Raw genomic sequence first — 144179 nt, 5'->3', positions numbered from 1 at the left:
TTTAATCCCAGCACTCGGAGGCAGAGCCAAGCGGATCGCTGTGAGTTCAAGGCCAGCCGGGGCTACCAAGTGAGCTCCAGGAAAGGTGCAAAGCTACACAGAGAAACCCTGTCTCGAAAAACCAAAAAAAAAAAAAAAAAAAAAAAAAAAGTTTAAAAATAAATAAAATAATGGGTGATTGAGACCTGATTTTGAAGATCATAGTGCTGTGGCCACACTCATTGTGGGACCCAATCAGCTGCACAGAATGGCAGCTCTGGCTACCACCCTCCAGTGTCTCCTTCTTTGTGGGGCAGTGTGGAGCAGGGATCATCCTTGACTCTTGGGTGTGAACTCTTCCCAAGAATGGATCCTGAAGCCAGCAGTCATGGTGGATGGCATGTGCCTGGTCCTGGACAGTCAGTTCCTTCCTTGAATTCTGTTTCAGAATTCCAATATGGAGTGAGGACACAGAAGAGGTCACATGCTGTGGCCAGAGAAGTATTGCTGTGAGGATGCAAGGCCCTGGCAAAACCTGGGCCGTGGCTGAACCTTGCTCAGCATTCGCCATGTATCACATACTGGCTGGGCCGGCACAAAGAGTGAGTGTCCAGACTCCTTCTGCCTCCTGGAAACAAAGATGCCATAGGCTCAGCCTCCCTAGGGCTGACTTCCAATTTACGGAATTATCACTGGCCTTTGGCAACCATGTGCTCACTGACTCTGATGCCTCTGGGCTGTGGGGAGTCAGTGTCATGGTGGGGATACTCGATGGGGCAGAGGTGCTTACCTCACGGTGGCTAATAAACAGAGAGCCTAGAAAGAGGCTGGAGACAAGATTCATCTTTCCAGGGCATGTCCATGGTGGTTTATGTCTTCAACAAGGTCTTATCAGAGCCTCACGATGACATCATCAAACTATGACCCCACCTGGAGATTAAGTCACCCAAGAGGGTGAGATGGAGACTAAATCCCGACTCCTTCCCAAAGCCCCAGATCTGGACACTACTGCACGGGCATCCAGACCTTCAACTCAAGTGTTTTGTGGGGAGGGGACCTGTCATATCTGAACCATGACAGGGGTCCAGGGAGCAAACACTGTGACGGGTGACGCTTCTGCTTCTGTTGTCCTCAGAAGAGCAGGCTACAGAGTGAGCAGTGCCCTTGAGTCAGAGGAAGCCTGCTGCAAACAGGCTGGCTGAGGGTGGTGTGGAGATCCTGGAGGGTTGAGGCAGAGTCTAAAAGGCCACAGTGTTCCCCAGCCCTGAATCCTGTCCTCCCTCTTCTTATCTTAGCTGATTTCTGTCCTCCCCCTGCCTTCCTCTCTCTCTCCCTCCCTTCTCTCTCTCTCTCTCTCCCTCCCTTCTCTCTCTCTCTCTGTCCCTCTCCCTCTCCCTCTCCTTCCCTCCTGTCTCTCCTTCCTCCCTCTCTCTAGAGACCCATTTTTCATCAAGTCTCACCTCTGACAAATTAAACTGCCCCCATGTTACCCTCAGCATTCCCACACTGCCCCCCAGGCCTATGGGCCCTTTTGTCTGCCATGGCTGCCCCCTTTCCAGCCATACTTCCTAGAGACTTGTCCCAGGCTCTGCTTTCCCCTGACCCAGTCACTCTGGGGGTGGTGAGGGTCCTGGGGCTGTGGGCCACATTTGTACTGACAGTTGGCCACAGAGCTGGCGTGCCTGGAGGATCTCTGACAGCCTGGCTGCCCTTCAACCTCCCTTCCTCTTGAGAACTGAAAGGCAAAGTCACTAGGAACTGCTTGTTTACTCTGAGCCTTCCCTCTGAGCATGGAGTACTCAGAAGTTTCAGAAATGGCTGTGGGACTGATTGGAGACGTGATGAGGGATGGGAGTTGAGGTGGGAGCTCTGGATAGGAGGAGCGTGGCAGAGAAATGAACCGAACTGTGGTCTTAGTGGCCAGGCTTCGGAGAGAGGGTGTGCTGTGGCTGGGTGTGGGGGCTGCCAATCACACAGAACACCCCAGGCTTCAGGATAAAAAAGCTGTCCTCCTCATTCTCCTGGAGACACTGTGGGCCCTAAGGGACTTTCTTAGTTAGGGTTTCTGTGGCTGTGATAAACACCATGATCACAAGTAACTTTGGGGGAGGGTTTACTTCACTTACACTTGTAGGTCACCATCCATCATTGAGGGAAGTCAGGGCCAAAATTCAAGGCAGCAGCCTGGAGGCTGGAACTGAAGCAGAAGCCATAAACAATGTTGCTTACTGGCTTGCTCCTCCTTGCTCAGCCTAGTTCTTATCCAACCTGGGACCACCTGCAGAGGGGTAGCACTGCCCACAATAGGCTGGGCCCTCCCACAAATAATCATTAGTTAAGAAAATGTCTCAAAGTCTTTAGCAGCCTGATGGAGGCACTTTCTCAGCTGAGGCTCCTTCTTCCCAGATGACCTTGGTTGGTAACAAGTTGACCAAACAAACAAACAAACAAACAACAACAACAACAAAAGAAAACCTCCCAAACCCCTAACCTTCACAAGGAGATAAGTCATCCATTCTCACCTAGGGCCTCCCTGGCAAGACCTGGGAAAGGATGATACTTTCCTCTGACTTTCTACCCCATCACCTACTCACGTGGCTCCCAGGAACCTGAGGTGCAGGGACTTGAGGGGAAACCTGGAGATCAGGCTGGGGCCGCCCACTGTTCCAGAAGACTGCATGCATGGCCTTCCCCGTGTCCCCTGTTCCTTTGTGAGAGGGCCTCCCAAGGGCAGGCAGTTCTGCTTTGCCAGAATCAGCCCATATTGTTTACTGTGTAGATGAAAGAAGAGGTCCACCGGGAGAATCTCAGAGGTCTTGTGCTCAACGTTGACTGCTGCAGCCTGTGCACCGTCTCTGGATTGGCAGAGATTCCTGTGACAGGAGAACAGGCAGCTGGATGAGGATGCTCAGAGTGTGCCTGGCAGGCGTCAGATGGGGGTGCAGAAGGTGGCTCAGTGGAGGTAGGGCACCCTCAGCCGTCAGTCGGGGTGTGTATGCAGCAGCTTCCTGGATGGTCTTGACATAGGAAGGAACTGTCAGCAATGAATCAAGACCAAGATCGTGTGTAGGCTGCTGTTGCAGAATGTCTTGTCTGCCTTCGGGATTATTAGTGGAGATAACGGCCTGGCTTTCTAGGGGTCTAAATTGCAGCAGGCTGCCTCACAGGCCGGTGACAGGGACAGGGTGTCCTCTGGGTTGGTGACAGTGGGCAGGAGTGTTGTGTATGTTGGTGACAAGTGGGTGGGGTGTCATCTGGGCTGATTACAGTGGATGAGGTATGGCCTCCTAGGCTGCTTGCTGTGGGTGGTGAGTGAGGTTCCACTTTGGCCATTGTCTGTGTACCAGCACTTCTGGTCCTCTAGTCCCATGTCCCCTGCTTACCACTAACAGTGAGAGCAGAGGGACCTGCTGCCGCACAGCCCCATCTCTTCCCACTGAGCTCTCAGGTCTTCATAGCTGAACAGTTCAGACTCAGTTGCTCAAATGCACACTGCACACAGTTCTCTGTCCTCACACCTTTTGGAGTCACACTCAGGTACAGTGAGAATGGGAGGGCTGCCCTTTTACCAACACCCCAGCCTCAAAACCAGAGGCTGTAGACCTCCAGGAAGCTGAACATAGAGGCTATTTCCAGGAGCTGTGTGGACCAGGGTTCCACAGGTATGATGAGGTTTTAGTGCTATCTTTATCCTGATAGACCCTGGTGGACATGTTTGGGATGAAATGTAAGCAAAGCAAATATATTCTCACTGGCAATGTCACAAGGAGATGTCACTCTGATGCTGAATCTGTGTGCATGAGGGACAGATGTCCTTCTCTTCTCCTTTTCCTCCCTCTGCATCTCCGTTCTATGGTTCTCTTGACCCCTCCCTGTCTTCCCTTCATCCCCCCAGTGCTGTGTTAGAACTGGCTTGAGACTGGTGTGGATTCAAGCTTCTGTAGTCTCAAGGCTCAGATGTGTGTGTGTGTGTGTGTGTGTGTGTGTGTGTGTGTGTGTGTGTGTGTGAGCACGCGCGTGCGTGCATGGGTGTGTTGAGGGGCTGGCTGCCAGGTGCCCTGGACCTTGTAGCTGTTCCATAGAATTTTGAAACTCACCTCTTGGCTGCCTATACCACCCTTTTGCAGCCTCTTCAGAAGCCAAATCAATGACTGAATGACGGGATGATCAGTGGCTGAAGGAAGAAATGCAGAGTAATGGGGTGATGACTCCCAGGGTACTCTTCCTCCTGGTCTTCCCCTAGGGCGCCAGCCACCCACGTCCTTCCCAGGAGGCACCTTTGAATCCATACTTGGCTTGTTCTTTAAAAAGTGGCCCTGGCCAGACTTATGGTTACCCATCCTCCATCCTGCTATGGGGCAATCCTGTAGACCCCCGTTTGTAAAAAAAAAGGGGGAGACCCTTTCCAATTGCTGCCTCTATAACTTTGTGAGGCTTTATGCTCAGCCCAAAGGTGACTGGTGCCCTCAGGGAGGAATCCTAGCAATCCAATGGTGCCCATTATTCCTCGTTTTTGGAAAGGGATTGGGAACTAAGTGGCTCTGAATGGAACGGAGACAAAGGAGAGTGACAGGCAAGGTCATCTTAGAGAGAGCACAGGAGGGCGGAGCCCATGGCATCCTGTGAGCAGGTGCCTCGGCTGCACTGTGGATGCTCAGGAGCCACCATCCCTCTGGCTGCATGCCACAGTCATGCTACAACGGCCCCGAACCTGCCCGAGGTTGCAGTCATGACAATTACTGTCCTTTCACCTGCTGCATGGTGACTTGGGCCTGACGTGTTCCAGGTCCTCAGCCTTTCCCAGACCCACATCCACACAGCCAGTCTCCATGCTGAAGACCAATGTCCACAGACCCCAAGAAATCCTCTGGGATGCTGTTTGTGGGAGATAAGGTTTGGAGGTAGGAAGGAGAGGCCTGTGCAGGCAGACCCACCACCATCTCAGGAGAGTGTGTTGTTGGAAAACAGGAAAGAGTAGAGGTCCCCCCACCTCGCGGGGACAGACAAGATGGGGGAAAGCGGCAGTGTGTCCCCTTTTTCATTATAGCAGCTTTATTGAGATAGAATTCACCTCTCATACCATCCACACATTTAAAATGCACACTTCATTGACTTGTGGAACGTTCACAGAGTTGTGAACTGTCACTGCCATCCATTTTAGAACATTCTTATCACACCCCCCAAAAGAAACCAGGCCCATTAGTAGTCACCCTCCATTGCTCCCCAGCTGGTACCCTGCCTCCAGCTTCATTCATCTGACTTGTCTCTGTGGGCTTGCCGTTCTGGACATCCCTGTAGTCCATCCTGGTAGCTATAATGAATTACATAGCCAGGCTCATTAGCAAACAGAAGCACCATGCTGCTCTGGTTCTGACGTGTGGAAATCCAAGACCAAGCCACAGTCTGTCTGCATCTGGGGAGGGCCATCCACACTCAGGCTCATAGTGCCAAAAGGGAACGGCAAAAGGCTCTCTTTTTAACAACTTAAAGGTTATTTTTACTTATGTTTGTGTGTGTGTGTGTGTGTGTGTGTGTGTGCACGCGTACGTGCGTGCACGCGCACTTGCATACAGGTACCTTCTAAAGCCAGAAGAGGGTGTTAGGTCATCTGGAGCTGGCATTGTGAGCCACCTGACACTGGTGCTGGGGACCAGACTCAAGTTCTCTGGGAGATGCACTCCTCACTGCTGAGCTGTCTTCGAAGCTGCAGCAGGCCTCTTTTATAAACACGCCAATCCCATTCAGGTGGACAGAGCCCCTGTGATTGAACAGACCCCAAAGACCCCCCTCCTCAGTACCACATCAGGGGTATGGCCTTTGAGCAGACAGAGTGTTCTGATCATAGCATTCCACATAGGTGGAGTGACTTTTTGTATATAACTGACAGCAATTTCTTAGACAAGAAACAAAAAGTTCAAATCAGAAAAGAATTGACATTAGAAAATAAAACAGTCTGAGGTGTTCCAAACAAACAAGAAGATGGATCTGGGGCTGGAGCAAGAGACTAATGGGGCCTGGATGTGCCCGTTTTGGCAGGAGATCCAAAAGACCCTTCAGACAGGTTTATGGGGCAATAGTGACCCAGAAAGAGAGAAAGAAAGAGGCGGGGGAGAGAGAGGCACAGAGAGAGAGAGAGAGAGAGAGAGAGAGAGAGAGAGAGAGAGAGAGAGAGAGAGAGAGACAGAGAGAGACAGAGAGAGATAGAGAGAGACAGAGAGACAGAGATAAGCAGAGAGAGAGGCAGACAGAGAGAGAGAGACACAGATAGGCAGAGAGAGAGGGAGAGAGACAGACAGACAGAGACAGAGACAGGGACAAATAGACAGAGACACAGATGTAGACAGAAAGACACACACAGAGGGAGGCAGAGAGAGACACACAGAAACACAGAGACAGACAGAGACAGAGTCAGAGGCAGAAAGACAAAGAGACAGAGAGAGAGAGAAAGAGACAGAGAGAGACAGAGAAATATGCAGAGGGACAGACAGAGACAGAGAGGCAGACAGAGACAGAGACACAGAGGCAGACAGACAGAGATAGGGACAGAGAGATAGAGACAGACAGAGACAGAGACAGGGACACACAGAGAGGACTAGTGTAGACTATTATTTTAAGGTGTGTTACTTTTGTTTATGTTGCATTTGTTTAACTCTGTGAAGCAGTGTTACTGTGCCTATCTAAAACACCTGATGACCTATAAAGAGTTGAATGTTCAATAGTGAGGCAGAAGAAAGGATAGGTGGGGCTGGCAGGCAGAGAGAATAAACAGAAGGAGAAATCTGGGAGGAAAAATGTTCAAGAAAGTAGCCAGAGAAGGAGGAGGACATCAGGGGCCAACCACCCAGCTACATAACCAGCAACAGAGTAATAAAGAAAGGTGTACAAACATAGAGAAAGGAAAAGCCCAGAGGCAAAAGACAGATAGGTTAATTTGAGGTTAAGAAAAGCTGGCTAGAAACAAGCCAAGCTAAGGCCAGGCATTCATAATTAAGAGTAAGCCTCTGTGAGTGATTTATTTGGGAGCTGGGTGGTGGGTCCCCCAAAAAAGAAAAAACAAACAACCACAAAGGAGAGAGAGAGAGAGAGAGAGAGAGAGAGAGAGAGAGAGAGAGAGAGAGAGAGAGAGAGAAGGGTCCCAAGAAACAACTAAAAAACCTGCCAAAGAAGGCCAGCTATATAAGAGAAATGAAAACCAAGAGAAACAGAGGTGATTCTGGCCACATGGCAGGGAAGAAAGAGAAAGCAGATGTTGCTGAAGATTTCGAGAACAGTTGATTCTGTGCGTGGGTCCATGTGCGTGGGTCCCCATCTGACACTTAAGAGCACCCCAGAAGTCAGTGGGAGAAGACAGTTAGCTTCAGGCCACACTCCTCTAGCTTCACACTCCTTGTAGCTGGGTCTTCTGCTTCCTTCATGTCTCAGACATCCCAACCCTCCTGCAGCGTGCTGCGCCCCACCCCCAAAAGACGAGTCTCTCAGAACCTGTGATGGGAGAAAAAGTCATGTTGGAATTAAGGTTCTGAGGGTCCTGTAGGACATAAGTCCATAACATGGGTTCTAGTGAGACCCAGGAGGTGTGATGGTTAATATTGTCAACTTCACAGCATCTAGAATCGCCTCGGAGACAAATTTCTGGGCTTGTCTGTAAGGGAATTTCAAGAATGGGTTATTTGAGGTGGGAAGATCAGGAGGTGGGGACACTGTGGGCTGGAGTCTTGTCCGTAATAAAAGGAGAAGGCAAGCTACTTCCTATCTGTGGACACAGTGTGACCAACTACCCATGTTCCCACCACAGCGTCCCCACTGTCACGTTCTGTTCCTCAAACTGAGAGCCGAGAGAGACAAATCCTTCCTTATAAGGCTCTTGCCAGGTGTTCTCCCTCAGTAAACAGGAAGTAGCTGATCCAGAGAGCCAGTCTTGTATGACCTGAGGGTGGGAGGGGGCGGGGGAGCTCAAGAGGAGCAAGAAGAGTTTGGGGGCCACAGCTGCAACCACCCATCCTGGCTGCACACTTGGGTCCAAAGGAGCCATGTGCAAGCGGCAGGGATACTTCACAGCTGAGTCCTCCCTCAGCTCCTGGACCCCTGACTGCCCCTGCTGAGCTGGAGCTTCCTCTGTGCAGGGCCCAGCTCCCCTGTCTCGGTACTTCTGACCAGGCCCACAAGACCTCAGGCTATATCTCCTTTATGGGTTTCATCTCAGGACAATGGGACCCAGAGCTTCAAGGAAAGCTTAAGATTCTCATGGCAGAAGGCCACCATCTTGGTGAGAAGGGCTTCCTGCTTCCTGCTGACTAGGGAAGTCTAGCGGGGATTCAAAATCTTGCTCTGGGTGTGTGCTCCAGGCCTGGGGCCCCACCCCACCCCCGGACCTAGAGTCCCATTCCCCTAGCCTCTGGGATTCTGGCTCTCACTCAACATACAGTCTGTACACATAGCTGGGCTGCTCCTGGCATGGCAAACAAGCCATCTGCTGGCCCATTCCTACCACCGGCAGGCCTGCCTGGGCACACTCACAGCCAGTGTGGTGGAAAGAGAAGTAGTCTCCACATGTCCTTAGCTGAACCTCCAGGACCGTCAACATGAGATTTACATGGCTGAGGTGACTGGATGGGCGTCTTGAGATGGGGATCATTTTGGGGATGGCAGGGCCTTAGAAGGAAGCGCAGGAGGTGGAGTCTGGAGGGAAGAGGGACTACGGAGAAGAGGGTATGGTGAGTCACTTTGAAGATGGATATGGGGCTGCACATTGGCGTGGGTGTCCTAGAGGAGGACTGGGTCACAGTCCCACACTTGTGCTCTGTTCCCGAGTGTTTCCCGAATTTGGGCTCCAGCTCTGACTTCTGGGTCAGGTGGACGACTGAGACACTTCCATGGTAGTGTAGGGTTTGGGTTCCCTGTGAGGGTAACTGGGGTACTGTTACTGGGTGATTATGGAGACTTTTTAAAAAAAAAACAGGGTCTCATTATGTAGCCCTGGCTGGCCTGAAACTTGGTATATAGACCTGGTTGGCCTTCAAAACCTCCCTTTGTCTCCTGAGTGCCAGGACGGAAGGTGTACACCACCTTGAGGACTTTTGCTTAGAGTCCTTGGGGGAGGAAGCAAGTTCTAGAAGCATTTGTCATACCCAGGTGCTGCCAGGTCCTCTCTCAGAGGGCAGTGGCCCCCCTGGCACCCTATTAGTCATGTGAAATGCATTCCACTTCCTTCTTGACTGCCAGGAAGGGTGGACTGTGGTGACCCTGTTGCACACATGGTCCTTCATTCTATTTTTAACTGCTGCAATACTTCAAGCAGAAGGGTGCATGGGCTATCCCTCTTAGAAATATCCCTCCCCTCCCCTGATACCTTCTCCTACTCCCCTTCCCCCCTCCATGGGCACCATGTCCTTGGTCCCAAGGATAGGCAGTCCCACATTCCTGTGGTGAGATTGGTGTAGAGAGAACCCAGTAAGAGCGGCACATGCTGGTGAGGGCGATGGGAAAGATACCCTCCCCCCTTGCCCTGCCACTGTGGTGGGTGAGAGAGCTGACCCTCCCCCTTACCAGCGGCAACACTGGGGGAAATGGACCCTCCTCCTGGGCAGCACAGTAGAGTGGATTCTATTGACAGGCGTGAGAATGTGAGCATGGGAGATCTGGCTCCATCCCTCATCTGCTATCTGGTGATGTGGGTGGGGAAGATCTACTCCCCCTCAGCCTCTCACTGCCTGTGGCAGGTGGGAGAGCTGTCTCTGAGGTCAGAAGATTGGGAGAGCTGTCTTTGCCCCTCACCAGCTGCAACAATCAGGAGAGTGTCTCCTGCACCAAACCTCAGCAACACCATAGAGCTGGCCCTGAAGGTGTAGGTGTGGGAGAGCTGACCCTGAGGGTGTGAAAGCAGGAGTTCTGGACCTGCCCCTTGCTCACTGCTGCAAGAGGTGAACTAGCTAGGGGCCATGTTGAGGAGCTCACCCTGGTGGTGAAGATGGGGGTGGAGGGTGGTGTGTGTGTGTGTGTGTGTGTGTGTGTGTGTGTGTGTTTTCTAATGGGAGTGTGGGCTGATCAACTCTGCAACCCTGCAACTACCCAGGCCCAGAATCAGGCTTATGAGTTGGCCCATCCCAACATCCATCACATCTACAATCTGCTGGAGCATGTGAAGGAGCTTGCCCTGCAGACCCAAAGCTGCAGGATTTCCACAACATAGGGCAACAACAGGCTGTCCAAGAGGAGTCCCAGTGAAGGCCCAGAATCAATGGTGCAGCAGAGACTAGAGGCCTTGAACCAGACCAATGACTCTTCACAACGAACACTTGCAAGCAAAGATACATGGATAAATGGGTTTATTTCGTGACTCACTGCGTCACACTACAGCTTCCATGTTGAGCTTTCCCCCAGTTTCCTTTTTTTCTTTTGTTTTCTTCTTAAATTTTATTTTATTTTATTTTTTGGGGGGCAGGTTGCAAGGGCAGAGGGTGGATATGAAGGGACGGAAAATGAATGGGATCGAGATGCATGATGTGTAAACATGTGCATGTCTGTGAGTAAGTGTATGCAATACAATTGCACATTTATATTTGTTAGAATGGCACATGCATGTGTGCATACACACATATAATAATATCCTCATGTATGTATATATGCACGTGTGTGTAGATATCTGGTGCTGCTAGGGGGAAGGCTGGGACCACCCCTCTTCCTGGATCCTGGCTTTTAAGGCTGCCACACAGACAGTGCTGGGGTCCAGTTCTGCCTGCTGGGTTTAGACCTCGCGGGTCTATCACCTTCCTTGCTGCCGCTGGCTGTGGCACTGGGTGTGAACTGTCACTGCTTCTGCCCTCCATGGTGTCCTCATCCCAGCTGAAGGACCTTTAGGGTCATAGCCCTAGTGTGATTACTCAGAACTTTAGAGAGGATGACATACCTTATGGGAACCTCTGCTGCCCACAGGTTACCGTGAGAACAAGCCTTATCCATCTTCCACTCTCCACTGGATCCAAGATACATGGATGCTGTTTTCACAGTTCATGGTTCAGGGAAATTTACATTCAATTCCTTTTAGTGAATAGAACAGTGGCTGTTTCGTAACAGGCTGTAGTGTGCCAAGAAATGTTTGTATAATTTAAATACTTAAAACTGTAATTTAAAGACTTAAACTAAATATTCCAGGCCTCCAACACCTGACCACTGACTCACAGGTCAGTGGAGGGTTAACCAGAATCATCAGGAATGGTATGATAAAATGGGTCAACAGAAATCCCATTACTTAATGCCCCATGGATGAATGGCTGTACAAACAGGCTTCTCCCTAGAGTCTGTGAGTTCATGTGATGAGGCGCCACCCACCCTGGGCCTGGTGCCAACAACCCATCAAAATCACCTTCCACATTGTCATTCCCTTCTCAAAACAAACCCCTTGCCTCTGAGCACGGACCTGGACACTCACAGCTGTGGGCCTCGTGCTTCTGAGTAACTTGCTGAGCTGGTGGAAAGGTGTGTGGCTGGGCTGTGTTTGTAGCTAGAGTTTTCCTGCCTGGCCCACAGTCAGGACAAATCTCTGTCACCCGCCAGTCCCACAGCCGCTCAGACCCGACCAAGTAAACACAGAGACTTATATTGCTTACAAACTGTATGGTCATGGCAAGCTTCTTGCTAACTGTTCTTATAGCTTAAATTAATCCATTCCCATAAATCTATACCTTGCCACGTGGCTCGTGGCTTACCGGAGTCTTCACATGCTTCTTGTCATGGCGGTGGCTGGCAGTGTCTCCTTCTGCCTTCCTGTTCTTTCTTTTCTCCTCTCTGTTAGTCCCGCCTATACTTCCTGCCTAGCCACTGGCCAATCAGTGTTTTATTTATTGACCAATCAGAGCAATGTGACATACAGACCGTCCCACAGCACTTCCCCACGAGGTCACCTAGCTAAGCCTCCTGTCGTTCTCTCATTTGGTGTGGGGAGGATCCTGCTTAGCACACAGGATCTGCCTAGGCAGCAGAAGGAAGGGCCACGGCCCCAGGCATCGCGAGGAGAGGGTATGCACAGCTCATCTCTGGAGCAACTGCCTGTGGATGAACTGTCCTTTTGTCACTTGCCAGCGTGTGACCTTGGACCAGTGTTGATTAACAGAAGCTTCGGGTTCCTCATTAACGGTGAGTGATTGGCTGGGATAAGTGGATGCACTTTTAAACAGTGTGGATATCAAGTGAAGTGCCCTGTTATCACATGAGCAGCACTGTCATACCCATGACTATTACAACCAGTATCACCACCATAATCACCATCACTGCTATCATTGTTACCATAGCCATCTTCATATCATCATTATTGTCATCATCACTACCCTCCTTGTCATCATCATTCCACCATCATCCTCCTCATTGTCAGCATCACCACTGTATCACCACCATCAACATTTTCACCACCAGCATCACCACCACCAGCATCACCACCAACAACATCACCACCACCAGCATCACCACTGCCAGCATCACCACCAGCAACATCACTACCATCAGCATCAACTACCACCAGCATCACCACCATCAACTTCACCACCACCAGCATCACTACCATTAACATCATCACCACCATCAACATCACCATCATCATCACCACCATCAACATTGTCACCACCATCAACATCACCACCACCAGCATTATCACCACCAGCATCACCACCATCAGTATCACCACCATCAATATCACCACTACCAGCATCACCACCATCAATATCACCACCACCAGCATCACCACCATCAACATCATCACCACCAGCATCACCACTATCAACATCACCAACATCAATATCACCACCACCAGCATCACCACCACCAACATCACCACCATCAGCATCACCATCAGCATCCTGGATACTACAATGCACTGCCTGGCTCAGCAGCTGCTGTGAAGAGATTTAATCAACTATAAGTATCAGAGCTGAAAGGCACACTGGTTGCCCTGGGAAATAATAAGGAAAATGTTATTTTTTGTTATTATCTGCCAGTACCCACCTCTATTCCACAGACAGAGCTGGAAGCTCAGAGAGGCTGTGTGCTCTGCTCACTGGCACACAGAGGAGTCAGGATGCCAAGCTGGGAAACCCTGATGAAACTTGCAGCCGAGCTGTTTAATCTCGAGGAAGGCTAACTTTGTAGGGCAGCTGTAGCAGGCCAAATCATCAGTGAAATGGAACTTTATGGACACCGGGTTTCCAGGGACAAGCTCTAAAACAGAGAGTGATCTGGGTGAGATACCTTAAAACATGTTCCAAGATTAATAAACAAAGACTAGGGGGAGAGATATGGCCAGGGCAAGACACCAATGGAGCTGAACCTTCAGCAGTGGGTACTAGTGTTTCCCAGGCACAGGGAGGGCTGGCTGTGGGCAATTGCCTTGCCGATGCTCATCTAAGCAATCCTCCTCTCACTGGAGCTGAGAGGTGTGAGGAGCCAGCAAACTCCGGGAGAAAGGCAAGCAGGCCGCCCTTCCCCTCACTGTACATTTCCATTATCTCCCTTTGTCTCCTAGCTAGTCTCAGGATTTCAGTGTGGTGGTGCAAAGGAAGCACACCCCGGTACCACAGAAGGACCAAGATGCTCATTTAGTGTCAGGATGACAGATGCTCCAATTAGCAGACAGGGCCATTCCTCCCCAAAATAGATAAAGATGAAATTTTTATAAGATCATGCTGTTTGTGTGGATGGTTGCTGTACTGTTCGAAGCTGTCGTTACGATAGACATTAAAATAAAAAAACTCCCATTTCGGTGGTGGCTAACCATCCTGCTAATCATTTTGCAACTCAGAACCACAGATCATCAAAGCCCTGCTTCCCTTGCCTAGGAGACTTTTCTTGGTTGGGGATGTCATCCATGTAAACAGATCTCTCTGAAACCCTGTCTTTTTCAGAGAGAGACAGGGAGGCAGGTGCCGAAGTTGTCATTTTGGCTGAAGCTGCAGGGGATGTTTTTTGATATATTAATATTTTCTGCCTGCTCCAAAATACTCACTTTGTGTTTTACAAGCTGGGCGTGGTCTAGGGAAGACTGACCTTTCCTTGGCCGATGTGGGAAGCAGTTCTAGGGTTCCACACTGGTACCTGAGTGCAGGAGGACCCCACTCCTCAGCCACAGTGGAGACTCATCCTGTGACAAAGGCTAGCTCTCTAAAGCCTCATTGCTAATCCCCACTCTGTTATCCATGTTAAGGGTCTGCAGCCTCCAAACGAGATGTGAACACATTGTCTTATAACCAGAATTCACAACAGGTCTGTAAAAATATTCGGAACGACATAACTAACATCAGTTCCAGAATGACCATGAACACAGATGATGGGGAGCTTCTAAAAATGCAGAGAAATAGAAGCCTTTCAGGAGGAGAGGGACAGTCAGGAAGATTGAAGAGAGAAAGAGGGGGGAAGGAGGGAGGAAGGAAAGAAAAAAGGAGGAAGGGGAGATGGAGAGAGGGAAAGAAAGTGAAAAAGAAATAGAGAAAAGAGAGAGGGGAGGAGAGAGAAGAGGAAACAAGGGAGAGGAAGGTAGAGAGAGGTAGTGGAGAGAAAGAGAGAGAAAAAGAAGACGAGAGGGAGATAGAAAAAGAGGGAGAGGAGAGAGAGAAGAGGAAGGGAGGGAAGAAGAGAGAGGAAGGGGAAGGAGGAGATAGAGACAGAGAGAGTGGAGTGAGGGAGAGGAAGACAGAAAGAGAAGAGAGGAGAGAGAGAAAGAGGAGAGATGGGGAGCGGAAGAAAGAGAAAGGGAGAGAGGGAAGAGGGAGGGAGAGTGTAAGACAGAGAAGAGAGGGGACTGATTGGAGAGAGAAGGAGGGAGGGAGGGAGAGACAGAGGCAGACAGACAGACAGACAGACAGACAGAGACTCTGAGGGGGCACCTAGGAGACAGCTAGGGCCCCCCACTGCATTCTGGTTGGGGTGGGGATTGAGGCTATGATTGCTGCTCATTCAAGCTGGGGTGAGGCCATGGGTCTGTGGAGTATGTGGCTGGGGTTGAGACCCCTGTGAAGGCCAGGCCTATCAGAGGGTCCATCCCCTCAGGAAGCCACAGCGCTCCAGTAGGCCTAGGTCTGCAGGGGTGGGCTGGTGGTGTCTGTGGAGAGTGGGAACTCCTCCATGCATTTGGACCCCAAACTTTCATCACCCACATGATTATTTGTGTGGAAACCACATACATGCACCCATAGAAGGAAATGCATATATCAGGAGAATCTCATGAGCCTTAAATCCTGGAAGTTTCCCTGGAGAGGGATTTTTGTCTTTGATTTGGGTTGCTTCAGAGTCCCTGTTTCTACTGTCACCAGAGGGACATCACCCCCTTGGGAGCATCATTTTGAGGCATTTGGCTCTTTTGAGGACCATCTCCCTGCCTACACACAACCAGTCTTCCAGGAGGGCGGGGCTGTTTCTCTTCTTCACCTGGCACCCCAGGCACTTGCTGGGCTCTTGTGTGCATCCTCAATCTTATTTGCAGAGCCCTTGCCCTAGCTTTAAAAGGGACTTGTCATGTGTTTTTGTTAAGCCTCCTACAGTGGAGCATCACCTTGAACTGCTCCTCCTGCTCAACCTCAGGAGCGAGCGCTAGGATTACAGGTGTGCACCGCCCCTCCATGCCTGGTTTCAGGAGCTCGTGTTAATTCATGTCATGAATTAACAGGAAATAAAGCTGGAGAGAACACCTTTTATCTGGTCAAGTTTTGAAATTAATAGCTGTTCTGAACTGTTTTCCTTCCCTCCGTGCCAAGATTCCGCCTCTTTCTCCTCGTGCATCTGTGGAGTCCTGACATGGAAGGTGACGCTCTTAAACAAAAGGCTTTTAATAAAGGAGATTCATCACCCCATGCTTCTGTTCCAACTGCCAGGCCCCTGTGTGCAGCAGAGGGGCGGTGCAGGGCTTGCAAAGTGCTTTCACGGGAGATTCGCGAAAAGATAATTAGGGCTGCAAGGAGACAATAGATGGAGACACGAACAGGAAGGAGGCAAGAGGGTGAAGGCTGGGAGTCGAGAGGGCTGGCCCCAATGTCACCAGGCCTGAATGGGAGACAAAAGCTGAGGGCCTCACCTGTCTGCCTGCTGCACCTGCTGCTGTGAGAGGATCGGGTGGGAGGGGCTGATGGAGTCTCCCCTGCACCCACATTCCTAGAGAGCAGTTGGCTCAGTCTCTGTGTGGCCTCCTTCTGTCTGCAAGACAGGAAAGACTAGCTGCTAGAAGAAGCAGAAGAAGGAAAAGGAGAAAGCTCAGGTCCCCAGAGAAGCCTAGCAAATAGCCCCAGTACTCACGGCTGCCCCAGGGCAGGATGAAGGGGTGATAAGGACGGTCATTGCCTGCAGGGCCTTTCAATCTGCCCTGAAGGTTTCTTCTTTTTCTTTGTTTTCTATGTGGATAGCCAGCCACAAATTAGATTGAAGGATGGGATGTTCTGGAAAGATATGTTAAAACAAGTAGTGCTAAGCAGTGGACCAGGGTGCCTTCCTCGCTTTTCAGCCCCGGCAATCCTGTATCCAGGGGGACAGCTGAGTCTGTATGAAGGCCAAGCTGTGCATGCTGGTGATGAGGGCACAGGGCAGGCTACAGAACTCTGCCCGACTCTCATGGGACCAGGGGAAGGTTCTGGAATATCCCAATGGAAGACAGAAGACCAGGGGCCAGACTGAGGGCAGCAGGATTTATGGATGTTTGAGCTCACAAAACCCAGGTCATGAGTCACCTTTAAGCTTACCTGTGCTCAAATGTCACAGCACTGCAAGTCACTCCTCACTCTTGTCCTCCATATGCATGGAAGACATTCAGGACACTTTCTTTGTCCTTTGGCATTTCTTCCACTCCCCAACCCTCCCAAGGCAGCACATCCTGGCTCAATAAAACTCCCAGTATCATCGTTAACTTGAATTTGGAAAGGCCGAGACAAGCCCTACAGGGAGAGCTGCACTCTGGAGTCAGAGGCACTGCGGAAGTTCTGGGAGAGGACGAGGGGGGGTGTCTTGAAGTCTTGGAACTCCTGGACAGCAGGGTCACCACCTCCTTAGGTGACGGCACAGATGGACAACAGGCAAATGACTAATGATCGGTGATGATCAGGTGGGGCTGGGATCTTACTCCTGGGAGCACACTGGCCTCTGTTTATCTCTAGAGAAATGTTTGTAGGGGGGCAAGACTTCCCCCAGTGGAGGAGAACCAGCACCAGCTCACACCTGTGCTCCAAACCTGTCCCCGTCCCCAATACAGCCAGAGATGACTTCTATGGGCAGGTGCTGATTGAACCCCCAGAAACTAGGCAGCTCCCCATGTGGCCACTGTGCCCATTGACCCACAAGACCTGGAAGGACCCTGGTCTCCGTAAATCCCATTAGGCTTCTAATTGGCACTTCATCTTGGACCATGGAGTTGAGAGGACAGAGCTACCTTATTACAGGTGACTACTCTGAGCCCCTTCCTTGCCTGGGGGAGAACTAGAGGAGCTGACTGGCTTGTCTGGTGAAGGCCCAGCAGGTGCCTCTTTGCTAACGAGGAAGGGTTGGTTCAAAGCCTTGCAGGTGAGCAGCCATGAACCAAGAGAACTCGTGAGTCTGGGGTCTGGCCACTGGCAGCGATGGTCAGTGACTTTTGAGGTCGTATCTCCCAGACAGTCAGCAGCTGGGGCAAGCCTGCAGTCTGCTGGAAGAGGCATTACTCAGATCTCTTTCAGACTCACGTTCTTAGTGTCCCTCCAGGCATCAGCAGTGGGTGGGATGGCTGAGAGAGTCCCGAGGACCGGGACCTCTAGCCCTCAGCACCGCCCTTGTTTGCCGAGGCTGGGATGGCTTTGCGGTAGCCAGTTCCTTACAGGGCTGTTTGCCTCGCTAGGCAGGAGTTTGGAACCACTTCCAAACACTCGCCATTTAGCTCTGTTTGCCTACGAATCAAACCTAACGATATTCTATTTAATTTCCCTCTCTCAAATATCACGATGCTTAATGTAAACCAATTACTACAATTTTGCTTTCTAAGAAATCAGGAAATGTAATCAAGGAGATATGACTTGTTAGCTTTTCATGAAATATTATGGTATGGTAGTGACGGCAGAGGCAGGGGGTGGCCTGGGGAGGGTTGAGAACATGTGTGTGAGCATGCTCACGGGTGTGGTGAGGCATAGCTCCGTGTGTGTGTGTGTGTGTGTGTGTGTGTGTGTGTGTGTGTGTGTGTGTGTGATTTGTCTAGGCGGCTTCACATAGCTCATACCCTGAGAAAGCCTGGCATAAGGTGGTAAGCCAGATGCACAGGCCATCACGACAAATGTTTCGCAGAAGCTGTTCTCACACTTGAACTCAGAGACTGTGGGGCAGAGGTGGGAGCAGATTTTCTTCTGCACACTGGACAGAATGGCCGGCTTTTGATACGAGCCACGACCGTTCTAGTTACAGATGGAAATTTTTCTCCTGGAGAGAAGGGTGAGGCCTCTAACTCGGAAGGGTGACTTCAGGATGTGGAAGTTGAGTTAGTCTGCAGATTTGGGTGTCACTAGTTGGGGGAAGCTCTGGACTCTCCTGCTGCCTTCCCTACGAGATGCTGGCCACATCCTGACGTGCTAAGAGAGAGAATCTTTCTAGAAGATGGCTCCTCTCCACCCCAGACTCCCTCTCTGGGCTGTCACTGACCTCAACAGACAGAGCGGAGTTCATCTTCACCTTACCTCCTGCCCCCTGTTACCTCCTCCACATCAGCCTCTGTCTTGCAGATTCAGGAATGGGAGCTTCCAGACAGCCTAGGAGAGGTGGGAAGAAGTTGCCTGCCTCCTTCTCCATGCCCATAGGTGTGTTTTCCAACCTGGACATCTGATCTGGACACAAGGTCCTATCTTTGGAAGTCACACACACACACGATAATCCCCAGGGATTTGAGCAGGTCTCTAACTCTTTTTGTTTGTTGTTTTTGTAGTCTTGGCTGGCCTGGAATTCACTATGTAGACCAGGATGGCCTTGAACTCACAGAGATGGGCCTGTCTCAACCTCCTGAGTGCTGGGATTAAAGGTGTGTGCCATCTCGATGGGCTCCAGTCTTTAAATCTTTTCTCTTTTGTTTCACTTTGAAAGGAAGCAGAAATCACATGACTTAATCATTTCAATAGATTAGAAGTGTCAAAATTGTTTATTTTTAGTTGACAAAAACTGCATTCATATACTTACAGTACAGAGCGACGGAGCCTTGTGCAGTGGGCGGAGCAGGCTAATTAGTATGTGTGTCACTGGCTCTAATGGACATTTCTGTGATGGTCCTATCTCTTTAGTTTTGAGGCCTTTGTCATCTTCAAGGAGGCTGAGATCTGCCCACCCCCTAATTCATTACAATCTCGAGTTCTTGCCTTTGAAAACTGAGACTGGCTAGTTTTCACCTGACCCTCCTTTCATAGACAGCATCCCCAAAGCATCTTGTGTCTATCTGTCTGCTTCTCCAGTTTTAATAGGAAGAGCTGGCTCAGAGGCTTTCCATGTTGGGCCACACCATGGAGTCTCTAACTAAGGTTGAGGATGCCTCACCCTTCAAGTGCATCTGGGAATCTTGGAGACCTGTGAATGAGATGGATCCTCAGGTGCTGTGACAAAAAAAAAAAAAAAAGATCGTACAGGCATCGTATCATCCTGGGTTGTCCACTCACACTCTGGAGGTGTGCCTAGTTGATGATGAATGTCATGATGACTCCAGTCAAGATATGTCCCTTTTCTGCCTGTCTTTACTATTTTATGGTGGTTGTCTTCCACGGTCTCTCTGTCTGTCCCTGACTTAAGTTCCTACCCCTCACATGGGGTCTCACTTTCTCTCCAGGGCTTTCTCTTCTCTGTCCCAGCCAGGTGGGTCCCCTCTGAGGTCTCAACTTCCCTGGCCTCTTCCCTTGGTGCCCAGTGGGGGGCCATGCACCTGTCCTATCCCCTGCTTGCCTGTAGGACTCACTGCCTCCTACATGCAAATCACTGCCTCCAGTCTACTGCCTCCAATCAGCCAGCCCGTGAATAATGGCACCACACAGCCTGAGTGTTGAACCTGGCGTGAACGAAGGAGTGCTGGTGTCAGGGCTACACCCTCAGGCTCTGCGGGCATGATTCAGTGAGGAGGAGCAAGAGCCAGGATGTGGGCCAGAGAGGAAAGCCTGGAGCTCCAGCACCAGGAGGAGCCACGGCTTTCCTGCACTCACCATGTTCTCCTCAGCATACCAACACCTCTGCCCTCTCTTAGGACCCGTCTCTCTCTCTCCCCATTCCCACTATGCCATCATTTTCCTGTCCCCAGAGATGCCCTGGGATCGTGGGGGTGTTGGCTACCTGTTTTTCTCTGTTGGTTAAGAAAGTGGAGGGCCACAGGCATGGGTTCCTGCCTTGCAGCTTGCTGACTGACCATGAATGTGGGCAGATGCACTTCCCAGAACCTTTTGTCTCGTCGACCTCAAAGGATGGACAGTGAAGCTCTGCCTGCTCAGGCTTTGCAAGAGGTGCTAAGGCAGCAAGCACTCCTGTTGTAATGAGTTTTATTTCACAATTACTAAAAGCTGTGATCTGAGTGCTTGTTTCTGAGGATGAGTCATTAGAGCCAGGGTGGCAGACACACTGATAGACACCCTGACTCCACAGATGCCACCACAGATTGTCTAGCATACCTGTAAGCCACTGGGTGGCCACAGCAGGCACATTTGGACAGAACCACAAACTAGACTTTGTTTGTTTGTTTAGAGATTTCTTTACTTTAACTATGTGTGTATCAGAGTTTTGCCTGAGTGCATGTGTGTGCGCTGTGTGTGTACAGTGCACACGGAAGTCAGAAGAGAGCATCAGATCCTCCAAACTGGAGCAACAGGTGAGTATAAGCCACTGTGTTGGTGCTGGGCATCAAATCCTGGTCCTCTGGAAGAGCGGCAAGTGCTCTTAACTGCTGAGCCATCTCTCCAGTTCCCACACTGGACTTTCAAAATCAGAACTTCCCCAGAACATCCACTTCAGGATGGTTTTGACTTGTACAGAATGCAGAGCTTGTGACTTGAGGTAGACCTCGGTTCTCTCTGTGACATGACCCTTCTAATCCCATCCGTGTGATTTCTCTTCTGACACTGGGGGCGGGGGGGCAGCTCCTCTGCTCTCTGAAAGCTGAAACCACACCACACCAGCCCTCAGCTAGTGTTTGGAGACTGTCATAAGAAATAAGACCAAATAACTGCAGATGACAAGAATTTGTTCTCTCCAAACTTTGGAGGCTGGAACCTGACATCCTTCTAGGGCAGAGCCATGTATGCACCCTTCCAGAGTCCTCAGGGGAGTCTCACCCCGCCTCTCTTAGAGTCTTATAGCTCCAGGTTTTCCTTGGCTTGTGGCCACATCAACCCAATCCCTGTTATATTCTCAACTGCCTTTTCCCTGATGTTTCTGCCTCCTCCCCTACTGAGGATCCATCTTAGCATATTGAGAGTTCCAGGGAACCCATCCTCATGAGGACATAGCTGCTAGGACCCATCTCCATAGGTCACATGAGAAGGTACTAACAGGGAGGGCTCTGACATGATTTAGAAGGGTTATAGGTCAACCTCTGAGGGATGCTGCACATGAGAGGGGCAGAGGGCTGGCAGCTCTCATGTACAGCTGGCACTTCCAGCCTCTCTGTGAGTGTCTGCATCACTGCTGTGTCATTGCTACAGAGTAGCTGCACACATGGGTGGCTTCAAGGACACACAGACCCAGGCTAACAGTGCCAAAGTCACCTCGGGGAGTGAGGAAGTGGTCCTGTTGCCTCGCTGTCAGTGTGAGCAGAGGGAGGCCGAGTGCAGTTTTTGATATGTTTGGTTCGTAGTCTCCATCTCTCTGGGCCCATCCCTTGGTCTGCAGCTCCTCTTCATACCTCCAGTGAGTAGAAAAGGTCTGGGGACCCCTCTTTGGCTCCTTTCAGGGTGAATGGTGTCTCCCCATGGCTGGCAGGCTTCCCTGGCCCTGCCATTAAGTCTCATGCCTCTCATCTGCTCATTTCACAGCCGTTCATTTTAATCATGAAAAGGTCAACTTGTCAGCACACAAATGTTACACTTAATTTGTTTTCTCCAGGCACATCCTATCCATGATAATTCGGCCCAATTTTTAGTCATTTGCCAACGGGAGCCGCAGTGGGGAGGGGTCACAAGCAGCAGCACCTGGGACCTCGGCAGTTTACCTGGAGGCTCACTGAGTGACTCTGGGGCATGATGTGGGGCAGGGGTGCCAGTGACTTTGAGACGAACTGAATCTCTGGGCCCTGAACATCGATGGCAGTGCCTGGCTGCCACTTGGACTGGGGGTTGGGAGTCCTGGGTGATCCTGACTTGGATGAGATCCCAGCATGTGTCTCCTTGCACCTCAATGTCTCCCACCTTGGTCCCTTTTCCTTCTTCTCAACTTTGTTCATTTTTCTGTATGCTCCCAAGCTGACAGTTGAAGTAGAGGCTGGGAGACTTCACTGAGTTCCCCTCTCTTCCAGAGTCTTCCTCCGTGGTGGAAGGTTGCTCCTGATCATTGTATGAACTTGTCCTGGGGAGATGAACAAATGTGTATTCATGATTCCACTCAGGTCAATCTTGGCAAACCTGTGAGTTTAATTATTTACAGGAGTCTGGGTGAAGGGTCCCCTACAGGAGCATGAGCAACCAATGAGCAGGCGGCTGAACCACGACAGGAAATGCCCCCCACTCGCCCCAGCAACTCTTATGTATCTACAGGGAAGGTCTGGGCTTCATGAGCCCTTCCGTGCCCCATGATGGAAAATTCATGGGCCAGTCTCATACGGGTCTTCTGCAGAAGGCTCCGCCTCTGAGAGTAAAAGAGGACAATGGCCGTGCCGTGCCCGCAGGAGAGTGGATCTGGGCGGCTTTGAGGGTCATGGAAAACCCGGGTTCCTTGGAGTCCTATCTTTGGCTTTTAGTTCCTCAGGTACCATGGAGACGTAGACGTTGGACAGCCTTCAGGGTCAGCATTCAGCAGAGCCACTGAACACCCATATTCCTGGCACACAGGGCTGCAGTGGAGGTGGATGGCATACCCTCCCATTTGTCAAATGCTACCATCTTTTCTGGGGACCATCGTGTCCAGGACCTGAAGTACAGTTCTCTCCCTTTTCACTTCCAATGCTGCTGGCTGTCACTTCATCCCCGTGGCCTGTCATCAGACAGCCACTGGTTGTCTTCACTGTTTTTCCTCCTCTGTTGGTCTCCAGACCCCTTCCCCTGTCCCCTCCCATCTCTCTGTGACAAATTCAACATCTTTCCTGGTTCTGGTCCTGAACAGGAGGCTCACCCCAGGGGATGCTGTGATGAGTCCCTCGGTCCCTCACTGCTGTGTCACAGAGACCCAGACAGGAGGTTTGTTAACAGACTGGTGAATTTCACAGGGTTCTGCAGGTGGGAATTCAAGGTCCAGGTGTGACCTGGAGCTTCTGCTGCCAATCACAGTTGGAGTGCTGAGCCTCCCATTGGCAACAGCAGAAGGATGAGGAGACAGTGTTGATCCCACCCATGAAGACAGAGCCATGTTACCCCACCCCTTAATACCTCCAAAGGTGGACACTGCTAGCATGAATCTTAGGAATGTTAGGGGAACCAACATCCAGACCGTGGTGTTCAGTACCCTCTTCCCTCCTCATGGGAGACATGGGTGTTTCTGCTTCTACTCTTCTGTTGCACTGGCCTTAGTGCCTAGCACATGGCCAGTCCCATAAATGATCAGCCACTGTGAACAAAGGACAGAAAGTAACTTGTCCCTGCAGCTGGCATTGCTCTTCATCTCCATCCATGGTTATAGGAACAGTAAATAAGGTTGTGATTGCTTCTTTCTGGGCCGCGTATCACCCTGTATCAGCTGCCTGCTTCCTTAAGCCCCTCAGGGGACTCTGCATGTTCTGCTCATTTTACAGAGGTAGCCCTAGGACCCTTGGGAAACAAAGTGAGTTACCTATGTCACATGGCTCACAGTATTGATGACACAGCATCACCCTGAGTGGTGTATCAGAGAGACTCTCTCCATAGCAGTTCCTGTATCTCCTAGGCTGGGTCACTAGAAGGTTTTGCAGTGTTGGCTGGAAATATCATTGCTCTCAGATACAGCCATCTATTCTTCTTCCTATCCCACACCCAAAAAGGGTTACCCCTTCCCTGTGTCCCATAGAGCCGAAGACTCTCTTCAGGTGCAGGCTCACAGGCTCCTGGTGGCCCCTGTGTCCGAGCACTGTCTTCACGATCAGTGAACAGAGCCTCCTCCCTCACTCCAGCCACAATTGACAGGCCTCTCCTTCACAGGACTCTGCTGCATGCCCGGCAGCGACCACTGCCCACCCACACCCTCAAAATTCCCAGTTCTCCTTCCCACAAGGCTCTTAGAAGCTGAGTGAGCCTGACGCACGAGTCTCTGGGTGCTAGAACCCTGGTTATTAGAGTAGAGCTGCCTGTTTGGCTTCTCTGGCACCTCTGCTCTCCATTGTCATACAATTTGTACCTGGTATGTGGAAGATGCCCTGCTGTGGACCAATCCTTTTCTACACTATGAATATGTATTACTCTCAATGGTTAATAAAAAAGCTGACAGGCCAGTAGCTGGGCAGGAAGTTAGGTGGAAAAGTCAATCTGAGGATAATGGCAAGAAGGAGGGCAGAATCAGAGGAGACACCAGCCAGCCACCGATCAAGCAGAATGTATAAAAATGAGGTAACAAGCCATGAGTCACGTGGCAAAGCATACATAGAAATTTGGGTTAATTTAAGTGTAAGAGTCAGCTAGTAACAAGCCTAAGCTATTGACTGAGCATTGATAAGTAATATTCAGCCTCTAAATCAGTTAATTTGGGTTATACTGGGTGGTCAGGACACAGAAATGTCCATTTACAATGCTCCATAATGGATCTGGCATAGGAAGACTGTGAGTGAGTTTGCTCACTCTTAGGTTAACTGATGACAGGCCAAGAGGTACTGAGCAGAGTGTGTTCTGTGGTCATAGAATGGTGTTGGACAAGGGGGTCACTCAGTCACTGGGGAATAGAGCCAAGGGAGCTGAAGGGTAAAGGAGCCCCCTCATCTCTTTCTGATCTCACCCTGTCAAACTCATCAAACAGCAATAGTAGTATCCATCCCAGAGCTAGGGAGTGCTCAGTGTGGGTGTTGCTACCACAACGCCAGCCAAAAGAAGGTTAAAACAGCTTGGCTCCCCATCTCAGGCAGACTTGCCAGCTCTGTGATCTGAGGAGATTTCCTGACCTCTTTGTGCCCCCTCATCTAGATTTTAGTGCACCAGAGCATTAAAACACACTCAGAAGAGCCTGATTGGATTGGGGCAGTGGCTCACTCAGTAGAATGCTTGCCCAGTGTGCACAAAGCCCTGAGTTTGATTCTCAGCAATGCACAGAAAAACCAAGCATGGCACTTAATGCCTGTCATACCAGCATCTGAGAGACAGGGGCAGGAGGATCAGAAGATCAAGGTCACCTTCAACTGCCTGGTCTGTAGGAGGCCAGTTTGAGCTGCATGAGATTCTGTCTCCTAAGAGCATGTGGGATTTGAGTAAGCTTTAAGTATTTTGTCATCCTTTGGTTGGAACAAAGAAGTGTCCATCCTTTTCCTTGGGGGATGACTAGTGTCAGGCACTTACCTAGCTGCCTAGCTGTGGCCCTCGGACCTTGGGTGTGATGAGGCGCTCTCTTCCAGAACCATCTCTTCTTCACTGTGGTCATTAACACATAGACACTCCCTGCCAAGAGGGGTTCCAATCAGAGCTGAGTGAGCAGGGCCAGGGCAGGCTGTGTACAACAGCGATGACAGGGAAGAGGACAGTCACACCCCTCTCCTGTCACCTGCTTGGGCCTCAGGAACCTCTGATGACACCAGATGCCCATTCTCCACCCTGTCTGCTCCTGCATCTCACCTCTCAGTGAGCCTGAAGCCTTCATGAGTCCATGATCCGGAGCAGGAGGCACTGAAGCCGGAGGTGGTGCAGATGCAGCTGGATCAATAAGATATGTCGCTAAGAACACTTGCAGCCCCCGCTGGGGGCAGTAAGAATCCCAATCAAAGAATGTATCTTGCTGACAAACTGAATGTGAGATCAATTCTGAGCCCCTCAGAAACGAGTTGTCCGAGTGGCATAATTCTCCTGCAGGTGACACCTGCTGAATACAAATTAACCCAAATAGGCAGACATGACCAGCAACAAGTCCCTTTTCTGGGTGCTGGGTGATGTGAAAATGGCTGTGAGGTTCTTGCCTGAGGTGATCAAAGCCCTGTAGGAAGCATCTGTCAGGACTCTGAGGTCAGGCACGCTCTGCCTCAGTCTCCCTGCCCTCTTCTGCAACCCTCATATTTCACAGCTCTCTAAGAGGCAGAAAATCAATAGAAATATCTTTGGTGGGAAGGTCCTTGGTTGCAGGGTAATAGGTGTGCTGATGGGTCCCCTGTGGAAATTGTCACATGATGGCTTGTCTCCCAGGACTGGCTTGAGGAACTGATGTTGCCTGGGCCTGCACTTTGCTGGTTCCAGAGCCAGCAAGAGGGAGGGAGGCCACTGTGAGCCTAGTCGGTGGACTTGTGTGGCTCTGAGGCTTCCAAGGCACATGGTGGTGCTGCCTGCCCAGCATCCCGGCACTGAGCTTTCGTTTGTCATGAGAGATGGAATCTTTCAAAAATAACCCGTGCGTGCGTGGCTCCAACTTGCAAAATGTCTTGACACTGCCAGCCTTTAATTAGCTGTGCTTTGCCGTCAGGGATGCTGCAACTGCCACTTCGCAGGCTGCAAATGATATCGTTGAGTCACCAAAAGCAAAGGGAAGTGAGAGCTGGGAGGGGGCCTGGGTCACCTCAACCAGTGATAATCTGCAGAGCCCAGGGAGAGCAGCCCTGGCTGAGGGCACAAGCTGCAAAAAGCTGACTAGATTTGGCTCCCGGGCCTGATGGAGCTTTGTCCACTGCCTCAGGCTTTGCATTCTGCAAAGCCAGCTGCCATTCTCAGGGACAGAGGAACACACACACACACACACACACACACACACACACACACACACACACACATGCGCGCACACACACACATGCACGCACGCTCATACACCACCACCACCATCACCACCACCACCACCACCACTACCACCACGACAGCCAGCTGGCTAACTAGAATTTGGAGATTGATGCCCCAAGCCCAGACACACTCCCAGAGGTTCCTGTGAGGGTCTGAGTGGCACTTCATTTCCGTTTGCATTTTCCTAATGACCTGTGATGTTGAACATCTTGTCACAAGTGTCTGAGCCTCTCCTTTTCTCCTTTCCTTTGGAGAGATGTATATAGAATCCTTTGCCCACATTTTTTTAAACTAAGAAAAATTTTTCATAACAGTTTAGTTTCACAGGAAAAAAGATTTCCCATAACCCCTTTTCACACATGACACAGTCCCCTTCATCGTCAGCATCCTTCCCAGAGCCATCCGTCGGCCACAGTGCTAAGCCTGTACTGTGCTGCCCAAGTGCTCAGGTCACATCAGTAGGGTTTATTTTTTTCCCTCACACTTGTCTTTATTCTTTTTTATTGGCACAAAGCATTTTGGTAAATACATGTAATTACAGTGGCGTTGATCTTCCTTCCCCACTTAACTTGTTTGGAATCACCTAGGAGACACACTTCTTAGTGTGTCTAAGAGGGCATTTCTAGAGTGGTTTACCTGAGAAGGGAAGACTGAGGAGCAGCATCCGTGGGCTGGGATCTTGGGCTGAATAAAAAGGAAAAAGTGCACTGAACACCAGCACCCAGCTGCCTCTGCCTCCTGACTGTGGACCAACTCCCTCTGCCTCCTGACTGACTGTGGACCAGCTCCCTCTGCCTCCTGACTGACTGTGGACCAGCTCCCCCTGCCTCCTGACTGACTGTGGACCAGCTCCCCCTGCCTCCCACTGACTGTGGACCAGCTCCCTCTGCCTCCTGACGACTATGCCAGCTCCTCTGCTCCTGACTGACTGTGGACCAGCTCCCCCTGCCTCCCGACTGACTGTGGACCAGCTGCCTCTTGCCCTGCTGTCATGACTTTCCTGTCATGAGGGACTGTGCTCTCAAACTTTGAGCCAGAAAACAACCCTCCTTCCACAATGGCTTCTTTCCAGGAATTTTGTCACAGCAGTGTGAAAAGTAACTAACAGAGAAAATTGGGATCAGGAGTGGGGTCCTTCTTCGATAACCCTCAACATGGCTTACAGACTCTTCACTGGTGTGTTGGAGGAATGTGGGTAGGTTTGCACCAATGGTCTAGTGAATCCAAGAAGTCTTTAACCAGAGCTGCATGGGCCAACTTGGTGGTCATCTGTTTCTTTATGTCCCAATGGTGCAAAGCCTCAAGCTGGGTGCAGAGCTTAGCTGGCAGACACTGCCAGGTTCAGATGCTGTGACACTTACCACGGCTTTTACTGAGAGTTTGCTCTGTGACCTCGTCACTCTCTGTCCTCCGAGCCTTACTCTCTTCCCTCCTACAGCCTGGACCCCTCTGGATGTGGGATTTCAGTGCATCCCTTGTTACAGTTGGGTTTTCTGGGACACTCCTTGTGGACTTCCTGTGTCCTTGGCTATCTTACAGAGTGGTAGCAGGAGCTTCCACATCTAGGTGTGTCAAGGGGCAGCTCTTGCCTGACTGTGTGCTTCCACACCTTGGCTTAACTCCAATATGTGCCTTTCTAGGAGTAGGTGACTTTTCATGAGCCTTCCAGCAGCTGGCAACAGTCTTAGAGCCTTAAATGCAGTTAAGTTGCTGTTAGGGCTGGCCGTGGACAACGCATCCACACCACAAATCTTCTATCGATTGTTCTCGCACACCACGACAATACAGGGCTTTTCCTTCTTACCACCCCACCCCTGATGTGATTAAAAGGGTGAGTTTCTGGAAACTAAAGGGAGCTTTATTGTTCTTGACTTTAATCAATGTTGCCGCCTTATACAAAGCCAAGGTGGGGGCGAGGATAACAGGCCTACAGACATTTTTCTTTGCCAAGTTAAGCTGACCTCTAGGGATGCATGCATCTCAGCTCTCAGAAGTCAGCTCTCTCTAAAACTTGCTTGCAAGAAGTTTCTGTGGGGAAAACTTTTTAATAAAGGCCTTGCAGAATGAGACACATTCAATTTCCTCCAATTATACATGGAAAGTAACTTTTGTTCACTGCATAGCTTTCTGCTTTGCCTCAGGTCTTTTTGGGGATGGGTTTAACTCAAAGCCTGTATATGTGAGAAGAAATGCTTTATGTTTTCTTGGCTGAGAATAGCTTGCAACAAATTAGAAAGAAATGAAATATTCCCACAATACTTGGGCCTCCCACATTAGCAATTATGTTTCTCAACTTCCTATATTGCAGGGCTGTTTTTATTTCCCACATCCCAGCTCTGCATCACAGGCTCTGGTTTTGTTTGTTCCTGACTGAGGTTCCAGTCTGGGCCCATGAAGTCCTTGGGAAGAATTGAGCTGCCCCCTAGTTCTGTGACTGTTCATGCCAGGTGACCCAGACCAGGCGGCGGGTGAGGCTTCTGGGTTGCCACATTTAAGGAAGTTCTCACTGTCTGGTCTCAGTGAGTGGTGACCCTGTACTTATAGGGCCTTGAAATAAAGAACCCCCTTAAGAGTGCCCTGCCTTCTCACTCTTGCTCTGCTGCAGTCCACTGATGTGGCCATGTGGTGCTTTGGAACGGATTTGACCAACTGACTAATTCAGTCCCACCCTCATCTCTTCTGTTTGCACAGGCTGACCCATAGAATGTGCAAGTTACTAGGGGTGACTGGGAGATGGCACAGTCTCCTACCTGGGGCTTTGTGCAGGAGAGGTTGCAAGTGCAAAAAAGGCTGTCACTCACATTGTGACTCTCTTGCCCAAGTCTTATGTTGAAGTATGACTCCTTCAAACCTCAGACATGATCTCCTTTGGGACAGTGGTTAATAAAATCACTGAGTGTAGGGTGAGCCCCAATCCAAACTAATCATCTATCTATCTATCTATCTATCTATCTATCTATCTATCTATCTATCTATCTATCTATCTATCCATCCATCCATCCATCGTGTGTGTGTGTGTGTGTGTGTGTGTGTGTGTGTGTGTGTGTGTTTGTGTAGGTCAGAGGACAGTTTGCAGGTTGTGAGACAGAGTGTTTGCTCTCTTGTGAGCACAGGCTTAGCTTGCTGACATGCCTAGCCTACCCCCGGAGCACCTGTGTGCTCACAGGGAGCACCACTGCAGGAGTCCTGCTATAGGCACTTGTGGCTCAGTTTGTCTTTTCTTTGTGGACACTGTCTTATTTAGCACCTAAGGAGGGTGTGAAATCCCAGCCCATGCTGGAACCATCTCCAGAGCTAAGGTCTGCTCACTGGGACAGGTCACAGCTCTCGGAACCTGTCCTGGGTTGCCCACACACCACTCGTGGCCAGTGTTCTCCAGGGTGAGGGTTTTACCCTTTTCTATCTGCTTCTGGCTTTTGCTCTTGATGATGTGGAAATGTCAAATGAAAAGCAAGTTGTGGCACAGGGTGTGTCCCTTGTGCTAATGATGGCCACGTGAGGAAGAATGTTCTGAACTTAGTGCTCAAAAGCATGAGAACACTGGGCAGTGAGTGAACCATGGCCTTTTGCATGTCTCTGGAGAAAGACTGGTGTGATTCTGGAGGCCCAGTGGCTGGTGAATGCTGTTTAAAGGTCCTGTTTTTGTCTCTCTGTCAGTCACATTGGGAATGGGAAAGGATGAGCCTGGGGCTGACTGATGGGGCTCAGCTTCAACGGACTGCCCTTTGTGCTGGGACAACGACCATTTGTGGAGCTCAGGAACTCAGTGGAGACTACCGTTCTGCATGAGGCCTCTGTGCTGTTGCTAAGGACTCAGCACCTCAGGCTCCTGCCTCCTCATGCCAGATTCCCATAGCAGAAGCAGGTAACATGCTTCCCTGGATGTAGGTGAATCACACTGGCATTCCCATGTGGTGAAGCCAGAGCCTCCGGGGGCAATACTGCCCCTTCCATGCCTCATCATGCTTGTGACCTTGCTCTAGTCCTTGAGGAAAGTCACAGTGATGGGACAGAGGGAGAAATGTGACCTGACTCCACTGTGCCCTGATCCAGACCTGAGGATCTCAGGCAAGCACAGCTAATTCCACAGATTCTCAGGTGTGAGCTTGGCCTGTTCACTCAATGTGCAGCTGAAAAACAGCTTTTGTCTTATTTCCTTTTTAAACAGGGAGAGGGAATCCCAGAGCACAGGAGAGCAACATTTATCCCAAAGAATCAAGAACAATAGCTTCCGTGTATTTGATCTGCCAGGCAGTCCGCTCGGCTCAGATGAATGTCCATCACGTGGGGACATCGCTCTCGATTTGATGGTGGTGCTTTCCTCCTTGTGCATGGAGGGGAGGAACTCAGAGTGCTGTGGGGTCTAGCCCAGGGTCATCAGCTAGAAAGTGTGTGGACGTGAGTTACCTCAGGGTCTATGTGGGCCTAGAGCCTTCCCAGTGCCTGTGGTGGCCTCAGGGACTATTGCTGGTTCCCAGACACCTTGGGATGATGCAGGCCTGAGTTTAGGCTCCAAGGGGCAGGCTGCTTCTCTGGTTCATCTACAATGTGTGTATATGTAGATGTATGTAGATGTGGGAGGCAGGACAGGGTAGGCACCAGCTGCTTTCAGGATAGGACAGCCTTGCTGGCATCTTTTCCTCCTGAGGCTGCCGGGTGAAATGTCCACTCTTTGGCTGTTAAGAGAATAGAAACTCACTCCTCACAGTCTGGGGTCAAGGCCTGCTCCCCTAGAATACACAGGGGAGGTCAGGCTTCACCCTGCCTCTTCCAGCTTCTCGGGCTTTACTGGGAAACTGGCTACCTTGGCTCACAGCCGGGCAGTTCCAATCTGTCCCCAGTGCCACTTGGCAAGCTGGCTATGTGTCTTCTTGTAAGGATGCTAGTTTCCTTGGATTAGGGCCATGCCTCCCCAGGGTGCCCTCAGTCTGCCTCATTGTCCTGTGCTCCAGTTCCAAGGAAGCCTCTGCTGCTGGCACTGTTGGAGAGGGTTGATCACCAGAGGTGGGGGTGGGTGGGGGTAGGGTAGTCTGATGAGATGGGAATCCTTCTCCCCTTCTGTGAGAAGCACCCACCCCAGTGGCCCTTCCTGGGGACTGGAAGCCTCCCTGTAAGGCTGTCATATTCACAGCCCTTGCCCTTGCAGACCTGAGTCTGGGGCTCTCAGGAACTGTGCACTGCTGGGAAGAAGAGAACAGCAAACTGTGGTTCGGCCATAGCTAGGAGCCACCACCCTCGGTGTTCCGACCGCAGGAAGTCAGTGCATTTCCCTTTTCACTTGGCTGTGTCTGAGAAGACGTGTGTGCCCCAGTGAAGCCTGATGTAGCCTGTTTTGGGCCTGTACCAGCTGTGGATCAGCTCACCAATGGGTAAGGTAAGACCAACCCCAACAGGATTCAGAAATAAACCAGTGCCAGTGTGCATTGCACGTGGTGGCATCTTCAGTTTGCTGAGACATGGAGCTACATGGGCCACAGGATATGGTTGAAATGACTCCTCAAGTCCAGGGTCCCTTGCAGGCTGGCTGATGTGTGTGCTCATACACAGGCATTTGAGCAGAATGACATTCCAGGCTGAGTCCACACAATACCCCTCACTGATGTCACTGTCTCTCTGTGTTGGGACACCAGTGTACTTACACAGTTTTACTCAGATGGTGAGCCCATCGTTAATGGCGTAGGACTGTACCTGAACTCACCACCTTTGCTTTGGCTGAAGGGAGCTACGTTTAATTCTTATTTAGAAAATCATCCAAACTTGCATGACTCTTGGGCCCAGGGTCAAATTCAAACTTGGAATGAGAGTGATTGGAAGTCTTCCCTCTCAGAAGGAATGATGCAAGAAGCCTCCAGCAGCGTAGAATTTGGTTTTAATCATGACTGCCCAAGCTTCCTGTAGGAAAACCCACCAGAGAGTCTGGTTAACGTCCTTCTGCCATGCGTCCTCTGAGCGTCCCATCCGGGCTTCTGTGGCTGTGACATTTTTGTGTCTCTGTGTCCCACAGAGAGAGATGAGAAGAACGACCATTGAGAACAAGGGCAGGCACGGCCTTGAGGTTGGACGTTAATGAATGAAGATGAGCAGGGAGCTCTGGAGGACTCTGAGCTGATGCCAGGGAACCACGGGTCTCCCCATCAGAGCTTTCTAAAGCTGTATCCACTGCCAATGTCCCGCAGGTGATGGGGATGGCCTCGAGCTCTGCCTCAGATGTTGGCACGCCTTCAGTCCCTTCTCTGGCTCTGGGTGGCAAGCATATGTCATGAGGACATGCCAAGTTGGAAATGTGGGGCACTTTCATGACACACACCCTGAGATTACTGTGTTTATTAGTTCCAACTTGCAAGGTCAGCATCTTTTAGTTAAAGTCAGGAACCCTTCCTCTACCCCCAACTCCCAGTATGTGGGAGCATACAGTGCTGTTGGTAGGGATAATGGTGGCAGGTGCAGTCCCCTGGGGCAGAGTGACATCACCAAGGCTGACAGTAGTGAGGGGCTTGTCTGGTGATAGCCTTTTTTGTTTAAGATGGAATGTGGATTGTGACTTTAAGGGGTGCGTCAGGGATGTCCTGCTCTCCTCACTGTGTGTGGGGAAGTCTGTTTGAGATTCTAGTGGCCGGAGCTGTCAGTCAGCTCTGTAGGATCTGTGTCCACCTTGAAGGCCCCATCCTGTGGATAGTTGTATTAAGTGCACAGTGCATGCCAGTGGACGAAGCTTGAAACAGAGGCACTGTGGGTGACAACCTGAAGAGTCATCAGCATGGAGCCTCTGCTCATGCAGAAGTTAGGTCTCCAGCCAGGGCCCTCATGCTGCAGTATGAGCTGCAGTAGCAGCCATGCATGTTACATCTCCATGTTACACAGACAACTGCAGCTGCTAAGGTTTGTTGAGCATCTGTTTCCAGCAGGATACCTCCTTGTTTCATGTGCATGTGTGAGCACATGTGTGCACAGGACATGTGGAAGCCAGAGGCCAACATGGGTGTCATTCCTTTGTTGAAACCAACTTCATTTCTAGAGACTGTCCTGAAGTTGATAATTAAGATAAACTGTCTGGTCAGTGAGTCCCAGGGATCAGTTTACCTGTCTCTTCCTCCCTACCAATAGGGTAGCAGGTGCACACCACCACCCCAGACTTTTTAGATGGATTCTGTGGACCTGCACTCAGGGCCTCATGCTTGCATAGCAAGTACTTCACTGACTGAATTTTCTCCCCGGCACTAACAGGAAGTGCTCTTCTCACTTTCTTTAATTCTCTGCAAAGTTTCTGCAGAGGCCAGGCTTGCCCAGATCTCCACAGGGAGCCCTGCTTCAACAACATTGGCTCCCTTTGGACCATCATGGAAACCTGTTATTTTCAGGTACCAAACTCCCATTGGTTATACCCCATTGTTACAGTATTTCTAGACAAACTTGAACCCTCAGAGAAATGCGAGAGTGGAGTTGAGATCTGCTGAAGATCCTTGAGCACTGTCTGGTCTCAGGCAATTAGCAAAGGCCAGCAGAGGACTTCAATTTATGTCAGACACGGCTGTTGATTTTCAGTTCTGTTAGATGTCAGGAAAGCTTCCTCCCAGGAAGAGAATCTAGAAGCAAGGGATGTGACTATTTGGGCTGCTCACCTCATTTGGACAACTGTAGAAGTCAGGATTGAAAGTTGCTTTTGAAATCTCTCATTTACCTTGTCTGTGGTGACTTCCAATAGTGATAATTTAAAAAGTTATTTAAATTGTGACAAAATGTACATAGCACAGAAATGACTATGTTCATCTGCTGTGGATAATCCTTTTCTACACTATGAATACGTATTACTCTCATTGGTTAATAAAAACTTTACAGTCCAGTAGCTGGGCCAGAAGTTAGGTGGGAAAGCCAAACTGAGAATGCTGAGAAGGAGAAGGGTGGAGTTAGGAGTCGCCAGCCCGATGCAGAGGAAGCAAGATGAGAATGTCACACTGAGAAAAGGCACCAAGTCACATGGCTAAACACAGATAAGAATTATGGGTTAATTTAAGTGTAAGAGCTAGCTAGTAATAAGCCTGAGCTACCAGCCAAGCATTTCTAAGTAATATTAAGCCTCTAAGTCAATTATTTGGGAAGCAACTGCTGGGTATTTAGGAGTTGCTGGTGGGACAGAAACTTCAGCTTACATTAACCATTTTATTCTATTTTATTTTTGTGTGTGGAAGCCAATGTTGGGTGTTGTCTTCATTGCCCTCTGGTTTATTTATTTATTTATTTGAGCCAGATTGCTCACGTGATTGGCTAGACCAGAAGACTGGCCAATGAGCTCCAGGGATTTGCCTATCTCTGCATCCTGCTGGGATCTGAGCTCAATCCTCTCCTTTGCATGGCAAACTCTTGGCTCACTGCATCCTCTCCCTGGGGCCCGCTTTCAGCATTTTCAGTGCACCATTCTGTTAAGTACACTTCAGGGCTGTGTGTCCAGCACCAGCACTGTCTTCCTGAACTGGTCCTCATCTAGAACACTTTAAACACAGCCACGAGTGCAGAGAACAGGTCTCAGGCTCCTGTCTCTGACTGTTGCGCCTACATCTGATTTATCTACTGGCTGTCAGGACTTCTAAATTTGCATCTTTGAAATCCATATGCTTTGGGATGCTTCATGTTTGATAAATGGTATTCTGTACGACTTGAAAAATTATTTATCTGACATTAGGGGAAATTTTGAAGGACTGCAGCTACAGAGATGTTTATGTTCATTTATTTCCTCTATAACACACCATTTAATAAAGCAGTAGTGGCAAAATAACATAGGAGTAATCAACCACTTTCTGAATAGATTTAAGGCCCACTCCACAAGTTGAAATCCATACCTGGTACTATTACTGGGCCAAGAACCATGCCTAGACACGTTATGAGACCTGATGGAGAAGACTACTATTTTTCTGCTAAGTGTACATAGCATTAAACCAACTTCTAATGACTATCATTATAATTGTAGCTCATTGGACAAATTTCTTTCTTCAGTAGATGGTGATTAACACAGAATCCTGCAACTCACCAAGGTGCAGAGAATAAGTGACTGTGGAATGTTCAACCCTAAATGGCATTTCTATATCAGATCTCCACTTCCAAGGTCAAGGGTTGTTGAGGAAGAGAATGTGGATATGTATGAGCCAGAGACCGTGGATGACACAAGGAGGCATTGTGTTCTGGACACAGCAGAGAAGCTGCAGACATGAACTCAAAGTGATTGTGACCGTGTATACAAGACCAGTGCAGACCCAAGCCAAACCAAATCTCAGCATGGAGGGGGAAGGTGGACAGGAAGTCTCACTTCCAGCTGAGGAGATATTGGCAATTGACAGCTGCTGGGAGAGGGAGAGTCAGTTTTCTTTATGAATGCGATCCCTGGTAGGTCAACCACACTCCAACGGAAGGGCACACATCCAGGTATACAAATTGGACTTACTATGTTAAAAAAGATAAGAAGAAGACACTAAGTTGAGTGGGTAGTTAGGATGGGATAGATCTGAAAAGAGTGGGAATATGATCAAAATATATTTTACAAAATTCTGAAAGAACTAATAAAAACTGCAAAATGGGTTTAAAATGATTTGTTTATGTTTTTTTCTAATTGGATGGGTTGAGTTTATTTCTGTTCTATCATACATTTACCTGGTTGTTGTGAGGTTAAATATTCGTGTGTCCTGAGACACTTGGATGCTGTCCTTTCTTTAGATGGATTTAAGGGGTTTTGGCTGTTGAAACACTCGCACACCTCAGGGATCGTTTTTCTGTGTCATGAAATACAATTCCCTTTCAAAACCACACGAGTACTTAATTAGCCAGTACATGGCAATGGCTTTTACGTCTCTGTTCATACTCACAGTGATCTAAGGTTTTCACCCACCCCTGCCCATTTTGTCAGTCTCCTTCCTGAATCTTCCCTCTTCTTGTGCAGAGAGCTGGGCAATTCTCTTTTTCTTTTATAGTCTCTTAAGCAGTTTTATTATTACTTTTTAAAAGCTTGGCTTGGTTTGTTTAAAATTGCCTGTAAACCATTCTCCTTGGTGCCTTCGGGGTGGGGGGGGCGACTCCTGAAGATTGATTTAGTTCTCCAACGTGCCTCAGCTCTCCCAGGTTTTCCTGTCACTTCTGTTAATGTTTTCATTGAAAATTATTTATTTTTTCCAAATGTATCAGAAAACCAATGAAACCTTTAGAAGGCAGCAAAAGAAAAACATCCTTGTGCCCTCAGAGAAGGGAGAACGGCTTAGACAATATGTAAGAAGTAGTGGCGGCTGTAAAAGAAACTATTGATAAATTTAGCTACATTAAAATTATAGATCCCTGTTTTGCTGGTTAGCTTTTTGTCAACTTGACACAAGCCATGTCTTCTGGGAACTTGTAAGAAGAGAATGCCTCCATCAGATTGGCCTATAGGCAAGCCTGTGGGGCCTTTTCTCAGTTAATAATGGATGTGGGGAGGCCCAGCCCACTGTGGGGAGAACAACTCCTGGGCGGGTGGTCCTGGGTGTATAAGAAAGCAGGCTGAGCAAGCCATGGGCAGCCAGTCAGTGAGTGGTGTCCTTCGTGACCTCTGCTTCAGCTCCTGCCTCTAGGTTCCCACCCTGAGTTCCTGTCCTGATGTCCCTCAGTGATGGATAGGAAGCTGAAATAAATCTTTTCTTTCCCATACTGTTCGGGGTTTTGTTTTTTTTTTTAAATCACAGCAATAGAAATCAAACCCAGAGATTCTATAGACTGAAAAAAATCAAAACAGAGCAGGGGAAAGCTGTGTCTAGGAAAAGAGGGTTATAATTGTAAAAGGGGAAAAAAGGAGAAAAAGAGAAGAAAATGACTCCTCTAAGTCCAGCAGAGCAGTGGTACTGGAAGAGGCCCCCCCTCTCAGAGCTCAGGAAGCTCCGTAGCCTGGACAAGGGCAGTGTGGATTCTGACCTGGTGATATGCTCTTCCTCCAGGCAAAGCTTTCCACATCCAGCAACAGAATGCACGGGGGAGCTAGCTAGTTGGCCAGCCATGGTGAGGGCTGTCCTGAGCAACTGAGAACCTTCCTCACGCAGCTTTAAATCTGACACATACATTGTGATAATGGGGTGAAATGCCATTATTATCCAGCTGGTTAGTTTTAAGGTCAATTTGACCCAACCTAGAATCACTCGAGAAAAGAGTGTCAATTCATGGAATTGTCTTGATCAGGTTGGCCGATAGACAAGTCTGTAGGGGGTCATTCTGATCGCCAGGTGAGATGCGCAGACCCGTTCTGAATGCAGGTAGCACCATTCCCTAGATGGGGCCTTGGGCTGTGTGGTGAAGAAAGCTGGCTGGAAGGAGCCTGCAGGCAGACAGGTGGGAGCATTTGTGTCTCTCTGCTCTCGACTGTGGATTTGATGTGACTGGACCGTTTGAGTTTCTGTCTTGACTTGCCCAAATGATGGCCTATAACCTGGAATTGTGAGTCAAATAAATCATGTCCTGTAGCCTTAACTGTTACCTTGACACAAGAGTCATGTGAGTGGAAAGTCTCCATTGAGGAACTGACTAGATCAGATTGGGCTGTGAGCATGTCTGGGGTGGGCCAAGCTCACCATGGGCAGCACTATTCTTAGACAGGTCGCCTTGGGCTGCATAAGAATGCTAGCTAAGGATGAGCTAGTAAGGCATCAGTATTTCTTAACCTGTGGGTCTTGATCCCTGGGGGGAGGGAGGGGGTCGAACAACCCGTTCTTTGGGGTTACCTAAGACCATCAGAAAGCACAGATATTTGCATTAGGATTCATAACAGTAGCAAAATTATAGTTACAAAGTAGCAACAAATGTAATTTTATGGTTGGGGGTCACCACATCGTGAGGAACTGTATTCCAGGGCTGCAGCGTTAGGAAGGTTGGGAACCTGGATGGAGTAAGGGAATCAGCCATGGCGTTCCTCCTCCATCTTGAGCTCCTGCTGTGACTTCCCTTAAGGATGGATTGTGACTCGGAAGTGCATTCCAAATAGAGCCTCTTCTCCCTTAAGCTGCTTGTTGTCAGGTGTTCTGTCCCAGCAACAGGAATGCAACTAGAATAATGTGCATTGCAGTGTGGTCAGGCCATGTTGGAAGCACATGGTGAAGCTCCTGCTGGCCGTTATCTGGGGCCAAAAGACCACCAAAGTGGGTAAGAACAGCAGTGTGGAAGTACAGCTGCCCAGGAGGATGAAAAGTCCTAATGAGAGGGGGGTGGGTGAGCACGGGGATGGGACAGTACAGAGGGATGCACTCAACCTCTAGTACGTACTCATACGAAAACTTCAAGATATATGTATTTTTAAAGGGAGGGTAAGTAGCTTGCCCGCCACTGTGCAGAAAACAGCTAATGGAGCTCACATCACTGCCACCCAGAAACCTGAGCTGTCAATCCAGCACTGGCCTACAGACCAGAGAGGATGTAGCCCCCTTTTTCTGTGTGACTAGAGGGTAGTCATCAGCTTCTAAATGGCGGCTTCCTCTGGGTCAGAGAGGCTCTAGGGAGCTTGGGTCTATAGGGTCCCTTGCAGTCCTGTTACTGAGAGAGCAGGGAATCACTTTTTATGGGGGCTTTGACTTTGTCCCCCTCCTGGTAGAGACATGCTATCAGTGGAAAGGAGAGAGAAGGATCGGATCTGTGTGTAACATGGGCACGTAGGTGCTTTGACCAACCTCTGCTCCCCAGAGGGCCTTTGAAAAGAAAGTGCAGCGGCTGAACAGATGGCTTGGGGGTTAAGAGCACTGGCTGCTCTTGCAGAGGACCTGGGTTTGAGTCCCAGCACCCACGTTATAGCTCATCCCATCTGTAATTTCAGTTTCAGAGGGATCTGGCATCCTCTTCTGGCCTCCAAAGTCACTGTCTGCACATGGTGGATTGACATACATATAGGTAAACACTCATACACATAAAATAAAATAGGTAAAATCTTCAAAAAAAGGAAAAGAAAGAACAGCAATGTCTTATGGGGGCATAGGGATGTCTCTTCCTCACACAGGCTGAGAGGCTGGCTCTTCTCTGAAATACTTGGGACCAGAAGTGTTACAGATTTTGAGATAGAATATTCACATACACATAAAGCAGTATCTCAGGCATGAGACCAAAGTCTAAACATGAAGCTGCATTTCATATGCACCCTTCATATGTATGCTCATGATAATTTTAGACAGTATTTTTAGTGTTTGTGTATTTTGACTATCATCTGTCACTGAAGGTCAGGTGTGGAAATTTCCACTTGTGATTTTTGTGTTGGTTACAAATTTGGCAAATTTTCAATATTTCAGGTTTTTGAATTTGGGGTTAGTGAATTTCATCTACAATAAAATCTTAACTAATAACTATGTGCAGATTTGGGAGAAAATCCATGTTTTGTAACAGTCATGGGAAAATTGGTTGGAGAGTCACCAGTGGTACTAATTTGGGGTAGTGTGGAGGGAGAGACATGAAGTATGTCTTTCCACACCGAAGTCACTCGGGTGGTTTGTCAGGTGATCTGAGCTGGACTCACAAGGAGAGAAGTAGGTGGGAAAATGGAATCCCCCCTGGAGGCTCTGAGTGTGGCGCTGCACCAAGACATCAACTTTAGGACACCCTGGAAAGTCATTGTCCCACCTTCCCCTAGGAAACGGAGACCCAGGAGGTGTTACGTCAATGGAGACAAAGGAGACATGCAGCCTCCAACCGGATGGGGTCCCCAGGGGAAGCTGCCACCAAGGCTGTCACCAGGGAAACTGAGTGAACTGGGGAGTGTCACGTGGCTACCGGATCATCTCCAGGAGTAAGCACTGCTGTGTGGAGCTGCATGTTGTCTTGCCTTGGAAGAGCAAGGCAGAGTGACATATGGAGAAGGCGAAGGGGCCAAGGAGGGCGGCTTGCACTGAAACAATCAGAAAACAACAAAACAGATGTGTGTGGGTGGAAATAGTAAACCTTGGTGAGTGCAGAAAAAAGCTAGCTGGAGTTGTGTCAATCTCGCAACAGCCCTGTACATTTATAACCATTTCAAAGTTAGACTTAAAAAACCCAGGATGTTCAGCAGCAAGGTATAGCAAAGTGAACACCGATTTCAAAACGTGTGCAAGGGGTTGGGGAGACAGCACGTGGTTAAGGTGATTGCTCTGCCAGTCTGAGGGCCTGAGTTTGAAACTCCATGACCTACACACAAATCTGGGTGTGGTGATGCACACCATGACCCCAGCCCTGAGGGGTGGACCTCGGAGGACCCTAGGGTCTTACAGGACAGTCACACTAGCCAAAATGATGAATTTCAGATTCAGTGTCTCAAAAGAGAAGATGGAGGGGGATGGGTCAGGACACTCAATGCCAGCCTTAGGCTCTTGCACAGATGTCGGAACAGCACAAACACACACATGCAACTTTCATGAGCACATATACGTTACCTGTACTCTTGTGAATGAGTCATGCTTGAAAATACGTTTTATTGATTCATTGATATTTAATGAGTCAAGGTTTCACTTCTCTCAGGCTAGCCTTTAACTGCTATGTAGCTGAGGATGGCCTTGAATTCTGATTCCTCTGCCTCCACATCTGGTATATTGGATTACAGGCATGAACTTCTGTGCCCGGTGTATGTGGTGCTGGGAATGGAAGCGAGGCTTTGAACATTTAAGGCAAACACTCTACCAACTGAGCTGTACAGCCTGAAAATATAAAGCCCAAAATGAATGCAGACATCTCCCTCCCACAACAATGTTTTTTTTTTCATTCTATTTTTTTAATAGATGAAGAGACATAAGTTCAGGGATTTGGCAAGGTCAGGATTTGGACCCAAATCCTGGGCCGCACAGCCTATGTTCCTCCTCTGCCTTTGTAAGGAGCCTGTGTTAAGACAGTAAAAAGGAAGGACGCAACCCCAGTGGCAGCCAGCTGTTTGTACAGCTTTATTCCCATGGCCTCCCACCCTCTCCCTGGAGGTGTTGGTACAGCCATGGTCCACCAGGGGCTGGGGCTCTCCTCCTGATGGGCCAGAGGCGGAGAGAAGTGAGGCTCAGCACTGGCCCTCTAGCACCTTTCCAGTTGATTGGAGGACAGTTTCCCCCCAATTAATTCCAATTAGAAATGAACACCTGATGAGGGTGGATAGTCCGGATGGAATGAACCATGCCAGGAGAGCCGGTCCCTCCAACAGACAACTCACGCAACTCACGGATCTGCCAATGCCAAAAATAGCTGAAAAGGAGCTCCGTGCTCACCTGGAGAGTGGGGATAATTGTGGCTGCTCTGTTGAACCAAATGGCCAGATGGGTCCACATCTGCCCCATGTCCTCTCGTCCTTGCTCCAGTGTGGGTCAGCAGAAAGACAGTCTTTGACTTTCTGTGTGCACACCTCTTAAGTCTTGTGGCTTTGCTCTGTTCACTGTTAGTTTTCAGTCTAATAAATAATTGGTTTCTAATTGGTGTTTGTGTCGGTGTCTGGAGTGGTGGGCAACTGTCAGGAGCGGATTCGCATTCCCTCCAAGTTCCCTCCGTCTGATGTGTTTTCGTTCGCTCCCTCATTCCCTAGTGAAAACATATATGCGTTAAGAAATAAACACAGGTGTTGAAGGGGGTGTTTTGAAATGTTCTCTTGTCCCTGACAGCTGCATTCTCTGTAGAAATCATGAGATTGTCTCCACCGTAATTGCATGAATTTCCTCCAAGCTTCCGGGATTTTAACATGCAAATATATCATTATGGAGACGTCATGCCCGAGAAGAATGCATTACAGTCCTTCCCAGGATAGCCCTCAGAGCTCATGGAATTTTAATGTCATTCCAGAAGGCGGCTGGGAATCAAGACAGAGCACCTTTCTCATCAAAAGCTAATCCTTGCTGGATTGAGCAACTTGGCAGAATTACCCTCTCCTCCTTCAAACCAGCGCCTGTCTGTGGCTGAGGAAAGTTTACCATTCTGGGGACTTGTGGTATCAAGTGTGGTGTCATGGTACCAGACTGCGTCTCCGGCTGTTCAAATTCAGTGCTGATTTCAAGTGTTTCGTAGACTTTGTTTGCTTGTTTGAAAATAGCTGCAGGGGGGGAAGATGATGCTTCTCTGTTCAGCTGTGATTGCTGGCAGCAAGAGAGGAAAAATAACCCCCAAATGGGGAGGTCAGGAAAACACAGGGCAGAGCTCAGCCTTGCCTGCCCCCAGTCACGACGCCCCTTGGGTCTGTCGCCTGGATACTACCACTAAAGGCATCTCTTCAGCTGTTAGATTCAGCCCTGGGGTGATTGGAGCAATGCCTTTGGCTCTGTGGAGGAAAGATAAGACAGAAATCTAGTAAATGGATGCGCAGGCTACCATGTGCCTCCTGAGAGGGATCTAGACAAGGTCTAGTGTTGCCAATGGGTTCAGTGACTTTCAGGCCAATGGGTGCTATGGTATGAACGTTTGCGTCTCCCCCAACCCGAATGAGGTTGAAATCTGTATGCTCTGATTGGTGGTGTTAGGAGGAAGTCTTTTGAGAAGTATCTAGGTTTGGAGGGTGTACTCTAAAAATGAGATTACTGACAAACAGGAACCCCAAAGAGACCCTTGGCTCTCTCACCATGTGAAGACACAGCTTGAAAGCAACATCTGTGATCCTGAAAATGAGCCCCACCAGACACTGAACTTACCTGTACCTTGCTTGACCTTGATACACCAGACTCCAGAAATGTGAGACATGAACAACCACTGAACACAACCCAAGATGATGGCACACTGTTACAGCAGCCCCAACACCGATAGGGTGCGTTTTCTTTCTTTTTAAAAAAAATAATGTAGTTTTATTTATTTCCTCTTAAAGTCAAATTTGAATGGAATTGTGTGCACATGACCTGGATTTGGACCCTACAAAGATGCCATTTGTGGAGTCAGACGCATTACCATTGGGCCACGAGGTCACCAAAGATGCCATTTGTACAGATGAGGGTTCTGCCTCCTTGGTGGCCCCATGGTCTTCTGGGTACTCTGCATCTCTCTTCCTAGGTCCTTAGGCATCAACCTCTCTGGTGGTTGGGTTGACTACACACACCTTCACCTGAGCTGGACTCGATGCCCCTTCTTTTCTCTCTCAGGTGGGCTCCTCAGCTTCTCATTGCCTTAAGCAGGTTCTGGGGCTCTTTCTGGTGCAGAAGCTGACACAGGAGTCCCTTGGGGGACCCACCATGAGAGGTGGAGGCTTCAGTGTGGTCTACATGTTAGTTCAGGGCTCAGAACAGCCTGAGTATCTGTGCTGAAACCCTTACCTCTGTGAGGAAAACACCCAGAAGTCAGTTTCTAGTTTAGTTAGTGCACATGCTCCATGGCCAGTGACTTGCTTTGAGGATGGCTGGGTCCAAGCTGCACCTGGGGTCCCTGAGGGCATAAGTTTTTAACTGTGCCCTGTGGTGGTATTGTGTTCCCCAAAATATTGTGCACCCTAATAAACTTGTCTGGGGTCAGAGACAGAACAGGCACTAGATATAGAGGCCAGAAAATGGTGGCACACACACACCTTTAATCCTATCACTTGGGAGGCAGAGATCCATCCGGATCTCTATGAGTTCAAGGCCACACTGGAAACAGCCAGGCATGGTGACACACGCCTTTAATCCCAAGAAGTGATGGCAGAAAGCAGAAAGGTATATAAGGTGTGAGGAACAGAAACTAGAAGCTTTTGGCTGGTTAAGCTTTTGGCCTGGTTAAGCTTTTGGCCTGGTTAAGCTTTTAGGCTCTGAGCAACAGTTCAGCTGAGACCCATTCTGGATGAGGACTGAGAGGCTTTCAGTCTGAGGAAACGGATCAGCTGAGGAACTGGCGAGGTGAGGTGGCTGTAGCCTGTTCTGTCTCTCTGATCTTCCAGCATTCACCCCAATAACTGGCTTCAGGTTTGATTTTATTAATAAGACTCTGTAAGATTCCTGCTACAGTGCCCCATCTGAAAAAGGGAAGTGCTTCTGGCTGGAGATCCAGTCTGACCTTTCTCCAGTTGGGAGTAAAGCTGAGAGTATTCAGACATTGAAGATATTTGCCTGTGCCCACTGCTGCTTCTGTGGCCACTGCTGCTCCTGTGAACCACTGCTGCTCCTGTGAACCACTGCTGCTCCTGTGAACCACTGCTGCTCCTGTGCCACTGCTGCTCCTGTGCAGCTCCTGTGAACCACTGCTGCTCCTGTGAACCACTGCTGCTCCTGTGAACCACTGCTGCTCCTGTGAACCACTGCTGCTCCTGTGGCCACTGCGCTCCCCACTGCTGCTCCTGTGAACCACTGCTGCTCCTGTGGCCACTGCTGCTCCTGTGAACCACTGCTGCTCCTGTGAACCACTGCTGCTCCTGTGAACCACTGCTGCTCCTGTGAACCACTGCTCCCCCCCCCCCCCCTCCCCCCCCCTGCCCCCCACTGCCCCTGCCCCCCCCCCCCCCCCCCCCCCCCCCCCCCCCCCCCCCCCTCCCTGCCCCCGCTCCTGTGAACCACTGCCCCCCCCCCTGCCCTCCTCCTGTGCCACTGCTGCTCCTGTGAACCACTGCTGCCCTGTGCCACTGCTGCTCCTGTGCCACTGCTGCTCCTGTGAACCACTGCTGCTCCTGTCCACTGCTGCTCCTGCCACTGCTGCTCCTGTGAACCACTGCTGCTCCTGTGAACCACTGCTGCTCCTGTGAACCACTGCTGCTCCTGTGAACCACTGCTGCTTTCACTGCTGTTGTGCCACTGCTGCTCCTGTGGCCTGTGAACCACTGCTGCTCCTGTGGCCACTGCTCTCTGTGAACCACTGCTGCTCCTGTGAACCACTGCTGCTCCTGTGAACCACTGCTGCTCCTGTGGCCACTGCTGCTCCTGTGAACCACTGCTGCTCCTGTGCCACTGCTGCTCCTGTCCACTGCTGCCCCCTGTGAACCACTGCTGCTCCTGTGGCCACTGCTGCTCCTGTGAACCACTGCTGCTCCTGTGAACCACTGCTGCTCCTGTGAACCACTGCTGCTCCTGTGAACCACTGCTGCTCCTGTGAACCACTATTTCCTAGTTTTGCTTGTTTCTCTGAGAAGCTAATGGATAACTTAGTTGTTCAGTCCATGAAAGACAAGAACTCTTATCTGTAACTTCAGCCCCACCCTCCCTCTCCCCTCCTTTCCCCCCTTCCACTCCACTCTCCTCACTCTCCCCTCCCTTTCCTGTTCCTCCCCCTCCCTCCTTCCCTTCCATTCACCTCCCATCTCCTCTTATCCTCTTTCTTCCTTCTCCCTCCTCCTTCCCACTTCCTCAATCCCCTATCTCTTCCCGTTCCCACTTCCTCTCCCCTTCCTCTCCATCTCTTCCTCTAATCTCCCCTCCCTCTCTCTTCCACTCTTCTTGCTTCCTCTGTGTCTTTAAAAAGATTTATCTGCTCCTTGACATTTGCTTTTTGTGTCCAGCAGCAATTTGCTAGTTTTACATAAGCAAATTTCCACTCTTACTTTTACATCCTCCAAGCATTATAACAAGCTTCTAAAGTCTTTTGTGCTGTAGGGTCATGAGGACAATGAGCTCTTTTGTTCTAAGTTTTGAAGACATTCACATCTTTGTTTCATCTGAGTCCACTTGAGTGGAAATGTGACTTTTCTTCTTGATAGCTCTTAAATTCATAACGCAGATTTTTTTTTCCAAATGTAGGTTTCATATACAGAGACTCTTCAATTTGCTTTTTCAGTGGTTGGCTTAGACAGTTACATCACCTGGTATGGCAATTTCAGTTTTCTTTCTACTTACTTTATCTTTTTGTGCTGGGGCACATCCTTTGGGATGGGAACGAAACATCCATTTCCTCTCTGCTGTTACACCACAATAGACTCCGAGACTCTAAAAAATATGGGGACTTCTCACCAGCAAACAAGCCATCTGTATCAGTGACACCAGGTGGGGCCTCTAATCCAATTCAGTTCCTATGCTATGGCCTGGAGACAGCATCAGATCCCACAGTGAAAGCCTGTATTTTTCCAACATGGCTCCAACTTGGGTGCTATTTTCACCTGTTTCTGACTGATTTCCCATTCCCCAGAAAACAGGAACTGCCCACAGCTCCTCAGGGTAGGTGGAGCCTCATGTGCCTCTCCCCCAGGCTTTACATTGTGTCTAAAACCTTTGCAAGTTTATATAACTTTAGATTTTGAGTTAAGGTTCCTTTGCTTGCTTTCTATTTCTGTGATAAACAATGGACCAGAAGCAGCTGGGAGAGAAAAAATGTCAGGTTACAGTTCCTCACTGAAGAAAGTCAGGGCAGGAACCTCGAGGCAGCACCTGAAGCAGAGGCCATGGAGGAGTGCTGCTTACTGACTTGCTCCCCATGGCTTGCCCAGCCTACTTTCTTAGACAACCAATGGCTACCTGCCCAAGGGTGGCACCATACACAGTGGGCTGGGCCCTCCCACATTGACCATCAATCAGGAAAATATTCCACTCACAGACTTGCATGCAGGCCATCTATTGGAGGCATTTTCTCTTTTGATATCCCTTCTTCCCAGATGACCGGGGCTTGTGTCAAGCTGACAAAAAACCAAAAGGACATAAAAGTGTGTCACCATTTGGGGTTGGTTTTGTGAAAGGCAGAAGGTCTGAGAATCCTGATTTATACATGTGACGTGTGTGGCTGTTGCAGCATTGTGTGTTGAAGATGCTCTGTTCTCTCAGGTTACCCTGGGTTCTTCGCCAAAGATCAGCTTATTGCACTTGGGTGGGTGGGACTATTTCTGAACCTTTCTTATTGTGTATTTGATTTCTGCTTCATGCAATTTTTTTAATCAGCTGACTTCTGTATCTCTGTTTGTTAGGAATTAAGCTTCTTCAGCCTTTGGTGGACACAGGCCTCTTCCTTTTATAGGGCCTCATGTTCCAAGCCCCCTTCTGGCTTCTGTTAACAGTAACCATTCATACTGAGGAATACACCCTTCAAATACATCTTGACAACTAGAAACAGGCAGGTCAGGGATATTCTTAGAGTCCAGGGCTCCCATGTGATGAAGTCACAGATGGAAATGAGTTACCAGCTCCTGCCACACTGCGTGGAGGAGCAAGGACATCTGTCTTTCTGCCTATTCTGTGTTTTCCAGCAGAACAAAGGACATCTACCATTCCCCCATGTCCAAACTCCTGACAAAGACATTTATATTGTGGCTGCTCCTGTTTCTACCTTCTTCACTGTCCAGCAAATCATAGAGCTTCAAAAAGACAACAAAGATAATCGAGTTAAAGGCGGATGAATACTCACCCCCAACGTTTGCATCTGTTCTCTGTGGGCTGAGATTTAGGCGACAAATCTAAATCTGCCCCTGGACTCTTCAGCACTACTGTAGACTTTCAGTTGTGTTTGCTGGGAAAGGAGGATCTTAGTGTCACACAAAGGGGCACACAAGGTGAAAGTAACTCAGCAAGGCAATTTCTTTTTGCAAAAAGGGTGCATTAGAATCTAAATTGGGCTGGTGAGCATGCTCAGCCAAGATGACCTCTGTCTGTTGTCTATGGAGCAAGTTAGGACTGTGTCTCATCCCACTGGTGGGAGTTCCAACATCACGATCAGATACAGTTGACTAATTGGTACAAAAGGGGGTGCGTGGTTCATGGAATATGGACCCTTGGCTTCCTAAGTACTTTTGATAGAAAAAAACTTTTCTTACCTAGTAAGCTTTTTTAAAAAGCAAAAACAAGAGTTATACACAGTCAATAAACATCTGAAGCCCAGACTTCCTGCTTTCTTAACCACAGCAATTGCCAGGATGATGAACGGCCAGTTGCAGGTTCCTTTTACCTTGTTACATTGAATTTTGTCTCCATATACTCTTGAAAATAAGTGCCATTTGTGTTTAATAGAGTGTTTTATGTCAATACTTTATACGATGGCTTTAATTTAATCCTGGGAGAATCATGTTTTTCATTTATTTATTATAATATTATATGGTTCATTTTCTTTTAGTTTTTAATGCATTTTGTGTGTGTGTGTGTGTGTGTGTGTGTGTGTGTGTGTGTGTGTGCACATGCATGAAAATGTGGAAGTCAGAGGATAGCTTTTAGTGTCATCCTTAGTTTCTTCTGAAGGCAAAGTCCCTCACTGGCTGGCTGGTGAGTCCCAGAGATCCTCCTGTTTCTGCCTCCTCAGCGCTGGGATAATGAGTCTATGTTGCTATGCCTGGTAATTTTATTTGAATTCTGGGGGCTTGAAGCTCTCATGCTTTCAAAGCTACTGCCCTTCTGCTCCTTCACATTTTAAATCCAAGAGCAAAAATGTGTAAAATAAGATTTAAATTTCATTTAAACACTGTTGTATTGTGTGTGGGTATGCATGTGGGTGGTGTGTGTGTATGTGTGTGTGTGTACATGTGGTAATATATTGTGTATCCTAATAAAATTTATCTGAAAATCAGAGAGACAAAGGAACAAGCCACAGCTACCACCTCTTACCTCACCAAATCCTCAGCCTGGAAAGACTTTCTGGCCAAAAAGCCTCTAGCTGAAAGGGGTTCCTCAGCTAAAAAGCCTTTAGTTCTTGTCTCCTCACACCTTATATACCTTTCTCTGCCCAGCCATCACTTCCTGGGATTAAAGGTGTGTGTGCTTCCTGGTACTGGGATTAAAGGTATGTGCCACCACTGCCTGGCTCTGTTTTCTCTCCTAGACTGAGTCAATCTCATGTAGTCTAGGGTAGCTTTGAACTCACAGAGATCCAGATGGATCTCTGCCTCCCAAGTGCTAGGATTAAAGGTGTGTGCCACTGCTGTCTGGCCTCCATGTCTAATCTAGTGGTTTGTTCTGTTCTTTGATCTTCAGGCAAATTATATTAGGGCACACAATACATTACCACATGTATAGACAGCAGTGTGTGCACGTCAGAGGGCAACTTTCTGGAGTCAGTTCTGGGACCTGGGGATCGAACTCAGCTCACCAGGTTTGCATGGTGAGAGCTTTTGCACACTGAGCCACCTTCCTGGCCCAAATAGGAATGTCTAATTATGTGGCTTGGGGTGTTGTTCAGTGGCAGAGCCTGTGCTTAGCATGCCCTGAGCTCAGTCTACAATATAAACAAAAAATGAGCCAATTGTTTACCCTCATTTCTAGGTGATCACTCTTTTCTGGTTGGTGGAAGGCTGATGGTCACAGTGTCCTTTGTCCTCCTGAAGGTGTTTTGTCTAAAAGCTTTGCAATTACCCCATACAATCATGGATTTTACTGTCAACTCGCTTATAGTATGCTTTGCTCATCTGCCCCTCGATTTCCTTTGTATCTGGAAGAAGGAACCTCAACTGACCAATCGCCTCAGTCAGATTGGCCCCTGGGTTGTTTTCTTGATTGCTGATTGAGGTGTGGGGTGGTCCAGCCCACTGTGCATGGTGTTACCACTAGGTAAGTGTCCTGGATTCTATAAGAAAGCAGTCTGAGCAAACCATAGGGAGCAAACCTGTAAGCAGCGCCCCTCTAAGATTCTTCATCAGTTCCTGCCTCCAGGTTCCTGCCTCCAGGTTCCTGCCCTGACTTCCTCTTATGATGGATTGGAACAGTAAACCAAATAAACCCTTTCCTCCATAAGGCGCTTTTGATCAGTGTTTTACACACACACACACACACACACACACACACACACACACACACACACACACACGCTCATACATAACTTTTAAAACCCTGGTTTCTGCATTATATGAGAGATATGCGAGATAGCATTATAGCAGCATCTTTCGAAGTCTGGTTTACTTTCCTTAACATCACGACCTCCAGCTCTGCTCCTGCAAGTGACATAATTTCATTCTTTTCAGTGTGATACAACTGTGTTGTGGGTTTGTATTCACACCACATTTCCTTCTCTCTTGACTATCTAGTGAGCATCTAGGCTGTTTCTGTCACTTTGCTGTTGTGAACAGCACTGTAATGAACGTGGGTAGGCATCTCTGTGGTGCTCTGACAGACTTCTTTGGGTGTATTCTTGGGAGTGGGCATCTGTATCAGCCAGTGGTTCTATTTTTAGAGTTTTGAGTACCAGACACAGGGACTCCCAGATCGGTTTCACTCATTTGCACTACAACCAGCAGTGTTTAAAGTTTCTCTTTGAGTTACTTTTCCATTGCAATGATAAAACACTCCAACCAATCTTACAGAAGAAAAATTTTGTTTGGATTTATGATTTCAGAGACTAGAGTCCATCATGGCAGGGAAGCATGGAGTCGGCGGCCAGAAGCTGAGTGCTTGTCTTACTCACAAGCACAAGGCAGAAAGAGGGAACTAGAGGTGGGTGGGGCTTTGAATCTCAAAACCCTGGTGGCATGCTTCTTCCAGGAAGGCCACACTTGTAGCTGGAGTTATCTCCAGTCCCGCCCTGGCTGGCAGCCACTCAGCCTCAAACACAGATGCTTATATTATTTAAACTGTTTGGCTTAATGGCTCAGGCTTCTTCTTGCTATCTAGTTCTTATATCTTAAATTAACCCATTTCTATAAATCTATAAGTTGCCACGTGGCTCGTGGCTTACTGGTACTTTACATCTTGCTTCTCATGGTGGTGGCTGGCAGCATCTCCTTCTGCCTCAGCCTTCCACTTCCCAGAATTCTCCTCTCTTCTTGTCCTGCCTATACTTCCTGCCTGGCTACTGGCCAATCAGCACTTTATCAATCAATCAATCATCCATAGCACACAACTTCCTATATCTTTCCAAACAGTGGCACCAGCTAGGGGGTCCCCGGGTGTTCAAATGTCTGGGCCTGTGAGGACAGCTCATTCAAACCACAGCACATTCCCCTTGTCCTCATCAACATTTCCTATCACTTCCTTAATGACAGCTGTTCTGACTGGGTGAGATGGAATCTCCGTGTGATTTTGATTTGCATTTTGTTGATGGCTGAGGATGCTGAGCATGGTGAACTCTCTGTTTGAGTCATTTACTGGTTTATTGATCATATTATTTGGTTTTGCAGTGTTTGGGTACTTTTTTTTTTGAGTGTTTTATAGATTCTAGATATTACTCCTGTGTCGGGTGTGTAACAGGCAATTATTTCCTCCCATTTCGTGCTCTGCCTCTTTGCTCTGTTAGTCATTTTCTTTGCTTGCAGAACCTTTTTAATTTCACAGTCTCCTCTGTCAATTATTGATATTGTTTATTGAGCTATTGGAGTCCCTTGCCAATGCCTGTAAGTTGCTTTTCTCCAGCAATCGGAAAATTTCAGGTCTTACATCAACATCTTTGATCCATTTTGTGTTGATTTTCATACAAGATGAGTGTCATAATTAGATTCAGCTGGCAACATGGTGCAAACTAGTCACTTGGGTAGAGGGACCATCACGTGAGAAACTGCCTTCATCAGCTTGCTTACTGTCAGGTCTGTGGGGCATTTTCTTGATTGCTAATTGACACAGGAGGTGACCTGGTCACCTTTAGCTATAGCACCCCTAGACAGGTGGGCCTGGGCTGTATATGAAAAGTGGATGAGCAAGCCATGAAGAGCAAGCCAGTGAGCAGTGTTCCTTCATGGCCTCTGCTGGAGTTCCTGCGTTGAATTCCTGGCTTCCCTCAGTGGTGAACTGTGACCTGGGAGTTGTAAGATGAACGAACCCTTTGCCCTGACAAGTTGGCTTTTAGTCAGTCTTTTATTGCAGCAACAGAAGGCAAGCTGGGGCAATAGGGATTGAGGTTTTCATTCTTCCACATGTGGATATCCAGTCTCCCTCCCGGAGCATCTGTCTTTGGCACCTTTGTCAAAACTCAGGTGGCCACAGCAGCGTGGATTTATTTCTGGGCTCTGTTCTATTCCATCCGTCTGCGTGTCTGTTTTGGTACAGGTGCCACACGGCTCTCCTTTTGTTACTGTGGCCGTGTGGTGTAATTTGATGTCAGACCCCGCGACACCCCAGCATTGCTCTTTCTGCTCTGTCTTGCTTTGTTATTGCGGAGTCCTTTGTGCTTCCGTGTGAAATTTAGGCTTTTCTTTTTCTATTTCTGTGAAGAACGTCTTTGGAATTTTGATGGGGATTGTATTGAATCTGCAGACTGCTTTTATATTATGAAAACGTAGCCATTTTCATAATACTAATTTTTCCACAACATGCACACAGGAAGTCTTTTCATCTTCTCTCATCTCCTTCAGTGTTTAAAGTTCTCGCTGCAGGAGACTTTCATCTCCTTTGTTAGGTTTATTCCTAGTTTGGAAGCCCATTGTGGCTGGAATTGTTTGCTGATTTCTTTCTTGGTGCACTGGTTGGTTGCTGGTGTGTAGAAGGAAGCTGAGGTCTGTGTCTTGGTTTTGTATCTTGCTGCATCCCCCAAAGCATTTCTCCTACCTAGCAGTTTGGGGGTAGAGTCTTTAGTGTCTGTTGAGTGTAGAATTGAATTGTCTCCCAACAAAGATACTGCGACCTCTTTCTTCCTATCTCTACCATATTTCTTTCTCTTACTTTGTCACTCTAAGAGTCCAAGTACTACACAGGCCAAGAGTAGAGAGTGGCCCTTTCTCTTGCTCCTGGTTTTAGAGGAGATTCTTTCAGTTTTGTTCCATGTAGGATAATCTTGGGTATAGGTCTGTCATAGGTAGTCTTTGATATGTTGAGATACATGCCTTATATTCTTAGTTTCTTTGAAATTAAATTTTGTCACTATTGAGGTAATCATGTGGTTTCTGTAATTAAGAATATATATATATATATATATATATATATATATATATATATACATACGCTTTTAATTTAATTTAAGTATTACCATTCTTATCAGTGAGTGTGTGTGGATTGTTTCCATTCTTGATTCAGGATACTTTTGTTGCTTCTGCCTCAAGAAATGTCCTTGCACAATGACCAAAAGAAGCTCAAGGAAAAAGGTTTATTTAATATTACACTACCAGGTGATGGTCCATCACAGGAAAGTCATGGCAGGAACTCAAGCAGGGCAAGAACCTGGAGGCAGGAACTGAAGCAGAGGCCATGGAGGGGGCTGCTTACTGCTTTCTACTCATGGCTTTCTCAGCCTGCTTTCTTATAGCACCTAGGGCCACCTGTCCAGGGACTGCACCATACACCCGTGGGTTGCCTCCCCCATCAATCATCCACAAGGAGGCATGGCTTGCCTGTAGGCCAGTACTATGGAGGCATTTTCTCATTTAAGAGTCTTTCTTCCCAGATGAGCCTGGCTTGACAAAAAAAAACCACCTAGAACACTGGTCTACACAGAAAGTTCTGGGATGGTCTAGGGTATGTAATGAGACTCTCACTTAAAAATAAACAATAGTTTCCTGGTGTTTGTTTTTGAGATAGGGTCTCACTGTGTAGCCTCGTCAATTTGGAACTCACAGTGTAGACCAGGTTGGCCTCAAGTGCTCAGAGAGCCAAGAGGCATGGCTGTACCTACTGACTGCTGGCACTGGAGCCCTAGCCCTCATCCTTGGGGTCCCTAGTATTTTTCTTTGGGATTGTAGTCAGTTTACAGTCAAGCTGGAAAGAATAAAACCTTTGCACCATCAAATCTTCTTACCCACGACCAAGGTATAGCTACACTTGCAATCATACCCTGTGCTAGGAATCTTGGGTAATATTGTAAGACAACAACAGATGTGCATACTGTGAAGGAGAGTAAGAAACAATTTTATCTGTACATGACAGGAATTTCCAGAAATCTCAGATAGCCAATTTGAGTTCACTCCAACCTTGTTGGGTTAGTAGTTACCACTTTCTGTGTTTAGTTTACATTCAAGTGTACTGTCAGCCTCAGAAAATGACTGAAAAAGTATTCACTTGCATCTGTTTTCTGCAGGGGCGGGGACTTTAGAGAACTGACATCGTATCTCCCTTAAAAATTTCAAGTTAAAAAAAATTAAAAAACATTTTAAATTATATGTTTGTATCTGTGTGTGATCTGGAGGCCAGAAGTGTTGCCTTCCTCCCCTGGAGCTGGAGTTACAGAGTCGTGAGCTGATGACCTGGATATTGGAAGTTGAACTCTGGCCCTGTGCAAGAGCTGTGAGGACTCCTAACCACTGTGGTGTCTCCCCAGACCATGTGTTCCTCAGTGTCTTCTCCCCATTTACCTTGGTTAGCCTGGCTAGAGAGCACTGTGTTGAACCCTAGAGGGGCATGTGATCAGCCAGCAGAGGCAGCTTGACATCTTTCTCTCCAGTCTGGATGCCCCTCCTTTCTTTTTCTCGCAGAAGCACTAAGGTCAGAGCATCCAGTGACAATGCTGGACAGAAGTGACAAGAGCTGACACCCTTGACTTTTTTTTTTTTTTTCCGAGACAGGGTTTCTCTGTGTAGTTTTGGTGCCTGTCCTGGATCTCGCTCTGTAGACCAGGCTGGCCTTGAACTCACAGAGATCCTCCTGCCTCTGTTTCCTAAGTGCTGGGATTAAAGGCGTGTGCCACCACTGCCTGGCTGTGTTTGTTTTGCCCCCACACATACAGGTGCATTGTATGACTGCAGTGCTTGTCGAGGCCAGAAGAGGGCACCACATCTCTTGGAACTGGAGTTACGAGCCACCATGTTGATGCTGGGAACTGAACCTGAGCCTTGGATCCTCTGCAAGAGAAGCAAGTGCTCTTACACTTGGGTCCATTTCTCCAGCATATTTCTTGTCTGTGTATATTCATGTGTGTAAATACATGCATGAGTGTGCATGTGTAATGTGTTTACCTTAGTGTTCTAATATGAATTAAAAAAAAAAAAAACTCAGGAGTCAGAAATTGAGATAAAAACCTGATAAATCCAAAGAACATTGGCTGACCCTACTCTCCATGTTTCTCTGCTCAAAAATCCAGAGAAATCTCCCCAAGCTCCCCCTTATCTCTTTCTGTCCTCTCTATCTGACTTCCTCGGTCCTCTGACATCTCTATGGTTAATTCCAGTCAGCATGGACTCCAACCTTTGAGTCAAGGTTTAACTTTATTGGCACAGTGGAGTGGCAGCTTGAACAATTCTCTCCACAACATTTGTGTGTGTGTGTGTGTGTGTGTGTGTGTGTGTGTGTGTGTGTGTGTGCCAACAGTCAATGCTGCTTGTCTTCCTCAGTTGATTTCTGTTTCCATATTTATGTATTTGCTTTGTTGAGGGGTGCACAAGGTCTGAAAGCCAGAGGACACCTTACGGGAACCTCCTTCCACCCTGTATGTTCCAGGGATCACAATCATCTACCTTATTTTTTCTTGAGACAGTCTCCAAACCTGGGGCCTCCTGGTTCATCTAGGCTGGCTGCTCTTTGAGCTGCAGGGATCCCCCTGCCTCTGCCTGCTCAGTGCCGGGGAATCCACACTCAGGTCCCTGGGCTTATGCTACCGTGTGTCACTGACAGGGCGTTCTCCCGAGCCCTACGGATTTGTTTGTGAAGCTGATTCCCTTTGTCTGATAAGGCAGTCTCCTTATTTCTGTTTTCATGTCTTGAAAGGGTGGTCTATGCTACATGTCATGTTTATGCTACACGTATCGAGATGAGAGGCTTTGAGCATGCTCAGTCATGGGTTATATCCGTGGCTTATCTTATGTTTTAGGCACATAACATAACTTGAGTGTTAAATTTGTATTTCTGAGAGAATTACAACTTGTTGGGGTAGGTATACAGCCCTCTGATTACAAAAAAAAAATCATGATTATGTCTCATGATACTTTTCGCTTGCTTTGAGCGGTAACCTTGGGGAGGTTGTCAGCCTTTGTGAGTTTTGTACGGCTCAGAACTGGGGTTTCTTTCATCTTGTTGGTTTATTTAAGATGGCGAAGGCCTGGCCCAGAAGGTAAACTATCCCTCCAATACTTACCTTCAATGTTTGTGGGGGTGTTGGGTGAGCCTTTCCCCTTGGGCTGGCTCACCTTGCTCTGGGTTCTGTCCCAGCTGGATCTTCTGAACAGCAGGTGGGCAGCAAGGGGCAGCTTTGAACAGTTGGAATCCAAACACTTCTAGCCTCAGGTGGGCTCCCTGTTGCCCAGTGTTTCCTTGTGGTGTTTCACCATGCGCAGATGAGTGTCTACCAAAGCCCCATGGGATTCCTGTGCAGATTTGGGGATGCTTCTGTAAAAGAACAAGTTTTGGTACCTCCCAGCTGCCTCAGGCCCCCGCCCTGATCCCTCTGTGCTCCAGTCCACAGGACCCCACACTCCGCCTTCAGTCCTCTCCTTACACAGGACCCCACACTCCGCCTTCAGTCCTCTCCTTACACAGGACCCCACACTCCGCCTTCAGTCCTCTCCTTACACAGGACCCCACACTCCGCCTTCAGCCCCTCCTTACACAGGACCCCACACTCCACCTTCAGCCCCCTCCTTACATAGGACCCCACACTCCGCCTTCAGTCCTCTCCTTACACAGGACCCCACACTCCGCCTTCAGTCCCTCCTTACACAGGACCCCACACTCCGCCTTCAGCCCCTCCTTACACAGGACCCCACACTCCGCCTTACACAGGACCCCACACTCCGCCTTACACAGGACCCCACACTCCGCCTTACACAGGACCCCACACTCCGCCTTACACAGGACCCCACACTCCGCCTTCAGTCCCTCCTTACACAGGACCCCACACTCCGCCTTCAGCCCCTCCTTACACAGGACCCCACACTCCGCCTTCAGTCCTCTCCTTACACAGGACCCCACACTCCGCCTTCAGTCCTCTCCTTACACAGGACCCCACACTCCGCCTTCAGCCCCCTCCTTACACAGGACCCCACACTCCGCCTTCAGTCCCTCCTTACACAGGACCCCACACTCCGCCTTCAGTCCCTCCTTACACAGGACCCCACACTCTGCCTTCAGCCCCCTCCTTACACAGGACCCCACACTCTGCCTTCAGCCCCTCCTTACACAGGACCCCACACTCCGCCTTACACAGGACCCCACACTCCGCCTTCAGCCCCTCCTTACACAGGACCCCACACTCCGCCTTCAGTCCTCTCCTTACAGGAAGCCTGTGAAGTTTGTCAGTCAGAACCAGGGCAGTGCTGGTGTTCCCTGGCCTGCTCCTCGTCTGTTCACCACTCAGTATCTTCACACATGCATTTTGCTGAGTGCTCAGCTTTTTTGAGGGAAAGACAAGGCTGACCCTGGGTCCTCGGCTACTCATTACTTCCCTTTCATCCTCTCTACAATGTCTCTAAAACAAGATCCAAGCATGCATTTCCCCTTCTGTGAACACTTCAAAACCTCAGCATTTACTACCAAACACAGAGACTGGACCCCCTCCCAGGCATGCTTTGCCCCACCATCTGGTCTCCCCTGGAGACCCAAACATCCCCTTGCTTCAGTCACCCCAAATGGTAGCCTTACTTGCCTGTACTCTCCTGCTTGCCATCACAGGCTGAACCGCCTGGAGCTCAGAGTGCGGCTGGCCACCTCGACCCTGGCTTATTCTTCACTGTTAGAGCGTGCCCAATGGTTACCTTGCCAGTGAATTGGTCCGTTAATTAAAACAATGCATTTATGGCTGTGCCTGTTACTGTCTGCTGGGCATGTCTGCATGCTAGGAGCTGTTCAGTTATTTCCAACTATTATCTCACTTAGCCATCTAGGCCTCCTAATGAGACAGACATTGTGACTTTACTAAGATCACATGACTTGAAAGATCACATGACTCTCACATGCAGTCCAGGATTCTTTTAAGGGCAGCTCGACTCAAAAGTCTCTGCTCATGATGCTGTCACTGTGGTTTATTTCCTCGTCATTCTGGTTATCCCCCAGGCTCCTAACCAGGTGTAAAACCCCACTCCTGTATATTCTGTTTAGTTCCTGGGTAATATAATCTACTCCTCCAAGGTTCACACAGGACCCAGAAGAAGCATTAGGATCCTGGTGAGCCCAGGCACGCAGTTTGTGCATTAAGATCCTAGTCCATTTAGCTTTTCCAGGACGAGAGCCATCCTGGTGATTCATCTCTGCTCTCATTAGAGCAATTATCCAGTTAATGGCTTTGATTTTGACTTGGCTGAGGTAGTTACAGCAGCTGGCCAGTGTCAGAGCATAAGGAAATGGACAGCAAGGAGTTCTCCAAGGGTAGGCCAGGCTTTGATCTCATGGCCATGGGCAAGGAAGCTAAGGAATCTGGTCTCTGGGCCCCAGAGACGCTCTTCATCACCAGCCACCTGCAGTTACGGAGGAGACTCTGTCCTGCTCTCTGCTGATGTCAGCAGGCAACGACTGGCCAGAGGTCCTGGCAAGGTGACCTGCCTGTGGAAACAGTCTCCTATCTACGATTCCTGGGGGGCTGTGGCAGAGACACTCAGATCTTCAACTGCCTGAGTGACAGGACAGCTCTAGGCTAGCAGGCTAGACTGTCACCCAAGCTGATAAAGTGACACATTTTAGGGCTGTTTCTGTCAGGAGGGGATGGGTTGGGCTGCAGCACACAGCTGGATTGCATCTGCTCAGCCTGGCACAGAGCTGTTCTGAGAACCCTCCCCGTCACAGCCCTGCACTTGGCGGCATGACATTGCTCCTACATCTCTGATCCCCACCTTACACCCAGAGAGGCCTTACCTGGGCTAGCCAACCCCACCTCGCACGGCCCCAGGGGTGGGATAACTCGGTTGAGAAAAGCCCCCCTTGGTTGTGGTAACCAATCAGAGGCAGAGTCACATATGGGGGGGTGAGCAGGGAGGTTCGAGGAGGGGGTTGGAAGCCATGCCTAAGAGCCAAAGAGACATGGAGACAGTCTCCTCAAACTCCATCGAACCTCTCAAGCTTGTACAGAAAACGGATCCTGGACACTGTGGCTGAACAACTTTCACCTTGACCAAGGAGTGGGCTCATTGCTGCTACATGGGGCTGGTGTCTGTCAGGGGAGGTGAGACCAGAAAACAGTGAAGGAGAACATTCCAGTGGTTAACATACAAAAGCTATCCACTGGAGAAGATTGGAAGCCCTAGGCACACCTGAGCTTCATGCAGCCGAGGGAGCATGCTCAGAAATGCCCTCTCCAGGCCTGAGAAATCAGGAGAGGCAGGTGCTATGTAGCAACCCATAAAAGGCCACTGGGGACTGAACTACTCTTGCCCTCTTGCAGCCAGGCCACCGAGGAGGCACAGCAGACCTCCAGGTCCCTCCGCTATCTCTCCCTTAATAAACTCTGCTTTCCTGCAACAATTTGCATGCCTCTGACCAATTCATTGTAAAGAGACACAAGATCCTGGAAACTTCAGGGTCTTCCTTCCAGACTCACTGCATCTGTGACAGCCCCACCCTGCTGTGGATATCACTCTATGTAAATAAAACACTGATGGCCAGTGACCAGGCAGGAAGTATAGGCGGGACAGAGAGAGGAGAATTGGGGAAACAGGAAGAAGGAGGAGAGACACTGCAGCCACCACCAGGAGAAGAGCATGTAGAGACGCCGGTAAGCCACCAGCCACGTGGCAAGCTATAGATTTATAAAAATGGGTTAATTTAAGATAAAAGAGCAGTTAGCAAGAAGCCTGCCACGGCCATACAGTTTATAAGTGATATAAGCGTCTGAGTGATTATTTTATAAGTGGATTGTGGGACTGCGGGGCTTGGGGAACCTGGAGAGAAGCCCTCCAGCAACAAATGGCGCCCAACGGCTCGAGTTTCCACCTTAAACCTGAGAATATTTAATAACCAATTCTAAACAGAGCCAAAACCAGGTTCCTGCTTCTTGTCTCATACGGGCAGCTAGATGCGGCAAAACGCAAGTTTGGACACTGGCGGGTTCCTGGCGGGTGCGTTTGACCGGCAGTATGGCGGAAATGAGGCATCTGCCAGCGGCAAATTAAGCTGTGTGGTAGATTTAGTCTTTACTAGTATTTAAAAAAAAAAAGAGGTTTCTGGGCTACACGCTGCTTTGATAAAAGCTTAGACCCACTATTTCTGAGACTTGATGACTCCCAGAGCTGGCAGAAAACGTACCACTGCCATGTTGGGAAGCTGAAGTGGGCGGAGCCAGCAGCCACAGCGCCCTTTCAGGCTTACAATGGTACAGTTTAAAGCAATAGGCTCAAGGCTCAAGGTAATATAAAACATAAGCCACATAAAGATGGCTACCACACAGAGAATCTGGATTATGTTCTCTTTGATATTCATAACTAAAGAAAAACATTTGATTACAAAAGCTGTTGAGTTATGCCAAAATGTATATTTTAAAGGTACCTTGACTTCAAAATTTGGATATAAGGATATGTTACTTTGAAAAGAGGTTCTGCTTTTGTTTCCACAGAAAGCCAGAGGCTATGGACTTGTTCCAGATTAAGATACATCAGGTTTCACCAGCCAAGACCCCTGAAAGGACTCCGATGACACCATGGCCCAGATGATCCAACATCCAGATCAGTTTCAAGGCAACTGGTTCACACAATACAGCCTCACGGACTACCCCATAGGTCTAAAATTTTCTTTGCGTCCCCATAAGATACAGTGCCCCCTCCAGCAGGAAGTAGTAAGAGATGCTACGCCCAAATTCCCAAATATACCAAGCTGGCTTTAGAGGTGGAATTGGCTCACTCCCCCTCTAAACCCAGACATATTGCTTTAAAAAAAAAATGGTTAAGTGATTCTTGTGTCCCAAATCAGAAGAGCCCTCTGATGTGGGACAGAGAAAAACCAATATTTTTATTTAAAACAGGTTGATTATAAATGTGATCTCTTTCTAAAAAACAAAAGGGGATATGATATATAGGAGGATATGGAGATGATAAGATAAAAGGGTAGATTAATGAACCTACTTTTAAAGAACAACTTGTTTAAAATGTTTTACATTGGTATAGATTTTAGTTTATGTTTAAAATGTTTTACATTGGTATAAATTTTAGTTCATTGATACAAACTTGAAGTTAATTTTGTTATACTGTATATATATATATATATATATATATATATATATATATATTTCTATTCTTGTTTGAGGTATTATGTTTACATAACTCATTTAAAATTGTAATGGATAATTAAAAAATAGATTAATAATTAGTCATCTATGATAATCATATCTGTAGCCATGTTAGTTAAGTCTTCTAGGTATACATAGATATATTTTCAGATAGATAGGTAATCTTCAAACACTTCATAGACCTGGAGAATATGGCATTTAAATAACTTAAAATTCTGTTGACGTGAGACACAATTGCTCCTGGCTGCACCAATTTGATCCCGAGAGAATGTTGGGCTTCTAAGACATTTCCATTTGGAAGTTTGTCTTTTTGGCACAAAATGGCCTACTGGGCAAAGAACTGCCCTTGCCTTGATGGCTGACAGTACAAATGCAATGCTGTCCTTTCTGGACAAGCGGGACACAAGGAAAGCGACCACTGTACTCTGCCAAGATAGGGTAAGATGGTCTCTTAAAATTCCTGCTTCTAAAAATGGTCTGTCAGATACTCTAGGCTGTAGCCAATTTGAATGCACCAACAATGCTGAGAAACATTAGGTGACTGTTCAGGCTGCCAGCTGTCTTGGTCTACTCTTGCAAGATTCCCGAAAGTTGCTTGCATCCATCTACCATTTCTCAGGTACCATTATGTTCCTTCTCAGGTCTTTGATGTGGTTGAAGACTAGATAGTCGTAATTTCCTCAGTTATGATAAAAGATAAGTTAGCTATAAAACCTTAAACTCACAAATATAAGATAGATAGGACATCTTCTTTAATATTGTAACTATAATTCTTGCTCGGTAATTGTTTTGTTATATGTAATTTTACCATGTTAAAGTTAAAACCTTCCTTTTTAAAAAAAGAAGAAAGGGGAAGTGCTGTGGATATCACTCTATGTAAATAAAACACTGATGGCCAATGACCAGGCAGGAAGTATAGGCGGGACAGAGAGAGGAGAATTGGGGAAACAGGAAGAAGGAGGAGAGACACTGCAGCCACCGCCAGGAGAAGAGCATGTAGAGACGCCGGTAAGCCACCAGCCACGTGGCAAGCTATAGATTTATAAAAATGGGTTAATTTAAGATAAAAGAGCAGTTAGCAAGAAGCCTGCCACGGCCATACAGTTTATAAGTGATATAAGCGTCTGAGTGATTATTTTATAAGTGGATTGTGGGACTGCGGGGCTTGGGGAACCTGGAGAGAAGCCCTCCAGCAACAAATGGTGCCCAACGGCCTGAGTCAGGCCAAGACAGTCTCTCCAAAGCACAGGACAGCTATACATGTCTCGTGTCCACTGCTGCATTTACTGTAAATGCTCAATAAGAAGGAACTTAAGAGAGAAAGGCCTTAGTCTGGCTCATGGTGTGAGAGCACAGCCCTTCCTGATGGGTAAGGCATGTGCTGGAGTGTCTGTCAGCAGCTGGGACTCAGGGAAATGAGGGTGCATGCTTACACCAGGGTGACCAGGAAGCAGAGATGAAACAGGACCAGACGCCAGGCCTAGTGACCTGTGTCTTTCAGTTCCACCTCCTTATAACTCCCTCAGACAATGACACCAAATGGGGGCCAAGAGTCCTAACCCATGATCCTGTGGGGGAGGCTTGGCATTGAAACCATACTCCAGCAAAGAAGTGTAAAATACTCTGTGAGTGTGTTGGTTTCAGGAGGGCAATACGCTCCCCACTGGAGAGTACATTTTACCTTTCCTTCAGCAAAAGGCACAGAGGCGGCCATGAGCCAGGTGATCTATGGGTTCTATGATGGGGGAGGTGTGAGGTATATAGTGTGGGGATCCGCCAGGAGAGTTTCTGTCAATAAACTCAGTCACAGAACCTTGTGTACTCTTCCCAGGTAGATGCAGGGCACAGTATGAGTCCTTGTCAAAACAGGACATATCTGCTTGACCATTTCAGGGTTTCCATTACTGGAAGGAGCAGAGGATTCCCTAGTCAGTGTGCAGGCCAACCCCAAGGCCCCTTCCTCATTGAAGCCAGGAAAAAAGCCAGATGTAAAGTCTTTATTACTGCTGTTTCCCAGGCCTGCCTGTTTCCGTGTCTGGTACACTGTGTGTGCTGAGCCAACACCCAATGCGTGTTTAAGGCAGCAATGGGCATGACAGTGAAATCAGCCCCTCCTGCAGGCTCACTAGGCGCTGCCCAGACAACTCCCACTGAATCTCCAAGAGGTGGAGGAGCTCCAGGAGGCCACATCTCCTATGATGGGAGAATCAGCACTGACACTTCTTGGCCCACTGTCCTGTGGCCAACAGTTTGGAAAGCCTACTCTGGAGGGCAGGAGGCACATGCTCAGGGCAGGGTCCCTGGTGCCACCTGCTGTTTGAATTGTCTTCAGCTATTCTTCCAAAGCTGATCCCCCCTCAAGGCGCACTTCATTTCCTCAGCACCCCAAGACGCCTTCCCTGGCCATCTCTCCTCTCGGTGACCTTGGTATTCTTAGCCATCACCACGTAAGGACTGGATGCTGAGAATGAGGTGATCCCAGCAAACCTGGGGTTCACATGGCAGTGGCCCTTGTTTTACATACACATACTGCTTTTGTGACGCTCCGTGCTGGTGACTGCCTGGTGCCATTTCCTTGCAGGACTGAACAGATGGTTGTTGCATTGGAATGAATATGTGCGTGATACCTCATGTATGTGCAGAAACACACATATACACATGCACACAACAGACACACAAACGGGGACGCAGGCAGATGTGCACAGTGACATCTACACACACAGAAACACAAACACACACAGTCTGCAGATAGGGATATGGACGTAGACTGGGAGAACCACTTGCTGGGCTGTCTGCTAGCAGCTTGGTTGCAGTGTCTCTCCTTCAGCTCTCTCCCGAGCCCTGTGTGGTAGTTTATCCAGGTATGCACATTTTACCCGCACTGCCAGGGTGTCACTGAGAAGGACCTCAGGGGACTCAGTCTCTCAAGTTCCCAAGGTGAAAGCTTGGGTGACTCAGTGCTCTTCACACTCTGCAAGACAGCTCAGGAAATTTTCTGGGAGAGGCTAAGAGGAGCTACTTCCCCCCCCCCACACACACACATGCTTGCTCCTTTCCTCACTGACCACTTTGAGTGGGGGGCCGCTTCCAGTTTCCCGGCACTAAGATGATGTGTAGTCACAGTGTATGTTCACTCTCACACTCCTGGCCTCTCAGTGGCAGGATACAGAGGTGGAGTTGTGAGTTACAGGTGCATCTACATTGGACTTTGAAAGGTATTGTCAACATTTACTTCAAACAGCAGTGCCGGTTCACAGTCTCATGCCTGATTTTTAAAGGAACTTGCTGTACTTGGAAAGCTTAGATTTTTAGTGTATGGAGATAATGGCAGAGAAATAGAGGTGGGTAAGGGGATGGAGGAAGGCTTGTATTCTGGAAACGATTGTTGGGGACATCTGAGAGGAGAGAGGAGGGGCTCATGCAGGTGTCCAAAGAGAGGCATCGCAGGAGACAAGTGCAAAGACTGTGTGTGTGTGTGTGTGTGTGTGTGTGTGTGTGTGTGTGTGTGTGTGCAGATGAGCAGGCCTTGGAGGGCTCCCACAGAGATGCTGGTGAGCCTGACTGAGGGGGGAAGCTGTTAGGACACAGAAGAAGAGGGAGAACACTGACTTCAGAATGAGAGAGCCATTCTGGCCTTGGAGATGTGGGTGCAGGTGAGGAAACTCATGAGGTGGGGTGAGGTGTGTGGACACCACAGGAAATGATGGTGCTATGAATCCGCCACTAAGATTGCAGGATTTGCCAAGAGATTGCGGTTGTGGTGGTGGTGGTGGTGGTGGTGGTGGTGTGTGGTTGGAGGATGACGTGTCCCTTGTCCCTTGAGAGCTTGTATGTTAAGGCTTCATTCCCAGTGTACAGTCAGACAGACTTTGAGGAAGCTGTTATATCACAGAGGCTTCAATGGATTGGTCCACAGTTATATTTACAGCTGCGTGGAGCTTTGGGAGGTGGTAGACAGTGAGAGGTGGGACCTGGCTGCAGAGAGTGGGTCTCTGGGGTGTTGCTGTATTTTTAGGGATGTTTTAAAATCTCTATATATCTATTGTTGTGTGTGTGTGTGTGTGTGTGTGTGTGTGTGTGTGTGTGTGTGCATGTGCGCCTGCCATAGCACCTGTGTGTTGAGGTCAGAGGACAGGCAATTCTTGCCTTTTATACATCATTCAACCTCAGGTATTCTGTCATAATGGCACAAGAGACCAAGATATCAGCCTCAGTGCAGAATGTCTCCACAGACCCTGACACTGGAGACCTCCGTCTCTTTCTGATGTCTCCTTTCATGGTAAAATTACATGCTCAGCACCGCCTATCATACTGGTCATCATCTGTTGGAAAAATCAAACAGGGCAATCATAGTTTAATAGAAATTAAAACAGTTTACTCCCAGCATTGAATACTGTGCCATCCAGGCAAAATCGACAAGTCCTGGCAAGAGCCCAGCCATGTTTAGAATCAGTATGAAATCAATGGCAGCTGTATTTCAATATGAATTATTTGGACGCTGCTTGAGGAGTTCACCCAGCCCAAACCGTCAGGCTGTGAAGGCTTGAAAACAGACTCCTTTGCATAATTAAGCAGTCAAGGGGGTGTGCTTTGAAATAAGACATCGGAAACACTCATCGTAGACAGCTGAGGGCAGAGGGGGTTGCCAGGCAATTAGCAATGAAGCTGGCCAGCTGATGCCTGAGCCTGGGGACAATGACTCTGCCCCTTTCCTTACTGTCAGCATCCAGCCCAGCTGCAGAGGGCTTGGGCCCCTTGAGACTTGAGCTGACCTCACAGCACCTTCCAGGGTGCCTGGACAAAGCAGGGAGCTTGTGGTTACTTCTGTTCCCCATCAGCCTTTTGCTTAGGGGACTTGAGTCCAGGGACTCACACTGCTGGCCAGGACAGGATGCTGGAACAGAGAGGCAGCTGTTTCCCAGGACTTTGATTTCTGCCCACCTTTTCTAGGTGTATTGTTCTCAGAGTGAATGCTTATCTCCTTTGTTGTTATTGTTTTTTGTGGTTTTCAGACAATGCCCAAAGCCGAGCCTTAGAAGGGCTCCTCATGACCTGGTAACCAGGCAAGGGCTGCCAAATCACATAGATGTCTCAGAGAGGTGAGGAAGGAGCTGGCTGGGATTGCTGGGTGAGCTTCCAGGTTGGCCCCTCTTAACGATCTCCTCCTCTGTGTAGAGCAGTCACAGCTCTGAGCAGCTGCTATAATACAGAGTGACTGGAAGTAGAGCAATTTGTACAGGCTGGGCTGACGGAATGAGCAGGGATGTTTTTCTGTCGTACTGGACAAGGGCCCCTTGGAGGGAGACAAATGAAAGGGCACACCCAGGCAAGGAGGAAGGGACCGAAAGGACATTCATCTCCCCCTGCTCCCTCCTGTGACCTTCTAGCCTCTCTTACTGGCCAACCCCAGGTGTCCTGCAACAGCCTGTGGGACCCAGATAAAGAAGGAGACAAATCTGTAGGCTCTGGTGAGTGACCAACCTCCTCCAGGGCAGGATGACCAAGGTGACCACATAGATGTGATGCCAGAGTGTACTAGCTGCCAGCCATGGCTGTGACAAAACACTACGACCAAAGCAACCCAAGGGAAAAGGGATTTGTTTTGGCTTACGGTTCCAGAGGGATAAGGTCCATCACGTGGGGAAGGCGGGCAGCGGGCAGCAAAGGCATGGCAAGTAGAGCAGGATGCTGATTGGTCACATTTCATCTGCAGAAAGGAAGGAGAGGGAAGGGATATGGAGGTGAGAAGGGAGAGGGAGGGAGGAGGGAGAGAGAGAAAGAGAGCATAGGAACTGGAACAAGGCTACAAACTCTTTAAAAAACCCACCCTCAGTGATACCCCAGTAACACACTCCCTCTAGCAAGGCTGCACTGGAGACCAAGTGTTCAGTCACATAAACCCAAGAGGGTCATTTCACACTCAAACCATCACAGTGAGCCAACCATCGTCTGCAGTGTGTACACAAAATTTAGTGTGTCTCCCATCTCCATTGGTTGTGAGAGTTGTCAGATGCCTCCTGGCTTTTTTTTTTATTGACTTAGCAGGCAGGGGAAGTGGGGATCAAATGATAGTACATGACAAAGACTCAGAGAGCTAGAGCCTGATGGTCAGGGCAGGAGAGATCATGGGGCAGAGCTTCGGGAGCAAGGCTTCTGGGGGAGCAGGGCTTCTGGGGAGCAGGGCTCTCAAAGCAGTTTGTGCTCACACTTAGAAAGCTTTGCCACCAAGCTGTCTTCCCTCCACTGCACCCGAAAAGGTCCAGCCACTCTCTTTAAATGAAGAGTTCAGACAACGTCTGTAGATATCACTGGATACCATCTTAGGCAGGGTTTGTCCCATTGCTGTCCCCATGTGGTGTGTGGTTTGGCACTGGCGCCTCTGCGTGGTTACTACTTTGTATGGTTATGTCTTGTGAGTGTGACTTTCTGGGTTAGAGACTGGCAGTGTCAGGGACAGTTTCTGTGAAGGGAGAGTACCAGTCGGCTTCTGGGAGCCAAAGCTCAGGCTTGTTAAACAAGTAGGAGACTAGATGTGTCTTTGAGGATGTCAGGTCACCACTAGGATTAAACATCCCAGTGCACAGAGCTGTATCTGGTACCTTGCAGCACTAAGCGGGTGTGTGAGGGGGCTTCAATCTTTCCTGCAGTCGAGAGGGCCCCATCTTCTTAAGAGACAAAGCATTCAAATCCAACCATACCGAGCCAGCAACCTAGAGCCCTGGCTGTCAGGGCTAGTGCAGGAACAGTTACCTAGGAGGTGAGGAGGTGTCTTAGGGCTGACAGAGTGCAAAGCAGCCTGGACTTTTCTCTAGGGTGGCGGGAACATTCTAGTAGCTCATCCACAGAGTGTTCTATGTGGCAGCCCTGTGGACTTCCCTGTAGGGGCACATATCTAACCACGTGATCCACTTTCTGCTGCATCACACCCTCTGGGGTAGCACCTCCTCCTCTGAGCTCTAAGCAGTGGGCAGCTTTCTCATCTCAGGCCTACGTTGATCTTAGGTGCTCTTCTCTCAAGAACAAATCTAAACACAGAATTAATGTAGTGAAACTCCATCCCAGGAGCTTTGAAGCAATAATACTCCTAGATTCCACACTGAGGAGGGTGCAAAAACCCAGCGGGCCCAACTACAGATTCTCTATCTGTTGTTCTTTGCTAAATGAGTCTGGGCTTCATGTGTCTTTGGGAATGGAGCAGTCTGTCACATCTTACTTTGAAGCTTAATTTACAAAGTGCCACTTGATGTCAGGAGTCTCCGCTCTCCTTTTTCAGTTCCCTTCCTCTGACTCTCCAAGGGAAATAGATTAAAAGGAAGACACTGGCTGCACCAAAAGCAGATGAGCCCCAGACAGCCATCACTGCAGCCCAGTCTGGCTTTCTTGCTGGGGTCTGAGTGGACCAGCCTCAGCCTCTCCTGCCACCTGGATCCTGGAACGGCCTTGTCTGCTCTGTCTTGGCTGGACCAGGACCGACCAGACATTTCCTTTGATTAAAAATGTTCATCCTGGGGATGGGAGAGCTGTAGCACTGTTGTCCTCTATGGCTCCACATTGGCTGTGTGGAAATTGGCTGTGGGTCCAGCCATTTGGAGGCTGATTCATTATTTTCAATCAAGCAGCCTGTGTGTCAGGCTGTTGCGGTTGTGGAGTCTCTGGGGTGTGAGCATGATCCAGTTATTTCCATTATTGAGACACAACCCAAATTAAGTGAATCGTAAATGTTTCCTTTAGTGGGCAGCTGGGAGCGAGTGCTCAGAAATCCATCAAGAGTTTTATTTTCCATGAAAACACAACATGGTAAATGAGAAATGTGGTCCTCAGAGAGAAGTCTAAGCAATGAGGGCTGGGGTCTTTCAGGGACCGTGGCTCAGCTTCCTGGAGGCTGAGGGAGAGGTGGTTTAAAGAGGCTGTGTAACAGACAGGTGAATGTGGCTGTCTGTGACACCGCCAAGCATTTCTAGTGTCACCTGGTGTCTTTGCTCTTTGGTATATTTCCTACCTGGACACTTTGCAGGGACAGTTGCAGACACAGCAACTCCCATCATTGCTGGCTTAAGGGTCAGAGTAGGTTCTTTGCCTCACTGAACAGAGTCCAGCCTCAGGTATGGCTGGATCAGGTCACTGCTGCGGCACTGCCTTGCTGTTCATCTGTTTCTTGCCTGAGGCATCACTCTCAGCCAGTGACTATGGCCTGCATTTTCTTCCTCCCCCCCTTAAGGATGAAAGAGAACAGTTTCTTCCAGCAGCTTCCACAGATGTAGACACCAGTTCCTGTCTGAAATATTCCTTCATCAATATATTACACGATGGATTTTGAGCCAATCACTGTAGCTACGGGAATGGGATGTTGACCAGCATTTATTGTCTTAGTTACTTTTCTATTGCTGTGATAACATGTCATGATCAAGGGAACTTAGAAAAGAATTTAATTTGGCTTAAGATTCAAGGGGTTAGAGTCCATGATGGCAGAGCAAAGACATGGCAGCAGGAACAGCTGAGAGCTCATATTGTGATCTGAACAGGAAATCAGAAAAGAGCACACTGGGAATGGCATGGATCCTTTGAAATCCCAAGGCCTGCCTCCAGTGACACACCTCCTCCAACAAAGCCACGCCTCCTAATCCTTCCCAAACAGTTCTACCAACTGGGGACCAAGTGTTCAAACATATGAACGTATGGGAGCATTCTCACTGAAACAATGGCACTGGTTATAGTGGGGTCTTAGAACTTGGGTTAGGACAATACTCTTAACTACACCAGGAAGCCAGAACCCTAGACAGAAGGTGGGTGTGTGGGTACTGAAATCCACCCAGCTGTTGTTTCTGCTCAGCAAGAGGTTATAAACTACCAGCACTCCAGCCTGCTGGGCTCCTTTTCCAGGTGGGGCCACACCTTACCCTGTGGTTGGATGGCATCTCCCCTGGAAGACATGACTGCTACTCAGCTCTGTGCTGGAAACATACAGGAGCTGAGAGTGGGTAAAGAGCAGGTGTGTGTCACCTTGTGGAACCCTAGAACTGTGGTGACCTAGGGACTGCATGGTTGATGCCGGCCAAAAACCCACCATGAAATCCATTGATCAAGTCCTTCCAGAAGCCATGGTGGAGGGGCATGCAGCTGGAGATAAGCCTTCCTGTGAGGAATGGGGGAGCTGGTGCTGTTACTTGGTACTTCAAAATTTACTTCTCACAGAGGCTGGAAGGTATGGGAGATAAGAGCCTGACACATCCTTACGTGAACAGCTGAGATGGCTTCTCTTGCCTGTACTTTATAGCCACAGCTCTTGGTAAACCACACCCAGCCTCCCAAGGGGTGGGGTGGGGTCTTTCTGTGGCTCCTGTACCTATCAACTCACTGATTTCTGATGCTGCTGTTTTGTAGCCAGAAGTTTCTCAGGCCCCGCCTGGCCCACTGCAGTCCAAACAAATCTCTCTCACCCTGCAGTCCTGCAGCCACTTAGACCCAAGAAAACACACAGAGGCTTATATTATTTACAAACTGTATGGCCTATGGCTTTAGCTGCTGGCCAGCTAGCTCTTTCATCTTAAATCAACCCATTTCTATAAATCTATATTTTGGGTTACCGGTCTGCTGGTATCTTGTTGCTCTTTCAGTGGCCGGCTGTCTCTCTGCCTCTGCCTTTCTTCTTCCTGTCTCTCTCCTTGGGTCTCCCACCTGCCTCTAAGCTGCCTAGCCATAGGCCAAAGCAGCTTATGTGTTAACCAATGGAAACAACATATATTCACAGCATACAGAAAGACATTCCCAGTGTTGTGCCTTTCCCATCATGATGGCCCCACACTCAAACTGTTAGCTAAAAGAAGAAATTTCTCTCTTACCTTAAGCTGCTTTTGTATGGCATTTTATCATTGCAATCAGAAGAGGACCTAACGCACCCAATCCCAGATCTTTCTTCAAGGCAATGTAAGACTTTGAAATGACAAATTTCTTCCCAAGCACTGCTCAGTCAGGTAATTCAAATTTTATGTAATATTTTTAATACTATTAAAATGTAGATTTCTATTACCTGTAATGTTTCCCGTGGCTTCTTAATTTGACCCATGATTACTTAGAAATTATCTTGCTTCACTTTCAAATGTTTGAGCTTAACCCATATTTCTCAATGAATTTATATCCAATTCAAACACGTTGTACTCAGAGTTTCTGATTTGGGTCTTTTTAAAAATTCATGTAGACTTGTTGCTAGCCTAACATGAGATCTAAGTAGATAAACTTTTTAAAAAAGATGATACAGTCTGCAGTTTCTGGGCATGATGTAACTGTGGAAATGGCCAATGCTGTGGGTCTAATGCTTTTTGTGTTTACAGGTGTGGTGGTCCATTTTCAGTGTCAGCTCACTTGGATTTGGAAACCAGGAGAGATATATCTGGTGTGTCTGTGAAGGCCTTTCTAGAAGATTGCATTGAAGAGGGAACAAACACTCTCAGTGTGGGTGGCACATTCCATGGGTCAGGGTCCTGGAGTGGATTGAACAAAAGAGAGCAGCTGAGCAATAACACTCACCTGGGCGCTCTCTGACTGTGGGGGCAACATGACCAGCCTCCTCCTGCTCCTCCCACATCCCTTCCCTGCCATGAGGTGCTGCACCCTCAAACTCTGAGCCACATTGAATGCTTCCTTCTTAAAGCTTCTCCTTGGCAAGCAACTTGTCACAGTAGCAAGAAAAGTCACTTATATACCTTTTCATACATTATAGTTTAAAAAAAATAATGTGTGTGAAAAATGAGTGTTTTGCCTGCATTGTAGGTACTTGTACTACTTGCATGCTATGTATCAGGTTCTCCAGAACTGGAGTTATAGATAACAGTTGTGAGCCACCACGTGGGTGGTGCTGGGAATCAAACCAGGATCTTCTGAAAGAATGATAAGTATTCCTAACAGCTCAACCCTTTCTCCAACCCCAAGCTGAGTTGTTTTATCAGTTAATAGGGAAAAGATTTTATCATGTTCTGTGGTCACTGAAGAATCGTCTATCTCCTTACCTTATGCATTGTGGATTTTCAAGCTCTGATAATTAGATGAATTACATTATCATTAGTATAGCTTTCCAGTGAACTGACTCTTGTTAGCACACTGTTGGAGTTCACACAGCAGTCTTTAGGCACAAAAATTGCTCTTTTCTATTGATTATTTTGAATTGCTTCTATATAAAGTACTTATCTTCAGATAGAATATTGAATTTTGCTTGAATTTTCTTAAAGACTTATTTTTAATTATGTGTGTGTGTGTCTCTCTGTGTGTATGAACCTGTGTGAATGTGGGTGCCTATACAGCTCAGCAGAGGGTGTTGGATCCATTAGAGTTGGAGTTATAGGCAGGTGTGAGACACCTGATGTGGGTGCTGGGAACCAAACCCAGGTTCTTGTAAGAGCAGCATGTCCTCTTAACCACTAAACCATCTCTCCAGCCCTTGAATCTTGCTTTTAAATATACATTCTTAAATTCTCTGGCTTAAACATAGCAATGAGCTAACATTTATTGCAACTACTGATATAGTTGAACTAAGTTTTCCAATCCATTAATTATTTTGTGTTGATCTTAAGCTTTGCATCCTCTCTTCTAGCCCCACCCCCTGCATGGTTCTTGAATTCTCTCAAGGATTTCAGAGAGGTTGTATTCGTCATAATTGTCCTAATTTCTCAAAACTATCAATGTGTATCTGTTATCAAACGTGTAACGATATTGGCTGCAAATTCTTCAGATACTTTTCTACACATTACCTCTCTGGTCTCCAGTTACTTATATTTTAGAACCAGGTTCCCAGGGCTCAATTAATTTCATTTTCAACATTTTATTCTTTAGAGTGGGTAATTTCTATTAATCTTGTCTCAACTTCACTGACTTTTTAAATGGTAAAAATCACTTTATTGTAATGAACTCAACAAATAAAAACATCACATGGGTAGATTAACACAGCCACTAAGACAAACACTGGCTCAATCCCAAACTCGATACATTTCAGTGATTTTTTGCAGCCCGAGTCAATGTTTCTATGAAACCTGTCAGGTACGTGTTCATTTCAGGTAGTCTGAAGTTTGCCTCCAGAGGCTTCACTTGGCCTCTTTTTACAACCCTCAGCTCTGCTTTGAGAGCTTTTCACCAACAGCATCCAAGCTTTTTTTTTCCCTCACAAACATGGTCATGGTGAACGCCAGGTTTAAGACCTGTTAACCCTGAAGTCTGGATAGTAATGAAGTTGGTCTCGGTTGCTACTCATTTTCTGTGAGAATTCTTCTCTTTTCTGGTGTGCGTTGCAAAGTTGGATAACACTTTGACACTGTGACTAGTAGGCTTGGAGACTCTGGCCTCTGTTACATTCCTCCAGAGAGCATTGGTTGGTTTGTTTCAGTAGCCAATATATTTTATTAAATTGAACCTCAAACTCACCTACAGATTGTGGCAGCTCAGATCTCAATCTGTCCCCTGACTCCCCATATTAATTTGTTTGTTTTAACCACTGTGATCAAATCTCTGACAGAAGCAAAGTAAGGGAGGTGGGGTTATTTGGTTTGTGGTTTCAAGGAGAGTTCAGTCATTCACTGCAGGGAAGGTGGGATGAAGGGTGCAGAGAAGGCCGTGAGGCTCAGTCTGTGGTGGTGGACGCATGAGACGATTGGTCACATTGTAGCAGGCAGGAAGTGGAGACTTTGATGGAAGGAGCCAAGAAACAATGTACCGACAGAGGCCTGCCCCCAGTGACCTATTTTCTCTTATTGGGGCCCACTTTCTAAAGGTTACATAGCCTTCTAAAAGTTATACCCGCCGAGGGCCAGCTGCTACAGCCTGCAACTGTGAGCATTGACCTAACTGTGGTGATGGGATGCAGAACTAACAGACATACATACAGAAAACTGGGGTCAGGTGGGATGTGTGCCCTGATGGAATCTCACCAGGAAATGTGTTTATCATTTCTAGAAGAAGGAGGGGGCAGGTTGGCAGATCTTAATAGGAGGTCTCTTAGGGGGTGCCTCAGCTTGTAGTCACACAGGAAGCTGCAATTGATAGTTTTGGCACACACTGTTTTTAGCTAAAGGACAACCATTTGCTAACAATTAGGACCTGGACCAGGAAAAGGCTTTGTTATTCCTCTGAGCCTGACCAGGGGAAGGCGTTTCCATTCCCATGGGTCTGAGGCACTGGGGCCATTGACATGGCAATGCTCAATGTGGATGCACATCCACTCAGGACTTCATCTGCTCCCCATATGTGAGTCTGTGGGGGACATTTCACACCCCCCTCTCACATGCTCTCTTAACTGGGTGGTTGCTTCCTGCAGTGTGTAGGACAGTTTGCAATCCACTCTGGCTTCAGATTAAATGAAGAATTCGGGGCTTCCTAGAACTCATCAGTATCTGTGGCCAGACAGATGATGGAGTTTTCATCCGAGTTCCCCCTACACTGCACTGTGCTGGGGACTTCACACAAAAGCACAATCTTGGGCTGGCTCCATCCTCCAAGGGGAAGCTTCCAAATCTACCTGCTCTGTTCACTCCTTCGAGTCCTGGGTAGTTTGTCTTTAGCCAGAACTTACAGCTATTTTCTGTGGTAGGATTGGTGTGTTGAGAACTGACTCTACCATATAACCCCAATAAATGTTCAATTTTCTTGTGTAATTAATTTGTTAGCCTTCTCTTTAGCCCCTGGGAACTGGGGGCATGTGTCTCTGATTCTGCCAGGATTGGTACAGGACCGGGAAGGGGCAGGGCTGTGGAGTGCGATGTGGAGAAAATACTTACTAGCTAGTACCTGCTTCAAACAAAATGTCTGAAGTTGTTTTATATTTCCAGTAAGGTTTTACTGTGGCCTTTTCATCACCTAACACCTGCTTGAAATAATTAGTACAGATACCCTTCAGGGGATGGAAGATGGCTCAGTTGGTAAAGAGCTGGGTGTTACATGAGGATCCGGGTTTCACCCACCCTGCAGTCCCTCATCGGAGCCATCACTCAGGGCAGTGTATGAAAGATAACAGGGAAGTGGCTGGTGCCAAGATGAAGTAAGTCTCTCAGGCCAGACCAAGATCCCTGTGTGGTTTTTGTTTCAGAGGGGTCTGTTTCCATCCACCCCCAGATAAACAACGACAGACCAAAGTGATGATTCCATTTGTGGACCAGAGTTTGGAGGGTTACATACATGATCATGGGGACATTAATTTTTCATTTTGTTGCTGTGCTAAAACATCGTGACCAAAATCAAGTTATAGAAGGAAGCATTGATTTGGGCTAATTGTTCCAAGGGGATAAGTGTCTATCGTGGCCGCAAGCAGCAGGCTTGGTGGCTGGAACAGGAAGCTGAGGGATCACATTCTCAACCACAAGTACAGAGCAGAGAGAGCAAGCTGGAAGTGGAGCAGGGCTCCGCCATCTCAAAGACTGCACCTGCATGACATACTTCCTCCAGCAGGGTTGCACCGTGAAGATCTCCCCAGACAGCACCACTAACCGGGGACCAAGTGTTCAAATGTCAAAGCCTGTACAGGACATTTCTCATTCAAACCACCACAAAGGCGGCCAAGCCAGCATTACTGACAAGCCCACGTCAGCATGGGTGAGGGCTGGTGGGAAAACTGCATTGCTGGGGTTCCCTGAACTTCCTTCCACTGAAGACCCCCTCCCCAAAGGATCGCTGTTTCTATCACTTCTGGGAGGGGCCTCAGGAGCCTTGTGAACTTCTTGTCAGTTTCCTGAGACCTCCTCCCTCCTTTTGGGAGAGGGTATTTGTGCTCAGAGTGGCAGCACAGACTGGAGCTGGGAGGTTGTGGTGCAGGGAGCTCGCATGCATGCCTGAGGTGAGAACTGTCTGAAGGACTCTAAAAGCCCACCAGAACTTTTCTAATTTCTTCATGCACCCCAGACTTTGCACACCTTGTTTATTTCTATCACATGACACATATGGGGTGAGGTTGAGGCTTGCCTGTCAGTCACACCACCGCCAAGGACCTGATGCTGGCTACTCAGAGCAGGCAGGCTATGGACAGCCCCTTGCTGTTGTCCAACAGCGGCCTGAAGGCTGCCGGAGACTAGCCTTCGAAGAGACTCTTGCCTATGTGACTTTTATCTAGTAGTGTAAAAAATCTTCCAGATACCTGATTGCTTGACAAGCTTAGTGCCCCTGTAAGGAGACTCACCAGAGAGCCTCTCCCATCCCCTCCCCTTTCCTTTCTTTCCCCCCCTCCCCCTCCTCTCTCCTTTCCTCCCCTCCCCTCCCCTCTCCTCTCCTCTCTTCCCTTCCCTCCTCCTCCTCTCCTTCCTCCTCAAATTGACCCCATTCCTCCCTTCCTCTCCCCAATTCCTCCTCTCCTCTCTTTTTCACCCCCTCTCCCCTTTCTTTCCTCTCACTATCCCATCCACGATCTTAATCTTGAACATGCAGCTTCCTGGACCATGAGAAATAAATGTCTTGTCTAAGTTCCTGGTCCATATCACTCAGTCCTGGTGACTCTGGGTGATTAGTGAGTGACACACAGCACCAATCACGAAGTTCATGAGCTGCCCCTGCAAACATAAGTCCAGATGTGGCAGGACACAGTAAACTCTGGAGAGAGCAGAGATGCCTTCTTCCACGGACCCACAAGCAGCAGCACCACATAACGTGATGGGGACAAGATTTCCATCAGAAGCTCGGGGTTCAGAAGCCTGTTCTCAGCTCACTCATCTGGCAGGAAGAAGAGCTTATTTCAGCTCACAGGTGGAAGAGATCCAGTCTATCGTGGCGGGGAAGGCATGGTGTCGGGTGCAGCTGGTCACATGTATCCACAGCCAGGATGCTGGTGCTCAGGCCACTTTCTTGTTTTTGTGCAGTTTCGGACCCCAGCCGGTGGGGTGGAGCTGCTCACAGTTAGAATGAGTCTTCCCATCTCCACAGGTGTAATCTAGAATAAACCCTCACAGACAAGCCTAGAGATTGATCTTCAAGATGATTCTAGAGCCTGACAATCAAAATTACCTACCACACAGGTCCAGTTCGAGGAGCATCCACCTCAGGGGGGTGCTAAGCCAACAGTGCACCTGCTGTGTGGAAGCAGGCACATCTGGAAGTTATCAAGACCCTGTCTTGTCTTTGCCCTCCTAGGAAAGCTGGAGAAGCTTGGAGGGGGAAGAGGCAGAGAGGCCAGGAAGGCTCAGAAGCCGAGAGATCACTTTGCTGCCTTGTCGGGTCCAGCTCTTGGCAAGGTCATCATGGACTGTGATTTTCCTAGCGCCACCTCGTAGCTACGGGCACAACAGGACTTGAGATTATTGGAAATCAATATGAAAGTTGTGTTCAGCGTCAGGCTTTTTCTTGTTGCTCCCAGAACAGAGGAGGAGGAACCTGGCAGAGCACAAGAAAAATGTTTAATTTCTGTTCAAGCCATTATATCTTTTGTAGCTCGGGGGCTTGGCTTCATTTGGGTGGATGGTTTAACCTTTGTGCTGGTGAAGGTAAGCAAAGGCTTGTGTGTGGTCGGCAGCAGCTCAGCCCAGACAGCTCCAGCTGTGACCCCACAGTGGGTCCCCAACTGTCACAACCACCTAACCTGTCCTTATGTGAACTTGTCACTTTACCCCTGAGTGAAAATGGGGTGATCTGCTTCATTTCAGGTCTGCGTCAATGGCCAGAGCCCTGGGATCTTTTGCCTGCTGACCAAGAGGAGCGTTTCCTGTGCCAGGAAAAGTGTCTCTTAAAAAGTTTTTCCTTCTCTACTCAACCAGGACCAGGCCACATTGCTGGAAACCAAGTGATGGGAGACACTCTCAACAAAGTTAGAGTTCTCTGTTGCTCTTCCAGAACCCCATGCTCTGTGTGTGTGTGTGTGTGTGTGTGTGTGTGTGTGTGTGTGTGCATGTGAGTGCAGGTGTATGTGTTTTCTTGTGTGTATGTGCACGCTCACATGTTTATGTGTGTATGTATGTATATACATGTATGTGTGCACATACCATATGCGTGCATTGTGTATTGCAGTTTTTTTTTTTTTTTTACTGTTTACTCTTTGGGCATCCAGTCACCCAGCTCCCAAATAATCATGGGAAGACTTTTTCTTATGAATTCCTGGCCTAAGCTTGGCTTGTTTCTATCCAGCTTTTCTTAAATTATCCTGTCTAACTCGCTCAAACTATGTTCATAGCATTATTTGTAATAGCCAGAATCTGGAAACAACCTAGACGCCCGTCAACCGAAGAATGGATAAAGAAAAGTGATACATATACACAATGGAGTACTACTCAGCAGAGAAAAACAATGACATCATCAAATTTGCAGGCAAATGGATGGAACTAGAAAATATCATCGTGAGTGAGGTAATCCAGACTCAGAAAGACAAACATGGTATGTACTCACTCATAAGTGGATACTAGATGTAACGCAAAGGATAATCAGACTACAACCCACAGCTCCAGAGAAGCCAGGTAACAAGAAGGACCCTAAGAGGGATGCATGGATCACCTTGGGGAGGGGAAACAGAGGAGATCTCCATGAATAAACTGTGGGTGGGGGCAGTAGGGGGAGGGGATGGGGGATGAGAACATGAGGGAATGGGATGGTTGAGCTGGAGGAAGGATGGAGTGGGAGAGCAATGAAAGAGATATCTTGATAGAGGGAGACATTATGGGGTTAGGGAGAAACTTGGTGCTAGGGAAATTCCAGGAATCCACAAGGATGACCCCAGCTTAGACTACTAGCAATAGTGGAGAGGGTGCCTGAACTGGCTTTCTCCTGTAATCAGATTAGTGAATACCCTAATTGTCATCACAGAACCTTCATCCAGTAACAGAAGGAAGGAGATGCAGAGATCCACAGCCAAGCACCAGGCCGAGTTCCAGGAGTCCAGTCAAAGAGAGGGAGGAGAGGGAGGAGGGGCTACATGAGCAGGGAGTGGGGTCAAAGTCACAATGGGGAAACCCACAGAGACAACTGAACCACGCTAGTGGGAACTCATGAATTTTAGACGAACAGCTGTGGAGCCTGCATGGGACCGGACTAGGCCCTCTGCATGTGGGAGACAGTTATGTAGCTTGGTCTGTTTGAGGGATCCCTGGCAGTGGGATCAGGATCTGTCCCTGGTGCATGAGCTGGCTTTCTGAAGCCCATTCCCTATGGTAAGCTGCCCTGCTTGCCCTTGATGCAGGGGGAGGGGTTTGATCCTGCCTCAACTGAATGTACCAGGCTCTGCTGACTCCCCATGGGAATCCTTGCCCTTTTGGAGGAGAGGATGGGGGTTGAGGGAGAAGAGGGCAGCGGGAGGAGAGATGGGAGGGGGATAAAAAATTTTAAATAAAAAATTATTCCCTCTACCTTTCGCCTGTCTCTATTTCTGTATCTTTTCTTTCCTTCTTACTCTCTTGCTGGTGGTGTAGCTGGCCCCTTCTTCTTGCTCCTTGATCTTTTTTCTCTCTTTTTCTCCTTCTATTTATTCTCCCTGCCTGCCAGTCCCACCTGTCCTTTCTCCTGCCTTGCTATTGGCTGTTCAGTTCTTTATTAGACCATCAGGTGTTTTAGACAGGCAAAGTAACACAGCTTCACAGAGCTAAACAAATGCAACATGAAAGAATGCAGCACATCTTTAACTAATATTCCACAACAGTGTATGTTTGTGTGTGCATGTGTATGTGTTCAGATGTGTGTTTATGTGCATGTGTGTATTCATGTATGCATGTGTATGTTCATTTGTGCATGTGTCTATGTGCTTATATATGTGTGTTCATGTATGCATGCATGTGTTCAGATGTGCACATAGATGTGTGTGTTCTCGTGTACATTTGCATGAATATGTGTATATTCCTGTGTGAATGTGTACATCCATATGTGCATGCATGTGGTCATGCATGTATATTTGTGCTCATGTGTGTATGTTTATGTGTGTGCATGTGCATGCATATGAGTGCCTGTACATATCCACTGAAAACTTCTTGTCAAAGTTCCTGTCTTCACAGCAACTGACATGCCTACCTGCTAGATTTAGGGGTAGGGGCTGACAGGTAACATCCAGAGCTGTTACTCACACTGGGCAAGCTCAGCTTCGGGAAGTCAGAAGGAAAAGCAGCCCTAAGATGTGAGGTCAGAGCATGTGTGTTACTTTCTGGGGACGTTTGTTTCTAGGTGCCCCGGTAGGACTGTGACTGACAGGCAAGTCAATCCAGGTTCACCCTGGTGAACGTGAGTTAGTTGGGGTTACTCATGACTATGGGGACTCATCCAGTTGTATCGCTGAGCTGTGAGGATCCATGGAACCTGCAGGCAGCTGCACCCCTGAGAGCCTCTTTCTTCACTGACAAGCGTGTCTGCTTCCGTGCTCTTGGGGCTTTCTGAGTTTTGTTAGCCTCAGCGAGCTGTCCCATCTCTCCACAAGGCAAGGTTTCAGCTGGAGGCACCAGCTACATGATAACAGCCTTCCATCTGGCTAGCCTGGCAGAAAGGACACATAGTTTTCCGGCTGCCCACGGGGTTAGTAGGTCCCAGGACACACTGAATGTGCATCACCAAATGAACGGATAAGACATGGGGCTCAGCTGCAGTTGCTTGTTTACCCCCTCAGCCCTAGCTCAGGGGTGAGCACACAAGTTTCGTAGTAACCACTGAGGTGATTACAGGGCTGCTTTAGAACCTAGGAGGATTTGGGTATCTGTGGCCTCTGCTGTTGCTGCTTCCTGAAGGAAGCAGGCCTGACATTTCCCCATCTGCTCTGGAGCTGCAGAGCTGGCAGAAGGACCTTATCCAAGGTGATTTAGGGACATGCAAGTCACATTATAGATACTACTTGTGTGAACTCTGACCCACTCTTTCAGACCCTGCTGGATGAAGGAAACTAAGCTGATGTCACGGTGCACAAGAAGTGATTCGTGGTGATAAAACACAGGTGTGGCTCTTCCGAAGTTTGGGGACATTTATAAAATTTTAGGAGAGGTTTTTGGGGTAGGGAAAGAGGTCAGAGCAAGCTAGGAGGCCATGAAATCCTAGAGCGGCGTGGCGCTTTAGGAGGACTGCGCCCACCAGCCCAGCCCTGCGCCAGCCCCTCAGGTGCCTCCAGACAAGCACACGGGGCTCGTCAGCCTTCACTTCTGAGGCTGGGCTTGATGGTGGGACTTGGAGAGATCCACCTGAGCTGACTTTCCTCCAGGCTACTTCATCAGAACAAAGTTTTATGTGGCAGATAATGAGAAAAGCAGCTGTGAAATCCTAAAGGGATGAAAATGATTTCCAAAGAGATGCTAAATGTTTCTTAGAAGAGAATGTGGCATCTATTCCTTCAATTACCACGAAGAACATGCATTCCTAACACACATCTTAATAGGCATTGAAGACATTTTAATGAGAAGCGATTTAAAAGTTGGTAAACATGTGTCTTTTGTCTAAGTACAGCCGTGATTTTTCATGTGGGGGGGGGGGGACAAGGGCTCATTAGCACAATGTCCCTTTATTAGGCACCTCATGAAGCTGCATATTTTAGCAGCTGGACAGTTCAGACTAGGGTGCACACAGATTTGTGTAGGGTTATAAGTGGGCTTTGATGCTGATGAAGGACATGGGTCTGCTGTGAGATGGACTGGATTTGTCAGTTAAAAAAAAATCCACAGCTTTCACCTCAAAGGGAATAAGAGATGTGTTTTGGACCACACAGTCTGTGACTGTGGCCTGGGAACTTGGAGTTGGGTTTCCACAAATACCACATACCGATGTTGGAACAGATTCATGAAGTTTTTATAATAGTAGAACAAGGGCAATCACAAATCAAGGAACTTTGGAAATACATTGGTGGGAATATGAGGTAGGTGGCACAGCAGAGCAGGGGGACTTCTGTGTGGCCTCAGACACTTTCTGACGATATTCTTAGCTTTTGAGTTGGTGGAAGATAGAAGCCTAGCCTGTTTGTATGTTCCAGAAGGACTCTGACAGGACTCTGACAGACACACAATAGGTCAGACACAGAGGTGGGCAATGAATAGCTCATAAGAGGGTTGGTTAGGCTGCAGATCTGCAGCTTTCCAGCTCCCCGTGGTCATTAAAGCCTCAGGCTGTCAATTAGCCTTGTAGAGAATGTTTGACATGGGCGTGGCTTTTTACCCTGGGAGCTAGAGTTTACCCACTGAATTTTGGCACATCAGTACCAGCAGCCAGAACCCAGAAAGCCACACACTTGCACTGCTTCTCAGACTAGGGTGAGTCCAAGGAGGACAGCAGTAGTCCATAGGTGCAAAGTCATAAGCACTCAGAAGTAAGTAGGTAAACAAGGTACACGAGCCACGTGAGTGAGGTCGTACGTACCTCAGGGTGCTGGCTTTGGAGGCCTCCTGTTTCCCCTCCTGGGGTCATGGTGAGCTTCCTTTCACAGGGACTGGGGAACAGTGACACCACACAAGTGGTTCTCAGGCTAAGCCACGTGAACATGGTGTCGGAATTTACCGACTGTACTTGGGAGTTAGGTCCTACTGTGCACCGGCTTTGTGTGCAGTCTTCATGGCCCGCCGTCTTAGCAGGCTTTCTGTTGCTGTGGTGACCACTATGACCAAAGTCAACTTGGGGAAGAAAGGGTTTATTTCACCTTGTAGTCCACCATGGAGGGAAGCCAAGGCCAGAACTGACCCAGAGATGAAAGAGGAGCACTGCTGAGCGGCTTGCTTCCTCTGGGCTGCTCAGCCGTCTTTTCATATGGCCCAGAGAGGAAGGAAAGCCCTGAGTCTTCAACAGATTAAGACCCAGCCAAACACTGGCAGCATTCATTACGAGTCGCATCCGTCTGGCTCCAGAACCCTCTCTTTATGAATCCCCTGGGAGAGAACAGTGGGGCAGAAAAGTCCCATGGGAAATCAGGTGACAATGACAAGAAGACATCAGCGAGAAGGCAGGAGCCCCAGTCTAGCCCCAGAGACCATGGTCCTTGTGTGCTGTTGACCACAGAGTCAAAGCTGCTTTGACCGGTGGAAGTCCACAGTGCAGCAGAGCCAGGACAGGGCCAGGTTTGTAGGGAGTCGAGAACATCTCAGACCATGGCTGCACTGCACTGTCGACCGCCAGACCACCACCCAGCACCTACGTCATGTCAGGCCTCCTCTGTGTGCCACCATCGTTCCACGCAGAAACCAGATGGGATGGGTCACTGTGGTCCAGTGACACCTGTGACGTCAGTTAGTGGATGGCAGAAGTTAGATTTGAACCGGAGTTCAGGGTGGGCTTGCTGTACACTCGTGGAGGCAGCCATCCTGGGGAGCTGCACCCTGTACCGCAGCTGTAGCTCGAGTTGGCCGCTGTGGTTCCTGAGTCTTGGTAACTGTGTCCTGCACAGAGCTTGGCAGGCTCCCTGGTTGCTCAAATCTGCAGCCTGACTTCTCTGTGTATAATGGAGGGGGTTGTCGTGTTAGTGAATCTTTTGTTGCCGTGATAAAATAACATGACAGAAAAGCTAGTTAGAGAAGGAAGGGTTTTCTTTGGCTCACAGTTCTAGAGGGGACACAGTCGGGGAGACTCAGCACCTGGAATGTGAAGCTGACCTGGTGGTCATGCTGCAGAGAGATCACCTCTCATCCATACACAGGAAGCAGAGAGAGAGGGGGGAGGGGCGGGGGAGGGGGAGAGGACAGGAAGCTGGCCAGGTTATAAAACCTCAATGCCCACCCTCCAGTGACGTACTTCCTACAGCAAGCCTCCACCTCCTAAAGGTTCTGTATTGTCCCAAAACAGCATCACCAGGTGGGAAACAGGTGTTCACACTCGTGAGCCTATGGAGGGAATTTCTCATTTAAACCGCCCTAGCCATCAAGGGGTATGGAGAGTCATCAGAAAGCAAAGCACTATGTGCTGAACTCCAAACCGCAGGGTTTGCAGCCATCCCTGGGTCAGAGGGTCTTTCTGGACTGAGCCAGACAATTGCAGAGAGACACTGGAGAGAAATGACAGACGTGTGCTGATGTGTCCTGTCAGATTATGGCTGTCCAGCCCCAGGTCCCCTCCTGGGTTTGCTCTGAGCATGGGATGGGAGTGACCTCCATGGGCACAAGGATTTGGGTATGTGTATAGGACATCCCCTCTCAGCCTCGGTGTCTCCTCTCCTGCTGTCATCGTCTGGAGCTTTGGGTTAGGGGCAGGGAGCAGGTTTGTGAAGCTGGTTCAGGTTCATCTTTTGATAGGAACCAGGCTGGGTGACTTGTGTGTTCCTTGACCTCACAATTCGGCATAGGTCTGGCTTGCCTCTAGATGGCTGGATGTAGGCTTCCCAGATCCCCGCAGTGGACACTAAAACAGTTCTGGACCAGGGAGCTCAGAGTTCTCAGCTTCCAAACCACTCTCCCAGGTGAGGACTTGGCATTTTCTTTCCTTGTTTGCAAGAAATTAGGACCATAAATAACATGAAATCAGGCTGCTCCATCTGGCTGCTCCCAGATCCTGCTGTGAGCCTTTGAAGGGTCACAGGGGAGCTCACAGAGGGATCTGAGAGGAAGCATGAAGGAATTAGGGTGGAGTCCTTTCAGAGGGAAAGCCGAGAGCCCATGATGATACAGTTCCTACGTGAGCAATGTGTAAGAAAGATGGCTGGGAGTCTCTGGAGAGGGCTTTGTGGGTAAAGTGCTGGCTGTGAAGACCTGAGTTCAGGTACCCATCACTCCCACAAACAATAGACATGGTGCACATCTGTAACCTCAGCCCTGGGGACAGCAGAGGCAGGTGGATCCTGGGAGCTCACTAGCCAGCCAGTTTAGTTAAATCATCTACATTCATCAAGAGTCCCCATCTCAAACGATGGTGCCCGTGTCTGGCTTCTACACATAGGTGTACACGTTCCTATGCATACCATCACACCCCCCCCCACCAGGAAAGATTCCTGAACCATGCCTGAGGTCCACTCAGAACTCACAGTTTATCCTCAGGGTTCTGATGGCTGATCCTGTTTCTAACACCTGGCTCCTTGGCTCTGCCCATCACAAGCTCCTGAACTTTATCTTTATAGGAGCCAAGGTCACCAGCTGCAGGTAAGTCCTGCATACTCGACACAGGGCACAGCTGCCCCTGTTGCTCTTGTCTTGACGTTCCCCCTCCCTCTCCTCCCTTGTGTACATTTTGTGTGTATGAGAAAGAGGCAAATATGTGGGAGAATGAAGTCATCCTGCTTTCTTGGTTTTTGCATGAGGAGGATGCCTCTTCCGTGGCTAACCCTCACAGATTCCATCAACTCTCTCCAGCCACTGCCCGCACACCTGAAGAGCTTTGGTACCTGCTATTTCTCTCTTATCCCTCCTGGGCATTATCTCGGCTCAGAAATAATGTGTGACACACAGAGGGTGGCAGAAATATGTTGTTTGATTTAAATCTGATTCTGGTGAAATAGACATTCAAAAGGAAGAGGCGCTGGATAAAATAGCATAATATTTCAACTCTTTAATATGGGTGAGCAGTTGAAGCTGTCTGAGCTGGCCTGGGGATGCTTCCATTACTGGAAGGTGACATGCCATACCATGTGAGTGGATCAGAGATGTGGTGGGATGTGATGATCCTAATGATGCTTAAAGCATTTGATATCTCATACCCACCACAAAGGGACACTGCTGCTCCTTGGTCCACCTAGTGTTTCCCTTCCACCGAGTATGGATTTGTATAGAATGACACACACCCACTGAGACTACAGCCTGCCCAGAATCGCCTGAGACTAGTAATAGACATTTGATACTGTTCAACCCAATGAAATCCAAATGCAAGTTACTGGAGAGAGCAACTAGAGAGATCAACTCCCCCCCAAACAGACTCCTAGGGGAGAGCCTTTGGTACTTCTGTTTTTTCTTCCTTTCCCCCCAAAGTGGGAGGTGATGGCTGAAGGAAGCACATCCATCTAGGGGCACTGAGCAGAAAACCATCGTAGTAACTGGAGCTGAAGAGGCATGAAGAATCACCATTGACCGTCCCGGCAGCTCAGGACTGCCCATGCCACTGTGTCTGTTAAACATGCCCCCTCCCCCAGCAACGGTTCGTCCACTGCTGGAGGCTTCCCATGCTTTGCAGCTCCTACCTGCTGCAGCAGTAACTCTTTCTCTTCCCCCCATGGCTGGGCAGAATTAATCATCTTTTGTAAATAAGAAATTCACAATTCACAGAAGCAAGGGGTGAGCTTCGGCGTGCGTGTCTCAGCTCAGCACCTCCACTTTAATTTTTCTTTTCTGGGTTTGACAAACAGATTTGTAGCAGGAGCTCATGGGCCTAGAGAATCTCCTGCCAGGCCACAGATATCCAGCTCTGCCTAAAACAACATTCTCATGGGCAATGTTGTCTTGGAGGATTGCCAGTCTAGAGGGCTCTCTCCTCTCTTCCAGAATGCTCTCTGCTGGTGTGTGTGTTTTGCTTTCTGCCGAGGCAGGTGGCTCCCTTACACCAGTCTGCATCTTGGACTTTCACTGGCCTTGGTGAGCTGCTGCCTCCTAGGGTTGAAGCTGAGAGAGGCAGTGACCACAGAGGGTTTGTCCTTGTGCAGTTCACTGAGTTGGGGACAGATCTTCCAATGGACAAATGTAACCCGAGGCTTTCAGTGGGAAGGAGAACTGGGGAGGGCATCATTTGGTGCGGTTGTCAAAAGACGACACAGATTCACTTCATCGGGAAGGACAACTCCCTCTAGGTATCAGCTGCACTAAGGCTCCCACCCGTCACATTTATCATTGCTCAGCTGCTACTATCACCATTAGTATCAGCAACATTATGACCATCAATATCACCACCACATCACATCACTATCATCACTACAACAAGCAGCATCACCACCATTGTTATTGTTATCACCACCATCATCACTATCATCATCATCATCATTATCATCTTCACCATTATCACATCAAACCACATCCTCCTCATGATGGTTTAATAATGATGAGGAGGATGTGGAGGGCAAAGGTGGTGAGCACCTTGTGTTCATTTTGTTGGTGACTGCTGTGGCATTGGGGTATGACATTCAGAGCTGAAAGCAAGAGTTTGGTGTGACAGCTGAGTATATTACCATCCTTCATCCTATGACAGTAACACAGATTTGTCATGGCACTGGTCATTTGAGAGGTGAGGAGTGATGGGAAGGCCAGAAAGACCAAACGAGCAGTGCAAGTTGCAGGGCAAAATGGGTCAGTCCTCCTCGAGTCTCTGGGCACCAAGGTGAGGCCAGAGATGCTACAGGAGGTAAACTCTTCCACTTAGCATTTAACAAGCACCTTGGGAGACGCCCTGGATACAGAATCAGTAAGACCAGATCTCCTTTGCCAGAGAGCCAAGACCAGGACATGACAAATTCACGAGGAAAGCAGGCCAAAGATTGCATAAGGAAAGATCCCCAATCCTATACTTACGGCCCCATCAATCTCAGCAATGCTTGGACAATCCATTCCCTGAAGAAAAGAACTTCGTGACTTTCCTAGGCCAAGGACACTCAAGATTGGCTACCCGCTCTCCATATGCCTACTTCCCTCTGATTAACTCAGTCCCACAGCGGTCTCAGGAGGACTCTGTGTTTTGCTTGTCCCCAGAAGTACATCCCAAGTTGACTGTTGAAGCGTAAGCTGTTTATTTGGGAAGAATGGGGGAGCGATTTGGGGAAAGGAAGGAATGACACAGAACTTTTTTTCTGGAGGCATTGGGGATGGAACCCAGGAGTTTCTATATGCTAGAAAAGTGCTTAACTGGATATGTCCCCACCCCACACACCCAAGAGGTTGTTATAGAAGAGACACAACAAGCTATTCCCACTACAACGTCTTGAGCTTAATCCCACGGGAATCTCTGAGAAATGGTAGAAAACACTCTATTAGGTAGTTCATTGGATGACAAAGAATGGACAGGAAGGAGAGGAGGAAAGAATGATGCCAATGACATCAAATCCTATGTGACAAAGTCATTAAGAGTTTCATTGGGGTGTGGTATCAGCCAAGGCTCAGACTTGTTTCTAACAGATACTGCATAGGTTAATAGTTTCATGGTTAGTCTTCATCTAAATCTGGTGGATTTAGAAGCATCTGGAAGACAGATGTGTGTGTCTGTGAGGGTGTTTCCAGGGGGATTTAACTTGACCCCCCTTGAATGGGAGTGACACTGTTGTGGGTGTGGGGTTGCTCAGAGATTCATCATGACCATGATTACATTTTAATAGGAAGAGGCTTTTATTTGGATACAGGTACCTGGCACCAGGACTTCACTCCCAAGATTCAGCAGGTAGCACATTAGCCTAGGGTTTATTAATGCTATAACCACAAAGTTACAATTTCAGGATGGTTTATCTCATATCCTGTCTTTTTATAAGCAGAACTTGATTTTGTAACAGGTGTTTGCAGACCCCCTTGGTTATCTTGATTGAGCAGGTAGTTTTTGTAAAAGCAGAACTAGCAGTTAGCTCCTATGACCCACTATCTTGCAAGAACAGCTAAGGCAGTAATAGGTTTTTTACAAGACTGGGCATGTTTTAAGAATAGCCCAACTATTTCCAAAAAAGAGGTTACAGCCTATACAAGCTAGGGGTTTACATGCTAGAGGCTTTTTTGTTTTATATATACATATATATATATATAAATATATGTATATGTATAAAAGTATGTGTATTCGTGTGTGTATGTGTATATGTATATATCTTAAGCATAGTAATTAAAACCATAAATGTAACATTAACCATCACAACACCACCCCATGGGGTGGGGTTCTGGGCTGAGCACCAGCATTCATGGTTCTCTGCTTCCTGGCTGCAGGCACTTGCAATCTGACCATCTACCTCATGCTCTTGCTGCTATGCCTTCCCTGCCATGATGGATTGCATGCATTCCTTCTTAGAACACAAACCAAGACAGACCCTTCATTCTTTAGGTTGCTTTTGTTGGGTGTTCTGACAGAGCAACAGTATCCAATACAAATCATTGCTGAGACAGGCTGGGCATTACAGTTGGTCAAGGTCTACCTTTCTCCAGCTTTGAGTGTGAACTCCTTGCTCCTGCTTTGGTGTGTGAGGACTGTAGCTTGAGTTTTCCTGCCTGGCCCACAGTCAGGACAAATCTTTGTCACCTGCCAGTCCCACAGCCGCTCAGACCCAACCAAGTAAACACAGAGACTTATATTGCTTACAAACCATATGGCCGTGGCAGGCTTCTTACTAACTGTTCTTATAGCTTAAATTAATCCATTTCCATAAATCTATACCTTGCCACGTGGCTGGTGGCTTACCGGCATCTTCACATGCTGCTGGTCATGGCGGCGGCTGCAGTGTCTCTCTGCGTCAGCCTTCCACTTCCCAGAATTCTCCTCTCTCCTTGTCCCACCTACTTCCTGCCTGGCCACTGGCCAACCAGTGTTTTATTTATTGACCAATCAGAGCAATTTGACATACAGACCGTTCCACAGCAGAGGACCCCTCTGTCTTGTCACTCGAGATGTACTTCTGCCTGTATGGTTCCAGGAGATTGTGCTCTGTGCTGTCCTGGATCTGTTGGCTGCTTTACTCTCAGGCTCCTTGAAGATCATCCTCTCATACCTTGATTGGATTTTTCTGAGACTTGGCAAACAGCTTCCCCAAACTGGTCTCCTGAGGAGGGGAGGTGCTTCTGAGCATGGCAGTCCTTCCTTTTCACTGGAAAATGTGAAATATAGTAAAGGGGGCTTGAGCCTGAAGGGGGCCAGGAAGGACCCCTCCCAGCAGGCATGGTTTCCATGGGGGTGTGCTCCGAGTTCTTCCCAGTGTGCTAGCTGGCCATGATAATGCGGATATTTAGTCCTGATGCCTGGGGAACTGCACATTGTCCTGAACCCAATTCAAGGCCAGCTGAGGCAGCAGACAGAGTTAAAGACTGTTTAGCAAATGAACAAGAGAGCAAACAAGCAAGAAAACCAGATGCACACTGTGTTGGGGACTATCCACCTCCCATCCCAACTCCAAGTGAGGAAGGGCACCATCAACTCATCCATCAAAATTCATAGCTGCTTCTCATTTGGGATCTGCCTGTATGAGGAAATAATTACATTACTGAGCAAAATCTTTCCAAATCAAGGCAGCAAATTTGCCCTACACAGACTGTTATAGGGAAGCACACCAAAGGCAACATTTTAAGTGGTTGTCTGGGGAAAAATAAAAGCCATAACTGGGTATCCAAGTCTCTTCCAAAATGTCCAATCAGGTTTCTTTTTTATAAATATGTCCTTAGTTTATTTTGTTTTTATGAGTGTTTCACATGAATGTAAGTCTGGGCACCATGTGCATGCTTGGTGCTGGAGTAGGTCAGAAGGTGTTGAATCCCCTGAAATAGGAGTTACTGGTGAATTCTTTTTAGCTCCCTGTGGGATTTGGGAATGGAATCCAGGTCCTCTGCAAAAAGCAACAGGCGCTCTTAACTGCTGAGATGACTCTCCAGCCCCCATTTAGCTTCTTATTCCTGACGAGTCACATCTGAGAGTCAGGGCCCAAATATCGACACCACCCTGCCCCCGCCTCCGCTCTCCTGCTCTTCACTGTGTTTCTCATCCACTTGTACAGACTTTATTTCCATGACTGACCATGACACCTGTCAGTCTCTCAGCTCTTGCTCTCCTGTGTCAGAGGAGTGTCATTTCAGAAAACAAAACAAAACAAAACAAAACAAAACACAAAAACTGTAAGAACCTGCCCTGACCACATTTATTCCACAAAGTCCTTTACAAGTTGGTTCTGTCTGCCTTTGGGTCAGCAGGAAATGGAGACGAGAGAACAACTCTCCGGCACCCACAGAAAAGTGGCCTCTCCAGGCCACTGGCGCTTGCCAGAGTCCACTGTGCATCCCATCCATGTTCTTTACCTGCCCGTTCTGCTGTGGATCTAACCACAGAGAGCAGAAACTGCTGCCAGGGCATGGTAAGGGTCCGATGAATGTGTTATTTTCCCTTAAGCTGTTTCCCCCACACCTGGAGTCTGGAGTTCTCACCCACTGTCTCTTGCCTAATAATCTCATCTAGATGTTGAAAGCAAATCAGTGATTCCAAACCACGAGTGGTGACACAAGCTTGCAACCCAACACCCGAGAGATAGAGGCAGAATGATCAGAAGTTCGAGGCCATCCTCAGTTGCATATCATGTGGGAGGTCAGCATGGGCTACAAAAGACCCTGTCTTTAAATGGAAAAATAAAAGCCCACATTCACAGGGAGATTAGATTCTGCATTTGGCTCCATGACTCCCTCCGTGTGGGCTTCATGTTTGAATCAGTATCATGAGTTTCGGGGATAAGCAGAAGCCTTGGAGAATAAAACGGTTGTAAATGAGCCCTTGGCAGTTGCCCTTAAGTCAGATGTGGCTGCAGGAGGGGAGGGTTGGGGAGAGAGGCCAAGATACAGATACCCAGCGGAGGGGAGGTAGGGAGGGTAGCTGTCCTTGCCTCTCTTCTCATCCTAGGAGGACCCTTTGTCCAGCCTCTTCTTCTTGTCTGCTTCGACTGTGTATGGAGGGAAGCTGGGGTGGTTACTGCTCAGTGTCTGGACTCCCATCCAATGGGGTGGGGATATGCACAGACTTGATCAAGCCTGGGAAGAGGAATGTAATCATACTCACAGATGCCAGATGAGAGGCAGGGCAACTCACTCAAGCTATGCAGGGTAGAGTCAGGGAAGGATGAGACAACATTACTCGGCTATAATTTCCCCAGGCAGCAGTGGGGAACGGTCAGTCAGCTCCGGGCTGAGGGATGTTCATGGCCATTTGTCTCTGACCCTGGGACAGATAGGCAGGGAATCTGATGGGGGAGGCTGGACTCTGGATCTTTTGTGTTGCTATGAAATGTGTGCTCAGCCCAAGAGTCCTTTACTCTCTCTGGTATAGAAGAGGTCAGATTTGCAGAGTTAGTCAAACCCCAGATACCAGAGTAGCAAAGCAGAGAAAATTAAAAGCGTGCTTAGTACAAGGTGGGAGGGGCTTCCTAGAGCCAGAAAGATCTAGAATCATCTCCCCCACTCCTTTTTTAAATTGAACTTTCATAAGCAACTGTGGCAATATTTTATTTGTATGTTAATAAATAAAGTTTGCCTGGAGATCAGAGGAAATTTGATTTTTAAGTAAACACAAAAGTCAGGCAGTGGTAGCACATGGGCTTAATCTGATCACTTGGCAGGCAGGGTCTCTGTGTGTCCAAGGCCATACTAGGGGACAGAGCCAAGTGTGGTGACACACGCCTTTAATCTCAGTACCAACCATTGACACCTGGAGGTCTGTACAGACAGGCAGTGACAAGGAAGTGAGGCAGCTGGGCTAAGAGCCAATGAGAGGGCAGAACAGCAAGGCAATAGAGGCGTGGGTAGACAGGAAGTAGCTCACTTTGGAAACTGCAGCATGGTGAGGTAAGTTAGCTGGTGGCTATTCCTATTTCCCTGATCTCTAAGGCTTTCACCCCTATATTAGGTTCCATGTTTTTTATTTAATAAGACCGCTTAGAAATTCATGTACAAGCTTCACACAGGAGCTCACCTCTGTGAGCTGGGATATAGGTTTCATCAGGCCTATAGCAGGGGAAATGCCTGAAATGCACAGAGGTCCACTGAGCCACCCACAATCATGTCACTGAGAAGCAGTCACACAGAGTCTGCACACGGTTCCTGACCCAGATGGAAAATCCAGTCTCCCAACTGTGTTCTCCCTCTCCCTCATCCTCCAGGATCCGAGGTGGATCGGTTCATCCAGCAGACAGGCCCAATGACTCTTGTATTCCAGGCACTGGCAGCAGAGCTGGCATTGCAGAGGCATGTCTGGAGCTTCTGGTGACAGCAGGGACCGTGGGCCTGGAGAAGGATGAGGCATGACCCGCACACACACAAACAAATGATTCCTTATTAGCTAGATGGGAACGTTCATGTGCAAGGGAATGGACACTGGTCACTCATGGGAAGCTGTGTGTGGACACAATGCTCTGGTTTCTGCAGCTCTATATCACACAGATCGATCATCAGCCTCAGGACAAAAGGCACAGTGAGGCCTCCTAGGCCCAGCATTCACCTACGCTTACCATCCACTAAATTAATTCCCATTCTCTCTCCATTCATCAACTGACACCCTGGCATACTCTCTGGCATTTATTGATGCTCTGGGATATTTCTCCACAGATGCCTTTTCATCCCTCAGTGGGAGCACGTGGTTGGTAGGAGTGTAGGCTGGTGTGTGTCTGTTCACTGTGTAACTGTGAGGTCTAGGCTCTGGCTGTGGTTTTTGGTTTGGCATGCCTTCCTGAGCTGTGTACACAGCCTGGCCCAAGGCTCAGTGCCTACAGGGGCTTGGGAGAACAAGGAGGCCACGTGAACAGAGGGTGGTTTGGCTCTACCATCTCCTGCTCGCTGGCAGGCAGCTGAGATGGGCCTCTTTGCAGACTGTTGCTGTGAGGAAGAAGGTACTTTCTTCTTTAGGCTTTCTAGGCCCTTGTCTCTGAGGTGACACAGGCCCAGTTTTCATTCCTTATGTGGCCCTCTTATCCATCTAGTGCCTGGAACATTCCGTTAGAAGCCAATGCCCTCCCAGAATCCTTTGCAGTGGAGACTGAAGGCACACCAGAGTGTTGATACTGGAGAGCTAGACCCCCAAGGCCAGCTCTGGTCCCTGCTAAAGCCTGGCTTCTTTTTTGTCACTGACGGAAGCAGAAGGATAAGCTTCTGTGGAGACTCAGGCCCCTTTAAAGGGTATGTGTCTATCTCCCATAGAAGCCCACCTTGGGCTGTGATGAGTGGTTGGTGTCTCCTGTTTGCAGGAAGGGGTGAGAGACACGGCACTCAATCTGTCTGCAGGGGCTTCCCTCAGGAGACCATCTGCCCAGGGTTTAAAGACAAGGGTCAGTTCCTTGTTCCAAACTTGGAGACTTCTGCTTCCTGCTTCTGAGCTGTCAGGACCCATCACTTGAACATCACAGGGTGCATGTCAGTGGGTCCATTAGATGTCCAAGGGTTTTGGCTGTGCTGTCAGCCATCAGGGGTGGCCTGTGGCTCTCGCTGTTAACCTCTGTATCTAGGGAGTGGAGGCCAGAGGGTGAGCAATCAGGGCTTAGACACACATAGCAGCCTTGGATCCTTAGGGAAGGAGGCAGCATTGGGGGCTTCTGAACTTTTTGATAAGAATGGTTACTGGGGAACTATGGGGCTTGGATGAGCCTGGAGAGCAGTGAGCCTGAAGCTCCAGGCAGGTCCTCATCAACCTCTGAATGATATATGAAGTGAATCACCCAGCATCTCATGGAGGATGGGAGTGTGTGAGAGAGGCTGGGGGAAGCAGTGCCGTTGGGATGAGTCCTGGCCCCAACATGGCACGAACTCCGGTACCCACAGCATCCGTGATTGGTGCCTCATGACCAGAAGACAGCACCAGAGTGGGGATCAGGGGAGGCGACCCGACTCTGAGGCCAGAAATGGGAGATCTGCTTCTACAGCTCGGGAACACTGAAATCCACGGAGCTGCCTGGGGGCTTCTCAGAACCCACAGCTTCTGTGCAGGTTGCTTGTTGAAGTTTTGATTCCAGCTGTGGACAGCTGGAGACAAACGCCTGTGCCTTGTCCCCTTCATGAAGGAGAAGGGAAGTTCTTAGTCTCCCTCTGTGACTTCCCTGTCAACTCTCTGCCCTGGTTTCCAGGAGCAATGCTTGTCACTGATTTACGATGGATGCCATCCACTCTGTGCTGATAGGCAGTGCCAGCTCGGTAGAACTATAGAGCTTAGGCATTGCTCTCAGCAAGGATTGAAAAGTAGAACTATAGAGCTTAGGCATTGCTGGTCCTTTGGGTCATTCATAAGGAGGGATATTTGCTCTGCTGTCTCTGTAGGAGTGAAGCAACCCCCCAGAACTTACCAGAGTCTACCAGAGCCTATCAGAATCTACTGGACCCTACCAGAACTTACCAGAGTCTACCAGAGCCTATCAGAATCTACTGGAACCCCCAGAACTTACCAGAGTCTACCAGAACCTATTAGAATCTACTGGAACCCACCAGAACTTATCAGAATTTACAGTGCTTGCACCTCTCTCTCTAAGGCACCCAGTGACCATGCTGGACTTGGTCTGGGTTAGTCCTGTGTCAAGGAGCCTGTCTGCAGGGATGCAGGCTGGGGGTTTTCCTGCAGGGATGGCCATAACACGCACATTTCCAAGCAAAGAGAGAAATCTGATTGTCTCTCGGCTGTCACCTGTCACCTGTCTCCCATGCAGAGCTCTCAGCACTGACATTTCCTTGCCCCTGAGTGAGGCAGCATGTCCTGTGAGCCCCTCCCCAGACAGCTGAGTGCCTGACCTTCCCGGTGCCTCAGTTGCCGGGAGGTAGAGGGGAACTCCAGCAGTCTCCTGCTTCAAACTGTGTGAACAAGGATTGAAAAGTGGATCAAGTTGTCCCCCGCCCCCCCCCGCCCCCCCCCCCCGCCTTCTCCCCTCTCCTCTGACCAGTATGGCACAAGCTTTCCCAACTATGGGTGCACTTGGAGGAGACACAGGCTGAGCTTTGGTGTGGGAACAGCTCAGCTCTCTGTGACTTTTCCTTGGCTCGTGAAACAGTCCTGTCTTTCCTGGTGACAAGGGGGCAGGGCTGAGTAAGACTGTGGTGGAGGCAGTATGGCTCTTGTTCTGAGCTTAAAGGAGTAGATGTCAGAGAATACATAGAAGCCAATTAACAGTCACTGAATATTTGGGTTCAAGAAGTCCCCATAGAAAGGCCTGCTCTGCTATCACTGACTGATAGTCTCTTTTTTGGGAACAGAGAGAAAGATTCCTGGAGCAGCCTGTCCTTGAGCCAATGAGGGAGACAATAGGTAGGTTCAGACCCTTCTCTGAGATTGCCACTCCTTAAGGACAGCTGTGCTGAGCCCAGAGGCAGGCTCCACCACAAAAGGGCTGGGGACAGTGCCTGGCATTTTTATCCTTAGTCTTCAGTACAGAAACTAGGTAAACCATATAGCCAGGGACCCCTGAGCATGGAGCTGTGGATGGGAGCAGGCAGGGGAGGAGCTCTCTAAAACATCACTGTTACAGGAGCTGGAGCCCCTGCCTGCCAACAGGATGCCTGAATCTTCCCTCTCTTGTCCGAGCAGTGTCCCCAAGACCACTGGACACCAGAGCTGGCAGATGGGCAGAGGCCAATATTCCAATATGGTGGCCACTGGTCACATTGGGGTGATAAAATTAGGGGAATGCCATTAAATCACAAAATAAGCTGTTGACTGCTTGTCACATTGCAAGTGGTCAACAAGCTAGTTGTCAAACATTTCTCAGCAACTTGACAATGTGTCAGCCAGTCCCTCCCTCCCTTCTTCCCTCCTGCCTCCTGTTTCACAGGCCCTTGCACCCCGGGCCAAGGATAAGTCAGGGCTGCTGTTCATCCTTTCATGGCCTAGCTTGGAAGTTTTTTAGACTTAAAATGACAGTACTTGTTCCAAAATGTCCCAGGGAGCCTGCATGTGAGATATACCCAGGTTAGGGAACACGAAACTTCCTTGGGCATCTCCAAGTCAGTCCAGGGGCTTGGTAGGTGCATGGTAGGAAGAGGAGGACTCAGACCCAGGGTCTCAGCCTCTACTGTGACATCCAGAGGAAGATCCCTATGCTTCTTGCTGAGCCTCAGAGCAGGCTGGATGGGACCCAGGCAGGGTTAGGAGCTAGCTTCTAGGGTGACCTGTCCCTGCAATAGCAGAGATTGTCACAGCATCTCTTCTGCTGTGGTCCCTATTAGATATAGGGTTCTTGTTTAAAAAAAGAAAAAGAAAAAAGAAGATAGAGAAAAGGGTAGATCATTGAATCTACTCTGAAAAAAAGAGAAGATACAGAAATGATAAGATAAACAGTAGATTTTTGGATCTACTTAAAAAAAGAGATTATGGATATGATAAGATAAAAGGGAGATTATTGAATCTACTTTTAAAAAGGAACTTCTTGTTTAAATAGGATAAGTAATGAAAAATTGTGGTGGTAATCTAATTGTACAGAATTATTATTTTGATTGTATGTTAATAAATAAAGTGTCTGTCAGAGCTATTAGACATAGCAAGAGTGTGCGGGTGCACACGCCTTAATATAAGATCTCTGTGTTCAGGATACAGTCAGCATTGGAGACATATACCTTTAAGACCTAGGCTGTACATTCAGACAGTGACGAGCAGTCATGTGTTTGGTTACAACCAATGAGAAGCAGAACAACATACTATAAAAAAACGAACGACAGGAAGTAGGTCTCTTTCACGAAGCTGGACAGCAGGAAGGGTGAGATTTTAGTCTGAGCTCTGACCTCTCGCTTTCTTTTTACATTGTTTCTGTGTTTCTTATTTAATAAGACGGTTGTTACATCAATAAAAATTTTCATCTGAATCTGTCAAATGTGAATGGACTAGACATTGTTAATGAAATTCTTGACTGTATATATTGTATATACTTTTTCTTATATTTGTTATAACTTTTTTATTTTTAACAAAAAAGGGGAAATGTGGTTGATGTGCACCTCAATAAACTTATCTCAGGGTCAGAGAACAGAACAGCCACTATATTAAACATAGGTTTAGGCAGTGGTAGCACAAGCCTTTAATCCTAGCATCCCAGAGGCAGAGATCTGAGTTTGGATCTCAGTGAGTTCAAAGCCACACTGGAAACACGTGGCATGGAGACACACACCTTTAATCCCAGAAAGTTATGGCAGGAAGCAGAAAGGTATATAAGGTGTGAGAACCAGGAACTAGAGCCTTTTTAAGCTTTTAGCAGCAGTTCAGCTGAGATCCATTTGGATGAGGACACAGAGGCTTCCAGTTTGAGGAAAGATCAGCTGAGAAGTTGGCAAGGGGAGGTTGGATGTGGCTTGTTCTATTTCTCTGATCTATCAGCATTCACCCCAATACCTGGCTCTGGCTTTGTTTTTATTAATAAGACCTTTAGAGATTCATGTTTCATCTGAAATTTACCCCAATAGCTGGCACTGTTTATTGATAAGAACATTTCAGGTTCATGTCACAGCCCCTCCTCTTGTTGCACTTCTGTCTCGACTCTCCTCTACTGGCCACGAGTGCCACACCACCCAGGCTCTCCCTAGGTTGCCCCTTCCCAGGCTGTGCAGTTTAGCCGGAAAGCTGCCTACTCTAAGGAAGCTCAGGACTAGTGGTCTATATGAGATTAGGGAGCTAGAGATGACATTTGGGAAGGGATAGTGAGCAGCCACTATGGGGGCTGATGCCCCTGCCAGAGCACTCAGGAAACCCACTATCAAATACTACCAACAATAATCAACTACTATTTGGGCAGCTTCTAGTGTTTTGCTGTGAACTTTCATGAATGTCCAGTTTGGTGCATGTAAGTGTTCAGTAGTCTTGCGTGTACCAATGATTCAGGTTAGCATCTAGCTCTCTGGGTATATGCATATTGAACCATATAAGATCCTGGGTGCTAGGGAGATGGCTCAGTTGGTAATGTGCTTGTTGCACAAGTATGACAACATGAGTTCAATTCCCACAGCCTACATAAAAGAGCTGAACATGACCTATGCTTGTAATCCCAGTGCTGGGAAGGCAAAGATGAGATAACTCTCGGGGTACGCTAGCTAGCCAGCACAGCTGTTTCTCCATCTGGGATCTTTGCACACATTTCTCCGGCACCACCCACTTCTTACAGAAGAACACCAACACTCATCAGCGCCCACTCTTTCCTGGGTTATCTGTTTTCCCCTTGTTTGGTAGCGATGCCAGGTAGACAAAGGAGACAGATATGAGGTAACCAAGGGAACAGCAGATGTACCTTGGTAGGTGTGTCTCCTCATAGCCAGGATGTGCCTTTGTGATTAAGCGTCTTTGAAGCTGTAGTTATTGTGGGAGCCCACAAAGGTTTCCTAGTGAGATCTGAGCTTGCTTTACACAGCAGGACTGAATTAGGGAATGGCTGGACCACGTGCATTATTATCAGGTATCTGGAATGGTCTGCACTTGGCTGTGGTGAGGGGAGGTTTTTTGCTCCACCTCTTGGCATTCCTTTAAAAAGCGCTTTAGTAGAGACAGAAGGGTCTGGTGGGTTTGGACCCAGGCCCTTCCAAGGCTATCCTGTGTTTTCTGTCTCTCTCTATACTCCTACTTACAAATTCCTCATTTCTCCCTGCTCAAGAGTACCCTGGGGGAGTAAGAGGGAGCTGGTCTCCCTCAAGTTATGTGCTTCATATTGTAGCGGAGACTAAGGCAACAGGGCATTTCCTAGTTTCACACACACACACACACACACACACACACACACACACACACACACACACACTAACAAAAGGTCTGCATTCTTAAAAGACACTAAAAATACTCTATCATTTGCTTTGCATGTGGCTTTGACCCCCCTTTTTACGTTTTGTTTGTTTGTTTTTAGAGGAGCGTGGGAAGAAATAATCTAAAAGAGAGATAAGGCTTACCATAATTTTGATAGAAAATAAATACGATGCCATAGGCTCTGCCTCCCCAGGGCTGACTTCCAATTTACGGAAATATCACTGGCCTTTGGCAACCATGTGCTCACTGACTCTGATGCCTCTGGGCTGTGGGGAGTCAGTGTCATGGTGGGGATACTCGATGGGGCAGAGGTGCTTACCTCACGGTGGCTAATAAACAGAGAGCCTAGAAAGAGGCTGGAGACAAGATTCATCTTTCCAGGGCATGTCCATGGCGGTTTATGTCTTCAACAAGGTCTTATCAGAGCCTCACGATGACATCATCAAACTATGACCCATATAAATATGATGACCACCTCATACATACTCATAAAAGCATCTTTAAAATCTACAACATAGAACACCCTGGGCTCTTCCTCCTTTTTTGGGGGGTGGGAAGACCATGCCAATCCTTCTTCGGAGTGGAGTGCTTGCTTAACTTCACAAAATAAACTGTGTAAACTTTCTACTCTCTGTGTCTCTCAACTAAATTCTTTTAAGAGACTCAGAGATATCTTCCCCTGTTTCCCTGTAACAGTGGATTCTTTCCTTTGGAATCAGCAAGTTCTCTGTGGGTAGATACTAGCCAGGACTTCTGCTGGCCCTACCTAGTGATCCATGGGCATCTTCAGATGCACATAAATACCTACAAAGAAAATTTTCCCAGCTTTAATAAGTTGCTGCTTGTCAGCCTCCTGAAAATACAGAGAGCCTCTCCTAGATGCAAACCAACTGTTTGAAACAGGATGAGGAGCTGTTCTTGTGAACTGGAGAAAAAGTCTACAGACAGATTAATGGCATAGAACAGTTAATCTACATTCTGTCCCAGCTCCCACCACAAAGTCAGTAAAGTAGATTTCAGAGTCATAAAACTAAGTAACAGAAAGAGAAGACAGCAGACAAAAGATGATAAAATTTAAAAAATTGTAGTTATACTGTATTAGGACTAGTTCATCATCCGTCTCGCATCTTATCCATCTGTCCTTCCACCATCCATCCATCCATCCATCCATCCATCCATCCATCCATCTCTCCATCCTCCTGTCCTCCCATTCTTCCATCCTCCTATCCATCCATCAATCTGTCCATCCATCTGTCCATCCATCCATCTATGCACACACCCATGTATCCATCCACACACCCATTCATCCATTCATTTATCCGGTTTGTAGATCTTTACCGAGCATCAAGAATCTCCTATTATTATTCTTGAAATTGGGAATGAGTTGAGCAAAAACAGACCAACTTGCTTTCACCAAAACTCTCAGCACTGACAAGAAGAACTAGCCAGGCAGTCAGCAAACACACAGAGCTAAACCCAGTGTGAAAAGCATGTGTGGGATAGCTGATTTTCAGGGCCAGGTGACTGAGTGAGGGTGCAACTGTGGGGGTTTTGTGGGGGTAAAGGGGTGGATACTGCTATACAAGTGGGTAAAGGAACCTGAGAAGGTGACTTGAGAGAAGTGAGCAGGTATTCGGGGCTCTGCACGAAGGAAATGCTGGGACTCGTTGAGCAAACGAGCAGCTGGACCAGCCCCTGAAGAAGAGACTGTGTCCTGTGCCTCCCAGATGGCAGCCGGCTTCACTCAGTGTCAACCGCTGCGCCCAGTGCTGAGCTAAAGGTACAAGGTAGTCTCCCAGAATGAGAGCTGAGCAGAGGGCAAATTGGGGTTCAGCTTTTTTGGCAGTCATGGGCAGGGAAATGTTGACCATAGTGATAGGAGAGCTTGCTCTCTGGCTGTGGTCCAGCCTTTGGTGCCATGGTGGGGTGAAGCTCACACTGTGGGGTTTCTGACATTAAGGCTTCCTGTCACCCACATGCTTGCCTGTTTGGCCTCCTTCTTACAGGCCTCAAGCTCACTCATTCTCTGTTGTGCACAGGAACATCTTTTAAAGCCTGGCTGCTCCGGGGCTTCCTGCTGAGGCCCCCTTTCAGGGGCACCCAAAGCTTCAAGCCCCACTCTTAGCTGGGCTTGCACTGGCTGATGTGTTTTGGGGTGACAGCCCAGCCTGCTAGTCCACCCACTTTTCAAAGATGGACTAAGCCTTCTCATCTTTGGGTCATCAAGAATTGCCTCTTGTCACGGTGGGCATGTTCCAGGATAGGGCTTAGGCACCAGTGCCCCAAGATTAACTGTCCCTGAAAAGATATTCAATTCAATAGAGGAGGGTAAAATGCCATAGGGAAATGTATACTGTGGGAACAGATCTGGGAGGAGGTCAGAGATCAAGCCAAAAGTGAACTGGGGGAGGCATGAGCTCAGTTGGGACTGGGGGATTCCACGGTGACTACCAGACTCCAGAGCCCCAGCCGCCTACACTCACTGTGAATGTTAGTTATCCGACAGGAACGCAGAATTTCTTCCCCATCTTCAGCAAGGTGGAATTGTTTTAGTTTAATAGGGGAAGAAATATTACCTTTCACAGTGCGGGGTACCGGTCTTGTTAATAATTCTTCAAGCGAAGAACAAAGACGAGAAAGGACATAAAAATAGTTCCATCTCTATTTGGCCCACTTTCAATCAACTAATTAGAGAAAGGCCAGTTTCTTATTTTTAAAAGTGTTTACTCAGGTGTTTGCCAGCAAGAGGGTGAAGATGAATTGAATGAGCACTCTGTGGGCGAAGCGAGGGGGCATGGCGAGGACCAATTATCAAGTGCGGCCAAGGCCAAGTCCCTGGGACTCACCCAAAAGACATATGAGTGTCAATTAGGGGCGATCAATCATTCTGCAAGTGAGCAGATGGGTAACTGGGACGATAATGCTGTGTTAATTTGTTCCGTTTAAAATGAACATTTTCGATACAGGTATATACTACCACCTCCTTTTCATTATTCCATGCTTGCTGTATGTTCTCCCTACCTTTGCCCTCCCTGGAAGGGGGCTGATATATATATGGGAGGTGTGACTCTTTGTTATTCACGGAGTGACGGCCTTTTGCTTATGTGACTGTGAGCATCCCACTCACATTTGCTAACTCCCCTTCCCACACCCCCACCTCCATATCACCAACAGAGTTGAAGGAGATCTTTCACCTTGCCAGAGCCCGCAGGTGTCAGCCTCTTGGGAAGGAGCGGATGATGTGGCCTGGGGTGAGCTGGTGATTATCCCGTGGGATGTTTCTCTCCTCTCTGGAGTCTGTGCACCTACCTGTAGATGGTAAATCTGGGGAAGGCAACAGGTCAGCCATGCTGCCCACCTAGGCTATTATCAGCTCAGCCCTGGCTTCCATTACTCAACAGATTCTCATGCGGCACCCTCTGGGTGACTCAGCACTGCTCTGGAATGAGTCAGGGATAGGCCTGACCCTTACAGAGCATGCGGCCTCACAGAGGGGGCGAGCAGAGAGAAATTAGGAAGAAAATAGTGTGGTAATTGTCAGAGAGACCAAACAGGACAATGTGAAAGCACTTCACCTGGGAACAGCTGTGAAGAAGGCCCCAGGGGAGCTAGTTGAGAGCAGAAAACATAGATTCTCTAGCTCAGTCTCTGAGACAGAGGGCCCCACACAAACCTACACAGCACACAGCCATTTCTTTCCTGGGTTGCACAGTTTGTGTCTGTTGGTGTAAGATCTTGAATGAATCCCAGTGCCTGTCAGGGACTCAGTTTTTGCATCTATAAAATGGGTTAGGATGTGGTTTGCTGAATTCTCAGAACTACTAGAAGAATCCAGTGTGAGCAACACAGGAGATCGATCACCCTGTGATGGTGACCCCTCACAAGAGAACCGTTCTGTGAGGAGAGCCCCCAGCATAGACTCTGAGGACATATGTCTTCTGGGGAAACCAGGAATGGAGTGGAGCTTGCAGACCCTGACAGAAGGATGAGGTGGAAGGTCACAGACCTGCTTCAGCCTGCCCCCTTTACTCTGAGAGGACTACCATGAGGACCACACCCCACTTTCATCTTGCCTGGAGGCCAGAGCATGCTGCTTCTCCTTTCTTCCCGGTCTTAACCTGAGGTCACTGAGTGGTAAGGGAAGGGTGAAAGCAGAACTGGGGGGTTCTGAACTTGGTGGCTAATTTTAGCTGCTAACTTGATGAAGTCTGGAATCAACTAGGAGACATGCATACCTCTGGACAGGTCTCAGAGCATTTCCAGGAAGGATGCACGGGAGGAGACTGTCCTTCAGACTGGGAGTCACATTCCCCATAGCATCTCAGATGTGAGAAGGCCTGAGGGAAGAGCCTGCCTGGCCTCACTTCTTGCTGGTGAGTGCCTGTTCTGTTGCTGCTGCCGTTACACCACACATTGCTGCTAGCAGACACTGGCTTCTTCCATCTTCCACCATTGACTGAAGACCAGCAGCTCTCCAGGAACCCTCCAGCTCTTCAGTGTAGGATCCGGCCTGATGGGGCATCAAGCCTCATTGACTGAGCAGCTACCAGGTTCTCAGCCTCTGCAGCAGACAGACACTTTGAGCCACCTAACTGAGATGAGAGTCAGTCTAATAAATCCCTTTATATAATAAATATTCATTCTATAGCTCTATTCTAGAGAACTCTGATTAATGCATTGGTCTTGGGTGGAGGTATAAGACCTGAATTCCTATCAGGCATCACATTGATGCCTAAAGCTAGAAGGGCCCCACAGCAGTCACTTCCCTCTACTCCTAATGGAAATACCACCGCCAAACCCCACAGCCTTTCTTAGGAGGAGCAAACACAGAACCCACTTATCCCAGAATAGCAGCTTCTGCTCTCTAAAGCTCATGGGGACCACTCCTGTCATAAGCCCTGTCTCTAAGACACTGGCTGCTTACTAATGTTCCTGAGAGGAATGCCAAGGGACTGGCCATCTGTGGTATGGTGACTCATGTTCTGGATAGGGAGTCACCAGGATTAACAGAATATTGTCAGATGTGACTGTCCAATGCGGAGGGTCCCGAGCTTGTCCCATCCTGTAGCTCTTGGATGGATATGTTTCTTGCATGGAGAAGAAGAGTCCCAGACATGGGGCTGCAGAAACCAAGCTTTAGGGATGCTGGATAACACATGGAAAATGTCACAATAAGAGGTTCTTGGATGGGTGACATGAGTGCCTACTCGAGCTGGACACCAGCAGGGCAGGACACTGCCATGGGGCTCTCACCCTGCTGGTCTGGTCTTCTGGGGGTATGGTCATGCTGGTCATCAACCAGAACCCTTCCCATCTTGACACTGGATTCTGGAATGCACTGACTCCCCAACAGCTTCCTGTATTGTCAGAAGATAAGCAGGGCACTGAGGGGCAGATTCTAGAACCTTCTGTGTACCAGAGAGATGGTGGTGACTGGTCCTCTCCAGCACTTCTGGGAATCTGTGGAGTGGAACAAGGAATAGAGGCATCAACTGGTCCTGCTGTCACTGGGTTGACCCCTGTGGTGGCATGTGTGGAACTAGTTAATGACCAGAGTGTTGTCAGTGCTTACCCAACCTAGTGCAGGTTTTATGGGTGTTCTCAGCCCCCAAGAAGTATCAGGCACCAGTGTGAGCCCCAAGGGATAGACACACTGGGTCTGTGTCCCATGCTGTCCAGATGGGGCCCCATCTACTTGAGTTCAAAGCCCTGTGTACTTGTCATGCTGTGGCTGACAATTCCTGCCCAACAACTCCCATCATGCTCTGTGGGAGACCTGAACCGCCTACATTGGTTCAGTGCCCCAGGCATTAACACGCTCCTGCTGTGCACTGGGGGCACAGCAGCCTGCCCCGCCCAGACTGTGTAACAGCCACGCATTAGGAAAGTGTGCCTCTGGAAGGACAGTGTCCTCAGGGCAGGAGAGATGCCATGCCAGTTAGGATAGAAGGGGATTTATGTGGGCCCCCAAATCCAGGCCAGACCAATGGCCATGGGTGAGCAGGAGGCTGTGGGTTAAGACCATCAGAGCAGGAAAGGGACCTGAGGAGGAGGTGGTGGTGCTGGTGGTGGCAGAGACACCGCCGGGCTTTGCCAGTCTAATTTGGCTCCTGTGGACCAGGGGGACCCTCTGTTCTGTTTGCAGAGAGATTGTTTGGTGGAATCAATCCCTATACCTCTGCTGGCCATTGGAAGGTCCCCCTTTCCCTTACATTTCTGTGGACTTTCCACACACATGCCTCACCTGTCTCTGGCACCTGGCCTATGTGGCAGGAATGTGTCTTGATGTGTGTGCCACCTCCTGATACTATCCAGAGGGCTGCAGGGCCAGAGACACTGTTGGGCTGCAATAGATCTGGGGCAGTGGGGGGCAGTATTAGGGGAAGGAGTGGGGGCAGAGGAGGGTGTGGCTGGAGGGAGGCGCAGGGCAGCAACCAGGAGGCTGTAGAAACGCAGGGGAGTGTAGGCAGAGGTGGCGCTCGGACCAAGGATGTTTAAGAAGTGGACTAGTCACACAGAACAGCAGGTCAGACCTGGTTATTGACAAAGGGTAAGGACTTGGGAAAGACAGGTCTCAGAGTTTGAGACAGGAGGTGTGGCTGGTAGGCAGGCAAGAGCGCCCAGAAGCAGGTCCCAAGGGGCTGGCCGAGTCTGATCCTGAGAGCCAGGGTGCTGAGCTGCCAATCACAGAAGGCTACAGAGTACAAATGGGGTGCCACTCCTCAGCAACCCTTTCTGTTCCCAGGTTTGTATAGAATATTTTTTTCCAGAAGACACAATCTTGCTTCCAACCTTGACAAGAAAAAACACAGGCTATAGCTGAGTTATCTTTCAGTGTGAGGGACCCGGAGGCCTCCTTGGCCCCCCATCTGGGCATAGGCCCCTGCTCTCTGAGGCAGGAGGGAGGGCCATCTTGCTGATTGGTAGGTGGTTGTCAAGTATGCTCCGCCTGGCTGCACACAGGTTTCATTTTCCTTTAGAACATGTGTGTTCCACTAACGGGCAGATTTTAAATGGTAATTTTATTTCTCTAAGTACAAACTGTAGCTGTGGTAGAACGGCAGGATCGGTGGGCATTTGCGATATCTTTTAAATTCCTTTAATAGCTCTGCTATATTGCTTTTTCAATTATTATTTTTGAAATGTTCAACAGTAAAAGATAGTGTTATGGCCTCGTGCCTCTCCTGCCAGAACTCAGGGCTGGGTGGGACACACATCCATAAGGCAATTTTTGTGAGACACAGAATTGAGTGTCTGCAATCCAGAGAGCCTCACACTAGCTCGCTTCTTGGAATGGGAGCAGAGCAGCTGTCCGCAGAGAGTAGAGGTTGTCTCTACTGTGGACTGCCACTTTGAGTTGTGGAAGGGGTACACATCATAATGATAGCTTTCTCACTGCAGGATGTGTTGAAGAGGAAAAGCCCAGTCTGAAGAGAAAACTTGGAGCCCAGGAGGAAGAAGGGACAGTCACAAAGCAGAGACAAGCACCCAGGGGAATGAATGGGCACACTAAAGGGGTCTGCAGGGCACAGTATGGGAAGCATAGAGCCCTGAACTTCAAACTGAGCCAGTCTGGCCAGAAGGTAGATGTTATGAGGAAAGAGGTACAGGTGTAGGTGGAAAGGTGAGGCCATAGATCCCCAAATAACACACACACACACACACACACACACACACACACACACACACACACACAAAACACATCTACACTGAATCAGTAGAATTCTTTATGTGTCTTCCCTTAATGCAGAGAGGCAGCCACCATCGTGGCATTGACTTGGCATAAGATATGGGAGCCACCCAGAGATGAGTTGGTATGTATGTGAAGACACACATGTAATGCAAGAGTTGACCCCAATTTATAGAAGGGATTCAGGCATCATGAGCTGCAGTGTCTGTGGGTCCCAGAGCCCATCTTCATACACTGAAGGGTGACTATGTGCACACACACACCTTCTCTGCAGGTCTCAGAGCCCATCCACATATACCAAAGAGTAGCTATGTGCTCACATGTGTCCCCATGGCACCCACAGCCTGTTTTCATCTGCTGAATGGCAGCCATGTACACACTTGCTTCCCTATGGGTTCTCTGGAGGGTGCAGCCACAGGTGGCGAGTGCAGCTCTTGGGAGTCTTGGCACCTTTAAAATCCTCGGTGTGAAGAAAAGACACTGGGCAGAAGCTGGCAGCTTTGCTCTGAGAGGGAGGACCCTCTTTAGCATTTATGAAGTAGGAAAATAAAGCAAAGACGAGCAGAGATCCAAGCTTCTGGATGAGAAAATTAGAGTGTATGAAATATTCATCCCTCTAGCTCTGCAGTGGCCAGTAGAGTGCGCTGGCCAGAGTGTTGGTTTCTGGCCAGGGCTCCAGCCCTCCTTCTCAGAGATGAGCCAAGCCACACTGCAGACAGAGCAGGACACAGCTCCTTCACCATGCTTCTTTAATACTTCACTTTGATGCCCCCTTTTCAGTATAAATTTAAAGGAAATCGGGAACTGGGTCTCGGTCTTCATCATTAAGAAGAAAACAGAAACACTGCTAAGTTGGCCATGGAAGTGGCCAAGTCCTGCCTTCCGGCCTCTGCACTGTCCTCCCAACCTTCTCAAGGCATTCCACTCACCATCCAGTACGCTGTCACCAGCTGTGGGCAGCACAGCATCCTAAGTGTCCCACAATGGCTCCTGTGTTAAGGAAGGATGGGAGGGGGGCCGTGAAACGCTGTCTCTGGACACGGCATGGCCACTACGCTTGTCATCTCACTGCAGCTGAAGGTGAGATCAGTCAACACTCTAGCAGGCCACAGGGTGAGAGGGAGGGGAGTTGAGATGATGGGCCCAGGATATATCAGATGAATGAAACTGGGGAGGGAAGAAGGAGGATGTGCCCTGGATATATCATATCTGTAAAAAGCAATGGACTAAACAGCCTGGGGTAGTATATTTCAAGGCATTCCAGCATTTAGACTATGGAATGAGCATCGCTCTCTGTGTTTAGCTGGAAGCAAAGGGTAAGCTGAAACCTTGAAATTTGACCAGGAAAGAAGCATGTGCACTTGCTGGAGTAACTAGTGATGGGGGGAGGTGCCATGAAGGCATCTTCGCAATCAAGAAGACCCACTCACTGCAGGATGTAAAAGTGACAATTCATTTCAAAGATGGCTTGCCAGAGAGAGCCCACAGGTTTCCCGGTCACACCGGGTAAAGTTGCAATGGAGAATTCGGGAAGTCAGGGGTGGCAGCAGTGCTATCCACCAAGAAAAGCTGCAGTCACTGAGCATAGCTAGTCCAGGAGAAAAGCCACATGGACTTCCAGCAGCAAGGCCAGAGGGGCTGGGAAGATCGAGGCCTCTGGGTCCACACCCAGTCACAGTGTGCATCTGATGCTGGACAGAGAGCTATGGGATGCTGTGTTTGTCCTCCTGGGCTTTGGTCTTGCTTTGGCTCTATGCAGCCCTTCTGTCTTCATTCCTCATTTGGGGACTGGACATATTTACTATGTGCCTTGGTAGGAAATAACTTTGTGATGTGCAGGGACACACACACAGCTATGCGCCTAACTTAAGTCTCCATGGAGACTGGCTGAGAATTGCTGAGGGATGTGGGATTGTTAGGATTGGGGTTGATATATCTGGACCAAATTCATTCATGTCATGAGACAGACATTTATGAGCTTCTGGAAGTTAGGGCAGAAACTTGGAACTTGGATCCTAAATATCCTGCAGAGGTTCATGAGCTGAGGGCTTGGTCTACTCTCAGGGTGTAGCCTTGAGAAGGCAGAGCCTATGTGTATGAAGTAGGTCTAGGGTAACTTGGAAGGCAATATTGGAACTCCAGTCTCTTGTCTGCTGTGGGATATTTTTCTGTACACTGTGAATATGTGTTGCTCTGATTGGTTGGTAAATAAAGCTGCACTGGCCTATGGCAGGGCAGGAGAAGGCTAGACAGTATACTCAAACTGAAGATGAGACAAAGAAGGGTGGAGTCTGGGGAGATGCCAGCCCACTGCCCAAGAAGCAACAAGATGCCAGCAGATCAGTAATGCCATGGCCATGTGGCAACATATAGATTAGTAGAAATGGGTTGAGTTAAGTTATAAGAGCCAGCTAACAAGAAGCCTGACCCATAGGCCATACAGTTTGTAAATAATGTAAGCCTCTGTGTGTTTACTTGGGACCAAGCAGTTGCAGGATGCGGGTGGGAGAAATTTGTCCTGACCGTGGGGCCAGGCAGGACTGTAGAGACTTCTGGCTACATCTGTCTCTGTCTTTCTTTCTCCCTTTCCCTTGCCTCTCTCCTCAAGGCTCCCTGAGGTGAGAAGCTCTGCCTTGCCTTGCCCCAGGCTCAAATCAAAGATTCAAGCGAGAACAGGACGAGGCCTTTGACACTGGGCGAAGACAGCTCTTTCCATCTGCACGTTAACTCAAGCAACTGCGACAGCAAGCACAAGGGGACCCAACCGCAGTCGGTGTCTTGTAAGTCGTGACATCAGAGGGCATCTCTGTGCCCATGAACTGAGGAAAGACCATGGGAGGACCCAGTGAAAGGCCACTTGGCTGCTGTCCTGGTTAGTTTTTACTTTCAACTTGATACAACCTGTCACCTGGAAGAGGGAACCTCAGCTGAAGAACTGCCCGATTCAGGTTGGCCAGTGAACATGTCAAGGAGAGATTGATTGATGTGGGAGGTCCCAGCCCATGGTGGGCAGTACCATCCCTAGGCAGTTAAGTCTGAGCTATATCAGAAAGCTAGTTGAACATGAGCTTGTGAGCAAGCCAGTTGGCAGTCTTCTTTCTGGTTTTTCCTCCTGGTATCTGCCGGAGCTGTCTCAGCCACACATTGTTGCAGAGAATTCTAAATAGAAACAAACCTTTTCCTCGTGAGTTGCTTTTGGATGAGTGTTCATCACAGCAACAGAATAAAACTAGAACTTCTACCAACTAGGGAAACAATCCCCTCCAGGGACCTTGAGCCTGGACTTCTAGTCTCCTCCAGAATGCTGGAAAATAGATGTCTGCTGTTGGAACCATTTAGCCTCTGGGGTTTGTCACAGCAGTCCAAAGTGACTGCTGCAGCAGGTTGGAAAAACCTGCAGCCCACAAGTTACTTTGAAAATGCAAACCAGAGAAGCAAAGGGAAAGGAAGGATTGTGTGGGGATCAGGAAACAGAGAAGCCAGTACTGAGCAATGCACAGAGGTGAGGAGTCGGGTGGATATTGTAAAAGGACCATTGAGCCTGGCAGTGAGGTCAGGTGACTCTGGGAGGCTCATGTTGGCAGAATGGAGAGAGTGCATTCATGTTCGCAGATGAGGAGGGCTAGATCGGAAATAAGTTCCTATCTGTCTGGCTTTGGCTGCTTGTGATTCTTCTCATAATTCAGAAAATGAAGGGTTCTTGGTTTGGAGGCACTTGCCAGCAGCAGATGAGGAATGAACAGCCTTGCCTATCACTCACACGTGAGCATACCCTGGCCATAGCCAAGATGACTCATTGCGCGATACCTGGGAAACCGTGACTGTCTGATTCTAGTCAGGGAGGGTCGTCTGCTCAGGGGTGCCCAGGCTGCCAAGCTGGACTGGGCATAGAGTAGAGACCCGGGAGATCACACAAGAGTGTGAGTCAAAGGGAAGCCAGGGAGGGAGCAGGCAGAAGACAGCTTTGAGGGACAACTGAAACCCAGTAATTGATCTGGAGAGATTGGGGTACAAGAGAGGTGAGGTCTTGCTGAGCACCCCTGGTAGGCAGCCAGCACTGCCTCTTCCTGCCTCATGTCCTTCTGAGCCATTAAGGATGGAGGTTCACTTTCTCTGCACAAGGTTGGTAAGTAACGTCCAGCTCTTGGGAGCTTCACGGTCCCCACTCCTAGCATGGAGGTCCTTACTTCTTCTTGTAGTAACTTTCACCTTGAGCTCCCTAGGGGATTTGTCCCAGCAGGGAAGAGGAGAGTGAGCGGGAAGCAGCTCATCCCTGATGGCCTGAAGCCCCTGTTGTAGCACAGGTCAGGCTTCTTTGCCCACTCCCCGATTTATAATCCTCTCCCATCTTATGGACCAAGACATCAGGCTCACAGAGCTCAGGGTGATCCTGAGGTTTCCTGTTGTAACGGTGGCAGTCCCTGTGTCTCCAGGATAGGAGGTAGGTCTTTCTTTGTACAGAACAGTCTGAGCTTGTTGGCCAGATGCTCGGGACCACTGGTGTCTCTACTGGAGGAAGAAAAGTGCACTGAGGTCATGAGGTATGAAGCAAACGGCTCTAGGCTGGGCCAGCCACAGAAACTTTGGTCAAATGAGAACCTGTGAACAATCATAGTTTTCATCTCTCTACCCCAGGGGCTGCGGAGAGCCATAGTGAACTTTGAGAGAGACAATGGACAACATCCTGGAGTCTAATGGGACAGGATCACTATGCAAAGACCAAAAGCTTGCTCTTGTGTGTTCTCTCTTTCCTGTCCGCCTTTGGAGCTTTCTCAGGACATACCTCTGGGTCTGTCCCCTGTGCAGGCAGGCTGGTGCCTGTCCTCTGAACCCCTCATCTAACATGCTGTGGCTTTGTGTCTCATGCTTCCTAGCTTAGTCCTATTGGCACAGGGGATCACTGAGCAGCTGGCCAGCTCACATCTTGGACAGGCAACTGTTTCCTGGGAGCAAAAATCATTTAACAGCTCTAATCTCTGGTCTGCTGGTTTCATTATTTAAACCAAAATGAAATGTGACCCCAAGTGAGGAAAAAGAGTGAGCCTGCAGTTGAGAGTCATAATGAGGTACTTACATCCCCACCAGAGACCTACAGCCTTCTCCAGGCTGCTCAGGAGCCCCCCAGGTGGGAAGGAGACATCAGCAATATTGCCAAAGTTAGCCGGTGGGAAATCGAACAATAATGGCACATTTTGGAGGGAACAAATCAGCTCCCACGTTATTCTGATTGCAGAGTTCCAGAGCCGGAGCCTGGCATCTGTAGCCTGCCAGCTAATTACCACATTGGTTTCATTCCTAGCCCCAGAGACTTTTGAATCAGCCTCTAAGAAGAGGCCTGGGATGCCTGTTTCTTCAACTGAAAGGAAGTAGCAGAAAGTTGTTGAGCAAAGGGGCATGTTTTGTACAGGGAAGGGCCATTCAGGTGGGAGGGACAGAATGCTTGGGTCTCTGCTTTGTGTCCCCATCCCTTATTTCTGGGTGGTCAGAAAGGCCTAGAGATGGAGTGTGGCATCACCCAAACCTTAGTGTAGTGGTTGGATCTGAGGTACAAAGGGCAAATCTAGAGGCCAGGGAGGAGGAGGAAGCAGATGTCCTCGGATCCTAGCAGGCAAGCTACAATTCAGATTGGGATGACCTCCAAGGTCTGCCTGCTGTCAGCATTTTAACCTAACTGCCCCCCCAGGAATCCTCTACCAGCCTCCACTTCCTGTATCTCTCCTCTGTCTTCTGTGCTTTCCCATGCTCATCTCCTGTTCCAGGGTATTCACTTCTGTGCTCAGTTTGTGCTCACTTTGTAGAGTGATGATGAAGATCATGATGGCGGTGATGGTGGTAAGATGACAGTGAGGATGGAGGTGATAATTATAGTGATGATGGTGATGATGGCAGTGGTGATGATCTAATGATGGTGGTGATAATGGTAATAACAGTGATGATGATAATGATTATGGTCATGATAGTGGTAGTGATGACAATGATGGTGGTGGTGATATGCTGGTGGTAATGATAGTGTTGGCAATGATGATGGTGGTTGTGTTTGTGATTTTGGTGATGGTGATGCTAATGATGGAGATGATGGTGATGATTTTGGCCATGATGGTGGTAGTAATGAGGATGATGGTGGTGATGGTATGATAATGATAGTGGTATGGTAGTGATGGTGATTTTGGTGATGATGGTGATGGTGGTGATGATGAAGGAATTAATGATAGCACCTAGTCTGTGCTGGCCACCATTTTTTCCAGGGCTTATGCATATTAACTCATTTGATCCTTATAACTGTATAACTATATACATCCTGTGATGTAGGACTGCTATTATTTCATTGTGTATCATTCCATTTCATCCATAGGTGAGGGAACTGAGGCCCGTAGAGATGAATGCTCATATCCACTTGACTCCTCTCTACTCCTGCATGCTCTGGCAATCCACACAGCTACTTTCCTGAATAAGCTGTTTCATAAATCCATAGCACGGTTGACTGTAATAGTTAGTGAGGAAAACCGGTCTCAGGAGTGCAGAAGCCGGCAACCAGCTGGCCATGTAGCCTGACACTTGTGAGGATTCGGAAGAGTGCTAATTTGGGGCTAGAAGTAGGGAAAGTGGAGTACAGGGATAGGTCTATGTTTGGCATGTGGCAGTGGCTTTGAACATCCCCCCTCCTGGAGCTGGCTTCGTCCTGCCGGCCCTCTGAGGATCTCCAGACCCATGAATCTTCTTTGTATTTCTCTTCCCCTGTCCTGTCCAGGAAAAGCTATTGTGAAATACTTCAGCATCTTGTCCTCCGGGGACATGAGGATTTCTGAGAGAGACAGCAAGGGACAATTTATTTTCTTTTCTTAAATGCCATGGGCAGCTTTTATGCCCCCGCCAACAAGGATGTGTCTAGTTAAGCATCATAACGCCAAGGGAAGTGGAGATGCTGGTGGGAGAGGGTGGGGTGGGAAGGGCCAGGTGTTTTCTCTGGGGAAACTGGGGGAGAATCACTGTGATGATGGGTAAAGATCACCCGATGCCAGAGGGATGGGAAAACACTCTTCTTTAATTATTTTAAACACACCGAGAGAACACTCACATGTTGTCGTCTACTCCTAGGACTTCCCAGCATTGACTTGCTGAGTTCTCACAGTGGCCCTGTGAGAGACATATAGACCTTTTCCATTTTACAGGATAATCAGCAGATGTATAAGGCCACAGATCCTAGGCTGTGCTTGGAGTGTCTTGTACCCTGACACCGTACAGACCTGGCCCTAGGCAGGAGCAGGCTGTCATTGGAGGAATCTGTGGCTTGTTGACAGAGCAACAGGTAGAAGATGGAGAAGAGAGTTGATATCCTAATCAATTCTTATCAAGTCTTGAGAGCCAGGCACTGTGCTGGGCACACATAGTAGAAATGTGTTCTACCTGGGTTTCCCCACTCACTGTCGAGGCAGTCTCCGCTGAGGGAATTTCTAATTTCAGTGTTTCTTTACCTCAGTCAGTCTCTAAGACAGAAGGAGAGTATAACCTATTGGGTCATTTCAAGGGTTAAATAGAATGAGCAGTGTACAATGCTGAGCACAGTTCCTTGGATCTAGCAAAGACCATTTTGCTGTCAACACTGGCTTTCTACCCATTAATTATGTGAGTCCTCACAAAACTGCTGGCCCCTGGCCTCCCAGCCTCAAAGGGGCAAAGCTCTAGCTGGTGGGTTCACTTACACCAAGCTGAGGGCAGAGATGGTGCTTTGAGTGCATAGGCCTCTGGCAGAGGATGCAGCTCAGAAGGAGACATCTTTGCTCCTCAGAACACTTGGTAAAGACTGGAGATGTGTGTAGCTAAAGTTTTCCTGCCTTGCACACAGTCAGGACAAATCTCTATCATCTTCCAGTCCCACAGATGCTCAGACCTGACCAAGTAAACACAGAGACTTATATTGCTTACAAACTGTATGGCCGTGGCAGGCCTCTTGCTAACTGCTCTTATATCTTAAATTAATCCATTTCCATAAATCTACACCTTGCCACATGGCTCGTGACTTACCGGCATCATCACATGCTTCTTGTCATGGTGGCAGCTGGCATTGACTCCTTCCGCTTTCCTGTTCTTTTTTTCTCCTCTCTGCTAGTCCCGCCTATACTTCCTGCCTGGCCCCTGGCCAATCAGTGTTTTATTTATTGACCAATCAGAGCAATTTAACATACAGACCATCCCACAGCAGATGTGAAGAGAGGGTGTGTGAGAGACCCTTGTTTACAGACTTGGGAGTGCAAAGGGGAAGCATGGGGCCACCATCTATAAGACCTTTGACAAAAACATATATTTTTCTCTTGGTGTCAGGATCTGTATTTAATAACATAACCCCCAAATAGAAGAGACATGCAATTTGGACAGTTCTGTCTGCAGAAAGCCATCTAATCCTGATAAATGGAGCGCCATCTTTCCCACTCTTCACAGCCAGCATCAGATTAAACATATCAATCCTTGTTTGTTACCTCCCCAAAGTCACCAGCTAGCATCCACTGGCCCCTAGGTTTCTGTCTTCAATGGTCCTATGCTAGAGGTGACAGAGTTCAGAATCAGAGACCAGAGGTAGGGATTTGCCTTGCTTGTGGTGCTCATCCAGGAGGAAGTGGCCACAGAAAGTGCGATGTTGTCACCATGACAAGGCTAGGCAATGCCCTGGTGGGTGAACGCAGCTCTCCAGGAGTCCCATGATGCTTCAGCAGAAAGCTTGTTTCTGTAGTTGATGCTGCTCATGACCATCAGCCTGGTGCCAGTCTCCAGATGCCCCTGCCCATACTTGTCAGCCTGGTACCCAGTTCCTAGCTACCCGCTTGCTTGGGAGAACTGTTCCCCGAGACGGAGTCACCTTACTTGACAGCAAGTCACTCTCTGCAATCCATATGCCCAGGATGTGATCATGTCTTCATCAGTGACTAACTTGGGGTACATAGGTCAAATGTCCAGCCCTTTGCCTAAAGGTGAGGCCCTAAAGGGTATAAATTAAACTCTGGGGCTTCCAGGACAGACTGAGGCTTCCTCCAGTCCAGATAACTAAACCATGCTTTCTTTTTAAAAGTTTTATTTTATTTATTTATGTGCGTGCGTGCGTGCGTGCGTGTGTGTGTGTGTGTGTGTGTGTGTGTGCGCGCGCGCGCGTGTGCGTGTTTATGCCATAATGCACATGGAGGTCAGAGGACAACTTCAGGAAGTGGGTTCTCACCTTCTGCCCTTCTGGTCCTAGTGTTTAAACACATGTCATCAGACTTGGTGGTTAGAGGCTTTCTGCATCATGCCATCTTGTGGTCCCACTTTCCCTCTTTTTAAACAAAACTTTAAGCTTATTCCAAATAGGAGGCATCCCACGGCAGACTTCTGAGTCCATCCTGAGAGATTCTGCTATGTTTCTCTCTGTGTTGCAGATCCATGCAATCTCTGGCACTTGGGGTCCTTATAGCTTTTGGTCACATAGCAGTTTGAACATATGGATCAAATAACTTCAAAAACATTAAGACAAATGCTACCATCCCCATTAATGTCAGAATGACAAATTCTTGCAAATACAACCTCAGGTGATTTGAAGGGGCAGCCTGCAGGAAAGTGAGCTGTCAAAAAGAACACACTGCCTTCATATAGACTGTCACTAGGTCCCTTAATTGTAGTTTGCCAATGAAGCATTATCCTTGACTGGGCCTGCAGAACCCTGTGCTAGAGGGTCACAATCCCCAGCACTAAGTTTCTTATTAATTTCTGTGCCATGGCCTGTGCTTTTAGCCTGGCTCATCATCTTGATGTGGGCTCAGAGGCACAGCCAACACTCTTGAGGTTCCAGGCAGCGGGATGAGCTCATCTTACATTGGCTCTACTGGATAGAGGTGCTTGGTATGGATGAAGCAGATCTCATGAGAGCAAAGCAGAGGGTCATTCTGGAAGGGCATTACGAATCAGAGCTTGTAGCTTCGTGGCAGCCAAACAGCAAGAGAGGGGGAGAAGGTTCTGGAAGTAAGACATACCCTTTCATGGCACTCCCCCAAGGGTCAATGGCCTCCAGCTAGCTCCCGCCTCTTAATCATCCATTCAGTTATGATCTCATTAATGGTTAATCCATTGATTCGGTCAGAGCCTTCATGATCCAACTACCTCTTAACAGCTCTGCCAGTTGGGCCAAGATTTTAATGCAAGATACATCAGGGGCCTTTTAGATGGAAATCCTAAGAACTCAGGGCTGGGCTCAGTGTGACTTCATAGGGCCAGAAGCAGTTCATGTTCAAAGGTCTTGCCTCAGGGTTGTATACTTTCTCCATCTTTTCAAGGGGATAGGGCTCTGTCAGTGAAGTGTCATGGGAAAAGGGTGGGGCCCACCGCTTGAGGCATCTTTTAAAAGATCCCATGCATAGGAAGAAGCAGACACATTGACGGTGTTAGAGAGAAGTACAGAGCTGGGAGGGGGAGGCCAGACATGACAGTTTTGGTACCACTACTACAGAAGGTTCAGTGATACAGTGATTTGGCGCAAGCCAGGACACCCCCTCCCAAATCAAGGATCGATTGTAGAATCTCTGATCAGTGAAGGAGAACAGGTGTCAGTACCACTTGGATTTGGGGGACAGCACCCTACAGTCTTGGAATGCCCAGTGGATGACTGACTAGGTACTTGATTCTGCTGGTTTCAAGCTAAGCCCAGGGTCTCCAGCTTCTGCTTCTAGGTGCCCTCACCACAAGCCAAGAGTCCTCTGGGTCTACCTAACCCTGCAGTTTGGGAAACAAAGGCCTTTCTGTAATTCCCACACTGCTGTGTTCTGGGCAGCACCTCACTGTAGACCTGGCTTTTATTGCAGGACACAGAAGAGGTGAATGCACCTTGTTTACATGGGACAAGACCAGATGCAAATTCCCCTCCTCTCTTTGTCATACAAGTGAGTGCCTGAATAGCTTAAGAAAGTTCAACGGTAGTTCTCTTCATAGAACTACTGGAAGGCCGTGCCTGTCTATTCAATGTGGTTATTCCCCACCCCTACCAGAGCCCAGAGCCAGCCCCTCATGAGGACAGGTGGTTTGGGGGTTACTCCCTCATGTGGAACCCTGTATTTGTTCCTGTTTTAGTTAGTTTGTTGCTGTTTATTTGGTCAGTTTCACACCAGCTTGAGTCATCTGGGAAGAAAGCTCTTCATTTGAGGGAATGCATCCATCAGATCAGCCCGTGGGCATGTCTGTAGGGCATTTTCTTGACTGATGATTGATGTGAGAATATCTAGCCAAATATGGGAAAAGCCACCCCTGGGAAGGTGATCAATCCTGTGTTGTATAGGAAAGGTAGCTGAGCAAGCTGCTGGGAACAAGCCAGAAAGCAGCATGCATCATGGTCTCTGCTACCGTTCCTGTCACTGGGTTCCTGCTTGTGTTCCTTCTCTGAACCCCTTCAGTGATGGCCTGTGACATGGAAGTGTACGCCAAATAATCCCTTTCCTCCCCTTGCTTTTGGTTGTGATGTTTCATCACAGCAATAGAAAGAAACCCAGGACAGCCCCAGTCCCATAGAGCCACCTCCCATTTTCCAACTGAATCTGGGACTTGCTAGGCTTCACACCTGACTCCATGCCTTCTTCACACCTGACCCCATGCCTTCTTCACACCTGCCTCCATGCCTTCTTCACACCTGACCCCATGCCTGACCCCATGCCTTCTGCACACCTGACCCCATGCCTTCTTCACACCTGCCTCCATGCCTTCTTCACACCTGACCCCATGCCTTCTTCACACCTGACCCCATGCCTTCTTCACACCTGCCTCCATACCTTCTTCACACCTGCCTCCATACCTTCTTCACACCTGCCTCCATACCTTCTTCACACCTGCCTCCATACCTTCTTCACACCTGCCTCCATACCTTCTTCACACCTGACCCCATGCCTTCTTCACACCTGCCTCCATGCCTTCTTCACACCTGCCTCCATGCCTTCTTCACACCTGCCCACATGCCTTCTTCACACCTGACCCCATGCCTTCTTCACACCTGCCTCCATGCCTTCTTCACACCTGACCCCATGCCTTCTTCACACCTGACCCCATGCCTTCTTCACACCTGCCTCCGTGCCTTCTTCACACCTGTCCACATGCCTTCTTCACACCTGCCTCCGTGCCTTCTTCACACCTGCCTCCGTGCCTTCTTCACACCTGCCTCCGTGCCTTCTTCACACTTGCCTCCATGCCAGGAAAGCGAGCTCTTTCTGCAAACACTGGGCATGCTTGAGTGGAAGATGGGAATGTCAAACAGTGTTTCCCTACTGCTATACAACCCCATGTCCATAAGCCCCTGTCTTAGTTTGGGTGTCTATTGCTGTGATGAAACATCATGACCAAAAAAGCAAGATGGAGAGGAAAGGGTTTATTTGGCTTATACTTCCAAATATTGCTCTTCCTCATCAAAGGAAGTCAGGACAGGAACTCAAACAGGGCAGGGACCTGAAGGCAGGAGTTGATGCAGAGGCCATAGAGAGGTCCCACTTACTAGCTTGCTCAGCCTCTTTCTTATAGAACCCAGGACCACCCATCCAGGGATGGCACACCTACAATGGACTAGGCCCTCCCCCATCAATCACTAATTAAGAAAATGTCCTAATGCCAGATCATATGGGGGCATCTTCTCTACCAAAGTTCCCTCAATTTCAGATAACTCTAGCTTGTGTCAAGTTGACACAAAGCTGTCCAGCACACCCCTTTCAGAACCACTGTCCTCTCAAAGTCATCCCTGCCAAACGAATCTTTCCTGGTGTCTTTCTTTGATAACAGGTGAGTGCCACAGGATACTTTAAGGTGAGCTGATGGCCTTTTCTGAGAGTTGGGAATATTGTCTAGCCTTCCAAATGTCAGGTTTCATTAACCCATTGCCCTTCCCCAGCCAGGCTCTGACCCACATGAAAGTCTGCATTCTACAGGTCTGGGGCTACCCTAGGAAAGTGAGCAGAAGACAAGACCCAAGGGCTGTAGAGACCCAGCTGAACTCTGGAAACTCTTGCCCTCTGGCATGGACCTGAAGACTTTGCATAGGGTTGGTGTGCTGGGATGCCAGGTCTTGATCACAGAGCCTCACAATATTGTATTGTGTCAGCCACTCTGTGTGCCCAGGGTCCTGGCAGAGGCATCTCAGTAACTCCACATTCTCCATAGGCTTGTTCTCTCAGGCCCCATTTCCCCAGGTTCTCTGATTTCTCCTGAATCAATGTCCCGCTGACTTCAGGCTGAATCCAGTCTGTGGGTTCTACAAGTTCATAACCTCTATTCCTGGCTGCGTACATGGTCCCTGCTGGTCAACAGGGCATGTCTTCTGAATAAAAAGGTGAGAGATTGATAGAGGGGCAACCCAGGGGTGCTACCTGAGACCACCTACTTATTGCTTATATGTAGGGTAGCCTTTGTACGCTACTTCTAAAGCTATATGGAACCTCAGGTATTTTTAAATTTATTGCCAGCTGGATGCTAGGATAGCAGAGGCTGGTCTACTGCTGTCTGCCAGTGTGCATGAGACGTCCAGCTGGACTCTGACCCTTTTGACCTTGGGGGTGCAAGACAAGCCTCTCTGAAGAAGAAAATGCATTCCCTCTTGTCTCCCTGTCCATCTGAGTACTTCATGAAGTTTGCTGCCTCCTGAAAACTCCCTGGCCAGTATCACCCCCACAGGCACACTCTCTTCCCAATGCTGAGGAATCACAAAGAAGGCAGACCAGTGTGGCCCCTGAGCACTAGCCTGGCCTGGTCTCTGTTGAGCAGACACTGAAATGGACCATTTCTTCATTTTACCCCTCCTTCCACCTACCATGCCCGCAGGATACTGCTCCCTGAGTTTGTCTTGAGCATTGACAGACATCGACCTTCTGGATGGCAGACTTTCCTCACCTCCCTGGTGCAGTGGTCAGTCAACATCAGTGAGCAGATTCAGTGTTTTCAGGGGCTGAGCACATGAAACTCAAATCTTTAATAGCCTGCTGATTCCAGTTCCACCCCACGTGCTCTTCCAAATGCCCATCTTCTGTCTTGGGCCCTTTGCTCTGTGAGGAGCTGTGGCCATCACAGAACAGCTTTTCTTACTTTTTATTATTATCATTTTCTGTAGATGGACTGGGTACTTCATAAATGTTAACAATGACAAATCGCCAGTCCAGCGACAGAGCGATCACATAATGACAGTCATTACCTAGTGGCAGTGTGGTGGTTGAACATCAGGACCTGCCATGCAGAGTGATGGAAAGGGTACCTGAGCACCAGCCTCTGGGGTCGGGGTGGGATGGAGGGCTGGGGACCAGCACTGCCATGTGAGTAGGGAGACCATGATGGGGAGCTCTGGTTCTGTACTCAGGAAGACCAGACCCAGGCTCAGGTAGTGTGAGGTTCTGGGGACATAGCATCACATGTCACAGGACTGCAGGAAAGTGTCTGATCCCATGGTTTTTGACACAGGAAATCTGAGCTGGATTCATGGGCTGGGCTGTCTCTCCTTAGTGTCATACTGGAGAATCCACCCAAGTCATTCTGCTCTCTGGCTGCTGATGTCCTTGGTCTTTACCCATGTATAGCTGGGTTACTCCAGCCCCTGACTCCACCCTCACACCCTCTTGTTGGTACCTTTCTGTGTCTCTGTGTCCTCTCCTCTTACAGGACAGCTCTTCCTGGATTAGGACCACCCCAACCTGTGTGACCTTGGCTTAACTGGATGGTTCCCACATGGACCCTATTTCCAATAAGGTCACATCACAGGATCTGGGTGGACGTGAATGAGAGAGGCACTACCCTGCCCACTGCCATCATGGAGTCTGATTTAGTCCAGGTGCTGGGACTCTCAATCTTGTACAGCCCTAGGAGACCAACCTGCTTCCCAGATGTCCCCTTCCCACTTGGGCATCTCAGCAGCCAGATGAGCCTTTGCAGCGCTTCTGGCACAACACTGACACCTTGACTGAGCAGGGCCCCCGCCAGCACCCTGCCTTCTTCTACGGAACCTCCCTGGAGTGTCTAAGGAAGGCAGATGTACCCTCTCACACCCTGGTGCATTTCTGAGAAGCTGGCAGTTGGACAACTCTGAAATCCTGAGTTACTAGAACAAGTGTTCCAGTCAGAAACTGTGTCTAGCAGCTGGAAAGTGATAGAACACCTCCCAGGATGGGAACTGTCCTGGAGAACAACTTTTCTACATTGGGTCATGCAAGGCTCCACCCCGGCCACACCTATCCCACCTTTCTATTAGGTGGCTCGTGCATCTGTGTCTACACTGGCTCATGCATGTCTATACCCAGGTACACATCTGTGTCTGCTTGTGTCATAAGGCACATCTGTGTCTACACTGGCTCATGCATGTCTATACCCAGGTACACATCTGTGTCTGGCACCTGGTCAGGTGTCTATACCCAGGTACACATCTGTGTCTACACTGGCTCATGCATGTCTATATCCAGGTACACATCCATGTCTGGCACCTGGTCAGGTGTCTATACCTGTACATGTAGCTATGATTGTGTCTATACCTGTGTGATTCCTTGCTCTACACCGGATGTTGCATGTGTACATTTACACAGACATCTGTCTACATGTACACCTAGCTGTGCTCATGTGTGTATATATTAATATATGAGTTTTAATCTTTATCAGTTATTTCGGGCGGGGAAATGAAGGCACAAATTAGCTTAACACAGACCAAGTCAATCCACATGATTGGGGACAGATCCAGGCAACTCAGCTCTAAGTTTGGTCTGTGGTGGTGTCTCCCAGGTACTGGCTATACTAATACTTTCTCATTGGGACTGCCAGCCTGAAAATAACAACATGGAGACTTCTTATTAATTACGAAAGCTTGACAATTAGCTTAGACTTGTCCCGCTAGCTCTTATAACTTAAAACCTGCTTTTATTAACCTACATTCTGCCACGTGGTCCGGGTACCTCTGCTCTGTACCATATGTCCCACCTCTTCAGTGCCTCCCTGGTGTCTCCTGTGCAGCCAGATTCCTTCTCCTCTTCCTTTCTCTCCCCGAAATCCCACCTATCCTCTCCTGCCTAGCTTTGGCCATTCAGCTTCTTATTACACCAATCACAGCAACACATCTTCACACAGTGTACAAATATCTCACCACAGCTTGCCACACATAGTAGGCACCCAGTAGGTGGGAACATGAACATGGGAAAGAACAGGCTGCTTATGGGAACATAAATTGTTATAACATTTAACAGAGCAATCTGATACTCAGTTAAACCAAAATTACTCATATTCTGGCATCTCCACACATGGCTGGGACTTTTAACTTAGAAAAACACCAAGATGCCTGCTTAGATATCACACATGGACTTCATAGCCATACTGGTGCCCCAAGGGGTACATGAGAAATGGAGCGAAGCTACATTGACCAGCAAAGGGCCTAGGGATTAGGGTAAGAGAGGGGATGCTGGGACAATCGATGATCATCACCCCACAATGGACTAGCATGCCACAGTTAAAAACATATAAAATACCTCAACATTTATCAAGATAGACAGGCCTCACAGTGGTACAGTCATGGCACCTATATTATTCTTGATAGTACATTAGTTGAGGAAGCTTAATAAGCACTTAACCTGGGAGACAGAGGGAAAGGCAGATGGATATCTATGAGTTCAAGGCTAGCCTGATACACATAGTGAATCCCAGGTCGGCTGGAGCTACATAGTGAGACCATACCTCAAATGTATCCATCTATATCTATATTCATCTGTATCTACATATAGCTACATCTACACCTGTGTCATCTATCTCTATCATCTCTCTCTCTGTCTATCATCTATCTATATCTAATCTATAATAAAAGTCTGAAGTAATCAAATGAGGAAGTGATTCCACACAGGATGCAGGTGGGTATATGAATGCATATTATATTGGCATTTTTCATGATTTTAAGATTTTCATGACTGAAACTGTGAGGGGAGGGAGAGAGGGAGAGAAGAGGAACAGGGAAGAGGGGTGGGGAGAAAGGGGGATTTGGGGTTTGCTGGGCTGAGAGTGGATGGGAAGGTGCCCAGCAGGGAGCTAGCACTGGTGTTATCTCCTTTGGCTGGGGCTGCAGGCACCTGGTCATGGAGGACCTGGAGACCCATGGAGTCAGGGTTTTATAGTAAATGAAGTATTAAGAGCTAAATGAGGATTCATGTATTTTGTGTTTTTTCTCTTAGCATGTGGTAGGGCATCTTACCGACTTTGACAGTTTCTTGTGATTATTGCACAAATTACAGCATGCTAAGGGGCTGAGCATAACAGGAAGGTGTTTCCTCACAACCCCACTCCACCCCCAGGCTAGAAATCCAACACCCAGTCAGTAGGGTGGTACTTTTCTGAAGGTCATGGGAAGACACCTCCTGCTTCTCCCAGCTCCTGGATGTGTGACTTTCTCTTGGTGCTCTGACGGTGGGGGCAGTCAAGTGGTATTCAGCGCTCCTGGGATCTACATAGTTCTCAGTATTCTTGGGGTTTGATAGGCCTTGGTGCTCACAGGGACCTTGGTGTTCCTGGGCTGGCAGCCATACTCTCCAGTCTGCTCTGCTGTTGGGTGACATCATCTTCAGCATGCCTTTATCTGAATCTTCCTGTCAGCACCAGTCACGGGGCGTGTTCTCATTCATGCTGTGGCCTTTATCTGTGTGCTCTCTATGTTCTGTGTCCTGTTGGATATCTGTTGGATTCTTTGGGCAGGGTCTGGCTGGGGATTGTCATCTGAAAGTGAGACCAATGAGAGATTCAAAGAGCTTGCATCAAGATACTTAGCTCTTCCCAACATCCTGACAATGGAGGCTTTGTGGAGCTTCCTTGTCGGAGGATGCAGACAGGGAAGGCTCACGAAGCATGACTGTATTTAAAACAGAATTCTTCAAGGTGATCGAGTCAACCCTTAAGTCCCAGCTTCCTTTGCATTGCATGGTGGTCCCGTTCATCCCAAGGCTTGCCAACAGGAACAGGGACAGCAGTTCTCTGCCCTCCCTGCAGTGTTTAAAGGGTACCCGCGCATGAAATGAGGGTTGCTTCATCCTGGGAAGCCTGTAATTATCATTAAAACGCTTTGTGCCTGTGATTAGACAAGCCCCAGCTCTGACGGGGTTACTGTGAAGGAAAATGGAGCTGGTGTGGTTAAGTGGACAGAGGGCTTCCTGCCTGGGGGATCCAGGAGGCACAACTTAGGATATTTGTGTTGATAGAAAGGAGAACAGAAAGGTCTGGGGGTGTCCACTATCTGTTCTCAGAGCCACTGTGTCCTCCTGGGCTCTGATGAGATGGTTTGGTGCACAGGGAACAGGACTCTCAGACCTAAGGCTGAGCTGTGGGGTGAGGTAAAGAATGTACCCAGACACGGGGGAGAACCTGAGGGGCTGGCCATGCCTTGGTTGCCATCTCAGAGCTCTATACCCCTGCAAGGTCTAGGTTGGGTGACAGGAAAAGATGAGAAAGGTGGTCTGGAGTCTCCAAATAGTCTCCAGTTTTCTTCCTCCCACCAAAGTCCAGCTGCATCTCCAGCTGGCATTGAAACCTTTGCTTTGTCACTGTCAACACTGTAGGGAACCGCTCAGCTGACCACATTGCTTACCCACCTGCGACTCACCGATCTTCCCCCGAAGCAGCTCAAAAAGAGCTCAAAGCACTTCCCCTAGCTCCCAGGCCCTGACCACTGACCACAGAGCCCATCACCTGGTCCTAGTGTTGGGAACCAGTGGCTGTTTTAAAGATATATTGCTGTGATTGGCTTAATAAAGAGCTTAATGACCAATAGCTAGACAGGAGGTACCGGCAGGACTTCCGGGCAGAGAGAGGCAGTAGGTGGAGATAATCAGGAGATGCCAGGAGATGTGGAGAAGAAACAGGTGGTGCAAGATGGAAGAGAGGTAACACCGTGTGATAGAATGTAGATTAATATAAATGGGTTAATTTAAGTTAGAAGAGCTAGTTAGAAACAAGCCTAAGCTATAGGCTGAGCTGTCATAGTTAATAAGAAGTTTCCTTGTCACTATTTGGGAGCTGGCTGGCAGGACAGAAAAAGACTCGTTACAAGTGGCACTGTTCCCCAATGGATGGTGAATGCAGGTTCCCAAGCCCATTCATACCTGCTCTGGTGATTTTCAGGAGAATGTCCCCCATAGGCTTACACATTTGAATTCCTGGTCCCCAGTTGGTGACATTATTTGGGAAGTTTAGGAAAGTGGCCTTGTTGGAGGAAGTGTGTCACTGAGGCAGGTTTTTTGAATTGAAAGGCTCCTGCTTTTTCTAGTTTTCTCTCTTGCTTCATGCTTGTGGCTCAAGACATGAGCTTGCAGCTGCTGCTCCGGCCACCATGCCTGCAGCCTTCTGCATCCACTCCACCATCATGGATGCTAACCCTCTGGGACCTTAAGTCCAAATGTACTCTTTCTTCCGTACATTGCCTTGGTCACGGCGCTCATCACAGCAACAGAGAAGCATATAATGAAGTTGCTAAACCAGAACCCGTGTGTTCCAGATCTCTGCACATCGGCTGACAGCAGAAAAACCTTTGCTTTCTCCTGCTACTGCTGTCTGCCCACGCTTGCCTCGCCAACTCAGAGGGCTTGGGAGTCTGGATGAAAAGGTTCATGCGTGATGATGGAATGACAGAAGGACACTGTCACTGAATAAATTCTCAAAGCAAAGAGTGTGGTGTGTCAGGTCCCCTTCCACCACAAAGTCACTGGAAACCATAGTTGGGGTGGCATAATTAACCTTAGGTTACTTGGTAGGAAGCTAAGTTTGGTAGGGCCTGGGCCCTACCTGGCTTGTCCCACAGCCATAGGGCTATAGCTGAGAGCTGGAACTACTGGCCACCTTCCTTCCTGTCCAGCCTCAGGTCAGTTACTTATTCCCTTAGTGTAAAGGGAAGAATCTCAGAGCTTAACCCAGGCTAGCCACACTTGCTTTGTGGAGTAGGGCTCATGATCAGTTGTAAATAATTTTCTCCCCAAGTTTTGTTTCCCGTGGGATTTCCTCATTGGATCCAGGGTCCCACAATGAAGCACACTAAATATTAAACATGAAGCAAACACATATTTTCACTGTGCTCCATGTTGCCTCACTTAGTGTCAGAATATTCTGAAATGAGTTCTGAGGCTCCAGTTCTTACTTCCTTTTTTCCTTTTTTACTTCTTGCATCTTATATACCACCTCAAGGATCATCCCAGCCAAACTGGGGAGTGAGACCCTGCCCCTTGAGGTGAGGCCGGCCTAGATAGCCCAGGTGGCTCTAACCCTGATGCCTAGTGTCCTTACAAGAGACAAGAGGTGGGGGAGGGGGAAATCCCACAAGACACTGGAATAAAGGCTTTGTGGAGAGGGAGGTGAAGGGTGAACTGACCTAGAAGCTAGCCAAGCTGTGAGGGGGCCACTGGGAGTTGAAAGAGGTAGGAGGAATCTCCTAGGGTGGGAAGGGCATGACCTTGGATAACTTGAACTAAGACTTCAACTTCCAAACCACGAGGCCATGGAACCCTGTCACACTTCATGGTATTTTGTTACATACTGCCCTGGAAGACAACTGGGGCTACTAACAGCCCTGGACTCCATGTTGCTCTGGCAGGGTGTGATTGGAGACACGATCATGGTCACCAGCCATAGAGGTGACATCTGGGTGGATAGCTCCAGGAATAGATGGAAGAGTAAAGAGATAGCCATGAGAAAGTGAGGCTGCTCTCCATGAGTCACGTCTAACAGCACAGGACAGGACAGGACAGGACAGGACAGGACAGGACAGGACGGGATGGGACAGGATGGGACAGGACAAGGCCTCTTAGCTTGCAAAGAGATTTGAGTAAAGGTGCTGAGTGCCTTTCTTCATATTTTCATTCTCTAATGACTCTTTCAATCTTGTCTCAGACCTAGTAGCATTCGAAGAAAGAGAATAGCATCCCTGGATCACAGCTTGTTCAAGTGTAGACACTCTTCCTGTGACAGAGCAGCCACTGTTTCCCATGAGAACTACCTGCACCCCTGAGACATGAATCTGGTTCAAGGTGGCTCAGATGCCCTGGCAATAATGCCAAGGCTTGTCATCTCTTTCCTGATTTGGAGAAAACATGAGAGTCTGGACTCTGCTCAACGGAGCTGGCAATTGGGCTAATCCAGGCTCAGCCTGCCCTTTGAGTCAGTATTGATTTTGCTCAGGCTTCTGGTCCAGGGCCGTGCTGGGTGACATCCTCAGGCTGTTTGCTGGAAGCTCTTGGAAGCCTTTTAAGTCCTTGTTCCGCAGGCTTAACCCTGGCTCTCTCTGCAAAACCATTCTCCTCTTGCAGAGCCAGGCAGGTGGAGGCCGTGGAGGGTGTTGCTCTCTGAGAATTTATTTTCGAGGGTGATATCACAGGACTTAATCAATCCAAGGGTCATAATGGGGTGATGAGGAGTTAATATGACTAAGCCCCTGATGCGGCACTGGGGTGTGCTCTGTGGAGTGTTTTCAGCAAGGAGTCTCTACCAGCTCCCCATGTTACTCGGGGGACCAGCCAGCCTGGTCCCACAACTAGTGAACTCTCTGTCCATACAGTGGGCAGGGAACCTAGATGCCACACCCTGCTCTTCCCTGCCTAGTTCAGAACTGCACCCTGTCATCTGTGGCTCCTTCAATCACCGTACATCCATTTCTTCTTAAGTACATACGAGTGGGTTGGGAAAAACAGGTAGTCTGAGCTCGGCATCCCTGTGGCTCTGCGTCTGCCCTACTTTCCCAGTCTGGGTTCAGGCAATTGGACTGTTTGAGAGGCTCCATACTGCCCTGCCCACCACAGGAGCCTAACAGCATCTTTTCTGTAGACTAAGTGCCCTCCATGAACTTTCAAAAATCTTTTACTTATACTGTTCGTCCACGTCTTTGTTGATATAAACACCTCAGCTGGGGTATATGCCCCATGAGCCCATTTTTCATGCATTATTAAACCGTTAATGGGGTGGTATATTAATTTAGTGGCTGCCCTGTGGCTGTGCCACTGAGCTGTAACTGCTGTTGTCCCCTTCTTCCTTAAGGATGCACCCTTTGGAATTTGAGCTGGACATAGGATTATTGCCTAGAATGAACATATTGGCCAGCTTCTCTTGCAGCTAGTTATGGGTAATGGGCTGGGCTAAAGCCTGTGAGCTGTAAGTAGCTGTAGGAAGTGGCACCTTGGGGAGGTGACATTAAAGGCTGTCCTGTTTCGCTGTCTAGCGCTGTGATAAACATCATGACAAAAAGCAACCAGGGAAGAAAGGGTTTATTTCAGTGTACAGCTTGTCATGGAGGGAAGTTGAGGCAGGGACTAAAGCAGAAACCACAGAGACCACAGAGGGGTGCTGCTTACTGGCGTTTTCTCCATGGCTTGTTCAGCCTGTGTTCTTAAACACCCCAGGACCTCCTGCCCTCCAGTGGCACTATCCACAGTGGGCTGCAATGTCCCACATCAATTATTAATCAAGAAAACACCCCATAGACCTGCCTGCAGGTCAATCTGAAGCAGGCATTTTCTCAGTTGTGGGTCCCTCTTCCTGGATGACTCTAACTTGTGTCAAGTTGATGGAAAAGTGTCACACATGGAGAGGTGGGCACTTTTCTTCAGTGCCTCCTTTTGTTGGCCTGGTTACAAGGAACTCATTGGAACAGCAGTTATGAGCCATGAGGGCCTATTTGGAAAAGAGATCCGGTTTGTAAAAACATTTTTTTATTTATTCTTTAAAAATTTCATACATGCTGGTCGGTGGTGGCGCACGCCTTTAATCCCAGCACTCGGGAGGCAGAGCCAGGCGGATCTCTATGAGTTCAGGCCAGCCTGGGCTACCAAGTGAGTCTCAGGAAAGGGGCAAAGCTACACAGAGAAACCCTATCTCGAAAAACCAAAAAAAAAAAAAAAAAAAAAAAAAAAAATTCATACACTTACACAATGTATTTTGATCATATACATCTGTTACTAACCCTTCCAACTCTCCCTAGTTCTCCACCCCCTCTCATGTCCTCCCCCAATTCATGTCCTCATTTTATTGTTTTTAAAAACCCTCAGGTCTAATTAGTAGTCCTTATGCACATGGGTATGAGGGCCACACACTGGCTGTCCCTAAATGGCTCTTCCTCCCTTAGCAGCCATTCATTGCCAATAGCTCTTCAGCTAGAAGTGGACTTCAGGGGTCTCTCCCCTACCCTTGCTGGGATTTTGAGTAGCTTAATATTGTGTAGGTAACTGCATTGAGTTGGTGTGTGTAATGACCATGTCATGTCCCACAGTCAGTCCTCAGCTCTCCTCACCCTCCATCAGTTCTTACATTCTTTCCACCCACTCTTCAGGGATATGGCCTGAGCCTTGAACAGGGGAGGTTAATATAGGTGATTTATCCACAGCTGAACATTCGTGGTCACTTATATATGTCACTTTGACCAGATCTGAGTGTCTGTATTCATCACTGCACACTCCAAAAAGGAGCCCCCAGAGCAGAACGGAGAACAGCCTGCATCTATGGTGCAAACAGAAACATTTAGAATGAGGTCTGACAACAAGATCAGTGAACAAAGCAACATCAGTAGTGTTCCCCTAAGGTCTATGGGGCAGAAGAGGCATTGGAGATCACAGTGATGGGGTGAAGGGAGCCATGTTCTCCATCCTCACACAGTAGGGCCACAGGGCAGGTCTGAGAAAGGTGGGGAAGAGGTCAGAGCTGTGCTTGCCTGAGTCTCTGCTCCCCAGGGTTTTCTAGGCTGCATACCTGAAATGAATCTAATAAACAGCCCCGATGCTAACTGACCAGACATGGTGGTGGGGTGGGGTCATTCCTGTGGGGAATCAATCCTGAGTATGCACAGTGGGGACTCTGGTCTCTACATATTTGGATCAAATAACAGGATGAGTGTCCTTAGAAGGTGATACCTGAGCTTGCTTTCTCCACATGGGCCCAGAGAAGGGATGTGTGATCTGATGTTCGGGAGCAGTCTTACAACTCCCCTCCCCAGTCAAATTCCCCAGCACCTCAACTGTGGCTTTCTAGCCTCCACCTATCTGTCATGTAAGCCCCAGGCTGTGGCATTTTGTTGCAGAAACTCTGCAGACCAAGAACCAAGAGCACACACCTAAGAAGAGGATCCCAGGCAGACTCCACAATCAGTGGGAGTGGCACTTCATAGCTGCACTGCGTTCTGGTTCTGTTAAGGGTTGGGCTGTGTGTGGTAGGTTTTCTGTCTCTATGACAAAGCACCTGAGCTATCGTAAAGGAGGAAGCATTCATTTTGTCTTTGGCTCACCGTTTCTGAGGCTTCAGTCCAGTCAGTTGGTTCCCTGTGGTGAGGCAGAATAGTGTGGCAGGAATTATGGTGGAGTACAACTGCTCACTCTAGGGCAACCAGGAGTGTTGTGGAATATTATTTTAAGGTGTGTTACTTTTGTTTATGCTGCATTTGTTTAACTCTGTGAAGCTGTGTTACTGTGCCTGTGTAAAACACCTGATGGCCTAATATAGAACTGGCCAATAGCAAGGCAGGAGAAAGGATAGGTGGGGCTGGCAAGCAGAGAGTATACACAGAAGGAGAAATCTGGGAAGGGAGATTGAAGATCGAGGAGCCAGAGAAGAAGAACATCAGGGGCCAGCCACAGCTACACAGTGAGTCATAGGGTAAGAGAACGGGAAAAGTCCAGAGGCAAAAGGTAGATGGGATAGTTTAAGTTAAGGAAAGCTGGCAAGAAAAAAGCCACATTAAGGCTGGGGGCATTCATAATTAAGAATAAGCCTCCGTTCATATGTGATTTATCTGGGAGCTGAGTGGTGGGCCCCTCAAAAAAAAAGAGTAAAATACCAAAAACAACACAGGAGGAGAGTGGGAGATGGCAGAGTGTCCACTCCCACTTCAAGGCCATGCACAATGACCTAATTTCCTCCCCTTAAGCCGCACCTTCTAAGGCTCCTCTGTCTCCCAATAGCTTCACAGTCAGGAGCAGTCCTTTAGGACGTGAACTTTGGGGGACATTCAAGACCCAAACTCTTGCTGGACATAGTGGTGCATGCCTTTAATTCCAGCAGGAGCCAGAGACAGTCAAATAATCTGTGAGTTCAAGGACCGATCAGTCTGTGAGTTCTAGGCTAGCTTTGTCTGCATAGTGAGTTCCAGTCAGGGCTATAGAGAGAGACCCAGTCTCAAAAAACAAATCAATCAAACAAACAAACAAAATGATACAAACTCTTACAAATGCTGTTCTTTCCCTCACCCCCCAAATCCATATTTGATGTCCTGATGCTCAGGGCCTGACCTCTTTATGTGACTCCATAGGGTTCAGTTACAGACTGTCCAAGGCAAACCCTAATCCCACAGAAATGTCCAGTAAGAGAGGGAAATGAGAAAAAGTCTGGTCAGGTACTGGTGGATGTACAGGATAGAGCCAGGGGTCAAGACAGTATTTCTACCAGAGAGACCAAGGATTTGAGGATATAGCAGACATCAGGAGCTGGGAGCAACCTCATCTGGTTCTTCTGTGGCTTCTGGGATGACCCAGGTTTGCAAATCTTGCCCCTGGGCTTCTGGCCAACAGACTGTGAGAAAAAACCTTCCCTGGTCAAGCCCTCAACTATAGTATTTGATTACTGTGGGTCTAGGAAAGCCACATGGGCTGCTTGGAGGTCCTGTTCTGCAGCTGGCCTAGACTTTCAACACCATCTTAGATGGCAACACACAGAGTTAGGGTCTTGGGCTCAGAGCTGTTCAAGACAATGGTGCTGTGTGGTAGGATGGTGTAGTGCTATGGGCCACAGGAATATATCATAAGAACTCAGCTGGTTATGGCAAAGTCACTACCTGGAGGGATCAGGTAATTCCTCCAGAGGAAGCCAAATTCCAAGGAGTTTTTGGTGTTACTTGGATTGTTATATATCAGCTGTATTCTGTTATGAAAATCATGTGTGCCTTCATAGTTTTTCCAATTGACTTTCCCCTAAGAAGGACTAACAGTGTAGACTGATCACTCTCTGGACATACACATTCCAGGTATTTGGAGAACAGCCTCAGGAAAGGCTTTCTCTGGAATCAGATTATCTCCCTTAGCCACTTTCAAGGACTACAGGAAACACCACCCAGGTGGGCGCCCAACTCCAAGGATTAACAATGAAAACAGCCCACATGCAAGTCTCCTGACTTACAGTAAATTCGACAAGGAGACACCGCCTAGGAGAGGTGGACGTTAAGTAATAGCTTTACGCAATTTAGCTCCAAACCTCCCTTTATATATAGGGACATCCAGGGCACAAAGGGGAGAAGAGAAAAGAGAATGGAAGAACTAGATGGGTAAGAACTTGAGAGGAATGAACCGAGATGGGGAAGAACTAGATTGAAGGGCTTAAAGAGAGGACTAGAGGAACAAGATGGAAAATGAGGAAGAGCCAGATGGGGAAGAACAAGATGAGGAAGAGCCAGATGAGAGAGAAGGAGACGGGAGAGGAGCTGATAGGGGAAAGAACTAGATAGATGAGAACCTAGAAGGGACAGAACTAGATGAAGGAATTAAGATAGAACCTAGAAGGGACAGTAGATAAATATAGAGAATTCAGGCAAGAAAGGAGCAAGACATGAGAACAGAACTGAAGCTGTGTATAAAGGATTTATGCCAGAGGAATCAAAGCAAGTGGACAATGGAGCTCGGTGTGCTGAGATTCTATTTCCTGAAAACAGTCCTCGCCATTAGTAGTTCTCTCTCCTGAGCCCCTGGGGTGTATAATATTAAGGCTGGTCCCTCTAATATTATACAAGAGTGTAGGAAGCTAGTCTTCTCTGACCAGGGAACACCGTATTTGCCATGGCTTTCACGGAAGTTTCTCTGACTTTGCCACATGAATGAAGAATTTAAGAAGACTAAAACCTGAGTCCAGGTGGCCACCACAGGGCTTTGAGAGGAAGGTATATTACAGTATCGATGCAAGAGGGACACAGAGCCAGGAGGGAGACAGAATGCTAAACAAATACAGTAGGTCCTAGAGATGGAAGCAAGAGTCTAGCAGACGGTGAGGTCCATGGCTGGGGAGAGGTAGAGCCCAGGAAGCAGGACTGACCCTGTTCACTTTTGAAAGTTTTGATTGTCAAATTCCTCCTTCCCTGGGACCGGCTAAGGATGGATGTGACCTTCACTTGGCTTCTCAAAGAGCTAGGAGGCATCTGAGTCTCCCCAGTGCCCTGTCATCTGGTAAGCATGAGGGGCTCCATCAAACACACTTTTCCTGCCATACTGAGCATTGTTCAGAGGCATTGTGGGAATGCAGATGCTGAGAGACACTTCCTGAAGGAAGAAAGCGTACCTCATGGGACCCAGTGTAAGCCCTTAGAAGGGCAATGGATACAAAGACTCACACATAGCTTCTTCCTGGTCTGGCCCTGTGGCTCTGGAAAAGATTTCTGGCTGAGGGGATAGCTTAGCTCAGTGTCCCTAGGTGTTTAGGGTCAGAATTGAAGAGCCAGTCTTTGCAGTCTGAACATGGTGAACCAGCAGTGTGTGTATTTTGTGGGGATGAGGGTGGGGGATGACCCTGCTCATAGCTCTTAGAGACCCCATGGTAGAAAGGTTTCTGAGCATGCGTTTGGAGCTGCCAGTGTGGCTGGGGTGGAATGCACACTTCCAGGGTCCCATCCTCTATGTGGCCTTAGATGCTCACTGTTTGAGATAATCACTCTCTTGTCTTCTCCCTCAGCTGCTGAGGGCCTCGAAGCATATCCGTGTCTACACTGTAATCAAATATGAACTTTAAGCAATTTTTTTTTTCTCGTGGTATTTAGCCAGCCTTGCTGATGAGCCAATTTACAGAGGAGCAATGTTATACGCACATCACAGCTAGTGAGGTCAAGAGCAGGTATATGGAGGTCAGCGGGTGGTAGAAGAGGTGACTAGGAAGCTGTCTGAGAGGAGTGGAGGAAGGAGGGTTCCACCATGTTGCAAGGAGGCTCATTTTCCTGTGAAGCCAGCTCGGAGAGGGAGGCAGGAGATACAAGGAAAGTCAAAGATGAGAACCAATGAGAGGCTAATTCTGGGCTTTTGTGCTTCTGGTACATATATGGAAACAGAAGGGAAGTCTCCTGCCTCTTAGATCTCTGGGAAATGAGGAGCTGGGTGGCAAGTGCTGGTGCCTGGTCACTTATTCATTCAGTCATCTTTGGGGAGATACTCCTGGAGCTTATAGGCAGCAACCTGTGTGATTGTGAGACAAGGTTGATCTCTTCCCATAGGACCTCAAACCACCTGTGAGCCCCAGTTTCCTTTTTTTTAAAGCTAGGGAATGGAACACTTAACATGCTCCCTTCATGCCAGCCAGCAGCTAACTGTCTCACATGTGTTAATATTTGGCATCTGAAGAACTCTGTGAAGTAAGCATTGTCATTTTCTCATCCACAACAGCTGAAGAAAGTGAGGAATAGCAAGGCTAAGCAACTGGTTCTAAGGTCAGCATCTTAGGTCTCTATTGCTGTGGAGAGATACCACGACCACGGCAAGTCTTATAAAGTAAACATTTAATTGGGGTGGCTTCCAGTTTCAGAGGTTTAGTCTATTATCCTCATGATGTGACATGCTGGCATGCAGGCAGACATGGTGCTGGAGAAAGAGCTGAGAGTTTTACATCTTGATCCTCAGGCAACAGGAAGTAAACTGTCTACCATACTGAATGTAGCTTGAGCAAAGGAGATCTCAAAGCCCACACCTACAGTGACACACTTCCTCTAACAAGGCCACACCTATTCCAACAAAGCCACACCTCCTAATATTGCCACTCCCTTTGGGTGCCATTTTCTTTCAAACTACCACATTCTACTCCATGGCCTCCAAAAGCTTATAGCCATATCATAATGCAAAATGTACTCAGCCCAATTTCCATAGTCCCCATTGCTGTGGGATGTTCTGTATGTTAAATGTGTTGCTCTGATTGGTTAATAAATAAAACAGTGATTGGCCAGTAGCCAGGCAGGAAGTATAGGCAGGACAAGGAGAGAGGACAATTCTGGGAATAGGAAGGCTGAGGCAGAGAGACACTGCCAGCCGCCATGAAGAGAAGCAGATGTTAAGATACTGGTAAGTCACAAGCCACGGGGCAACTTATAGCTTAATAGAAATGGGTTAATTTAAGATAGAAGAACTAGATAACAAGAAGCCTGCCACAGCCATACAGTTTATAAGTAATATAAGCATCTGAGTGATTATTTTATAAATGGGCTGTGGGATTGTGGGGGCTTGGCAGGACCCAGAGAGAAAATCCAGCTACACCCCATAGTTTGTTACAGTCACAATCTTATTTAAAAGTATGAAGTTCAAAGTCTCTTCTGAGATTCATGCAATCTCCTCACTGTAATCCCCTGTAAAATCAAAATAAAAAAAAAAAACCAGATCACATACTTCCAACATATAATGTGGCACAGGATATATATTACTATTCCAAAACATAGGGAAGGGAGCATAATGAGGAAATACTGGACCAAAGAAGACTGAAAACCAGCTGGACAAACTCCAAACTCTGCATCTCCATGTCTGATGTCTATTTGCTCTTTAGATCTCCAACTCCTTTCGGCTTGGTTGACTGCAACACACTTCTTTCTCTTGGGTTGTTCCTACTTTCTGTTAGCAGCTTTTCTTGATCTGTATCCTATGGCTCTGGCATCTCCAACATCTTGGGATCTCCAAGGCAATCCAGGTTTCAACTCCATAGCTTCATGAAATGGCCTACTAGGCCTCCATTCAGGGATACCTTGACATATGGCTGGCCTCAGCCACTTTTCTTAGTTGCAGAGGAGATTCCATAACCTCTTTCTTGTATTCTTGACTCTAAAGCCAGAACCACATGGCCAAAGCTGCCAAATTCTACTTCTTGCTAGGGCTGGAACATGGCCCCTTGTTCAATTACAGCTTCACCTGCTTTCTGGTTTTGATGGTTTCTTTCACTGCCTAAGTTTGGCTGTCCTGAAACTATATCTTTAGACCAGGCTGGCCACAAACACAGAGACCCACCTGCCTCTGCCTCTGGAGTTCTGGGATTAAAGGTGTGCACCACCACACCCAGATCTGAGTTTTTCTTTAATCTCTTTTCATAAGTTGGAAACTTAGCTATGTGGGATCTTGCCCTGAGGTCACCACTCCCTTTATTCCATTTCTTAATCTGTTTATCTCCTTGAACACAGGATTTAGCTCCATTCCACTTCTTGGTACTCCTTTTCTCCTCAAATTGTACATTTTATTTTTCCTTGTTTACCTTGCTCCTTTTCATTATAAATCTTTATTAGAGTTAGCACTAATAACCATATAACTGAGTCTATACTAGGCTGTTTTGAGATTTCCTCTGCCAGGAATTAATCCAAAACTCTTCACTTTAGCCTCAGACAGACTTTACTGACAAGGGCAAAAGCAGCCACATTATTCTCCAAATTATCATAAGAATGATCTTTACGCAACATACTAAAAATTTTCTTATCTGAAACCTCTTAAGTTCAGCCTCCACAGTTCATCAAATCACACTCAGCACCACTGTCTTTCATGCTCTTATGAGTATGACCCATTAAGTATCACTTAAAGAATTCAAGCACTTTTCTAATCCACAGTCCCATGGTCCATATTCTTTCAAGCAAAAGCATGGTCAGACCTATCATAGCAATATCCCATTCTGGTACCAACTTCTGTCTTAGGGTTTATATTGCTGTGAAGAGACACCGTGACCATGGCAACTCTTATAAAGAAAAACATTTAATGGAGTGACTTACAGTTTCAAACATTTAATTCATTATCATCATGGCAGAATGTGGCAGCATGCAGGCAGACATGGTGCTAGAGAAGGGACTGAGAGTTCTATATCTTGATCTACAGTCAACAGGAAGTGAACTGAGGCACTGGGCATGGCTTGAGCATATATGAGACCTCAAGGCCCACCTGCATAGTGATCACACCTATTCCAACAAAACCACACCTCCTTAGAGCACCACTCCCTTTGGCGGCCATTTTCTTTCAAATCACTGCAGTCAGAGAGGGGGAATCTGACACTAGCAGTTGCTGGATTTCTGAGTTTAGGCATGTAACCTTTCAGCAAATGGGACATTGATTTAAAACTAGATTAATAATGTCTGTGTGTGTGTGTGTGTTGTTGTTGTTGTTGTTGTTGTTGTTGTTGTTTTTGGAGAGCACAGGAGTTATAAGAGATAACCTGATATGTGCAAGATATCCAGCTCAGGATCTAGAATAGGGTCAATACTTGACTGATGATGATAATGATGATGCATTTATGACAGTAATGCTGTATTCAGAATTATCATGGTAATGGTGATAACAATGATGGAGATGATGATAATAGTGATGGAGATGATTGTGATGATGGTAGTGGTGATAATGATGGTGGTGGTTATAATGGCAATATATTGACAATGATTTTGTGATGGTAGTGGTGGTGATAATGGTGATGGTGGTGATTATAATGATGGTGATGGTGATTGATCATGACCAGTAATGGTGATGGCTATTGTGGTTTTAATAGAAGAATGATGATACACTTGCTACTGTTACTGTTCAGGACATAGAAATGAACAACACAATATCCAACAGTGAGAATGACAGGCTTATTTCAAAGAAGACTCAGTATCCACATGATCTGCTGCAGTGGTCACATGGTGGGGTGAGTCTGTGCTCTAGGGTAGGCTTGCAAGTTAGGACCAAGTTGTGGGATCAGATATGAAGCTGAGAGATAGTAGCATACTGATATGGTGCAAGAGTTTTCAATATCAACACTATCAGTATTTGGAACTGGGTCATTCCTTGTGATATGGGCTGCCCTGCACACTGTATGGTGTTTAACAAAATCTCTGGTCTCTACCAACTAGATACCTGTAGCATCCCCTCCACAATGACACCAACCCAGTCTGTGACTTGTGTCTTGTTTTCTGGGGCACAAAAAGCACCCCAAATGAGAACCACTGATGTGTTAAGGAAAAGTGGTGAGGATGTTTCTCAGGCTGCTGTTGTTTGCTTTTACTCTTTTCTACTCTCTTGGAGGGCCCACCACCTAGATCCCAAAGAAATCAGTCACAGAGACTTAGTCTTAATTATCAATGTCTGGCCTTAGCTTGGCTTAGTTCCTTGCCAGCTTTCCTTAACTTATTCCAACTACCTTTTGCCTCTGGGCTTTTCCACTTCTTTAACTTCTGTAAATCTTACTCTTACTCTGTGGCTCACTGTGTAGCTGGGTGGCTCTTAGCTCTCCAATCCCTTTTCTCAGATTTCTCCTTCTATTTATACTCTCTGCCTGCCATCTATGCCTATCCTTTCTCCTGCCTTGCTATTGGCTGTTCATCTCTTTATTAGACCATCAGGTATTTTACATAGGCACAGTAACACAGCTTCACAGAGTTAAACAAATGCAACATAAACAAAAGTAACACCCCTTAAAATAATATTTTACAGGCTGCTGGCCTAAAGAAATGGGTATGTGATACTCCAGTGCTGGCATAGACTTTTGTATAGCAATGCCATTAGCAGCTACAACAGTGTCCAGCCCATGGTGGGTATTCAGTGGACATTGTTGACCAAGTGAGTAGGCAGTTCTCCAGTGAATGGAAAGAATGCTGTAATAAATATGTGAAAAGAACTGGTGTCTTTGTTTTAATCTAGATAGGCATACCAATGCATTCATGGAGTTGTCTGTTGGATGTACAAGCCTGAGTTCCTGGGAGACATGGCAGGTAACTCTGGGGACCTCTAGGCAGATCTGTGGGATTTAGAACCATGAAGCTGCTTCAAGTGTCCTGGGACAACTGTGTATTTGAGCAGAGAGGCTAAGATATTCTAGAACACCGATGCTTAGGACTCAGAGAGACTGGGTCACACGATGGGATGAAGAGATGTAGAGAAGGGGGTAGGGAAGGAGATGGCACAGCAGCTGAGAGGATGGTGCTGGACAATGAAGTGACCTCTGGGATTGGTGATACATGTAGCAGTCTGAGAGGCTCAAACAGAACTTGGTTTAGTGAGACAGTGAAGATGAATGTCACTGGGTAGCATCTGGGAAATAACAGGGAGTAAGGCACCAGAGGCTGCCGAACAGTTAGCAGTAAGACTAGGGAAGTAATGGGTGCAAAGTTATCTTGACACTCGTTAAAATGGGGAGAGGGATTTTATTCAAGACTGATGCCATGGGGGAGAGAGGTTGATCTCAACCTGGATGAATGGGGATTTATGCCAATGGGTGGGTGGGAGGTCAGCAGATACCAAGAGGAGGCTCCCAGGACAGCAGGGAGGGGCCGCTGTTCTCACTGAGGGAAAGTCAAAGACTTAGATAATCAATGTGGGAATAAGGATGTTGATGTGTTACCAATCGTGAGAGGTTCCTGCTAAACTGACCTAGCAAGAGTCTCACTAAAGACAGGCCAAGGTCAGCACTTGGGGGGAACCAGGCTCAGAACAACAGATGACAGTTTGGTGAGGGCTGAGTACCCTTGTCACAGCTAAGGCAGATCTTACAAAGTGGAGATGCTGGGCAATGGGCTGGAGATGCTGGAGGGGGTTGTGCTGCACTGGGCTGGTTGGGCTGGTTCTTGGTGAACAAGGGCAGCAAAGCAGATCTCCATGGGCCAGGTTTTAGAGGGTCGTATTGGCTATTCCAGAGGCTGCCAGGTTCTCAGCTACCCATAAAGGAAGCTGCAGATGGGTCTCACTCTCTGGTAATCTTCTAATCAACATGACTTTAAGGACAAGTTGCACTAATTCCATTCCACAGAGCTTTGGATCCTGAGAGCCTCTGGCCAGGCTGCTGTGGGCTTACGATCACGGAGTCTGGTGCTGGACACACACAGGAAAGTGGCGATTCAGTCCCTTGTTGAGTCTATCACTTCACACCCTCTGCTCCACTTCAAGCATGGCAGTTTCTCTAGCGTGCTCAGTGGTCCCAGCCTACAGCTGTCCTTCCATTCTCTCAGGTGGAGCAAGGAAAGTCTGGGTGACCTTGCTTCCAGCACTTGCAGAATCAATGGTCACAGGACTAGACTAAGCCGGAGGTTGAGTTGTGCCCTTGGCAAAGCCTCCATTCAAGATGTGTACCCGGGAGGCTGCGTCCAGGGTAAGTGTGACCTCAGAGATGTGTCTGATTTGAACAGCATTGCAGCACATTTACTGCTGCTGCTGTTGCTATTTTTGTTTTTGTTGTTGAACATTTATCACCTGATTCCAGTGCACAAGATAGGCAATTTGTCAGCAAGGTTTCCTGCTCTCTGTGTCAGTGGCCTTAGTTCCCATCCATTGCTCCCTGGGATTCTGAGGTCACAGTAGAGAGCAGAGCTGTGTAGGAAATGATCAGTGAGAAGCAGCATGTGGGAAAGCTAGACTGATGGTGGAGGTCAGGTAGGAGAAGAGTGAAACAGATGGTTGATTCTCCTTCTGTCTTTTTCAGACCACAAAGAAATATCAGATGATGTTTGACTGAGACATTTTTATCTAATTGGGCAGTCCCACCACCGAGGGGTGGCAACAATGGTGAATGTGGGATAAGACACATATATTACTCTCACTGGCCCATCCATCTACCCACTCACCCATCCATATATCCACTCCTCAACCCTCCTTCACCACCCATCCATTTATCTACCCACCCACCCTATCTACACCACCATCTACTCAACCATCCATCCATCCATCCATCCATCCATCCATCCATCCATCCATCCATCCATCCATATATCCTTCCACCATAGCTACCCATTCTCACACTTATTTAGATATTCTCATTTATCTGTCCATCTTATCCATCTACTCAACCATCCATCCATTCATCCTATGCATCTTTTAACCATTCATCCATCCATCCATCCATCCATCCTTCTGTCCCATTCATCCATATATCTTTCCATCATACTTACCCATCTTTATATTTATTCAGCCATTCTTGTTCATCTATCCAACATCCATCCATCCATCCATCCACCCATCCATCCATCCATCCATCCATCCATCCATCCATCCATCCATCCACCCATCCATCCTTGTCATGCATCCATATACCTGTCTAGTTATCCACTTGGTAGTATGTTGAACTTATTCTGCAAGCTAGACAGACATGGATTAACTAAACCACTTCCCTTCTCAGGATGCCCTCACTTCTACTCAAAATATCTGAGAAAAAATTCAGACAGACTAGAGCACAGAGTGCATTGTTGTCACCAAGAGGGAAGTCATTGTACCTGAGAAGCAAGTGCCTCTTGAGGGAGATTTTAAGAGAGTATAGTGTTTGGGCAGGCTGATAGAGAGAAAAAGAGGTCATCACAGTGTAGGGACAGAGTGTCCAGAGGTCATGGGGAGGCAGAGGCTCAGTTCTTGCAGCCTGGCTAGACATGAGGCTTAGTGGATATTCGAGACAGTGAGTTGGAAGTGCAGCATGTGTCAGATCTTAAAGGATATCTCTGTGTGTCACTGTGTTGGCGTTAATCCTGAAGACTGTGGGAGACCTGAAGAGGAGGTCTCATGATCAGTCTGTGCTAGGAAGGGTCACTCCGTAGGACTGAAGCCTGCATGTTATCAGAACTTGGCTGGAAGTGAGAGGTTGGGTGCAGGCTGCCATGTAGATGGGAAGTACACGTGCTGAGGCTTATTGCTGACACCATCTTGTCATCACCATGGCCATCATGTTATCATGCTCACACCTAACCCTGCATGCTAGGGGCTATTCTATGCCTCGTGTTAGTGTTCCCTTTGGGTACTTCTCAATGCTCACAAGGTAGGATCGTCAATGTTATGGCCAAGGTAATAATGTCTCCAAGTCACTGAACTTGTAAGGTGCATCCATTTCAGTTGACATTGGAGTTGACGTTATCTTATCTGGGATGGGCTCCAAGGGGATAGCAGAGGAGGCAGGAGAAGGACACATCTGAGAACTCAGCTCCTGAGTTGGACATTTGTACCTGAGGCTTTGTTCTTGAGGCCCAGGATTTCATTTGTCTTGACTGAAAATGACTAGGTCTTAATGGAAGACAGGAACAGGGACCTCACTGTCCTTGTCCTGTTAGTGGGTATCTGAAAATACATTGATCTATCACTCCCCTGTCTGTCTATTGCCCACTGTTTCAGGATTCAAAAACAACAGGGTACTGTTTGGTACCTTACTCTCAGAAAACCCATGCATTTTCCAGAGAGATGGCTTTCTGGAGTTTGTCATTCCTGGGTATGGATGCTCTGGGACTCAGATTGGCAAACCAGACACAAAGGCACAGTACAGAAAGGCAACAGCATTCAGGAAAACTCATTTCAGGTTTACAGAATTGTGTCTGCCTCTCCATCCACCCAACAACCTGGATCCCAGGAATTTGCCCAAGAGGATGATAAATCATCTGCCCAGAAACTCAATGTTTCTAGCACTTTCCCTCACAGTTGCCTCTAATGGAGCAACAAACATAAATGTCTGATCTCCAGTTGAAGGGAGACAGGACAGCTAAGTCACACAGAGGGAGGTTTCTAGGCAACAAAGGCTCAACCTAGGCTCACACAGTAGGATGGAGGTGCAGAAATGGTTTCCTATACCTGTATGACATTCTAGAAAAGGGGATCTGTGGTAGCAGAGAGCAG

The sequence above is a fragment of the Peromyscus leucopus genome, chromosome 2 (genome assembly GCF_004664715.2).
Source record: "Peromyscus leucopus breed LL Stock chromosome 2, UCI_PerLeu_2.1, whole genome shotgun sequence".
Lineage (NCBI taxonomy): Eukaryota > Metazoa > Chordata > Mammalia > Rodentia > Cricetidae > Peromyscus > Peromyscus leucopus.
The sequence above is the reverse complement of the archived record's forward strand: the minus strand, read 5'-3'. Positions refer to the sequence as shown.